This window comes from Artibeus jamaicensis, unplaced genomic scaffold (assembly GCF_021234435.1).
Source record: "Artibeus jamaicensis isolate MK-2021 breed Jamaican fruit bat unplaced genomic scaffold, CSHL_Jam_final scaffold_847, whole genome shotgun sequence".
Taxonomy (NCBI): Eukaryota; Metazoa; Chordata; class Mammalia; order Chiroptera; family Phyllostomidae; genus Artibeus; species Artibeus jamaicensis.
The window spans coordinates 31,529,849-31,651,028 of record NW_026522057.1 but is presented as its reverse complement, the minus strand read 5'-3'; the positions used below and the strand labels follow the sequence as shown (position 1 = coordinate 31,651,028).

The 121,180-nt window shown below is 64.3% G+C and overlaps 8 protein-coding genes and 2 long non-coding RNA genes across 24 annotated transcripts; 6 read left to right on the top strand and 4 right to left on the bottom strand.

The window, feature by feature from the left end:
- The first annotated feature begins 15,298 nt into the window (after positions 1-15,298).
- Positions 15,299-33,310, top strand: SAMD11 (sterile alpha motif domain containing 11). 4 transcript variants are annotated; one of them, XM_037146853.2, is made up of 14 exons: positions 15,299-16,217; positions 17,338-17,429; positions 20,658-20,839; positions 22,149-22,199; positions 25,374-25,465; positions 27,568-27,657; positions 27,794-27,931; positions 29,668-29,809; positions 30,850-30,965; positions 31,161-31,239; positions 31,321-31,832; positions 32,028-32,152; positions 32,421-32,531; positions 32,617-33,310. In XM_037146853.2, exons 1-14 carry the CDS (start codon positions 15,701-15,703, stop codon positions 32,860-32,862), a joined length of 2,493 nt encoding a protein of 830 aa, XP_037002748.2. In that variant the 5' UTR covers positions 15,299-15,700; the 3' UTR covers positions 32,863-33,310. The 4 variants fall into 4 exon arrangements, with proteins under 4 accessions (XP_037002748.2, XP_037002750.2, XP_037002746.2 ...); XM_037146855.2 differs by having other exon boundaries at positions 15,300-16,217; positions 25,341-25,465; positions 31,321-31,484; XM_037146851.2 differs by having other exon boundaries at positions 15,300-16,217; positions 25,341-25,465.
- NOC2L (NOC2 like nucleolar associated transcriptional repressor) lies at positions 33,258-44,723 on the bottom strand. 2 transcript variants are annotated; one of them, XM_037146856.2, is made up of 19 exons: positions 44,636-44,723; positions 44,347-44,499; positions 42,927-43,101; positions 42,707-42,829; positions 41,807-41,927; positions 41,631-41,721; positions 40,302-40,380; positions 40,068-40,178; positions 39,753-39,866; positions 38,945-39,133; positions 38,645-38,784; positions 37,799-37,910; positions 36,129-36,242; positions 35,694-35,795; positions 34,793-34,936; positions 34,595-34,708; positions 34,082-34,214; positions 33,719-33,814; positions 33,258-33,496 (listed from the first exon to the last, which is right to left on the bottom strand). In XM_037146856.2, the coding sequence occupies exons 1-19, from the start codon at positions 44,659-44,661 to the stop codon at positions 33,387-33,389; spliced, it is 2,247 nt and encodes a 748-aa protein (XP_037002751.2). In that variant the 5' UTR covers positions 44,662-44,723; the 3' UTR covers positions 33,258-33,386. The 2 variants fall into 2 exon arrangements, with proteins under 2 accessions (XP_037002751.2, XP_053516600.1); XM_053660625.1 differs by having other exon boundaries at positions 41,807-41,924.
- A 1,287-nt stretch (positions 44,724-46,010) lies between these two features.
- KLHL17 (kelch like family member 17) lies at positions 46,011-51,593 on the top strand. Of its 5 annotated transcripts, none has more exons than XM_053660622.1 (12): positions 46,011-46,291; positions 47,092-47,351; positions 47,435-47,556; positions 47,666-47,887; positions 48,298-48,414; positions 48,621-48,830; positions 48,976-49,223; positions 49,307-49,474; positions 49,798-49,886; positions 50,002-50,075; positions 50,291-50,500; positions 50,745-51,593. In XM_053660622.1, exons 1-12 carry the CDS (start codon positions 46,185-46,187, stop codon positions 51,576-51,578), a joined length of 2,661 nt encoding a protein of 886 aa, XP_053516597.1. In that variant the 5' UTR covers positions 46,011-46,184; the 3' UTR covers positions 51,579-51,593. The 5 variants fall into 5 exon arrangements, with proteins under 5 accessions (XP_053516597.1, XP_037002866.1, XP_037002863.2 ...); XM_037146971.2 differs by having other exon boundaries at positions 48,621-48,834; positions 49,079-49,223; positions 50,291-50,472; positions 50,745-51,063; XM_037146968.2 differs by having other exon boundaries at positions 46,098-46,291; positions 48,621-48,834; positions 49,079-49,223.
- Positions 51,594-52,202: 609 nt separating this feature from the next.
- Positions 52,203-59,034, top strand: PLEKHN1 (pleckstrin homology domain containing N1). The gene is made up of 16 exons (XM_037146972.2): positions 52,203-52,474; positions 52,569-52,671; positions 54,808-54,954; positions 55,043-55,123; positions 55,236-55,308; positions 55,585-55,712; positions 55,782-55,913; positions 56,023-56,103; positions 56,603-56,678; positions 56,782-56,930; positions 57,046-57,195; positions 57,340-57,480; positions 57,660-57,800; positions 57,984-58,196; positions 58,281-58,329; positions 58,416-59,034. The coding sequence occupies exons 1-16, from the start codon at positions 52,392-52,394 to the stop codon at positions 58,529-58,531; spliced, it is 1,863 nt and encodes a 620-aa protein (XP_037002867.2). The 5' UTR covers positions 52,203-52,391; the 3' UTR covers positions 58,532-59,034.
- Positions 59,006-65,107, bottom strand: PERM1 (PPARGC1 and ESRR induced regulator, muscle 1). Its single transcript, XM_053660626.1, has 3 exons — positions 61,259-65,107; positions 60,513-60,638; positions 59,006-60,333 (listed from the first exon to the last, which is right to left on the bottom strand). Exons 1-3 carry the CDS (start codon positions 63,237-63,239, stop codon positions 60,230-60,232), a joined length of 2,211 nt encoding a protein of 736 aa, XP_053516601.1. The 5' UTR covers positions 63,240-65,107; the 3' UTR covers positions 59,006-60,229.
- Positions 63,798-66,143, top strand: LOC119050519 (uncharacterized). Its single transcript, XR_005082763.2, has 3 exons — positions 63,798-63,878; positions 65,234-65,530; positions 65,934-66,143. It is a non-coding gene; the product is annotated as an uncharacterized LOC119050519 (long non-coding RNA).
- Positions 66,144-75,685: 9,542 nt separating this feature from the next.
- HES4 (hes family bHLH transcription factor 4) lies at positions 75,686-79,542 on the bottom strand. Its single transcript, XM_037146860.2, has 4 exons — positions 79,254-79,542; positions 79,075-79,170; positions 78,878-78,965; positions 75,686-78,792 (listed from the first exon to the last, which is right to left on the bottom strand). Exons 1-4 carry the CDS (start codon positions 79,533-79,535, stop codon positions 78,431-78,433), a joined length of 828 nt encoding a protein of 275 aa, XP_037002755.2. The 5' UTR covers positions 79,536-79,542; the 3' UTR covers positions 75,686-78,430.
- A 6,346-nt stretch (positions 79,543-85,888) lies between these two features.
- Positions 85,889-87,386, top strand: ISG15 (ISG15 ubiquitin like modifier). The gene is made up of 2 exons (XM_037146850.2): positions 85,889-86,217; positions 86,837-87,386. Exons 1-2 carry the CDS (start codon positions 86,215-86,217, stop codon positions 87,329-87,331), a joined length of 498 nt encoding a protein of 165 aa, XP_037002745.2. The 5' UTR covers positions 85,889-86,214; the 3' UTR covers positions 87,332-87,386.
- A 2,044-nt stretch (positions 87,387-89,430) lies between these two features.
- On the top strand, positions 89,431-120,777 carry AGRN (agrin). 7 transcript variants are annotated; one of them, XM_037146861.2, is made up of 37 exons: positions 89,431-89,817; positions 91,915-92,176; positions 103,846-103,893; positions 107,248-107,463; positions 107,542-107,766; positions 107,845-108,069; positions 108,209-108,415; positions 109,323-109,541; positions 109,616-109,810; positions 109,893-110,093; positions 110,170-110,318; positions 110,396-110,501; positions 111,064-111,180; positions 111,261-111,425; positions 111,609-111,752; positions 111,833-111,957; positions 112,040-112,145; positions 112,235-112,561; positions 112,641-112,778; positions 113,209-113,336; positions 113,472-113,586; positions 113,667-113,786; positions 113,885-114,193; positions 114,399-114,591; positions 114,701-114,916; positions 115,281-115,510; positions 115,606-115,740; positions 115,914-116,010; positions 116,098-116,262; positions 116,365-116,476; positions 116,903-117,019; positions 117,097-117,289; positions 117,362-117,449; positions 118,192-118,224; positions 118,419-118,643; positions 119,017-119,120; positions 119,464-120,777. In XM_037146861.2, exons 1-37 carry the CDS (start codon positions 89,611-89,613, stop codon positions 119,619-119,621), a joined length of 6,120 nt encoding a protein of 2,039 aa, XP_037002756.2. In that variant the 5' UTR covers positions 89,431-89,610; the 3' UTR covers positions 119,622-120,777. The 7 variants fall into 7 exon arrangements, with proteins under 7 accessions (XP_037002756.2, XP_053516402.1, XP_037002757.2 ...); XM_053660427.1 differs by having other exon boundaries at positions 112,217-112,561; XM_037146862.2 differs by lacking the exon at positions 118,192-118,224 and having other exon boundaries at positions 89,432-89,817.
- Positions 101,000-102,789, bottom strand: LOC128626660 (uncharacterized). The gene is made up of 2 exons (XR_008390675.1): positions 102,548-102,789; positions 101,000-102,114 (listed from the first exon to the last, which is right to left on the bottom strand). It is a non-coding gene; the product is annotated as an uncharacterized LOC128626660 (long non-coding RNA).
- Positions 120,778-121,180: the final 403 nt, after the last annotated feature.

Below are 121,180 nucleotides of genomic sequence, written 5' to 3'. Positions count from 1 at the left end.
CGAGCGCTTCTTCTCCCACAACACAAAGGACCTTGGCCTGGTGTCCGACAAATTCGCTGCTGTGCCTGGAGCAATGGAAGCCCAGCCCCCCACACACACACCAGCCCCACAGTCTGCTGCCCTGGGGCCTGGCATGTGGCCCTTCCCATCCCCGAGTACAGGGCCCCTCCATGTGCCTCAGGCACCCCCCTGTGTGCCTCCCCGGCCCTCACCCAGGCCCTGGACCCTGCACCAGCCCCACATCCCCTGCCTTCTGTGCTTCACCGGTCTTCTTAAAAGCCCCGAGACTACCCCACTTCCAAAACCCGTGCCCCAGTTCCACTCGCTGAGAAGCAACATCTGGGCCAGTCCTCCTCCACGGGCCTCGGCCCCCCACCCCATCAGGCCCCCCCGCCCTCGGCCTGGTGCCGAAGTTCCCACCCAAGGCTGGCCTTACCCCCCTGGGAAGCTCCTCTTGCATCTTCATCTTCTGACTGCAAGGCAGGCCCTTGGCGCATCACCCCCTGGGTCTCTGGGGGAGGAGGCATCGGCTTCCCAGGCCCCACACTCTCCTCCCCACTTCCGTCCTCTGTCGGGCACCCCTGGTCACACCTCCAGGAGGAGTGTGCAGGTGCATCTCAACTCACTCTGGGCCTCCTGCCACACCCCAGACTTCGTCACCGCCCCCCAAGTCTCAGCAGCGACCCCAAGGGCCGGGCCCCAGGGTGGCGTCCTCAGAACTGACAGCTGCCCGTCAAACACCCCCATTTGAAGGTGGCCGTACCTGACCGCCCAGCCCAAATCCTGGGGAGCGTGGCTCCAGGTGCCGCCATGTGAGGAAGCCAGGCCCACGAAGCAGCCCCAGGGAGCCCCACTTTGTGGCACCTCGATTTCCCTGTGACATCCAAGGCAAGTCCCTAGACCTTCCCGTCATTCTCCAGTCACCGGAGTCTTCTGTCCCTTGATCATTTTTTGAAGCCTCCTTTCAGTCTTGTGTGAGCGTCTCGCTGGCCCCTGGCAGTGGGAAGAAGCGTGGGTGTCCACGGCAGGCACACCTCCTGGGTCCCGGAGGAGAGGCTGGGGCTGGTTCCCCTGGTACCAGCTGCTGGGACCCACGTTCTCTAGGCTGAGCCAGTGTTTGGAGCTGGTCCTTCCTACACGACCCCCCGCCCCCAGCACCGGGGAAGCACGGCCTCCAGAGCCTCTGGGCACTGAGCCAGGCCCACTCTCTTCCCCAGGTGGGAGCCCAGCACTGGGGTGGCAGACCCCCCAGGCCCCTGCCCCCTGCCCAGCTCGGCCTGCCTTCGGCTTCCCAGGCCCCTCCTTCTACCTGAAGGGCCCTCCGTCTGGCCAAGTTTTAGCTCACTGCCAGTATTCAAGACGGGCACCCAGACAAAACCAGCCACAGAAACCCTTTCCCTGCTACAACACCCCCATCTTAATCCTCTACACGCGACTGACTAGTATTTTTCTCACTCACTGAGTCTTTTCGTTTTTGTTGCCTGCCCTGCGCCCACATACAGTACAGGCTCCAGGCAGCAGGCACCTCCCAGCCCTCGGCAGGGCTGAGCAGGGCAGGAGCCCAGGGGCTGCCAGAGCAGCCGGCTGTGGGAGCAGAGCAGAATCGAGAAACGGGGGTTGGGGGGTTAGGGGCTGGGGGGCTGGGAGACAGCAGGGTGGGGGCGGCCGTGCTGAGGGCCACGGAGGGGTCCTGGCAGTCAGTCTCCCGGCAGGCGAGGGCAGAAGCTGGAATCAGGGTGCAGACCCCAGGGGACGGCGCGTTCCCACAGACAAGGCGGGGTGGCAGGGCGAGCTGAGGGGCGTAGGGGGCTTGGGACAAGGTCAGGTGCAGCGGTCTTGTCTCGAGTGTCCGGGGCTGGGGAGGCGCAGCCAGGAAGGAAGTGGAGTGGAAAACCTCGCGGCGTGACTCAGTGGGCGGGCGTCACCCAGCGGGCACAGGTCGAGGTCCTGATTCCGGCTGGTCCTGGCACAAGCCTGGGGTGCGAGTTCGTGCCTGGACTAAATCTTGGACGGGGCACCATTGATGTTTCTCTCTCTCTCTTTCTCCCTCCCTTCCCCTCTCCAGAAATAAATACAACCTTGAAAAAGAAAGAAACAGTCCGAAGAGAGAGCCGGGAGGGGGAGAAAAGGGGAGAGGCGCAGAAGACAGGGTGGTGCCGGAGGGGGAGGGTCCTGCTGTGTTCCCGCCCCTCGACTGTGGCCCGGGTCCTCGGCTCCGGGCCTCAGTTTCCTCATCTGTAACCTGGGGCGGTGCCCGGAGCGCAGCGTCCGGATCTGCACCAGCAGCACGGAGCCTCGCAGGCTGCTACTGCTCATCAAAGTAGTAATTGTTGCTGGTGTGTCGTTACGGTTTTCCCTGGGCCGTTGGGAGGAAGGCCAGGCGGGCAGACCCGCCGCAGCGGGGCCGGTGGGTGTGGGCAGCAAGGCAGGAGGGAGGCGCGGTTTCCCCGGTGGCTCGGACAAGGCACGGACCGCGAGTCATCCCGGGGACGCGGCCGCGGGTCCTGCAGCCGCGGCTCGCGAAGGTTCCCCCCGCACACGAGTCTCTGTCGGGCCCCGGGGACGCCCCGAGCTCTGCGGCGGACGCGGGCCTGGTTCCGCCGCGCCCGGCTCCCGCTGCAGGCCGCTCCCCTGGGACCTGCGCGTCCCGGGCGACTGCGGGTGACGCACGTGGAGCAGGGATGGGCAGGGAAGGGTTAAGCGGCCGCCGCGGCCCCGTGGGGGCTGGGCGGGGAGCTGCCGCCGCCGGCGAGTCGCGGCGATTGGCCGGCGCGCAGGACCCCGGGGCAGCTGCGGGCGGGCGGCAGCCTAGACTTCCCGGACGCGCCTGGCGCCTGGGCTGTGCCGCCGGCGGCCTCCGGGGACGCGCCGCCCGGCTGCCTGGGGACAACGCCGCTCCTGCGCCAGCCCCCCGCCCCCACCCAGGCTCCCGCCCCCGGCTGTGGGCGGCGAGGACTGTCTCTCCCGGTGCTTGTCAACCGCGGTGACAGCGCCGCTGTCAGCGCCTCGGACGCGCGCGCCGGCGGCGGCACCACCAGCCTGCCATCCCCCCTACCCTGCTCGAGAGAAGGCGACAGGGTCCGGGGCTGCTGCAGGGCTGACTCCGTCTGTCCGGACGTCCTGCCACCCCTGGGACTGGGGGAGCGACCCTCTCCTGCCGATCACTGTGGTTTGCTGGGGGAGCGCTGGTCCCGGGTGCTCTGGGTACCGCTCCCAGACCCCAGGCACGTCAACACTGGGGTGGACCCGCCCCCTGGGGTCTTAGGGCCCTCGACTGCCCCACTGCAGCCAGGGGCCCTGGGGGTGGGCAGGCCAGCGCCCCCCTCCACAGCCGCTGACAGCTGCGTGGACTAGATCCTCCTGGGGCACCTGGAAGAGGCTCCAGAAATTCCCCAAGTGTGGGCTCCACAGTCCACCGCAGGAGGTCACGGAGTCTCGGTTCGGATTTTGAAAAGTCTAGGTGTGCTCCCACTGGTGAGGTGGGAACTGTTGGGAAAAAAAACCACAAAAACCTCAATTCACAGAGAAATCCACTGCAAATGAAGGGGTTAAGACTCCTGGGGAAAAAATAGACTATGGCTGTTTTGAACACCTGCCTCCCCCCACACACACTGTCCCCATGCAGGAACCCCCTAGACTTAGCCCAGAGGGGGGTTGGGGCAGGCATGTGCCTTTCCCTGACTGGGCCCTGCCGCCTCGTCCCTCAGGGGATTTGGCCCGTGTCCTCTGCCACCCCCACCCTCACCCTCCCTGGCCTTGCCGCCCCGCCTACCTGTGGCTCCCCCTGCCCCGCCCCCGCCCCTGGAGCCCCCGGCCCTTTGTGAAGAGGCGGGACCCTCCTTCCAGCCTTCCTCTCCGGGGAGGGAGGCGTGAGCCTGTCGCCTGCCTGCTCCCTCATCCATCACCCTGAACTGTGTTTCACGATAAAATTACTCATCCTTGGCCAGTGATAAATGAGATCCGCCGAGAGTGGGCCCCACGGGGTGGGGGTGGGGTCGCCCCATTCAGCATTTCTCGACCGGGGTGCGGAAGCAAGGTGAGCTGTGTGTCTGTGGTAAGGCACAGCCTGGCTGGGGCCAACAGACGTGTGCATGGGGTTCTGCGTGTGAGTGCGGGTGGGGGCGGCTGGGACTGGGAGTTTGGGCCTGGAAGCCCGGTGACAGGAGCCAGAAAAGGGGTGAGCCACGGAGTGGGGTGCTGGGGTTGACAGGAGGAGGGGTTGGGTGTCTGGGCGCCCAGGAGGGAGGCGTGCAGGCAGGAGGGCTGACCAACACAGCGGAGGCCCAGCCCGCTAGCCTGCAGACCCCTGACCAGGAGGGTTCGGAGGTCAGGCCCCTCTCTGCTCCTCCGGACCCTCCTGGACCCTCGGCTCCTCTGCCATCAGCCCAGGCACCCCTAAGGTGTCCTTGGCTGGACACTAAGGGGTGAGTGAGTCATCAAAGTAGTGAGCAAAGGAGGAAGCTGGGAGCTCCTCTGATTGAGGCAGACGGGGGGGGGGGGGCCAGGCCTCAGGCCCACTAGGCCACCTGTCACCTGTAAAAGGAAGCAGAGAGAGCACCTGCCTCCCAGGTCGCTAGAAGGCTCTGCTGGTGAAATGCTGAGTCACTGGGGCACTAGTTCCAAGGCCTCCTGAGGGCAGGCTGGCTGATGGAGCAGAGGAGACCCTCGGAGTCTTTGTTCAGGGGGCACTATTGGATGCCTGTGTGACCCCTAGTTCTGGAAATTCGGGGTTGGGCGCGGAGGTCGTGCGGTGCTCAAGGGGCAATGGCCTGTTCAGACTGGAGAGGCCCAGCAAGCTTCACGGAGGGAGCAGCGCCGTACTGGACTGCGGCTGACGTCAGAGTCTCTCCGGGGAGCGCTGGGCGCCGGGGAGGCTCTGAAGGAGGAGCGTCTCCTTCTCCGACCCCCACGGCGGGGACCGGGCTGTGGGACCTGCCCGCCTGTCCTGCAGCACCGTGCCTGGCACAGAGGCAGACTCAGTGCTGGCTGAACAGATCAGGGAGAAATAAAAAGCGTGTGCTCACCCTGCTGGCAGCTGAGGAGTCGGGAGTCGGGAGCAGTGGAGATGGTGGGAGCCCGGGGGCCACCTCACCAGGCTCAGCGCCCTGTGTGACTAACGGGGAGCGAGAGTGGGACTGGGAGGGGGCGGAGGTCACGGGGCCTGCTGCCCTATTTGGGCTTCCCAGAGTCACTGCACTGAGGACGGTGCCTGCGGGCTGGGAAGCCACGGCCCAGGAAGTGCACCGGCCTCCACGCTCCTCCGAGGGCAGCTGGGAGCAGCATCTCCCTGACATGGGCCTCCCGCACTTGCTGCTGGCTGTGCTGATGGTGGGTGGCATTTTGAACTGTGTCCTGTCCACAGCTTCTCTCCAGGGAAGAGTTTTGCCTGCCATTCAAAGAATTCATGGCCCAAGGGAGCCTTGTGTCCATCTCACTGCCCCACAGAAGAGAGGGAGCCCAGCCAAGGCCAAGACACAGGGACGACACCCTCGCTTCCCTCCGCCCTGCTCTGGACGCCCCGTGCCTGCCGCAGCCGCGGAACCGAGAGCAAGGCCTGTCCACCGCAGGCGCTGTTTCCTGGGCAACTCCTTCGGCCAGAGGGCCGGCCCTGGAGAGCCCCCCGCAAGCTCTCCCTGCCAGGACAGCCTGTCCTGACGGCCCCTGGGCAGGGACAGGCCGAGATCTGAACGCACCTGCTTTGGACAATGTCCGCTCCAAGCCAAAGCCCGCACTGCCAGCCCTGCCCCGTCTCCTATGTGCAAGCGTGTCAGCACGTGTTGCCCTGTGTGACACACATGTGCACCACGAAGCTGCTCCTACAGTCAACAGAGGGCACTTCGAGCTGTTTCTCTGAGGCTCCGGTCCTCCCCAGAGGCAGCGCCCCGTCACTGGCACCCAGGTGGTTGGGCTGCCCGCCGAGGACAGAGCCCTGGTCCAGGCCCACTGGGCCCTCCCCAGGGTGGGCTCAGCCTCCCCTCCTGGTACCCTTCCCCGTCCTCCTGGTCCCCACGGTAAATCCACCACATGCCCCGGGCAGCAGGGCTTGACCTGAGGTCCCAGAAGTGGCGGTGGCCCGTGGAGGCCAGGCTGCTTCCAAGGAACTTCCTGGTGTCCAGAGCGAAGTGTGAGGACATTCACGCGGAGATGCGCCACCGGACCAAACTCACCATCCCTGTCAGTCACCCAGCCAGAAACCAGCCGGCTCGCTGGGAGCCGGGAAACTCAGTCCGTGATGAAAAGGAAAGCCGATCAGTTGATCGGTCACTCAATCAATCAGTGCCCACTCAGAGAGGACTTGGAACGAAACTGTTCGTCACAACTGCACCTGGTGTGCAGAGTAAGGCTGCAACGTGGGGACGTCCTGGAGCCACACGGAAGCTGCCGTGACGGTGTTAGTCCTGGGGAGAGGGCGGGACACTGGGTGTGGAGAGCCCCCCGAGAGGTCTGGCTGCAGACCGCCCCTAGGGCGCTGCCCGGCAGAGTCCATGGAGCTCAGGTCCAGCAACAGTGGCCGGCAGGAACCACACCTCCCACACCTCCGGTCCAGACGGAAGGGCAGCGGCCTGGAGCCCCCACCCCACCTTCCTGGCCTCGCCTCAGCCTCCGGCTTCGGGGAGACCTGAGAGGGCAGGGCCGACCTGAGGACGCTCGTTCCTGCTGTGGCCTCAGTCCCCGCTTGGGCGGCAGCATTCGGGGTCCGGGACCTTCGGCCTGCGTTCAGCCCCCACCTCTGCAAACCTCGGCCCCCCTGGGGGGCAGACACACACCCCAGCGCCTCCACCCAGACTGGCGCACCCTCTGCCGGCACCACTCAGGCGGCCTGCCTGCCAGACCAGGAGCCCCGTGCCAGGCACGGGAAGGCAGGGCGTGCTGGGCGTGAACGCTGGTCAGTGGGCAGGTGCGCGCAGGTGCAGGTGCTCCCCTGCACCCCAGCCAGGGAGGCGCAGACCCAGACAGGGATGGGTCCTTCCCCCGGTCAGGGGCTGGGACCAGGCGGTCTGGCGACAGTGATGGCTGCCCTTGCTGACCAAGGGCCACCGGTCAGGCCTGGGAGGCTCGCCAGCCTCCCTGGTTCGGCTTCACTGTCAGGGAGGAAGGTCTGAGAGCACAAGAGCTAAAGCCACAAAGCACCGGCCCCCCGGCGCCCCCAGGACCCGCCGCAGCCTCTCCCCCAGGCCAGGGGCCCAGGGCTGGGACAGGGACACAGGGCCCCACCGGAGTGGAGTCCCTGCAGCTGACAGCCAGCCCAGGCAGGAGGCCCCGACAGCGTGACCGATGGCGGGCTGGGCGATAAGAAACTAATAATTTATGTTCCCAGCTCCTCAGCTTGGCGCCGAGGGGAGGCTGGGCCACAGCCGCCTCCTCACTCCGGCAGCCGCAATCCTTTATTGCACAAATTATTAACGACCAGAGAATGAACGACTCAGTAATCAGATCAGGGCTGCCAGCACTTTTCATTTGACTTATTTGTATAAATTCTGAAGTCGGGGTCTTGCCTGAGTTCGGAAAGCCAGCGTTGCGCTGGCTGGGTGCCCAGGAACCCCCACCCACAGAGCCCGTCCGGCTCACCTCGGCCAGGACTCTGGGGCCACAGAGGCAGCGGGGGCGGCCAGGACAGGGTGAGGGAGGCGGGGCTGAGCCCGGAGGTCAGGTGCGGCTGCGGCATGGGTCCCTGGGGCAGGTCGGGATTCTGTCCTTCCACCTGCCCCAGGGTCACCTCCCCCCGGTTCTTGGAGCCAGGGGCTGGGCTAAGGCTCAGGGGTGGAGGGAACTGCACCCCTGCCCTGTGATCTGAGGGAGGCCTGTGCAGGCCAGCGTCTGTCCAGGGCCTGGGCCCAGGCCCCACCCCTGCCCGTCCATGCCCCCGCCCTCCCCTCACGTGTTCGCCCTTTCCCTGACCTGCTGGTGGTCTCTCCACTGTCTCTGTGGGTCCAGGGACTCAGGCTGGGCCGTTCCTGGTGGCAGCACGGAGGAACAAGCCGCCTGTGGTCCTCTCGAGTCCACTTTTAATCTCATTGACCTCTCGTTATACTACAGCGCATAAATTCAGATTTGGAGAGCTTATGTTCCGTCATAAATTGGGCTGGCAGACTTCCGATCAACAAGATAAAGCTGTCTCCTGTGAGGCGGGTGTTTTATCGGTCTTGGCCTCGGCGCTGCAGGCAGCACGGGGGCGGGAGCCCAGGCCTCCACTTGCAGGCTGCCCAGAGGGGCCCAAGGGGACGGTCTGGGCCCCCCCTGCTGTCACAGGCAGGCCAGTGCTGGAGGGAGCAGCTGCCAGGGCCCCTGGCTAAGCCCTCGAGGGACAAGACAGAGGCCTATGAGTGCCCAGGTATGTGTGCACGCTTGCCCCTCCCTCGGAGGTGGACCTGTGGGATCCGGGCCACGGCTGGAGTGGACTGTGGAGTTAGGGGTTTGGGGAGCAGCTGGACCTGCCTGGGACCTCAGGGGGCCAAAGGGCTGGGAGAGGGGACACTCCTGAGGTGAGGAGCCTGGTCCAGCTCTGTTTATAGTTTGGACACATTGTCACCTGAGTTCCACAAAAGGGCAGGTCTCGGCAGCCTGAGCCACCCGGAGCCTGGGCTCCTGCAGCCCGCCCAGACGGGGGTGATGTCTGCCAGCCTTGCCTGCTCCTCCCTCGAGGTCATGCCTTCCTTTCAGAAGCTCCATCTCTGTCAACACCACTATCCCATTGCTGACATTGTGGCCCAGCGTCTTTCAGGGAGATCCCTCCTCAAATCAGCACCCTGAGCGTCTCTGAGCAGCCTGGCATCCCAGGGCCTTGGCAGCACCTTGGGAAACCTGTGGGACCAGGGTATGTGCCCTAACAGGAGAGGAGGGCAATCCTGGGAGGCTTCCAGGAGGAGGCGATGCCACTGTATACGGTTTAAAAAAATTTTAATGAAGGAGAGGCCCACAAGACAGAAGGTGCTACACTAGTTGTAATGGGGCCCTGGGTGGGTACAGAATAGTGATGCCAGGGGCAGGGGTGCTCCGGGCAAAGGCGAGGCCTAGAAGGTGGCCCTGGAGGAGGCCCTGGAGAGCAGGGTGGCCAGAGGTGCTGGGAGACTCGGGCAGGCTCCGGGGGCATCATGGAGGTCCAGGGCGAGAGGGCCCGGAGGGCGCACAGAGCCGGAGGCTGCTCCCTGGCTCGTGGGCAGCAGTGCAGGGTGTCGGTTCTCTGGGTGACGGAGTGTGACTGGGTGATGAGGACTGGTGGTGGGAAAGCGGCTCTGGGGGCTGTGAGGCGGACACACAGGGCAGACTGTGGACCCCGGAGTGTCGGCTGGGGCTAGAGATGCAGAGCCAGACTCTGTGAAGAAACCGGCAGAAGTGCCTACGACAGAGAAGGGCGGACGCTCCCCTCCACTCACTTATCCGCCCGCCCGCCTGAGCCGTGACAGGTCGGGGAGGCAGAGGAGCACCCTGCAAGAGGGAGTGAGGAGAGCAGGAAGGGGAGGGTGATCGGGGGCAGGGTCTCAGGGCACGTGAAGCTCACCTCACACACACTGCGGCACCAACTGGACGCACCGAGAAAAAACCCACTGTGCTGAGGCCAGAAAAAGGCCAGAACAGGAAGCAGACCATCAGCATCAAGCAGAAGCTCATAGGTTCACTGAGGGCTGTGCTCCCGGCTGGAGGATGGCGTGATCCACCCAAGCGTGGCTTTCCTTGTCCTGGCACGGAGGCCCCTGGGCTCAGGAGCCCCCACGTACCCACGGGGCCTCGCATGCAGTTACCGAACCTCCGACTTGGGGCAAACTCCGGAAGGATGGTTGGCCGGTTCTCCCGGGCGTCTGCAGCCCCTGACATCTGCTTGCACGTGAGTATGAAAGTCCTCTGTGGGCAGGGCACGAGGACCCCACATTTGGGGATCCCACGCCCCTCTCTACAGAGTAAATACACTGCCAGCCCAGCCCAGCTCACCAGCTGCCCCTCCTCCCACTTCTCAGGGGCTCCAGGCAGCCTGCCCAGTTCCAGGTCTGCAGGCGGGACTGTGTCAGAGAAAGTGCCCTGGACTGTGCCCTGGAGAAAGTGCAGGGTGGTGGCCTTGGTTGTAGCCCTGAAGCTGCTGCCCTCTCTCCGCCCACAGCAGTTCCAGGCCTGGCCTGGGCACGTGGGCCCCCCTCAGGGTCTCAGCCGACACCCGGCCGCAGCTGCTTTCAGGGCCACACCCGCGGCTCCTCGCAAACTCTAGAGGGCCATGCCCCAGGCTTCCTGCTGTCCTGGCACAATGTGCAAGGTGACACGGCAAAGCCGTGCAGAAGAGAACATGGCCTGCGGGTGGCTCACCGGTCAGTCATAAGGGCGCCCGCACAGACATGGCGCCCGCAACGACTCCAGCACGGCCCACAAGGAAGTTGCCGACTCAACCGGTCTTCAGAAGGAGGCCCATTAGCACGGGGAGTCCAGGACTCAGCCTCCGATGGGGTCAGGCCGGGTCCTCAACCTCACAAGGCCGCCCTGGGCCAGGGCTGTGCTGGGAACCTGGGGAACACTCATGTCCACCCCAGTTTGTAAGTCCCGAAATCCCGTGACACGACAAGTAGGTGGTGACAACGAGACTGTTGGCCCTCTGGGTGACCCTGATGGTGGGACGGTGTGCAAGACAGACGCAGACCCTCCACCTCTACTCTGGTACAGGCGGGTGCCGCCTGAGACCCTGCATCAGACAGCCACCTGCGCGGCAGAACCTGCGAGTCCCATGGGACTGACAACGTCATTCGGTAAACGAAAGCTGAAAGGGGTCCAGGGCAGCCGGGCTCTGGGGGAGCTCCTGCACACACCCCTGGCCCCGCTCCAGGACCAGGCGGCCTGGGAGCAGCTGGGGGCGGCATGTGTGAGGGGTGCGTGTTCCGACTGTGCCGTGCGCCCCTGTGGACGTCGCCACTCTGTGTCACATGCAGTGTGCACCCCGGCCACCCTGGGGCAAGGGCCCAAGCAGACGGGGCAGACTGCAGGTGGGGGCTGGGCCGGGGCCTGGGCTGACGCTCGCCACCCAGGAAGTTGTGTCTGGGGACCGCTGGCTGTTTTTCTTCATTTTGAGGCTCTGCATGCCCGTCCCCTGTGCCTGGGTTTGACCGTGTGCGGCTCCAGAGAACAAAATGCCCCTGACCTGTCCTTGGAGCACAGGAGGCCCTTCATGGGAGGGCAGAATGACCGGCATGGGGTGGCTTCCAGCCTCACAGTCGGCCCGGCTGTGACAAGCGAACACTCAAAGAGTGGAGTGGACGCGTGGCCAGCACAGTCCAGGCCAACGCTCCAGGGCACAGACCCGCAATGAGGAGCACAGTGCCCGAGGCCTCCCACGGGGTCTGGGTCTCCCGAGAGCTGACGGGCACGCTGGGCCCGCGGGAGCAGGAGGAAAGCTCAGACGTGTGTGCGCAGTGGCCTCGGCTGGGCTCAGCCTGAGCACAAGTGAGTGCCTGGCATCCCTCCACCCTCAGGTCCGGGTCTGCTCTTCCCTCACCCTTGGCCTGCGGTGCACTCCTGGGGCCCGGGATGTGCTCGGTCCCAGTTCTGCCACTCTGCTCACGTCTCCCTGGCTTGGCATCAGAGAGGGGCGGCCCTGGCACTGTGATGCCTTGTGCCACAAGGGGTGAGGACAGCAGGGGCCTCATCGCCTGCATGCGCCCCGCAGGGCTGCAACCAGGTTCAGGGGCCCTCCTTCGGGCTCCACACCCCAGGCCAGATCCAGGCTGCAGGTGGGCAGTGTTTGCAGGGAAGGGAACCGTGGAACCGGCTTCACAGCCGCCCCAGGGAGCATCTCCTGCTCCCAGGCTCCGGGAGGACTCGACTGGACTCCTTCCTTTGGCTGTGCCCCCCAGCCCAACCCCCCTGCCCCAGGGGAGGTCCCTGGCTTCTGCACTGGAGCCTGTTCACAGAGCAGCAGGCAGGGTGTCCAGGGAGTTGGGGCACACACTGTGCGGGGGAGATGCCAGTGTCTGCTCACACCTGGCTGGTGCTGTGCACACCTGTGCTCGAGTCTGGGCCTGAGCCCACTGCTGTGTGTGCTTCCAGAAGCCAGGGTCTGTTGGCGGCTGGGATGCTGTGTGGGAACAAGCATGTGTGTGCAACGAGTGTGCTGCCTCACAGCTCTGCGTCAGCTTCCCTCACACCTGTGCGGTCAGTGTGACCTGTGACTGCGGGCCTTTCTGAGTCGGGGTGGTCTAAGGTCTGCAGCCCACCCCCTGGGTCCCCCTGGACGAGCATAGGCAGGGGACAGGCCCCACTGCCCTGGGGTCTCAGGGACACCCTGCTTTCCTCCACCTCCCCTCTGGGCCTCTCTTGCTAGGGTCACCCTACATCTGGCGCTCAATAAATGATTGATTGGTCAGGAAATACATGGAAGCGGACTCTAGGGGTGCAGGTTGGAGAGGGGCGCTGGCAGGAACTCCAGCGTAGGGACAGGGTGCTGGCAGAGGCACCAACTGCGGACAGGGGATGGGTCAGCAGCGCCAGAGCGGGCGGTCAAGCCTGGCTGAGCCTGGGTTGGGGGCAGCAGGGTCGGCAGGCCGCCCCCGCGCTCCTCAGGGACGTCTCGGGTCACCGTTGTCTGCGCCGGGGCCGCGCCGCCCCCGGGTTATTTATGACGCCCTCCCCCTCCTGGCGGCGGGGGCGCTCCGGCCTCAGCCCGGCGGCGGCGGGGCCCCATGCGGGGGACCGCGAGCAGCGACGGCGCTGGCAGGCCAGGGGCGGAGCCTCCGCCGGCTGGGGGTGAAACAGTGGCTGCGCACCCCACCTGCTCTCTCTCACCCCCCCGCCCCCCCCCGTTTCCGGCCTGCCCCGCAGGGCGTGATTCCAGCGCCAAAACTGTCTCTCGAGCTTACAGCTCCAGTGCGAGAAGTGCAGAGCTACCTGCGGGGGCCCAGGCGCCGGGCCAGGACCCTGGCGGACTGGCGGGAGGAAGTGAGCAGGTCCTGGAGGGAGGGCATGACCACCATGGCTGAGTGGGAATGCCCGGTCCCGGTGGGAAGGTGGCTCAGACCCGGGAAGCTGAGGGGTCTGTTTCCCAAGAAGAGGAGGAAACATGTGGGGGTGAACTGCCCTGATCAGCTGAGGCCCTGGAAAGGGGTCTCCCGGGAGTCAGGGACTGGCCCTTGGAGGAGAGGGGCCCAGCAGGGAGTTTTGCACTCAGCCACGATCTTGAGCGAGGGACCCTGGTCCTCCAAGAGGTGGCACCCGATGCCGCATGGACGGTAGACGGGCTGAACTCGGTTGGCCCCACACCTTGCTAGCTGAACCTCTCCCCTGAAAGCCAGAGTTGAGGACCCCATGGGCCCCCTTAGCGACTGTGGGCCTGTGCTGAGGACAGTGTGAAAAGTGGGAAGGGAGGCCCCTCCACAGGATCAGGTGGGAGGAGAGACCTGACCGGACTGTGACGTGGTACCTCCTCAGGTCCAGAGGTGCCTGCCTCACCAGCCCTCCCTCCCCAAAGCACAGAGGAGGGAGGCTCGGGACAGGTGCAGGTGCACAGAGAAGAGCAGGGCGGAGGAGGCTGTGTCTCAGCAGTCAGACAGCCAGCGCTTTGACCTCCCACTGGGCCTCCAGCACACCCGACAGCCCCCACATTAACAGGGTGGCTCCTCTGGGGCCTTGGCTGTTGGGCAGGGACAGTCTCCTGCATCCATTAGACATGGAGGCCTCACACCTGAGAGCAAGACTCAAGCCCCAAAGGTGGCTGTGGGGAGACCCCCCATGATCACACTTTGGGTGAGGCTCGTGGAAGGGTTTGGGTTGCAGGTGGGGCAGAGGGGCCGCTCACAAGTGTCCCCAAATTCCCATCAGCAGACAGATGGGAACGTGAGGAAGCAGCAGCAGGGGCAGAGGTTGGGGTGCAATGACAGGTTAGTTCCTGGTTAGCGCCCAGACCTGGATCCGCAGGCTGGTCCTGGTGCCTCAGCTGAGGGTTAGGGGCCAGGCGTGTCAGCAAGGGAGCAGAATGGTCGCCAAGAGTCAGCCACCTGCCCAGCTGGGGCTGGCGCCTGGTAGGAGATGGATGGCGTTGGTGTGTCCCCTCACTCCCAGCGTGACCAGCTGGCCCTGCAGTGGGTGGTCAGGGAGAGGCCCATGCAGACGCAGCCCAGAGAGGCAGGGGTTGGGGCCTGGCTGCTGGGCTGGGATCTGAGGTTACTTGCTAGTTTGTCCAAAATGACACACCAGAGGAAGACAAGCCTAACAGAAAGACCAGCTACTGGCAGGTTTCTCTGCGTCTCTTTCTGCTTCTCCCAACCAAGGCCGGCCTACGGATGTGCAGGGAGGTGTGGCCGGATGGCGGGGGCACCTCATCCCTGCCCTCCCAAGGCACTGGGGTGGAGGTGGGCGTAGCAGGCCCTTCCTCCCCAGATGGGCTCTTGGTAGGCAACAGAGACGTGCTCCACGCACAGTCCCACACTCACCACCCCTTTCCGTCCCCACACCCCATCCCTCACCCAGACTGGGTCCCGCTCACTCTCCGGCCTGCACCAGGGCTCAGGTGCTTTAGCCCTGAAGTCAGATAGCCTTGGTGTGACAGCAGGAGCTCGACTTGACTTCTCCAGTCTCACCTTCCTCGTCTATAAAATGAGGAAAATAAGGAAATGACTTTGAGATGACCAAGTGAACCGAGGCATGTCAAGTTCATAGTAAGGCGGCATTAACCAACAGAATTGTTACTGTTATTCACAGAACACAAACCCTCCTCGGTACAATTGCCAACTCTACACACCACAAAGCCAGGGCCTCACACCTTGTAGGGGCAGAGGGCCCCGCCCAGGCCCTCCCCGCCACCGACAGGCACTGAGAAAACACTCCCACCCAGAGCTGCAGGCTCACATCCACACATCCATCGGGAAAGCAGGCGAGCTCAATCCCACATTCCCGTCCTCTGCCAGGACCCCCCTCAGGACCGGGCACCACTGCCCCACGTGGAGTCCCAGACTCCGGACAGCGGTGCCCCAACAGTAACTACTAACCGTGGCGCTTGCGTGCGCGCAGAGTCTCGCTAGCCCTCCCACCCCCACCCTGCCCCCACCCATGGTCGCCCTTCCTCCCGTCCCCGACCGCGGAGGAGTAGGGCACGGGGTGCAGCCCTGTCCCGCAGCCCCGCCGCCTGTGTGAGCCTGGTCGGCCGTCACACACCCCCTGTTGGAGCCCGCGCCCGCCCGCCCGCGGCGCCGGGGCCTTTTAAATGGGCCAAGTTGTGGTGGCGGCGGCGGCGGCGGCGGCGGGTCTCCCAAGTCCTCGCCCGGCGGGCGCGCGCCACAGTACGCGGGTGCGCGGCAGGAGCAGCGGGGCGGGGTGGGGGCCTGGGACCCCCGGGCTGGGCGGGGCGCGGGTCCGCAGACAGCAAGACTTATTGCCCCGCTCCACCCGGCAGACTGACCAGGGAGCGGGGGCGGGGTCGCCCTAGGGGGCGCGGGCGCAGGTGGCCCGGCGCCCCGAGGAGCCCTAGGGCCCTGGAGCTGCGGCGCTCGGCGAGTCGATCCGGGATCGGTAGCAGCTCTGGTAGCACCATGTCTCGGGCAGCGGAGGCCCTGCTAGCCGGCCGGGTAGCGGTTCCAGGGGGCCCGGCGGGAGGCGCAGCGTCAAGGCGCAGTAGCAGCTAGGGCGGGCTCGCCGCCAGGCGCCTCCTGGGTCCCCCGCCCTCGAGACCCAACTCCAGCCCGGGAACAAGTTGAGCTGGCGACGGGAAGCCGGGTTGCAGGACCACTGGCCCGCCATGCCGGCGGTCAAGAAGGAGCTCCCGGGCCGTGAAGACCTGGCCCTGGCTCTGGCCACTTTCCATCCGACTCTGGCGGCGCTGCCACTGCCGCCGCTGCCCGGCTACCTGGCGCCACTGCCTGCCGTGGCCGCGCTGCCTCCGGCAGCCTCGTTACCGGCCGCGACCGCTGGCTACGAGGCTCTCTTGGCTCCGCCGCTCCGCGCCTCGCGCGCCTACCTGAGCCTGCATGAGGCCGCCCCACACCTCCACCTGCCCCGGGACCCTCTGGCCCTCGAGCGCTTCTCGGCCACGGCGGCCGCGGCACCGGATTTCCAGCCGCTGCTGGACAACGGCGAGCCATGCATCGAGGTGGAGTGCGGCGCCAATCGCGCGCTGCTGTACGTGCGCAAACTCTGCCAGGGCAGCAAGGGTCCGTCCATCCGCCACCGCGGCGAGTGGCTTACACCCAACGAGTTCCAGTTTGTCAGCGGCCGCGAAACGGCCAAGGACTGGAAGCGCAGCATTCGCCACAAAGGTGCGCCCGCGGTGGGAGCACGGGCTGCTTCGGTCCCTCCCCTCCGCTCCCCGAGGACCCGTGGGCCCGGACCCCACTCCTTCCACCATCTGGGAAACTCCATCACCGCCCAGAGAGGGCGCTGTGACTCCGGGGCTGCAGCAGGAACACACACCCCCCGCCCCCCACCGCAGTACGGTCTCCTAGGTGGACCCAGGCAGAGCGCCCTCAGCCTCCACGATCCGCTCAGCCCCCGCCGCGGTCCCCCGGGCTGCCTGCGGCGTACTAGCTAGCCGCTCCTTCTGCTCCGAAGGTCTTTTCGGGATTCCTGGGCCTCGCTGCGCAGGGGAAGTTTACGGGAACTCGGAAGAGGAGGGGGAGGCAGGCTGGGCAGGACATTCCCCTCACTCCAGCACCCGGACGCGGAGCCCAGGGCTCTGGAGGGAGGGGAGAGGCACACGTGCGCCCGGGGCACTGGTGCGCGCTGCTGGAGAGCAGGGCGAGGCGTAGGGGTGGCGCAGGCAGGTGGGGGCCGCGGGGCCGCGCGTTAGGGCGGGGACGCGCAGAGCAGCAGCGGCGGCCGAGCTGGGAGCAGCCTGTTGGGCTCCCTCAGGAGTCTGACTCCAAGGGCGCAACGGGCGGGCGTCTACTCGGGCAAACAGAGAAACGCGGTGAGAGGGGGTGGGAGACGTTAGAAAGTTAGGGACCCGGTAGCGTTAGACTTTGGAGTTCATGGCTTTTTAATGGCTGCCCTCTTCTCACTCTGGGGTCAGGCGCAGCCCTAGGCCCTGGCTGCGCTGCTGACTTGCCCGGGGGCTCGATCTGCTTCAGCCCTTAGCTTGGGGGTTCCCGCGGACGGGTTTGGAGAGGGTGGAACTGGAGAAAATGGGGGCGGGGGGGAAGGGGCGGAGGAGGCTGCCCTTGGTCTGGGGAGGGCGCTCGCCCGGGTCATCAGTTTCTGAGCTCAGCAAATCTTTACGGGGTCCGCGATGGTGGGCTGGGCGGCGGGTTCCCAAGTTGGACTGAGGTGGGCATTCACACTCGTGAGGGGGGGGTCCGGCCCCGCTGCCTACTGCGGCCCGGAAGTGTGCTCCAGTGCCGCCCGTCCACTCACGGGTCCTGCCTCGGGCTCTCCTCGCAGGGAAAAGTCTGAAGACGCTTATGTCCAAGGGGATTCTGCAGGTGCACCCTCCGATCTGCGACTGTCCGGGCTGTCGAATATCCTCCCCGGTGGTGAGATGTGGGAGAAGGTTGGGGCTTCCGGGTCTTTTCTCTCCCATGTGGAGCGTATGCGTATTTTGTAGGGTCCAGAACCCTAACGTCAACTGTGCCAGGGTGAAGGAGGGAGCCCCAGGGGCAAATAGGGGCGATTTTGCTGCGGGGGGGAATCCTGGGGCAGCTGGAGCCCCTGCCCCTTCGGATCTGGCCTCTCCTGAAGCTTTTCCTTGGGAGCCTTGGAGGTGCTTCTCCCGAGGTTCCGGAACAACCCAGGGTGTGAAGGTTCCTCCCTGGAGTGTGTTTTCCACTGGCCTGGGGACTCTGCCCGTCACCAGCTTGGGGGGGGGGGCACCATGTCATTTGGCCCAGCTTGGAAGAGAGGGGCCAGCCCTAGGGCAGTGCTCATTCTGGGTGCGGCAGTGCTGGTTGGCCCCATGCGTGTTCTGGGTGCTTATAAGCTTGGATGTGAGTGATGTGCCTCTTTGGGGTTCCCCTGGCTGCACCCTGCTGGGCAAGACCCTGGATGATCAGGACCAGGACCGTCTGGGGCAGCTTCTGTGCTGGGCAGATCCTTGGTACTCAGAGGACAGGTCGGTTGGAGGCTGCTGTGGCCCAAGCCCCGTGTGGACACCTATGGAGCCCCCCCCACCGCCCCACCACCCCACCGCTGTGGCCCAGGAGAGCAGGAGCAACAGCACTGTGCCCGCCACAGCGCACGGCCTCCTGGTAGTGGTGCACCATCGATCTGAACGGGAAATCGCATCTGGAGAGGAACCAGTTTGGAGCCCCTGGGGGAGCCACTTGGAGCCAGGCTGTGAGCTGGTGGGCAGTGCGCTCTGAGGGCTCCACTGCCAGCCCCCTCTCGTAGGAAGGGGTGGGCCTCGGGGGTGCCTGGGAGGACCCAGGGCCCCTGGTCCTCACCTTTGGCTCGTTCTCTTTGGAGCAGGGGTAGGGCAGGGGAGGGGATGTCCTGGATTCCTCTTGGGCCCTGGCAGCAGGTGACCTAGGCAAGCCGGGAGGCCACAGACACACCTGTGAAGGTAGACGTGAGGTCAGATGCAGCTGTTGGGCAGGGGAGGGGGGCTCAGCTCTGTGCCCACTGCGCGCAGTGTCTGACGTGAACGCCTCGCCACGGGCCTGCCCGTACTCGGAAGCTCCGGACCGAGTGAGTGCGCAGGCAGGGCCTGCCTGCGGCCAGAGAGTGAGCTTGAGACCCACCTCTGCACCCTCTCAAGCAGCTGGTGCCAAGGACGAGTCCTCCCGGTGCCCTCCACGCTGGCCCAGAGTTTGCTTTTGGGTTCAAGGATGGGGTCACAGTCCAGGGCCGCCTGCCTGCCCGGGGCTCCCTGCTCCCTGCCTTACATGAGCGATGGCCCAGACCTGGGCCTGCCTCCCCTGAGCCTGGTCCTTCCCAGGCCTGGCCCTGTACCCTGTCCTTGGGAAGGAGCTCCATAGAATCCCTTCTCTTTCCAGCCCCCCTTTTTCCACACAGAGCCTGCCTTCCCCCACCCCCAAGGCCAGGCCCTCGGGTGTGGGCACGCTGCACAGACACAGGCCGTCCAGGCGCACAGGGTGGGTGTGCACGTGGCACAAGGGTCACGCAGCCACGCAAGCGGCTACACTCACTGCCTGGGGCGCCAGTCTGCGGGCGGACGCTCAGCCCCCAGTTCTCAAACCCGTGCTGCTGAGCAGGGCTGAGGTCTCCAGTGTGCATGGGAGGCATGGGTGTCCCCTGTCCTTGGTCTGGGTCATGGCTGCCCACCCTGGTTCCCCTTCTGAGCGCCCCCCACTGGAGCAACCCAGCCAGCATCACTGGCCTGGCCTCATCCCAAGCAGCCGTCTTAGCCGCCGCCACTTCCCTCTCCTTCCTGTCCCACAGATGAGACACGGAGGGCCATGTGTCCCTTTTCTAGAGTAGGTTTAATTTGAGCAGAACAGCCGGAGAGGCTGTTCTGGTGTTTGGGCTACAGCAGGCTAGAGAAGGGCAGAGCTGAGTGGGACTTCCCAGCAGAGTGCACTCCAGACAGGTGGGGGCTGTTCCAAATGAGGTAGTCACCCCCGCCACCCTTGTCCAGGCTCTGCTGTCGGGGTGCAGCCCTGGGCCGAGGCCAGCAGGCCTTGGTCTTGCAGGCTGCACCCCCGCAGGCCCAGCTGTGGTCTCGCTGACCGCCGCAGGGAGGAGCCTGGAGAGTGTCCCGGGGAGACTCCCAAGGCCAGGGATGGAGGAGACCGAGTGGCTCAGCGTCTGGAGGTGACGGCGGCCTGGGTCTGACAAGAACCCTCGCACTGTAGGGCAGGACTCTGGGGGCTGCAGAGCTGGCCTTTAGGTCTAGGGTGGGGCAAGGCCCCTCCTTGACACTGTGCTCTGAAAGCTCCGGCGTGTGGTGGGGTCTTGTCATCCTGGCGACAGAATAGAGGGTCAGTGGAGGCCTTGGGACTGAAAAGATGAAAATCGGATCATCCAAGGCCTCTGTCCCCTCCCCGAGCCAGGAACCTACTATTAAGAAAGGAAAAGCTCCCAGCCCACCAGAGAGCGGTCACTGGCTTCTCCGCTTCCCCCGGGTGCGGGACCTGAACTCCAGGGCAGTGCCATGGTATGTAGGAAACAGGCTGCGAGTGTGGCGAGCTCTGAGCAGGACCGGGTCGGTGTGGAGTGCCACGTGTGCCCGTTCCCCTGGCCCCAGTGCCCACAGCTCGGCGCTTGTGAGTCTGGCCTTCGTACCACGGGCACAGAGGTGGGGAGGTGGGCCCACGGGGAAGCTGGGTCTCTCAGGGCTCCCGGGCTCCAGGCTCTGGGCTGCTCAGGGCTCCTGGCCAGGTAATTGGTGAGCCCCAGGCCCCAGGCTGCAGACCCCCTGGGATCTGGGTCTCAGCTGGGGGTTCACAGAGTTCGAGTCGGGCTGCCAGGGGGACAGGTGAGCCCTCTAGGCTTGGAGGAGCTGGGGAAGCAGGGTCCGTCTCCAGGTGGCCTCCCCGCACTCAGGCTGATGGCTCTGGACGGCTGGGCAGGAGTGTGGAGCCTGGACAAGGCCTTGTCTCCTGCCCTTGGCCTCTGGTCAGTTGTGGCTTCTGCCAACCCCGGAGGCAGGAGACCCCCTCCACGCCTGGCGAGGGCGGTGGGGAGCATGGGCTGGTGACTGTGTCTTCTCGGTCTCAGCGAGGCTGCTGTCGCTGGGTCCGGCCTGGGGTGCAAGCCACACGGGGGGCTGAGGCCCTAACTTCCTCTCTTCTCACTTTGCCCAGAACCGGGGGCGGCTGGCAGACAAGCGGACAGTCGCCCTGCCCCCTGCTCAAGTGCTGAAGAAAGAACTGACCCCTAGCTTCTCAGCCAGTGATGGCGACAGCGACGGGAGTGGGTCGGCCTGTGGGCAGCGGCCAGGCTTGAAGCAGGAGGACGACCCACACGTCCGTATCATGAAGAGAAGGTGCTTCCGCTGAGGCCATGGGCGCGGTGGGCGCACGGGCGCAGGTGCGGGCGGGACTTCGGGGCGGGTCTCCAGGCAGCGGAAGGCCAGCGCAGGCCTGGAGGGGAGTCCTTTGCCCGAGTTTGGCTTGTTGTGCTTCATCCGAAACAAAGCCTGGAGCCCAGGGACACACACCAGCCCCTCCGCTGCACAGCGAGAGCCCCCTCCCCCCGCCTGAGAGCCAGGACTGGATCGGCATGACTGGGGGCAGGGACCCCCGTGGTGGTTCCTGCCATGACCGTCCTGGGGAGGGACAGAGCTGCTGGGTGTGAGGCAGGAAGGAGGGGGGCTCGGCCCATGGCTGGGAGGACAGGTACCAGGGAGACTCGGGCGCCGGTGGGGGTGAAGGCGAGGCCCAGGGAGCTGGGCTAGTGCCCAGCAGCAGCCCCCAGACACTCGTGACTTGGAAGGTAGCAGATCTGCTGGGGGCTCCCTGTTGCGTTGCAGGCTGGGGCCCTCCTTCCTGACCTCCCACCTCTCCCCCCACCCCCGTGTCAGAGAACTTCCTCTGGCTACTCATCTTGGTGTCTGTGCGTCCATCTCTCTGCCCATCCAGCACATGTGACGCGCTCCCAAAATTCCTAGGCCTTTACCATTTTCCAGGCTCTCCTACCCCGATAGCCCCCGGCTCCCACCACCCGGCCCAGAGCCACTCCTGCCGACAAGAAGCAGCCCAAGGCCCTCAGGTCTTCGCAGGGACCCTACCGTGGCAGGCGCGTGGGCACCAGGCAGAGCCCTTTGCTCGCCTGACCCTGCCACCTCGCCTGCCTCGGCCATGTAGTGGTCACCTTTGGAACGCCAGTTGGCAACAGCTGGGACCCCAGGGCCCCCGTGCCTGGGCTGACACCCCAGCCATGGGTCCTCGTCACCGGCCTCATGTCTTGGCCTGGTCCCAGCCCAGCCGGGGCAGCTCTAACCACCAGGAATTTGGGTTTGGTCACCTGAGTGGCCTGCAGAGGAAGCAGCAGCCCCCACCACTGCACAGCGTGAGGGCCCCTCTGGGCCCCGGTTGGAGACACGGTGGCCTCAGCTCTGTGCTGCCTTTGTGTGGTGAGGTCAGGAGCTGGCTGCCGCCCGAGGGCCTAGCCTGGTGGCCGCTGGAGGCGGTCGAACTCATACCAGATGGCGCTGGAGACAGGTCTGAGCCAGCTCTGTTCCTCTGAGGCTGGTGCTCCAGGGCGGGGGGGGGGGCACGCCGCACAGACGCCCCGGCCCCACTGTCCAGGTGCCCGGTGCCAAGGCCAAGCTGACTCTGCCCCTCCCTTTGCAGAGTCCACACCCACTGGGACGTGAACATCTCCTTCCGAGAGACGTCCTGCAGGTGGGTCAGCGCCTAGACCGGGCTTCCCCCATATGATGCGTCTGCTTCTAAATCCCCTGGCCTCCTACCCTTCCTCCCCTCCTTTGTCTATGGTCCGTCTGTCTGTCAGTCTGTTGACACAAGCCTGGGCCTTGGCATCAGCACGGGAGGGGGGATGCTGGGCAGACCGACTCGGGAGCCTGGGTGTGCTCCCCTCCCACGTGGCACTGGCCGTGTGAGCCCATCTGCCCGAAGAAGAGGGCACGACCTCCCCCTCCCACAGGCCCCCCCCAGGCGGTGAAGGTGGCGATGTGCGAGTGTGGTCTTGAAGGATGCATAGGAGTTTGCCAGGGACGGGTGTCTGTAAAGACACTGAGAAATGAGAGACAGACAGGTGGGAGGGGCGGCCTGCCAGTCTGGCGTGAGTGGACGCTGAACAGCCTTGGACGCAGGGGCTCTTGGGCCTGGAACCCCGGGCAGTTGGGAGCCACCCAAAGCTCTTGAGCAGCAGAGTGACCAGGTGCGTGTTTTGGGAAGGTCCCTCTGGAAGCCCCGCCCAGTAGGTGGGGGTTTGCTGAGCCCACGGTAATTTAAGACTGTGGAAGCAGGGTGGAGGGAGAGAAAGGGGAGGTGAGGCACACTGGGGCGACACAGGTTTCCCGTTCCAGAGGGGCAGGGGTGGTCAGTCTGTGGGCAGAGCCCAGGCTGCAGCTTCTGGGGAGGCGGCGGGAAGGGCCAGCAGGCGGCGAGCATCCCGCTGGTTCTCGGCTGCCCCCACTCCCAGCCCGGCTCTGTGCGAGGCATGTTAGTGCTTCTCTCTGTGAGATGGTTCGGCCCTAGAGCCAGGTTACGGCGAGAACAGCCTCAAACTCACTTCCACCTCGTGTCGAAGGGGTCCGCTCGGCTGATCGCAGTTACGAACCCCCGTGGACACTGGTGTCGCTTTGTGAGGCTTCCTCTTGGGAAGCTCCAAGACAGAGTCATCTGTGAGGCCTGTAGGGGACCCAGGGGCTCTCCCTGCCGGGCCGGACTCTGCCTGCAGCCCCTCAGGAAGCAGGAGAGGGTTGGGGGTGTCCGGGCACAGGCCCTAGAAGCTGCTGGGGTGATTTCCTGGGTCAAGGCAGAGGGTTCATGGGGGGCGTGGCTAAGAGGACCTTCTCCTCTGCCCCACCCCCGGCCCCCCTGCAGCTGGGCTACCTCACACTGTCCACCTGCTTTGTCCCTGTCCCTCTGTCCTTCTGTCTCCAGGCTCCTGTCTGCCCTCAGGCTCTGTCCGTCTGTCTGATAACACCACGATCGCTTTGTCACTCTCCATCTGTCTGTTCATCTGACTGTCATCTGTCTTTATCCGTCTGTCCCTCTGCCCATCTGACTCCACAGTGGTCCAGTCCATGCATGGGGCAGTAGGCAGACGTGGCCCCTGGCCTGCGGGAGACCCTGAGCTGGCCAGGAGATGGGAGGGGGGCTGGAAGTGTGATGGTCGCTGAGGGCCCAGGGTCCCTCCGGAAGGGTTGGGGTCCGAGGAGTCCTTCTTCCTTCGGCCCCCAGCACACCCTCCCCCACAGCCATCCTCTCCTGAGTGTTTTCATGGCTTCGAGAGAGGACCTCGGGCCCAGGCTCCAGGCACAGGGTTCACCAGTTACCAGCCAAGCATGTGTGTGGTTCCTTTGTGGTTTTTACGTGGCATCGTTTGTTCACTGAGTGACCACAGCAGGTTTTCCAGGACAGGGACAGGCTGTCTTGGGGCCTGTGGGACAAATCCCAAGGCAGAGAGCCGGACGTCCTGGTTCCCACTAGGCCTCCCCTCAGCCCCGGCCGGAGCGTGGGAGAGCCGGTGGCTGCAGTGGGGGCAGGATCAACCAGGGCCCTGGCTCACCTGCTCAGTCACCTGCAGGAGCCCTGGGGACCCAGACAGGGGTCCCCTCAAGGGCACACTCTAGACAGCCTTGGCCCTGCCTCTAGGCCCCAGCCCCCGGCCTTGCTGTTGGGGCAGCAGCTTGCCCTCCGCCTCCCCCCGCAGAGTTGACGAGGCTGAGAGATCAGGTGGACTGGCAGCAAACTAGTCCCCTGAAGACCCCCCCCACTCCACCCACCCCCGGGCTGCACGGGGCACTCACTCTCCCGGGGGGGCTGCCCCAGCCCTGGTGTCTTTGCTGCTGAGACTGATCTGCTTAGGGGCCAGCCCTGGATTAGCCTGCTCCAGCCGCCCGGGCCCAGGGGGTGGGGGCTATTTAATGGGGCTTAGGGTTGGTTCCCAGGTCACACCGTGGAAGTCCCGCTGCAGTGGCCCAGCCCCGAGGCTGCTGTCACAGGTGGGCCAGGGAGTGAGGGAGCTGGGGGGGCTGGTCCCCTGCTGTGTCTCCTCTGCCCTGTCCTAACTTCCTGCTGCTTCAGGCGTCCTCTGCCAGGGGGCCAGGGCCCTTCTCCGCCAGTGAACGAGTGGGTGTCGTCCTGGGGGCCTTCACTTCCTCTTCTCTCCGGGTTCTGTGACGCAGGGTGGAGCTGATGCAGCAGGAACAGAAACGAGGGGACAGAAGAGTTAACTACGTTTCTACTCCAATCCCCCTGATTCGCGCCCAGTCCGGCCCGTGGCGTGTCTGCGAGTCCACAGGGCTGCAGCCCCCGGGAGTGTGTGTGTGCCCCCGTGTGTGGTGAGCGTGCGTCTCCTTGGCTCCTGGACTTGGCTCTGACCCTTGGTTTCCTCATTTGAAGACAGTGGGGTCCGTGGCTGGTGGAAAGTTTCAGGTAGAACGGCACGGGCGGCGATCTCGCCGTAGCGGCCGGCCGGCGCAGCTGTGAGCACTGCCCACCTGCGTCAGTGTGTCTGCTCGGGACTCCCGGGGCGGCGCACCACCCGGTGGGAGCCCGGCTGCCCCCGAGAGGGCACGGAGAGGCAGCGCCGACCCTCCTCTGTGCAGACCCTCCAGGAGCAGCCCTGGGGGCTAAGAGCAAGTCCTCTGCCTGGCAGACACTCAGCAGGTGCCCGCTGCCCTGGGTGGGAACCGCCCCGGGGACATTCCCCGGTGGTGTCCCCCGCCACACTCAGATGCTGTCCCCTAGAGTCACACTTGCCCACGCTTAGGCTCTGCCAGGCACTGCTCGTGCCCAAGGCTGGGCACCCGGCCTCACGGGCTCTCGCCTTCCCTCTCTCGATCGCTGCAGCCAAGACAGTGACCTCCCCACTCTCATATCCAGCCTGCACCGCAGCAGCCACCTCGTGATGCCCGAGCACCAGAGCCGCTGCGAGTTCCAGGGAGGCGGCGTGGAGATAGGCCTGGGCAGCGCAGGTGAGGAGCCTGGGGGCCAGGACCGGGTGGGGGCCGGGGCTGCAGCAGCTGGGCGGGAGCACTGCCCGGTCTGCCCTCCCAGTGTCTGCTCAGCGGCTCTGGACGCCGCCCCCAGCATCCTTGGCAGGCGGCCAGGGAGGCCAGCAGAGGAGGCGGGAGGTGGCGGGGCCGGCTGTCCCCCGGGGCTCCAAGTGATGGTAATTGTGTTAATCCCGGCCAGCCGGGCAGACGGGGGCGGAGGCGGCGGCTCCACAGTGGCTGCTGCTGGGGTGGGCTTTCAGTGGCCCAGGCTGCTGTCACCCCTGCTCACAGGGGCAGCCGCAGGACGGTCATGGGTACGCAGGCCTCGCAGACGCCCAGAAACGCCTGAGTGCGACAGAGCACCCACCCACCTGGCAGAGCACAGGGGGCCCCTCTGAGGGGCAGCTTGAGGACCTGGGCCCTCCTCGAGGATGTGGCGGCAGGGAGTGGGGACAGTCCAGCTTCAGCGGAGGCCTTGCTGTCCCAGGAGCCCTGGGCGGGAGATGGGCGGCACCCTGTGCCCCCTAGGCCTGCCTGAGCCTAGGAAGGCCCTGTGGGTGGGGGTGGGGGTGGGGGCTGCTTCTGGAGCCCAGTTGGAGGCAGCTGAGCAGGCAGCTGATAAAATCTAATTGCCCCATCGATCGGCGCAGCCCCGGGAGCCCCGCAATGATTGAGATATTCGGAGCCAGTGGGCCCTCCCCTGCTGTCTGCACCCTGCCCCCAGCCACAGGCTGTGCCTGGCCCTCTGCACGCACGGTGGCCCTGTCAGGATGTCCTCGTGCTCAGTCCGTGCTGAGATCACACTTGAAGTGTCACCTGCACCCTGGGGCCAGGTTTCATCAGGGTCGCGACCTCTCCTCAGGGCCGTAGTTCCCCTTGGCCTCCCCGTTGCTCCTGTGGCCCTGGTGTGGGGCCATCGGCCTGTGCTCACCTGGGCCTCCCCAGGGGCCACGTGCCAGTCCGGCCCCACAGCCCTGGCCCCTGAGCAGGAGCAGGAAGGTCAGGAGGACTGAGGACCCAGGTGGGTCCGGGCAGCGCCTTGTGACTGTGTCTACTCCTGGCTGCCCGGCACGTCCCTGTGTGGGGTGACCCTCACCTAGGACGAGTCACCACAGGGCCCCTGTCAGGGCCTGGCTGCAGCCACTGCTCTGGGTTTCCCTAGCGGCCAGCCCCTCTCACCCCCAACAGAAAGGGGAAGGGGGTTCCCAGGGTGGAAAATGGGATGCGGGTTTCCAGGGAGCCCCGGGTTGTTTGCTAACCCTTAAGGGCATATGCAGAGTGGGGGTGGACCGGCCCAGACCTACCCAGGCCTGGCACGAGGGGTCCTCGGGCCCCCCTGCACCGGCCCCCCTGCACCCGGCCCCGAGGCCACCGGGCTGTCAGCGTCCACTGGGACTTCCTCGGGGCCTCACGCTGGTTGTGCCCCCATCCTACCAGCCCCTAAGGTAGGGGTGGGGCAGGCCCGGGCCGAGCCTCAGGCCAGTGGCAGCAAGGTGGCCAAGATCAATAAGTTATTAGCACCATTCTGTCAGCTGTAAAGTGGAGATTGATCGCGCGGCACTTCCCGGGCTGATAAAAATGACAGATTAAGGGAACAAGGAAAAGGAATTAGGCTCCAGAGCTAATGGCAGTGCCCCCTCACTGAGGTGTCATGGTGGCCTTGGGTCACAGAGGGGGCAGCTCCTGCACCCCAACACTGGCGGGCCCAGGAGAGCAGGGCCAAGCTGTTCAGCAGAGCCCAGACCTTGGCACTGGCCTGTCACCGGGGGCCCGGGACTGGGATGGAGTGGCCGGCTCAGGGATGTGGATGAGTGTGGTTGGGACCTGAGACAGAACTTCAAGGAATGGTGGGGCAGGGCTGGCCATGCGTGTGGGGGGCAGGGGTGCTAAGCACAGCGGGTAAGGCTGCCCAGGGCACGCTCAGCAGCTCAGAGCCCACCGGGCAGGTGGGCAGGTGTGTGACATCGGGGGGCAGCGAGAGGTGTGGCCTGGTGGGAGGGCCTGGGGTACTGCGTACAGCAGGTGCCCCATACCTCGGGGGGCCTCAAGGTGGCCTTTGAGGTGACTCTGTTGTCCCCCAGGTGACCTGTTGGGCAAGAGGCTGGGCCGCTCCCCCCATATCAGCACCGATTGCCCCTTGGAGAAGAAGGCTCGAAGCAAGTCCCCCCAAGGTGGGAGCCTACGGGAAGGGGGGACCAGGTCAGGGGACAGGGAGGGCAGGCCAGCCCACCAGCCAGTTCTGAGTGCAGAGGCTGGGCCTGAGGAAGGCATCTGCGGAAGACCCCTCCCCATGTGCCTCCCCCAAAGCAGAGACTCTGTTACTGCCGGAGCTGGGGCCCAGCATGGCCCCGGAGGGTCACTACCGCAGGCTGGTGTCTGCACTGAGTGAGGCCGGCACCTTCGAGGACCCGCAGCATCTCTACCACCTGGGCCTCCCCAGCCATGGTATGTTCCCCCAACCAAGGGCCCACTTGCGTGTGCTGGGCTCCCCCCGAGAAGAAACCCTGGGGCCCGTGGCTGCCGACAGCAAGGCTGGGCTTGGGCGCAGGTCCGTCGGCCCCTCGGCCCCCACAGGCAAGCTCCCGGTGGGTGGGCAGGGACTCAACTCTCTTCCTCCCGCCCTAAGCAGCCCCCACCAAAGGGCCCCCTGTGCCTCCACCCCCACCTTTTCCCACACAGCAGGGCCACCCCCCTGTCACCAGGTGCAGGTACTGTCACTTCACAGGTGAGGACACAGTCTCAGCGTGAGCGGAGTGGGGCTGATGCCCTGCACCTGGGACTGGGCCCTGCAGCCCTCCCACGCCAGCTCCAGGGTGTGACAGGGTCAAGCACCTCCAGGGACCCTGCGGGAGGCCCCAGGGGATGGGGTCAGTCAGCCCTAGAGCACCCGGAAGGCAGGATGAGCAGCAGTTGGGATTGGCCACCAGGACCCCCTTGGCAGTGAGAAGCGCAGCTGGAGGCCCCATCCCTGCCCCACCCTGCCCCTCCCTGCTCCCCACCGGGTGTACCGCTCAGCCGTCTGCACATCCCACCTGTCCCGGAGGCTTGGAAGTCCCACCCACCACCTCAAGGCCACACTTCGGTGCCCCGCCCAGCTGCACCCCGACCTTGCAGGCCCCAGCCCCGTCTGAGGGAGCTTGGTTTTTCTGGTTAGAGGTGGGTGAGGGGGCGCTGGGAAAGGGGGCAGGATTTCCTTCCCTCCTCACACAAGGCACCGTCCCCCAGGGCAGTCAGGCACCGAGAGCCTGAATTATTCACCAAATGTTAATAATTTAAAAATCTTCCTTTTTAATTGCTTTCCTTGCCCTGCCTGGGGCCGGCTCTGCCGGCCTGCGCGGGGGAGGGGGCGCCGGCCGCCGGGGAGCAGCGCCGGGAGCTGGGCTGTCAATCACGGCCCCGCGCCGCCACCCCCGCTGCGGAGCCGACTGTAAATAACCTAGGCCGCTGGCGCGCGCGGGGGCGCGGGGGCCCCGCTGGGATCGATGCAGGCGGCCGCGCCGGCTGGGCTCTGCGGGCTGGCACCCGGCCCGGGCAGGACCCACCTCCGCTTTTCGGGTAATTAATTTATAAACAGGCGGCGGCGGGGGCTTGCACAAATGGGGGACCGCGGGGGGACTCGGAGGCCCGGCCCTGAGCAGGCTGGAGGGAGTCGGATGGGCAGCAGAGCGCATCAGAGCACGGATGGAGTGCGCACCTCCTGCCACCTCGGAGCCTGTCGCCTGGGCAGCCTCCAACCTGGACTCTGGTCTCACTGCCCAGCCCCCTCCCCTCGGGGCTCCCGTAGCCTTAGTCTCCACGCCTTCGGAGCTCTCGACACCAACCTTCACGCACCAGCAGCTGCCCCTGCCTGCTGGGTTTCCCCTCCTTCCCACCGCATGTCGCTCTCACATCGGGATGTCCCTTTCAGATGCTCCTCTGGCCCCCCCTCCTGAGACAGATGGGTGCCTCCCGCCCCCACCCCAGCGTCCTCTAGCTCATTCCCCTCCAGTGATGTGTTCTGTGTCCTTCTGTGTCTATCCCAGCAGACAACCAGCAGCATCAGTGTGAGGGTGGCCTCTTGCTGGTCCTGGGCTTCTTGGTGCCCTTGGCCAGTGCCCTGTGCTTTCCAGGGTGGGGAGAGTCAGAGCCCCGGAGGGAGCCTGGCCTCGGGTCACTGCTGTTGTCTTCTCCCCCCACTCCAGATCTCCTGAGGGTCCGGCAGGAGGTGGCTGCAGCAGCTGCGAGGAGCCCCGGGGGCCTGGAAGCCCACCTGCCCTCATCCACACCAGGTCAACGTCGGAAGCAGGGCCCTGCTCCAGCTGGTGCCCCGTCTTTCTCAGAGAGGTACTGGGGCCTGCCTCTCAGAGAGGCGCCCGCATTCACCACGCTTGCCTCTGGGGTGTGGAGACTCACTGCCTGGTCTCTGCAGGTCAGGCCCACACTCGTCAGCCACTCTGATTTCACACTCCCCACTCCCACCCCAGCCGCACCCTGTGGGCACCAACTGTGCCGGGGCCTGGGCTGGCAGTGCAGAAGAGACTCGAGTCTCCCCCTGGACTGGGGAGAGGCCCAGGAAAATAATCCTGGGGTAGAATGCCTGGAGGCGACTTCCTCTCTGGCTGGAGTGTTAAGGGCGAGATTCCCTTTTCACTGAGCAGCTGTGGGGCCCGCTGAATCCAGGTGCCCCGAGACAACTGAGGGCTTTGCCTCCCGGACAGGTAGGTGAGGGTGGTTGATGCAGAGTAGGGGAGTCCACGGGGAGGGTGGTGTAGAAGGCGCAGAAGGCAAAAGAGGGGAGCGGCCAGAGCTCTGGAGACCGGGAGTCAGAGGCCCCTGCCCCCAGCAGACTCGGGAGAATTTCTGGCGTCATACACCGGCCTGTGGCGGCTGGGAGACCCCAAGAAGGGGCGGGGGCTGGTAGAGCGGCCGAGACTGAGGAGTGAGCGAGTTAGGGGCGGGAAAAGCTGTAACGGCTCTCCGCCTCTGCTGCCGACCGCCACAGCACGCCCCCCCCCTCCGAATAACGCTGCGACCCCCGCCCCAGAGCGCTGTCTGCAGCCGCTTCCCGGATCGCAGCTAATTGCGCCCCGCCCCCGGCCGCGCAGGGTCCGGGGGTAGACGGGGAGGCGGGGGTCCCGGCGCGCCCCGCAGTAATTACCGCTGCAGTCGCCGCCGCCCGCCGGGTCAGCGCCTCCGCGCCGCCGCCGAGATTAATTGGCGCCGCCAGCGGGGACCGGGGGTGGGGAGAGGCGGGCGGGGGCGGCGCTCGACCCGAAGCTGAACGAGCGGCGCTTCGACCGCCCGCGGGGCCGGCAATTAGCTGTGGCGGCCTGAGTGGGGGTTAGGGGTGGGGCGGGCGGCACTCACCACCCTGCTGTCCACAGGGAACTGTCACAGCCGGCCCCCTTGCTGTCGCCCCAGAATGCCCCGCACATCGCCCTGGGCCCCCACCTCAGGCCTCCCTTTCTGGGGGTGCCCTCGGCTCTGTGCCAGACTCCAGGTGAGGAGAGCCCTTTGTGTCCTTGGGAAACTCATGCGTGCGGGGGCCACCCGGGGTCTGCCTGTGTCTGGCTGGTGCCCACGAGTGTTCCCGTAGGACCCGCCCCTGCCAAGGACAGACGGCCCGGGGAGGGGGAGCTTGGGTGGTGTCGGACCGCTGGGCCACTTGGCTTCGTGGTCTCACCCTCCCCACCAGGTTTCGGCTTCCTGCCCTCTGCCCAGGCGGAGATGCTCGCCCGGCAGCAGGAGCTCTTACGGAAGCAGAACCTGGCCCGGTAGGTGACGCGGTGATGGGAGGGGGAGGTGGCGGCACCACCGAGCTGGCTGACCCTCTGTCCCCTGAATGCCCGGTCCAGATTGGAGCTGTCGGCGGAGCTGCTGCGTCACAAGGAACTGGAGGGCGCACCCCGGCCACAGCTGCTGGCGCCGGAGGCCACGCTGCGCCCGCCCAATGGCGCCGAGGAGCCGCAGCGGCGCGGGGCCATGCTGGTGCTGAGGCACAGCTCTGTGCCGGCTCCGGGTCTGCCGCCGCAGGGACCCCCGGGCCCGGGCCCTCCCACCCCGCCCCGGGAGCCCGCCCGCCGAGCCCCTCGAAAGGGGGGCTCCAGCCCTGCCTCAGCCCCACCCAGTGAGCCCAAAGAGATTGCTGGGACTGGGCTCTGGGTTCAAGATGGGTCTGAAGATGAGCCCCCCAAGGACTCAGATGGAGAGGATCCTGAGATGGTGGCTGTTGGAGGCCAGGGCCCCGCCTCTGGTCCAGGCCTGACTGCAGGGGCCAGCTCAGAGGGGAAGGGGCTTCTCTCAGGGTCCATGCTGCCCCCTCCGCTGCCCCTGGGCTTGCCCTACGTCAGCCCCTACTTCCACACAGGTGGGCACCCCCCAGGCTTCAGATCCCTCCGTGGGGGAGGACACCAGGGCCCAACTCCCCCTTGGGCTCTCCAAGGGAAGGAAACCCTGTTAGTGCTGAGCCAACAGCTCTAAAGAGGGCAAAGGTCAGCAGACGGGCGGGAGCCTGGGAAGAGGCCCCCAAGTCCCAGGGATGGTAACACCTGCTCTCAACCAGGAACCACGGGGGGCCTCTTCACGGACGGGGAGGAAGCTGTGGCCCCCGAGGACGTCAGCAAGTGGACAGTGGATGACGTCTGCAGCTTCGTGGGGGGCCTGTCTGGCTGTGGTGAATATGCACCGGTAAGGGGGACACCTGCTCAGCAAGGCCCCCAGCTCCCACCCCCCTCCTGAGGGTGGGGGGCACTGCTGCGTGGCCCCACCCCCACACCAGTGCAAGGCCTTCCACAGAGCGCATGTGCCCAGAAAACTGCACGGGCAGCCCCTCTCGTCTCTGGTCTCTCTGGGCAGCCAGCCCACACCAGCACGACTGGGCCAGGGGACCAACCCCACAGGGTCCTGGGTGGCACAGTTCTGCACAAGGTCCTGACGGGTGCCCACCCCACACCAGGTCTTCCGAGAGCAGGGCATTGATGGGGAGACCCTGCCCCTGCTGACTGAGGAGCACCTCCTCACCACCATGGGGCTGAAGCTGGGGCCCGCTCTCAAAATCCGGGCACAGGTGAGTGCCACAGGGGAGGAGGCGTGTCTCCACAAGGGACAGGCTTCCTGGCTGCAGACGCCCACCCAGGCCCATCTCTCCGCAGGTGGCCAAGCGCCTGGGCAGAGTCTTCTACATGGCCAGCTTCCCTGTGGCTCTGCCGCTGCAGCCACCAACCCTTCGGGCCCCAGAGCGGGAGCCCGCCTCAGGGGAGCAGCCCCCGTCCCCAGCAGTGGCCCCCTCACCCTATGGGGCAGGGCATCCCGCTGCCAGCCGAGCCTCCCCAGAGCCAGAGAGTGGGGCGGTGGCTCTGCTCCCCGGGCCTGTGGATCCCTCCCAGCCCCTGTGCTGAGTTGGGGGTGGGCTGCTCAGGCCCCTGCCCACCAGTGCCAGCTGCTGCCAAGCAAAGGCTCCTCCCCCACAACTTATTTTCCTTTGGTTTTGGAAGCAAAAACACAAGTTTTGAAAGGAAAATACGTGACTTAAGAGGAAAGGAATGTTTCCAAAGAGACTGGGGGTGACGGCTGAGCCCAGTGCAGAATCCGAGTCTGGGCGCCACAGAGAAACCAAAGACGCGCGGCTGCGCAGGCCCCGGCCCGGCTCCCTCTGGACCTGGGGCTGCCGGGAGGGTTGCCGGGACCCTGACCTTAGGCAAGAGGGGCCTGCCGCCCTGGGGGCTGCAGTGGGCAGGCTCCACAGTGCAGGTGTCAGTCCCCAAGGACGCCACTCCAGGGATCAGCACAGCACTTAATACTTTCTGGTATTTTATGTTGTAAAAATAAAGCTCCATCCAGAATCTACTGTTCTCCCCGCTGTATGGGCACTGACCCAGAGCCTCTGGGCAGCTGCAGCCCCTGCAGCCCTGGGCAGTGGCCCTCAGTCCTCCTCCGAGAGCTGTAGGTCCTGCAGCTCATCCTCCGGCCCCTGGGCCAGCAGCCGCCACAGCTCCTGGGGGGCCGGCCCCGCCTCTTTCCCTGGGCCTCCGTCTGCAGGGAGACACAGAGGCTACATAAATTCTGCTTCATCAGGAGGAAGCTGGCCTTGGGGGTTGCTCATCACTAATTAATCAACACTAATTAATTTATCGGTGGTGCTGCTGCTGCTGGCTTCCAGAGCCAGCAGGATGGAGCAGCTGGTCTGGCATTCCCCAGGGAGGAGAGGAGCCTTGGGCCCCAGAGACACAGCACCCTCCCCCCAGGACCCCTCACCCTCTGAGCTGCTGGTCTCTTCTGGGCCACCGCTGCTGCTGCTGCTGTCCTCTTCATCCTCTACCTCCTGCTGAGTTCCAGGGGACTCAGATGCACCTGGGGACCAAGGGGAAGAGCCTGTGGGAGTGGGCCACCAACACTTGTGGGGCGACAGCTGGGCTCATGGCCCCGCCCCCACCCTCGAGTAGAGAGGACTCAGATCAGCCTTGGGGGCGGGGCGTCCAACGTCAAAGCCAGCAAAGTGGCAAACAGGAGCTGAGGTGGGAGTGGGCACCCCTCCTTTGGCTCCTGGAGGTGCAACAGACACCTTCCAGGCCGCCTGCACACCCCCGGGAGCTCGTGCCGAGGTGCGCAGGCCCCCACCTCTCTCTGAGAAGCCTGCAGCTTCATCGTCATCACTGTCCAAGTCAAAGAGGTCCTTGAATTCAACCCTGTCCTCATTCTTCTTGTCCCCCAGCTTCCGCCGCTTTATCTCAGGAAAGTTCAAGTCTTCTAGCTGGAAGGCCCCAGAACAGGAGTAGCAGGTGAGGTTGTGGAGGGAGCCCCAGGCGCGCAGCCGAGGCCACAGCCACGGCCACGGCCACGGGAGCACCACCGGGAAGCACCCTCAGGCCCAGAGACAGGCTCCACCCAAACTCAGTTGGTCCCTCCCCTCCCCCACCCGAAACCCCAGCCATAGGCTGGCCTTCGAGTGCCATCAAAGTCACAGCCACATCCTTCAGGGCAGCCACAGCCCCACCACCAACTACCTCCCCTTGCACATACCCCCTCCCCAGCCCATCTCGACGCTGCAGCCAAGGGGCTGGGTCCTCCTCTCAGATCAACACACTGGGTGTGCCCAGGCCCCGACACCCCCCGCCCCCCGCCAGCCCGCACCCGCTCTTTGCCGCTGATCTCCAACTGGATCTCTCGGTCCCTCAGCTTCCGCCACTGGCTGTAGTACTTAGTGAGCGGAGTCCCCTCCTCTCGGGTCTGCTTCTCCCAGGCATCCTGTGGGGAGAGGGTCAGGGTCACATCCCACCCAGGCGAACCCCAGACCCCAGCCGCACACTGACCAGTGCCCTCTCCACTGACCACCGCTTGCCGGTTGGCCACACTGAAGGAGGCCCTCTGGCGGAGGCTGCAGATGTACTCGGAGTTCTCCTGCACCTTCTCCAGCAGCTGGCGCACCTGCCGGCAGTAGTTGGCCACCTTGCACTCTCGGAGGAAGGACTTCAGCTGCAGGAGGAAGAGGGGCTCAGCCAGCCCCTCACAGGGCCACTGTGCATGAAGCACCAACCCACACCCCAAATGTGCTGATTGGGGCGGGGGAGGGGGACCCACGGAGCCTCAGGGCACGTGCCTGTGGGTTTTTGACTCAGAAGAATCGAGCAGTTGTGGGAACCACGGGACTGCAAAGCCTAAAATGCCACCTGGCTCGTCACCAAAATAACTTGCTGGTCCCCGGGACTTTGAGCCCAGCAACAGGTCTGCGCACACGCACCTGTGTCTGGATGGGCCTGAGCCACAGGCTGCTGGGTGTGAGCAGCCCTCTCTGCACAGGGCCGCGAGGAGACAGGCAGTGCCCCTCCCATGAGGCCCAGGCCTCCCTGAGATGGGGAACACCAAGGCGAAAGCCAATGGACCCCATCAGAGGGGCACAGATGCCCCCCACGCTCGCCTGAAGGAAAACTGAAGCGGCTGAGGCGGCCTGACCTGTGCACGACCCCCAGGACCACCTGGGGAGCACTCACTCAGGACACCGGCTGACCCAGGGCTAGGGTCCTCAGGGAGCCCTCACACGTGGGTCCCCTGGCACAGCCCTGGGGGAGGGCAGCACAGGGCCAGGCACCACCACTGGCTCTCAGGCTGAGACAGGCTGCCTTCCCGTGGCCCCCGGGCGAGTGGGGGCTGAGGCCATGAGGACAGCGCAGTCTGCCTCACCACCGGCCGTGGAGGGCTGTGGGCAGGGCAGGGAGGGGCAGCACACACACACCTGCAGGACGGCGGGCAGGGCCAGCTCAGGGAAGGCGATGCTGTGGGCCTGGCTGTGCAGGTGCTCCAGGGTGAGGTCGTAGAGCTGCTCCACCAGGCCGTCCTGTGCACGGGCGGAGGGCAAGGCGCGAGGACAGGCGCTCAGACCGCTTCCATCACAGGGCGACACGTCAGCTCCCTCCCAGGGCGGGCCCAGAGGTCGGGACCCCACTGCCTCCCTGGAAGCTGTACTCGGGTCACTGGGCCTGGGGCCCTGAGTGTCACCTCCCCGACCCTGGGAGCCCACAAGGGTGCGTGCTGAAACACCGCAGGGTGGCAAGCTCCTCCGGTTCACAAGCGTCTCGCCTCCAGTCACCCTGAATGCCGACCTCAGTGCCCTCTGACATGCTGCCCACCCGGGGCATTCTCTAGGTCCCTGCCTGGAAGCCAGCCTCACCCGGTAAGCCTTCTCCTGCAGGTTGACCTTGGACAGCTTCAGGATCACAGCAAAGTTGATGGGCTTGGAGCTCATGCGCCCCGGCTTCCTGTTGAAGTCGACCTGCTGGAAAACCTGCACCCGCCGGTGGCTGCGTCGGCCCAGGCAGCAGCCCCACACCCCCTGCACTGCCCCCCTCCTGCCCGTCCTTGACGCCCCAGCATGACAGGGGGGTTGGGGGCAATGCAGTGCCAGACCTGCAGCCTCACACACAGCCTGCCCCAAGAGTCTGCCTGTCCAGAGCCCTGGTGCCCCAAGGGAGCCCCTCCTTCCGAGTGGGGCCCTGGCCAACGGGCAGGGCCAGGAGCACTGGCACCCACACTGCCACTGACCCTCCTGAACACTGAGCCACAGAGACACCAGGACGTGCCTGGAGACAAAGAGTCCCTCCTGTATAGGTCCACTGTCACGCACCACCCTCACCCACGCTCACAGCCCCAAGGCCTGGGGCTGCCGGCCCAGGGCTGCACCCCCTGGAGTGACACCCTGAGAGGCACAGGTCTCAGTGGTGGCTCTGCCGTCAGTATTAGCCATGGCCTCTGGGAGGAGGCCTCCCCCCAGTCTGGAGGCGACAGGCAGCCCATGGAGCACAGTGGGTGCCTGGACTCTCAGCCACCCACTTCTCCCCATGACCCTCCAAGGGGGAGATTCATGGTGAATCCCCGAGGGGGATGGGAGTCCGAGGCTGGGGAGGCACCCCTGGGGGAGGCACCGCTGACGGGAGACTCAGAGCTGAGACCAGGTCAGCATGACAGTGATGTCAACAGAGTCCCTGGGACGGCTCAGCCCAAGGGGGGCCCGACCTTCCACACAGGGCTCCTCTCAACCCCCTTTCCCAGGGAAGGAGGGGCCGAAGCCCCCTGGAGGCAGAGAGCTCGACTTCCATCTCTGTGGCCTGTTTGCTCTGGAGAGGGGAGGTCTGCACCCGAGTGACAGGGATGTGCGGGGGCGGCTGTGGAGAGTGGAGGCTCAGTGCAAACGAGACAGAGGAGAGCAGAGGCCGAGGGCAGAGGGGGCAGCAGGCAGAGGTGCCGAGCTGGCCACGGGGGACTTTAGCAGAGCTTGGTGGGGGTCACTCTGCAAACACAAGCCTGTGCCGCCCTGTCTCAGGGTGCTGAGCAAGAAGGCCCCTGGGGCCCCCTCCCTGCCCCCTGTGCTTTGGGGCCACCACAAGGCCCCCCTTCCTCGTGCCTTCCACAGGGCACAGCTCTGAGCTGCCTGGTGGATGGCACAAAGGCACCTCTGCTGGAGGGTGAGTTCCCGAGTCTCCTGGGTTGGGCCTGTCAGTGGGTTTCTGAACTTTGGACCATAGCCCTTCTCCCCACACCCGAGCTACCTGAACGTGAGGACACACAGACGCACACGAGCGTGTACATGGGGACATGCCGAGGGCGGATGCAGCCTCGGACTCAGACCTGGAACTCTGGCCCGGACCTCCCACTCGCCCCTCACCCTGGGCAGATGCCCCAAACCAGCGCCCTCAGGCCCACCTCACAGGGCAGCTTCCTGGTCCTCATGCTGCTCCCACCAACCAACGCGAGCCACCAGCCTGGGCAGCCTGGGCGGCCCCAGCAAGGCCCGCCAGTACCCCACACGTGCAGGCGAGGCTCCCCACCACGCCCGCCGCTCACCTCGAGAACGAAGGGCAGCACGGGGACGAAGGTGCCGGTGCCCTCAGAGAGCAGCGTCAGGGCGCGCACACAGTGAAAGCGCAGCGGGTAGAAGCGTGCAGTGGGGACCAGCCTGGGAGCAGGGGGACGGAGTGAGAGGACCCCGCAGACCGGCCTCACTCTCCCGCTGTCGTCCTCCCTTCTCCATGGGGTCCCGGCCTCAGCAGGGGCCCTCCCTGTCCCCTCTCCTGGGGCCAGAGGCCATGCCTGCCCCCAGGCTCCTGAGAGCAGGGCAAGATGAGGCCCTCAGGACCCGCCTCCTTGCTCAGCCTCGGAGCTCAGGGGACACCCAGCAGCTTTAACCTGGGTTCATTTGTGGGGGGGGGGTCCCTGCTCTCAGGGCTCCCCCGTCAGGGGACAGGGCCGCCCCCTCCTGGCCAACGACTGCCAGGCTGGGTGCGGCTCCCCCACTCCCTGCTGAGACAGCCACAGCCAGGCTCAACACCAGACCGGACCCGACCTGCTCCATCCCGGAGACCACGTGAGGAAAGCCTCGTGCCCTTCACTCCACACCCGCCCCTCCGCCCACCGTCCCAGGGGTTGCACCTGGAACAGAGGTGCCCAGTGGCCCACATCAGCAACCAGAGCCCAGCTGCCCCAGCCAGGGTGCCCTCCCACGTGGGCACGAGACCGTCGCAGCGTCACCATGTCACCAAGGCCCGACCCCAGACTCCCCCGGAGGCCCTGCCACCCGGAAAAGGAGCCCCTCCTAGTCCTTCAACACAGCCTGCTGCAACCTCGTCCCTGAACGACCCGTGTCGCCCTGGCCCTGCCAGCTCTCAGGGCCGCCTGCCTGCTCTGACTCACTTGATGCAGCCGAGGACGACCTGGGCGAGGGGGTAGACCAGGGGCTGGAGAGCGTCACTGGGGCCGACGGTGCTGAGGACACGGCACCACAGCTGCAGGCAGTGCACGAACTGCCAGTTGTACACGGACTGGTGCGTTTCCTGCGCAGAGGGGCCCGGTCAGCCCAGGCTCCCCGAGGGCCCCTCCCAGGCCCCCAGAAAGGACTCTGACCCCACCAAGATGCTGGGCTGTCTCTTCCAGGAGGCCCCAGGCCCTTGGTTCAGGCTCCCAGGCTGCTCGGTGCCCTGCCCGGCCACACACCTTCTTGCGCGTGGTCATGGCGTTGCGCAGGTGGATGGCGAGCTGGCGGATGTAGAGGAAGGCATGCTGGTAGGCAACGCTGGGGTCCAGGGCCAGCAGCTCGGTCAGCGTCCGCTGCATGAAGCTGATGAGGGGCAGGGTGCCGGGTGAGGTGAACTTGCAGTTCCTCACGTAGGTGATGTACATTTGCTGCCGGGAGACAGTCACAGCCGCTTCAGCCCCAGAGCCCCGAGGCCCCACTGCCAGACACCAGGCCTGTCCCCGGGAGCCACTCAGGCCTCTCAGAACCACAGCCTGACTGCATCCGCTGCACGCCAACCCCGGGCCCCCGCTGTGGCTCGGCCTCCACGTGGTGCACCCACCGACCTCTCAGGCAGAGCCTGTGGTCGGAGGGAGGCGAGCTCCAGCACAAACACCTTCCGGAACCAGCAGGGGACCACGGAGGGACTGGGAAGGCCCGGGGGGCCCAGAAGGTCCCACCCAGGTGAGGCCACGCAGTTTGGAGCCAGGCACCAGGGTCCCTGCCCCTTTCCACAGTCCATGTCCTTATCCACTGTGGGGACAGCTGTGTGCTGCAGTCCACGTGGAGCCCACTGGGCCCAAGGGCTCCTGTCACTGTCACCGTGCCCTTCTCAGGGAGGGACCCATGATAAGGGCCTGGGTCTGCCTGCAGTCACAGTCCTGGCAGGGGCTCGGGGCGCATGCTGGCCACAAAGGCGGTCTGCCAGCCCTCAGGCTGAGACGTCCACCCCACCCCCGGAGGACACGCACTGGGACAGCACAAGTGGCAGCCGCCAGCCCACACTACCTTCAGGACAGGGCTCAGGAAGGTGTCTTTCTTGTGCCGGCAGACTCTGACGAGGACCAGGAAGGCCAGCACTCGAAGGGTCTCCTCACCTGTGCTCCACAGGGCTACCATCCGCTGCAGAGAGGAAGAGCTCAAGGCCTGCCGTGGCCTCCCCAAGTCCAGCCAGAGGCTCCCGTGGGCACTGCTGGGAAGCAGCCCCAGCTTGGAGCCTATTCTCACAGGACTGGGCCACGCTGCTGGAGAAAGAGCCCAGCAGGGTGGCGCATCTGAGAGTTGGCCCGTGCACCCAGCCACCCCTCAGGGCGCCCCGCCCACCTTGAGCAGCATGCGGCACTGCTTGGGGAAGGTCAGGAAGTAGGGCACGGAGCTGCCCACGTGCTGGAGAAGGGCTGCCGCCACTGTCGCCTCTGCCACGCAGGCCACCAGCTGGGGAAACCAGAGAGGTCAGCGTGGCCAAACCCCCTCACACCCAGAAACAGAGACGGACTGGACCACTGCACGCGGCCAGGCCCCGGTGACCCAGCAGGCCCTCTCCCACCAGAACCGCACCTGTATGACTGAGCTCAGGTAAGCCTTGACGTCCAGCCGGAGCTTCCCCCACAGCGGGCTACTGGACGGCTGCAGCAACCTGCAGGGCCCACACCCGAGGTTCAGACACCCCCAGCTCGTGCACGCGTGTGCCCCAAGCCATGCTCCGTCCACGCACCCAGAGCACGTGGCCCTGTGAGGAGACCCTCTCAGGAGTGGCCTAGACCGACACCCAAGGCGGAGCAGGTGCCCAGCAGGCCAGAGAGCACGCACAGCTGCGGCAACCCTGGGTCCCCATGTCTCCCCCCGACGTCACTAACTGCCCCTGAAGCCCGTTTTCCCATGGCCCACGTGAGCCTTAAAACAAACAAACAAACAAACAAACAAAGCCTCCACACGCACAGCACAGTTTTATGAAAAAACTCAGACCCTGATGTCTTTTGGAAAATGGAAACACCTAGTATTTGATAGCGACTACCACTTCCAGAAGTTTCACACAGGCGTTACCCCTCAGCAACCACACAGCTCTCAGCACACAGTAGGTGCTCATGTAAAACCTGCTTAAGTGCCCAGGGGGACAAAGGGCAGGGCCACCTGGGGCACCGCTGCCTGCACACAGCCAACCGCACCCCCATCAGTCCAGCCGGACAGGTACCTCCAGGCCGGGGCAGACTCCCCTCCCCGCCGGGTGAGGACAGCAGGGCCCTCGCCTGCACACTTCTTTTTCCTCTGAAAGGCACCTGGGGTGAGTCTGACCCTCCAAGGCCCTTGGTGCCTCCAGGCCGCACAGCTGTGGGGCCCTCCAGGCCCGGTGCAACCCCCGTTCTCCTCCCTCCTACAGCGGGAGGAGAACGGGGAGGAGTTCTCCTCCCTCCTACCGCTCAGCGACCCACCCCTTCGCCTCTTCTGTGGAATGAATGGAAGGTTCTCAAACCCAGGTGGGGGTTCTCAAACTCCACTCTAGTGCCACCAGGGCCCTGCCCAGAGACACACCCAGAAGCTGCAGAGAAAAGCTCAAGAACAGAGGAGACTCATCCACACAAAGAGGAAGAGAGACAGGCAGAACCCTGACCTGGGAAGACAGGGGGCCAAAGTCAAGCGCACAGTCTGCAACCCCTGAAAAACTCAAGGTAAAGAACGTCCCTCCCCAGAAAGACAAGCAAAAAGGGTGAGGCCGCTCCGACTGGCTCTGACAGCCCAGCCTCCCCCAAGAGCCCACAGAGAGCGTGGCTTGTCCCCAGCACACCTCTGGGCCAGGGAGGTCTGGAGGGCAGTGCCAGGTCACACGGCCTGCGCCTTCCCCACTGCAGTGCCACCAGTCCCCAAACACCCCCAGTTCCGCCCCCTCACCTGCTGCTGTCCTTGGGGGCTTTTCCAAAGAGAAGCTTCTGGAGACAGCCAAAGAGATCTCTGACACAGAAGGTGACCAGTGCGTTGAACACTGCAACGAGGGGCCACAGATGCCGCTCTCAGGGCAGGAGGCTAGATCGGGAGACTGTGCCCCAGGTGCCCTGGCCCCAGCTCACCAGCACTGTCTGTGACCTGGAATTTGCTGGCCTCAGCCCCGTCCTGGTCGCCCTGTGTGGTGGCCACAGCTGCCCGGAACGCCTGCACGACCTCGTGGAACAGCTTTGGAGTGAGGCGCTGCTGCAGGGGCGACAGAACCCAGAGCACTGTGGGCACCGCCAGCTGTGCTAGACAGGAGGAGAGGCAGCCAGGGCTCCCAGAGCCCACCCTAGGAGAGGAGGGCACCCCTTGCCAGGTGCCGGGAATAGAGTCGAGTACGGCCCTGGCTGGTGTGGCTCACTGGACTGTGTGCCAGCCTGCGAACCAAACAACCGTGGTTCGATTCCCTGTCTGGGCACATGCCTGGCTTGCAGGTTAGTTCCTAGCAGGGGACGCACGCAAGGCAACCACACATTAATATTTCTCTCCCTCTTGCCTTTCCTTCCCCTCTAAAGGGAAATACAATTAAAAAGCAAATTTAAAAGAGTCAAGTCCTCCTGGGTGGGCATGGAGCCCCACTCAGGGGCCACGGGGGAGGAGCTGAGGGTCCAGGGTGCTCTCTGCCCTGCCCTTCCCACCCCCACAGAAACCATGGGGAGACTCTCTGGAGAAGGCACCTGGCTTGACCACCTAGTAAAGGCGCAGAAGGCATACCCTGCCCACAACAGACTTCAAGGAGCAAAAAGCCGGAGAGAGAGGCTGAGAGCAAAGGAGCAAGAGAGCCCTGACGGCTCCGAGGGACAGAGCGAACGCAGCAGCCCGGGGACCTCCTGGCACAAGGGAGAGCCACGCGAGACTCTTCGTGCCCAACAGGACTCCAGCGCCACTGCGCAGAGGGTCCTCCCATCGGCATGGCCCCAGGCCAGCAAAAGGGGTGAAGGGGGAGAGTGCCCTGCTGCTCATCCTGTGCTGCTTCTCACTTTTGCAGCCTGCTTCCATCTCTCCACCATGGCCAGGGTCACTGGGAGAGAATCCCTCTTCTTCCCCTTCGGTCCTCTGGAAGCCCCATCCTCGTCCTCCTCACCTTCCTCCTCACTCGCTTCCTGCACCAGACACAGAAGGCCAGACCTGAGCAGGAGCGAGAGGCCCGGAGTGTGCCCCAAGCCCCCTGCCCCCGCTCAGCCCTGCCCAGGCCCGCACCTCCAGCGTGTCGGGCAGGGAGTGGAGCTGCTGCTCTTCCTCCACAGAGCTGTCCGAGTCGCTGAAGTCCAGCAGGCTCCGGTCATTCTCCTGCAGGAACCGGTAGAACTCGGGGTCTTTGTCCTTCAGCCGAGAGAGCTGGTCCTTGTGCTCAGACACCTGGCCCTTACGCTGCCTGGGGGGGGGGCAGTCTCAGGCTGGACAGACAGGCAGGGCCACACGGTGGGGGGAGGGGCAGGGCTTGCTGGGCTCCTCTGGGGAGACGAGGGCTTTGCCTCCACAGCTGTACTGCCAGCGAGCTCAGGGCAGGCTTCCGGCAGATCCCTCTCCCCACCAACCCCTGCTCTCTGCACCAGTCTCCCTACACGCCCCAGCACACGTGTCCTGAGCCCAGCGTGGCAACGCTGACCTGGGTCCGCAAACCCTCTCCACCTCAGTGGTGGGGAACGCCACCTCCCCAGACCTCAGGTGGGAGGTCAGCGTGTCAGCCTCTCACCCCCAGGGTGCGATGCCCTGGGCTCTCACCAGCAGTGTCCTCGAAACGCCGCCCGCCTCCTCTCAAACCAGCACCATCTCTCCGTTGTGATGGTCCCTTCCTACCCCCATGGTTGTTGCCCCTAACCCACTCCTAACACAGCTACCCAAACAACCCTCACATTACTCCGTCACCACTCTCGCTTTGCTGCTCAAAACCCTTCAGCGACTTCCCATTTTACAAGGACACCCTTTCCTCTAAATCCTCCCCAGAAAGCATTTTTTGAGAGAGAGAGAAGGCAGGGAAGAGCCATCAATGCTAAAGAGACAGGTCGATCGGCTGGCTGTCTCCCGCACACACCCGCAGGGGGGACTGAACCCACAGCCTGGACAGTGCCCTGACCAGGCCTTTCAGTTGGTTACCTAACCACACTCACCCAACCGGGCCGCACGGGCCACATTATGAACCATCACCTCTCTAGGTCCCCCCGCCCTGGCTGCTATTACCCCTCCTGCCAGACCACACTCACCTCTGCGTCAGGCCTGGTCCCTTCTCAGGGCCGAAGCTGTTCCCGCTCCCTCAACCGCCAGAACACTTCCCTGTGGTCTGCACGGCTTACTGCCTCAGGTCTTTGCTCCACGTTCACCTCCTTGAAGGACCAACCTTCCCCACTTCTCTTAACACAGCAACGGACACCCTGGCTACGCAGTTTTCCCTCCTGTGCACAGCACCTGCACCTCCTGACTTACCCGAGGCTCCGTGCGCTCCCCAGAACACAAAGGAACCTTTGCACCATCCCCGCGCACGGTCCCCTCCTAAAACCAGGCTCGGCCCAGAGCAGCCGCTCAGGAAGCATCAGATGAAAGGACCAACCAGCACGAGGCTCCGGGCCGGGCGACGAAGGGGGTTTTGCTTCCACACACACATAGGACACGCGCCTCTCACCTGGCCGAGGGGCTTCCGCCCGGCCCACCCGGGATCCGGGAGGCTCCGCGCGCCACCCGCACCTCGGCTTCTGCGGCTTCTTCGGGCTCCGACTCAGACTCCGAATCAAAGCCCGAGGCCAGGAACTCATCCACCGTCAGCTCCGCCAGGCGCCTGCAGGTCACGACACCGGAGTCATGACTCCCCACCAACCTGGGGTGCCCCAGCCCCGCTGCCCAGGCGCACGAGACACCCCTGCGGAAACAGGAACCGCGAGGAGTCCGAACCGGTCCCCAGCCCCTCAACGTACCGCTTGCGGCCCCTGCCCGCTGCCATGACCGCTAGGCCGCTTAGCCTCCGCGTGAGCCCCACTTCCGGTCCCACGATGCCCTGCGCCTCGCGCTCCGCCTACTGTCGGCCCCGCCCCCGGCCCCGCCCCGCCCCGCTGGCTCTCTGGTTTTCCTGCCTTGGTCCCGTGGTCTGCGCTCGGGAGGGCGTGTTCACAACTAATGTGCCGCGGACGCTCTCGGGCTCTTGGTTGGTGGGTGTGATGCGAAAGCCTGGCGCAAGACCTGCTTCGGTCACCGCTCCCGAACGCATCCGTTCGAGCGCCGGCTGGACGTGCTGTTCACATTCTGTGTCCTTCTCCATCGGAGGCAGTGATAACATTACCGGCCTTGGGGGAAGATGGGACCTGGGACCCATTGGGGGCCGGGACACCCTCCCCCAGCCTTGCCACAGCCTCCCTAGGAGTCCGTAAACGGGTACCCGTGAGAGTGTCCATGCGTCGACAACGGACAAAATGCATCAACTGTGCACTCCTATACAGGCGGCTCTTACAAATAAACGACAAAAAGCCAACACTCTGGTAGGAAAAAACGAGCCAAACAGAAACGGTGATGCTATAGATGGGCAGGTTCGTCAAAAGATAAGTGACACCCTGCTGGCCAAGCCGGCCCCGCCAAATCAAAGGAGGATCCGAGCCCTGAGAGCATTTCCATTTCACCAGACGGTCCCACGGTCTCTGTGGGGAGGAAGCGGGTAGGGGGGAGGCGCTGTTATTGAAGCCACTTGGCTGGATTCCCCTGAAAGTACTATGCCCAATACTTCATTCATTCCAGCTACTCTCCCTCCGGTGGGAATTCGCCCAGGAACGCCTTTGCCCAAGTCCATCCGTGCACAGATGGCCACTGTTCCTTTGCTGTCTGTGGGAAGAACCCGCAGGTACAAAGGCCCAGAGGCTAGAAGGTTGCCTTAGGGAGCAAGGAGCAGAAGCCAGTCTGTGCCCTCCTTCCCGCCCACTCCTGCCTAAGGGTGAGGGTAAGCGGGGCGGGCGCGGTTGGCTACACAACACTACAGTGGATCCTACAGCCTCTTGGGCGCGAGCGATGCTCTGGTTAAGCCCCTGAGGCCGTACGCCCTGCTCCACCTACTCCCGCCCCCCGCAACCAGCGCCCAGCTCTAAGGCCTGATATTCGTGAGAGGGGATGAGGAGGGGAGCTTCTTGAATGAGTTAGACGGGGCGGTAGACCCTCGAAGCTTCTTGGACAGGAGCGGCAGGTGGGGCCCCGGGGGGTGGGGGTGGGGGCTTCCTGGAGGAGGAGGCAGGCGTGGCGCCGGGAAGTTGAGAGGATTCGCGTTTTACTTTGGGTGCCCGAAACCGATGGGGGGCGCGCGGGAGGCGGGGCGGGCGGCGCCGAGAAACAGCGGCTGCGGGTAAGCGGCGGGAGCCAGAGACGCTGAACCGGCTGCTGCCGCCGCCACCGCCGCCGCCGCCGCCGCCGAGCAGCCCTTCAGCGGTCCGTGCACCTGTGAGTCTGGGCGTCCTCCGAGAATCGGCGGGCGCGGTGGCCGAGCCCATGCAGCCGCGCAGCGAGCGCCCGGCAGGCAGGACACAAAGCCCTGAGCACGGCAGCCCGGGGCCCGGGCCAGAGGCGTCTCCACCGCCTCCGCCGCAGCCGCCGGCGTGAGTGGGCCGGGGGGGCTGGGACCGGGGCCGGGCCAGGGGCTAAGCGAGTCCGGGAAGGAGGGAGGGAGGGGCGCGCGCCGACCCTTGCAGGCTGCCGGGAGGGGGCGGCCTTGGCGCCCCGCGGGCTCGGGTTGCCTGGGATGGGTCCAACCTGCTCCCTCGGTTTATCCGCACACTCATCGGACGCGGGGCAGTGTGTCCAGAGGCGGCTGCGCCCGGAAGCTCTGTCCCTTCCCGCAGCCGTTTAATCCAGCCTGGTTGCGCTGCTCATAGATTCTGGCGGCCTGTCTGCAGAATGGCGAGGGTGGCGGGGGGGGGCGGGGGGGGCAGGAGGGACCGGCGGAGCTGCTCCGGATGGTCAAAAGAGGTCACGCCTGCTGGGGTTGGGGCGCTCAGGGTCTGATCCAGAGCCGCCTGCTTCCACTGACCAGTTTCACTTCGTGCACTTCCTGTGTGCCAGCCGGGTCTGTGGACACCGGACTCCGAGGGGGGCCCGGGAAAGGTGGCCAGCAATGGGCAGAGAAAGGCGGGTTCTGACCGAGGCACCTGGGCAGCAAGAAGTACAGTGCTTGCAAGGGGCCGGCAGGGAGGGCAGAGGAAGCTGTGCAGTTTCGACACTCCAACCTCCTGAGAGAAGCGCAGGGGAGGCTCCTTGGAAGTGAGGGAGCAGAGTGGGGTGAGCCGAGGCCGCAGGTGAGGTCCCAGATGGACACCTGGTATGGGCCCTGAGGGGACAAGTGGCCCCCTGGGTGCCCCGGCCCTGATTTGGCACCCTGACCTGGCACTGCCTATCGCAGCCCTGAGGCCGAGCGTGCGAGGACCCGGCCCGCCCGGCCCACGGCCCCCATGGAGGGTGCCATGCAGCTGCTGAGCCGAGAGGGTCACACTGTGTCCCACAATTCCAAGCGGCACTACCATGACGCCTTCGTGGCCATGAGCCGCATGCGGCAGAGGGGCCTCCTGTGTGACATCGTCCTGCACGTGGCCGCCAAGGAGATCCGGGCACACAAGGTGGTGCTGGCCTCCTGCAGCCCCTACTTCCATGCCATGTTCACAAGCAAGTACCATCCTACCCAGTGGGCACTTGGGGGCTCTACGGGGCTCTGCAGACGGGGCTGGCCTGACCCACTGTCCCCACAGATGAGATGAGCGAGAGCCGCCAGACCCATGTGACACTGCATGACATTGACCCTCAGGCCTTGGACCAGCTGGTGCAGTTTGCCTACACGGCCGAGATCGTGGTGGGAGAAGGCAACGTGCAGGTGAGGCTGCCTCACCTCTCCCTTCGCATCCCATCCCCCACCTGTTCTCTGGCCTCAGCTCTCCTCTCGCTGTTTCTCTCTGTCTGCTCTCCCGGCCCCTCACCCACAGACACTGCTTCCAGCCGCCAGCCTTCTGCAGCTGAATGGCGTCCGAGACGCCTGCTGCAAGTTCCTCCTGAGTCAGCTCGACCCCTCCAACTGTCTGGGCATCCGGGGCTTCGCCGACACACACTCGTGCAGTGACCTGCTCAAGGCGGCGCACAGGTACGTGCTGCAGCACTTCGTGGACGTGGCCAAGACCGAGGAGTTCATGCTGTTGCCGCTGAAGCAGGTAACGTGCCAGCTGGGGCGCAGCCGGGCCCGTGACCCAGTCCCTGGACCCCTGGCCCCATCACTTGGGCCCTTAAGACCTGGGCAGCTGCTCCCTAGCCCTATTCCCAGTTTCTGGTCTAGTTCCAGCCCACCACCCACTCCTCGCCACTTCTTTGTCCCCATTTTCTGACCCCACCCAAGTCTTCTCCTTTGGTTTCTGACCACGTCCCTGCCCGCAACCCCAGTCCCTGGTCCATGTCCCCAGGAATGCCAGGGCCCCCAGGAACCAGATCGGTGGTTCCTGACCCTGCTTGGCCCCTCCTCATAGGAACACTGGGCCCCCCGTTGGCACCTTCCCAGGCACCATCAGGGCTCCGTGGGCCCCCAAGACCCTCCCCAGATCTCAGGTCTGAGGGTCCCCACCCCCAGGTGCTGGAACTGGTCTCTAGCGACAGCCTGAACGTGCCTTCAGAGGAGGACGTCTACCGCGCCGTCCTGAGCTGGGTCAAGCATGATGTGGATGCTCGGAGGCAGCACGTTCCGCGGGTGAGGCCAGCCCCTCAGGGCCCGCAGTGTCTGTGAGGGGCCACCGTGCCTCCATGTCCAGGGACACCCCAGGGGCAGTGCAGTCACATGTCTCGAGAAGTGCCCAGCGTACAGGTGGGCAGGTGTCTGAGGGGGCTCTCACTGGGGGGACGAAGTGTGCTCACGGGTTCTACCTGCTTCCTGACCGTGGCACCCCTGCACCCCAGCTGATGAAGTGTGTGCGTCTGCCACTGCTGAGCCGGGACTTCCTGCTGGGCCACGTGGACGCAGAGAGCCTGGTGAGACACCACCCGGACTGTAAGGACCTGCTCATCGAGGCCCTCAAGTTCCACCTGCTGCCAGAGCAGAGAGGTGTCCTAGGCACCAGCCGCACTCGGCCCCGCCGCTGTGAAGGAGCCGGCCCCGTGCTCTTCGCTGTGGGTATGCCCATCTGTCCTACCCCCCCTCTGCCTCCACATCTCTGTTCTGCATCTTTGGTTCATGAGCCTGGCACCAGCCACCCCCACCCTGTTGGTCACATCCTGCACCCATCCTATGCCCCCTCTCTCTTCACCTGTGAAGGAACCTGTGTGGTGTGACCAACTCAAAAATTGCCCCCCTTGGAGCCCACAGCCCACTGCCTCCCTGGGCCCCTCCTGCTGCCCCAGCACCTCCCCCTCCCTAGGTGGTGGGAGCCTGTTCGCCATCCACGGGGACTGTGAAGCTTACGACACGCGCACTGACCGCTGGCATGTGGTGGCCTCCATGTCCACGCGCCGAGCCCGAGTGGGTGTGGCGGCAGTTGGGAACCGACTGTACGCAGTGGGCGGGTAAGCGTGGCGGCTCCTCCCGGGTCAGGGGCTGAGTGTGAGCCCACTGGGCCAGCCCCGACGGCAGCGGGCCCCTCTTCTAGTTACGATGGGACTTCAGACCTGGCCACCGTGGAGTCCTACGACCCTGTGACCAACACCTGGCAGGCTGAGGTGTCCATGGGCACGAGGCGCAGCTGCCTGGGCGTGGCGGTGCTGCACGGGCTCCTGTACGCGGCCGGCGGCTACGACGGGGCCTCCTGCCTCAACAGGTAGCGGCGCAGGTCAGGTTGGGCGGCTCCGCAGTGGGGGGTGGCATCAGGACTGCAGAGGTCACTCTGAGGAGAGCAGAGGGGGACCCTGCCTGACTCCAGTCCCCGAAGCCTCGTCACCTGTGCCAGCCCGCCTGCCCCGTTCCTCTTGGGCTCCTCGCCACCGGCCCAGGGGCCCGTGCACACACACCAGGCCAGCGTCCTGCTCCAGGGGGACACATGTCCGTCCCTGTGACTCCCCCACATGGAATTTTCATCCTCACCGGGGGGAGCAGGCCTGGTCTGCTGTTGCTCCAGGTCAGCGGCGACCCTGTTGTCCACAGTGCCGAGCGCTACGACCCCCTGACCGGAACGTGGACGTCCGTTGCTGCCATGAGCACCCGCAGGCGCTATGTCCGTGTGGCCGTGCTCGGTGGGTGACAGGTTGGTGGGTGACAGGGCTGGCTGGCTGTGGTGCCCACCTCTGCCTGCCCCCGCCCTGAGGACCCGCCCAGCAGGCACACCATGGGCATGTTGACTCCCCGCAGACGGTAACCTGTACGCAGTAGGCGGTTACGACAGCTCATCCCACCTGGCCACTGTGGAGAAGTACGAACCCCAGGTGTGAAACGCCCCCGTCCCAGGTGTTCCACTCCCCAAGGGCTGCCTGAGGTCATCTCTTTGGCTCCCCACATCCTGCAGGGCGTCAGCCCTTTAGATCCGTCTCCCCCACCCCCCAACGTCCCACAGACACTGCCCTGGAGTGGGGGATCTGTGCTGGGGAGGTGGAGGGAGGCTGGTGGTGGGTCTGCCCCCAGCGCGTTCCCTCAACCACAGGTGAACACGTGGACGCCAGTGGCCTCCATGCTGAGCCGGCGTAGCTCAGCTGGTGTGGCCGTGCTGGAGGGGGCTCTCTACGTGGCCGGTGGCAACGATGGCACCAGCTGCCTCAACTCTGTGGAGAGATACAGCCCCAAGGCTGGAGCCTGGGAGAGTGTGGCACCCATGAACATCCGAAGGTGCGCTGTGTCACGGCCCACAGGCAGGGTGTGTGTCGCCCTGTCACCACCACAGCTGGTTGGTCCCCTCAGAGACTGAGCCTGAGCAACGAGTATCACGCTAGTATATCCACCCTCCCTCCCAGGACTCGTGGCTCCACCCCCAGGGGCTCCTCCCAGGACTCGTGGCTCCACCCCCAGGAGCTCCTCCCAGGGCCTGTGGCTCCACCCCAGGGAGTCAGGTGGGCCTCGTGGCTCCACCCTGCCTTCTCACCTACCTGCCCTACCCGCAGGAGCACCCACGACCTAGTGGCCATGGATGGATGGCTGTATGCCGTGGGGGGCAACGATGGCAGCTCCAGCCTCAACTCCATCGAGAAGTACAACCCGAGGACCAACAAGTGGGTGGCTGCGTCCTGCATGTTCACTCGGCGCAGCAGCGTGGGCGTGGCGGTGCTCGAGCTGCTCAACTTCCCGCCACCGTCGTCACCCACGCTGTCTGTGTCGTCCACCAGCCTCTGACCCCAGGGGGCTGTGGCCTGCCACATGCCTTAAGCCCCACAGGGGGCCCCAGCGCCTCCCTCCCCCAACCACGTGTTGGGGCTGGGGTCCTTCACCTGCACCAGGGACAGCCTGCACCGTCTGTCTGCGTTTCTGTGTCCGGTCCTCAGTGTTTGTTTATGTGTGTGCAGTCTCTACTCGTCTTTTTATTTATTCAGTATTTATTAATCGGTGAGCAGTGCTGCAGCTGCCAGTTCCTATGTTTACTCTGGAAGGTGTCCTGTGTCCTGGGACCAAGCTGCCGACCTGGGTGCCCTCCCACCCTGCTGGGGGCACCAGGGAGTATGGGGGTGGACATTCGTTGCTATGGGTCAAGGCCAACCCAGACTCTGCAGACCTGGAGGGACCAAGAGGTAGATGGTAGATGCAGAGCAGCGGTCCGAGGGGAGAGGGGGCGGCCTTCTGAGCAGAGTAGACCCCCAGCCTTTGTTTTGCACACTGCCCTTGCCTCGCCGGGCAAGGCACCTCCCAGGGTGGGCACAAGGGGCTTCCTGCCTGTGGACGGGGGTCTTTCCTGGCGCACACAGGTCGCTCCCAGCAATACGAGCAATAAACTCGGACAATAAACTCGTTTCTCGGGCTCCGGGCCTGAGTCTGCGCATCTCTGCCTTTTGGGGTCCTGTCTGGGGGTGAGGACACAGCTGGGCAGAGGTGCTGTGCTGGCATCTGGGGCCTTGGAGGTGGCACCACCACGTCCAGCTGTGGCAGGACTGTGATGTCCTGGACGAGGGCCTGAGTGGGGCCCCTGTCAGTCCTGTGCTTAGAGGGCCCTGTGGCCCGTCTGGCCCTGGGGTCCCCGTGATGGTCTCCTTTCTGGACTCTGGTTGAGCCAGTGGGGCCCTGACCTTGGCCCCTTGGCAGGGAGTGAGGGATGGGCCAAGGAAGGAGAAAAGGTGGGGGAGGGTCCAGGTTCCCCCTGCCCACTTCCCCCTTGTATGCTCCTGCTTCAGGAGTCACTGGTGACTCAAGTTGGCGTGGTGGTGGAAACAGGATGTGTGCTCACGTGGGGTGCTTTCAGAGGGGTCCCCAGGCCTTCTGAGCTCCAGCCCAGACGCCCCAGCCTAAGTTCTGGCAGGTCACGTGCTCAGGGGCCAGGCCTGAGAGACCCGTCCCATTCATACTAGAGGCTGAGCCAGGGGGTCCTCACCCCACACCCCCAGGCTGGCCTGCTGGTAGGGAAGACCCAGCTCAGAGGACTGAGAGGCTCCGCGCAGGTAGAGCCGGTCTCTCCCAGAGAGGCTCCGCCCTCGCCCAGCCCTTGGGAACCGGGCTGGACGCCCGGCCCGCCTCCAGGGGGTGGGGGCAGGAGGCTCAGGACTCGGGACCCAGACCCGTAGTCCAGCTCGCTGGGGCCAGCCACTCGGCCGCCACCGCAGCCCATGGGGAACAGCCACTGCGTCCCTCAGGCTCCCAGAAGGCTCCGGGCCTCCTTCTCCAGAAAGCCCTCGCTGAAGGGTAGTAGGTGAGAGGCGGGCGTGGCCTCGGCGCTGGGTCCCGGGGTCACCCTCAGCCTGCCTGGAGGAACAGGCTGTGAGCCCCCCTCCCCTTGTCCCCAGAGAGGATGGCACAAGGAAGCTGGCTGGCCTGTTTGGCACCGAGGCCCGTGCTGAGGGGGACACCACCACCGCCGACAAGTTCTTCTACTACATCCCTGGGACGGTGAGCGGCGGGCGTGGCCCAGCCCCGGGGCGGCCTCCCAGGGGTGCAGTGGTGCGGCCTGAGTTGGGCTGCGAGTGCCCCACGTCTGCTCAGCTCGGGGTCTCGTGGCTCAGCCGGGGAAGGGGGGACACGGGGTGTCAAACCCAGAACCAGGTGAGGAAGTAGGAGCAGCCCCGCCCCAGGAGCTCCTCCAGCCGAAAGTCTGAGCGGAGAGCGAAACCCGGACAAGCTCTGAGTCAGTGGGTGAGCGAGCAGCCGCGGCGCTGTGGGCGGGGCCTCGGAGCCGCCTCGGAGGGGGCGCTGCCACCGGGCGGGCGAGCCCCGGTGTCCGCCTGCCTGGCCCAGGACTGGATAGTGAGCGTGTCCAGCCGCGTTTGGGTTGGACCAGACCCACATATCTCTGATCTGTTGCTGTGTGGGCTTGGATGTCGTGTTCCTAATGTGGATGTGAATCCCACTTACTCGGGGGAGGGGCTTGGGTGATCAGTGAGTGGGCCTCTCGCCCAGTCTGGGCCTCAGTTTCTTCCAAGGAGTCTTCCAGCACCCACCACCGCCTCCTCCCAGAGCGGCGCCCTGTGTCCCCCACCCCAGGGCCACACAGCAAGCCCTGCCGACCTGAAAACCACCCCTCCCCCACCCAGCTCCTCTAGGGCTGAGAGGCCGCTGAGGGGGTTTGGGCCAGGGCTCCACCCTGCACTCCTGGTCCCGTTGGCCTGGGCTTCCAGGGCTCCCTGAGGGCAAGCACCGGCTTTAGAAGCCAGGTCCCTCGGAGGCACAGGGTGCTTCCGGGTCCTTCCATGTGGCCACATCTCAGACCTCAGCTCCTGCTGTCTGGGCCCCAGACACATCACAGGACCCTGGTGGAGTCCCTTGAGGTGTGGTGGTCCTCTTTTGCCAGGACTGGTGGCTGGAGAGGGGACCAGGTGTATTGCACCTCTGGAGATGGGGCTGGGGAGAAGCCAGCTCCCCCTGGGTCCTGCCTGGGTGGCTCTGAGCTGACTCCTCCCCAGGCCACAGGGCCATCTTCACAGCCCTTCCTGCTCCTTGGCCTATTTTTCACGATCCCATCCCAGTGTCGTTCCCCAAACTGGGTGTGGGAGCAGGAGGCCCCACCCAGAGGCAGGGAGGCCGGGAAGCTGCAAGTCTGTCGGTACACATTCCTGGGCTTGTCCGTGGGGCACAGCCACCAGCGGGGCAGCCTCTGCAGGTCCTGGAGGGGGCACGGCCCCTCCACAGTGCAACCTCCCATCCCAGGTCAGCACTCAGCCCTGTCTGACCCCAGTCTGGCGATTAACCCCGTTTGCGGAGGCCTCTCTGTGCCTCAGAACTGGCTGTGTGTTTGTGGGTACCAGCAGACAGGCCCTGAGCCCCCAGCACATCCCAGGAGGCCCCAGCGATACAGCGGTGCGCAAAACAGACAGAAGCCCTGTTCTCAGGGTGTCTCTGTGCCTGTGACAGAGCCCTGACCTCACCAACCAGCAAAAGACAGGATCAGTAAGGCGTGATTGGCACAGGGGCCCAGAGGTGAGGGCTTAGAGGGCACCAGACGGTCTTGCCTGGGATGGGGGCACATGAGCCCGCCCTGAAGGAGGGGAGAAGACAGCCCAGGCAGAGGGAGCAGCCAACCCCAAGGCCCTGAGCCAGGCATGCACCTGGTGTGTGGCAAGAGCAGGAGGGCCGGGGGCAGGGAGCAGGTCACAGAGGACCCCTAGGCTGTGGCCTGGCCTCCGCTCAGTGACATCAGGGGTCAGGGGTGCTTACTCTCTCTCCAGCCCCGCACTCACAGACGTCACATTGGCAGGTTGAAATGGGCCGTGGAGGGGCTGGCAAAGACTACAGATGGTTTCAGATTCTTTTTAGAACCAGGTGTCAGACATCTCCCAGCCAACACCGGAGACTTCGGCTGGGGGGGGGGGGGGGGTTGGGCATCATCTCTCTCAGACACCAAACTCTGTGACCAGCGAGTCCTGGGGGCGCTAAGTAACCAAAGTAAGGACACAGTCTGAGTCCAGCCATCACTGTCTCCACCACGAGACCACACACGTGCTCCACGACTGGCAGTGAGGCCGCATGCGTGCATGCGCGCTCCTGCACGAGCCGGGGCTCAAGCCCCCCCCTGAGCGCCGCTCCCCACAGGACCTCCCGGGCCTGGAAAGCCAGCGAGAACACCTGGACCAGCCACTGCTGAGCGTTTTCAAGAAGGGGCGACGCAAGGTGCCCGTGAGGAACCTGGGCAAGGTTGTGCACTACGCCAAGGTCCAGCTGAGGTTCCAGCACAGCCAGGTGGGGGCCGGGCCAGGTGGGCACTTGGGGCCCAGCCTGCAGCCTGCCCCCCCGCCCCGGCACTCAGACTGTGGCACTGCTCCCCCAGGACATCAGCGACTGCTACCTGGAGCTCTTTCCTTCCCACCTCTACTTCCAGGCCCACGGTTCTGAGGGACTCACTTTCCAGGTGAGGGGTGTGGGCAGATGGAGGAGGCTGGCAGGATGGGGAGAAGGCCCCTTGGGAGGCCGTGGCTACCCCGGGGGTGTCCCCCAGCTCCCCTCCCACTGTGCTCCGGCAGGGGCTGTTACCGCTGGTGGAGCTGAGCATCTGCCCGCTGGAGGGATCCAGAGAGCATGCCTTCCAGATCACAGGTGCGAGGGGACATGGTCGGTCCCGGCCCCGGGAGGCCCAGAGGGCCAGGGCTGCTCAGTGACCTTGGCCTGTGGCCAGGCGCCTTGACCATATTCAGGTTCCCGACATTTCCTCCAGTGGACACACAGCCACGTGCCGCACTGGGGCGGGAGGCAGCAGGTCTTGGACGGCGCCCTAGGCCCCTCCCAGCTGCAGCCCCGGGGTCCTGGGGGGGGGGGACCTGGGGAGGGCCCTCTCCTGTGGGCTGCTAGCCTGCCCCACTGCTCCTCCCACAGGCCCGCTGCCCGCCCCCCTTCTGGTGGTCTGCCCCAGCCCGGCCGAGCTGGGTCTCTGGCTCTACCACCTGGAAAAGCAGATGGCTCTCCTGGGAGGACCGCAGCGCTGCCACTCGGCACCCCCACAGGTCAGTGCCGGGAACCCCGCGCCCCTCCCTAAGCCCCGCCGCCTACCTGCCCTGACCCCACTTTCCCAGGGCGCTCCCGAGGACGAGCTCCCGTGGAGTCTGCAGCACAGGCTGACCCAGCTGCGGACGGCGTGGGGGCGCCCAGCAGTGGGCAGTGCCATCTGTGCCTCGAGGGTCAAGCTGCAGCACCTGCCATCACAGGTCGGTGGGGAACGTGGGGTGAGAGGGTGGGGGGTGGCGGCGGCCAGTGGGGACCAGGCTCGTGTTGTATGTCTGCGGAGACCCCACGCTGCCCTTTGACCACTGCTAGGAGCAATGGGACCGCCTCCTGGTCCTGTACCCCACGTCCCTGGCCATTTTCTCTGAGGAGGCTGACGGGCTTGGCTTTAAGGTGGGTCCTCCCCACAGCGACCAACCCCAGGGTGGTGCCCTGTGCGTGGGGGTGGGAGGGGGCAGTGGCTCAGGAGAAACCTGTATTTCGGGGCCAGTCGGGACAGAGCGTCCTGGCCCCACCCACCCAGCTGGCTGCCCTGGTCAGTCTGGTCTCGGCTCTGATGTGGGCAAGAGGGGCCCTGCCAGGCACCCAAGTTGCCCAGAGGAGCTGGTGGCTTCCAGTTGCTGCTGGGGGGACACATGTGTCTTAGCAGTGAGGGAGGGGACCTGTCCCAGTAAGCCTGGGCTGTGTGTCTGTCTGCCATTGGTTGATGAAGGCCCCACCCAGAGGCGGGGGAGGGGCGTAAAGATGCCCCCGGGGCAGATGGGGCGCACCTGGCCCCCTCAAGGCTGTCAGCCTGGGCCCTGCCGCACCCCGCCTGATGTCCCCAGCCCTGAAGGGCCATCGCAGTGATGGGCCCAGACAGCGGCCCCACCCTCCCCTGCTGTCCCTGCAGGGGGAGCTGCCACTCAGCGCCATCCACATCAACCTGGAGGAGAAGGGGAAGCAGATTCGCTCCTTCCTGATCGAAGGTGGGCTGCGGCCGGGCCTGGGAGGGTGGGCGTGAGCCCAGTGGGTGCCAGCTCCTCCGTGGGGCCCGGGGGCGCCTCACAGGGTCTGTGTGCTGTGTGCCAGGCCGCCTCATCAACACCATCCGCGTGCTGTGCGCCAGCTACGAGGACTACAGCCACTGGCTGCTCTGCCTGCAGACCATCTCCCACGGGGAGGGGGTGCCTCTCCTGCCCGGCCCCGAGAGCCTCCCGGGGCTGCGGGCACCCACCCAGGTGAGGGGTCGGCAGGCCCTGGACATGATGGAAATGGGGGCAGGGGGTGGGGCTTGGCGTGGGTCAGTGAGGCAGGGCCTGCCCTGCGGCTTACCACCCGCGCCCCCAACACCAGGTCCTGGGCGGTGGCCGAGGCTCACTCTCTTCAGATGGACAGACCAGCTGGGACTCGGGGTGCCCAGCACCCCCTTCCACCCGTACCAGCCGCTCCCTCCCCGAATGCTCAGCACCGTCCACCGCTGGCTGCCCCACCCAGCCTGCACCTGTGAGTACGGGGGGCGGGGGGGGCATGAGGTGAGTTTGTGCTGGGGAGTCTGGGTCCCCGTGGTACCTCATTCCTCACGGGAAGCTAGCTCCTCAGGGGCTGCGTGGGAGACGGAGACTCTTCTGAAAGACTCTGTCCCCACAGGACCAGGGCAGCCCTGGCCGTGGCAGCGGCAGTGTGCAGAAGGCAGAGCTGAGACGGGCTGGCAGCAGTCGGTTTCCCAGAAGCAAGGCCAGGGGCGAGGGGCCCGGCTCAGCCTCCCCGCTGCACCTGGACCTGACCAAGGTGGGCCCAGCCGTCGACCCCAGCTCCGGGTCTGGCTCTCCCTCTGCCTTCCACCTCCCTGTCCTGTCTGTCTGGCCCAGGAGGTCCTGGAGCCACCCAAAAACCTCTCGAGGAGGAGGAGAAGGAGGAAGGAGGACCTGGGCGTGTCCAGCTTCAGGAGACCCATTTCTGCCTCGCAGGTGACCAGGCTGAGCCTGGAGGACGACCCGGAGGCCCCGGACCACTCACTGGAGACACCACACTCCCCCCTGTACGCCGACCCCTACACACCGCCTGCCACCTCTCAACACAAAATCAGAGACGTCCGGGGCCTGGATGAGGTCAGTTCTCTGCTGGTGATGGAACGGGCCGTGCCGCTTGGGGTCAGGTGCTGCTCCCCCAGGGCCTGGGGTTGCCACCACCTAAGGGTCAGAGGAAGCCTGAGGTCTGTGGGGCAAGCCCCTCCACGAGGGGAGCAGGGGCCTGTGGGCAAGGGTCTCAAGTCACCAACACCGTGCCGGCAGTTCCTCACCGCGATGAAGAGCTCCCGTGGACCCGAGCCCGCGAGTCTGTTCCCTTCCGTCCCCGTGTCCGTGCCGGTCTCCGACCCCAGCTCTGCAGCCTCCGGCCCTCACTTGCTCTCCAGGAAGGGAGCCCTGCAGGGCCGAGCCTCTCAGCGGCACCGGGGCTCCGCCAAGGGCCGCGAGCCCCGGCCCCCCGACTCCCCGAAGCAGCTTGTGAGTAGCAGCCCCCACCCTGGGCAGCGAGACCACGGACAGGGCGTGTGGGCTGGGCTCTCATGCTTGTGTTTGGGCCTCCAGGTCGCCCCTCCCAAGGAAGTTTCACTCAAGCCCCTGCTGCGCCCACCAGGTGAGTGAGAGACCCTGCCTCTGTCGGGGGGGGGGGGCTCTGGGTGTCACTTCCTGAAGGCACACGCTCCTCTGCCTCTCCCCCAGATGGCGAACCCCCCAGGAACTATGACAACATCTGGGACAAGGCTCTGTCCCCCCACCACCAGCAACGGCCCCGTGGAGCCACCGAGGCTGAGGGGGGGCTCCCCCAGTGGATCTGATGGGCCCGGGCAGCTGTTTCTCAGGACTGCCTGCCAGTGCCAGCCCTGGGGGGTCTCCAGCAAGGCCTGGTTGCTGTGGGGCCACTGGCCGACCACCCCCCACCCAACACTGGGCAGGGTCTAACCCCAGGGGTGCGGAGAGGGTGTCGGATCCCTGAGTTTTCTAGGCTCTGGAGGGGCCGAGAGGACGACCTTACCCTGAGGGTGCCCAAAACCGGTGCAGCCGGACCGCAGACCAGAGCGGGACACCCAGAGGGGCCAAATCCTGGCCTAGGCCCAGGGAGAGAGTGAGGGAGGGGCTTGATGGGGGCTTCACCAGGGAATGGGAGAACGGAGCAGGGGTGAAGGTCAGAGGGCTAAGAAAGTGGGGTTAGTGAGGGTCGGAGTACGTGAGGTCATGAGGTCAGAGGTGGCAGAGGGTTGGCCGGGCACATGTGAGTGGGGCAGTGACGCGCAGGAGAAAGGACAAGAGACTGAACAAGAAAGAAGAGAAGGAAACTTTATTTGTCTGTGTCCACACGTTCTTCCCTCGGCAGCCAGGGGCCCCTGCTGCGTGGAACCTGTGCCCGCTGCCCCTGGCCATGTGCCCCTCTAGCACCTCCCCCGCGCCCTGCCCACCTTCCTGCCCCGTCTCTGGCTCCTCTCAGCCCTGGCCCAGTCCCAAGTGGCCCGTCCCTCCACCTGATACCACCGAACTCTGCTGTGCACCTTGTCCAGGGCTCCCCTGAGCAGGGGCCCCAGGCTCTGCCCTGCAGACCCCCACCCTGCAGGGGCCGCTGGGGTCACCTCCGACAGCCCCTGGAGGTGCCTGCTTGCTGTCTCAGGCAGGACCCTGGGAGGCCTTGGCCACAGGCCCTTGGGCTTGGGGCTCAAAGAGGCCTCAGAGGCCCTGCCAGCCCAGCACTCTTGAGAACAGGGCAGAGAGTCCCTGGGATGCCCCCCACCCCAGCGTCCCCAGACCACCCTGCCCCTCACCCCGCCCCCTGCCCAGATATCCAGGCGGGGCTCCGCTGCTGCCAGCGCTCTGGCATCCTCTAACTCCAACACTCCTCCTGCTGCTCATCCTCTAACAGACGACCAGACAAAACAGACCCAGTTACATTTGACTTCAGATAAACCACAAACAGTTTCCTGGTATAAGTGCAGTGGTACTTTGGTACTCGTTTTCAATTTGCTCCAGGCGGGGATCGGACAAGCGCCGAAACCAGCAAATGCTGAGAGATGAAGCGTCTCCCCTTGGGGGGCGCCGGTGTCTCGGCCCCCACAAGTTCTAGCAATGCGACGAGTCCCAAGCAGGTGCCAAGTGCCGAAACATGCTTTTCTCACCGAAATGCAATGCGTGCAGGGTCCGCCGTATGCCGAGGTACGACTGCACGTCTCTGGCACTGACTGCAATTCCACTTTTGCTGGACATCCCGTTTTTTTTTTGGCAAATCTGTCCAGCTCCCTGCTCGGCCCCAGCCACCCAACCTGCCAAACCCACCCCCCCCTCCCCAGGGTATGGAGCACAGCCTGGGCTTCGGCCACTGGCTTGAGCCGTGGGTGGAGTCCAAGGAAGCCGGGACTCAGGACCCTGGCTCCTTCCTAGATGCTGCCGCAGAACACAAGGGTCAAAGGGCGAGGCCAGAGGGCAGCACCTCATCCTGAGTGCCTGTGGCCACTTCCTTGTCCTGCATCTTCCTGGGCCAAGTGTGGGTCCTAGGAGCTGGGGCTGGGGCTGGGGCTGGGGCTATGGCGCCCACGCCCCACCTGCCGACGGAAGTAGCGGATGGCGGAGATGGTGCCGATGTTGGCCAGCAAGACTGCGAGGGAAGAGGAGGCTGCCTGAGTCACCACCTGCACCTGCAGGGCCCGGCCCTCCAAGGGCGGGAGGGTGGGGCGGGCAGTGGGTCAGAGAAGAAACCTGTGCCTCCCCTCATCCCTGTGGGCACCCCAGCTGACTTCTCAGCACCAGCCCCTCTGGCCCCCAGGGCCCCCAAACCTGTTTTCCAGGCGTCGGGGGTGTGCAGGTCTGATGTCCTCACAGCCCAGGTAGCAAAGGCCACGAACACCAGGCACATGTCATTCTGGCTGAAGGTCAGTGAGGTGAGGGGTCCCCAGGGCTTTTCTAGGAAAGAAGAGTCTGTTCTGAGCTCCAGCCACCACCCCACTGAGACACATCTGCCCTGCACGCGTCTGTCTGGGGACAGTCTACCCTGCACACGTCTGTGCGGAACATGCCTTCCCTGCGCATGTCTGGGGACATGTCTGCCCTGGGACACACTTTCTGAATCACATCTTCCCCGCGATACCTCTGTCCCAAGACACAGGGCAGCATGTGGCACAGCTGAGTCAGGTCGATGTGGGTGAGTGGCCTCTGGGACACCGTTTCCTGGTTTCTACAGGAGCCTCCAGAAGGAGTGTGAGATGAAACCCATCGAGCGCCCGCTGCCCGGGGCCCCCCTGCCAGCAGCTGGGGGCAGGGCTCGAGTATCGTCTGGCCCTGCACTCAGGGTGACAGTCAGTGCACGGCCAAGCCCCTGAATGACCCGGCCTGGGCTGCCCCACCTGGACTGTGCCCTGGGGTGGCCAGGAACTGGTTCCTCCTTCCCAGATCATCCTCGGGGCCCGCCCCCAGCTCCCGACCGGGGTCCCGGCCTGCCCCTCCCCAGTGGCCGTCCTGGCTGACATCCCTGGACAGTGTGTTCCCGGGATGTGGACAGGCCATGGGGCCCCCACGACACGCACCTGCTGGCCTGAGCACCATGTCGAGCTGCTCTGCTGTGGCCAGGCTGGGCTCCAGCGGGGCGCCAGGCTCTGCTCCCTGGGGAGTGGATGTGGGGGCCTCTGCGGCCCGCAGTTGGAGAGGGTCAGCCGGCCCCAGCACGCCCCCTAACCTGTCCTCCCCAAGGAAGTGTTCGTAGACCTCAGGGATGGAGATGGGCATGGGGGCTCCAGGCAGAGCGGCTGGCCCAGGCTTGGCTTGCAGGGCTGGGGCTGGGGACTGGCGCCGCCGGTGCCTAGATCTCTGGGCTCGGCTGTCGCAGAAGAAGAACTCACACACTTCCGGCCACTGGGCTTGGGCTGGGGCCTTGCTGGCCTCTGCGGCCTCCTCGGCATCTTCGTCCTCCTCCTCGATAGTGTCACAGAAGAAGAACTCATAGGCTTCGGGGACAGTCACCGCGAAGCAGCTTCTGTACCCAAGGCCCTCAGAGGCGGAGGGGGCAGGGGGGGGCACGTGCTTCAGGATCCGAGACTGGGGGGCCCGGGGCCCCACAGCTACTGCGTCCCAAGCTCCAGGCCCCCCACGGCTCCCCGAAGCCGTCCTGGGGGCTGAGGACCAGGCTGGCCCTGGTGAGAGGGGTCTCGAGGCCTCTCCTGACCCCGGCTCCTCGGGGCTGGGCACAGTCACTGAGAACCGCACTTTCTTCTTCTTGGCGGCTTGGACGGGCCCTGGGGAGGGCTCCTCCAAGGCATGTCCAGGGGTGTCTGCTGAGGGCTCCCCTGTGGGCTTCTCTTGGTGCCCCCCTGAAGACACAACAGGGCTCGGATATAGCTCGGCTGGTGGGGCAGCCCCTGCCTCCTCCAGGTCAGGCGGGGTCTGGGGGACAGAGGCAGGTGCAGGTACACACACGTCAGGCTGAGCCTTTCGGACGGGTCTGGATGCGTCCACCTCCAGTGTGACCTCTGGGCTCAGCGCGGGCCGCTGCACGTCCAGTGGAGGCTTGTGGGCGGCTGCAGACCCAGTCGTGTCAGGATGAAGCTCGGAGGCAGTTTCAGACACAGCCGTGTCGGACTGAGCGGTCGAGAAATCCGGGCAAGGGCCCTGGGCAGGTGTGGACACAGCGTGTGGGCCAGGTCTGGGGGTCGTCCTGAGCAGGTCTGCACCTTGCTCAGCAGTGAGGAGGGGTGCAGACGGATCCGGCCCAGGCCTGGCCACCAGCTCAGGGGCTGCCGTAGACTCTGGCCCCAGCTTGTCCTGCTGGGCTCCTGTCGTCTGCTCCGCCGTCCCAGCCGAGGGTCCCTTCCCCATGGTCCCAGCTGGGCCAAGGTCGTCCTTGGGCCTGGCCTGAGTGGGCAACGGGGAGCCCGGCGGGGTGGATGCAGGGCCTGCGGCCCCTGAGCGCCCACCCCCCTTGGCACCTGCGGCACGCCTCTTCTTTCGGCTGGGGCTTCGGGGCGGGGCTCCGGGGCTTCCAGGGGGCCTCTGGGATGCAGTGCTGTGGGCTGCAGTGCTGTGCCCTGACCCTGGGGGCTCAGGGCTCGGAGGAGGCTCCCCAGGGGGCTTAGGGGGAGAGTCCCGGGGGGCCGGCCCCTGCAGAAGCCTCTGCATCTCGTCTCCGGAAGATACTGGACCTTGGAGGGGTGTGCTCTGGCCAGGAGGGGCAGCACCGGAGCTGAGGGACGGCTGGGCTTCTGACCGTGCTGACGTGCCGGGCATCTGCTGACCAGCCTCCGGGGCCAGGACGGGCTCTTGCCAAGACCTGCTGACCAGCTGCTGTGGGGCTGCCTGGCCCTCCTCCTTGAAACCACGCCAGCCACTGCCCCCAAGGAGGGGCTGGGGCCCAGGGGGACTGCTGCCACTGCTGTCCCCTTGGTCAATGTCACTGGACAGAAGCTCATCCCCTGAGGCCAGGCCGGCCTGCAGGAGGCCACACTCCTCGGCAACGGCCGAGAACTCAGCCCAGTCCTGGTCGCTCAGCTGGACGCTGTACTGGAAGTTCTCCATTTTGGGTCAGTAGGGGCACGTGTGAGGCTGAGCTCGGGGTCTTCACGCACTGCCACGCCCTGCCCCGGCTCGGCGCTAGGCCAGCATCGCCGTCCTGCACGGGGGCCCAGCAGGAAGCAGGGGCAAGCTGGCTGCTGCCTCCGGGTCCGACTATCCGCAGCCCCACGGTCTGTTTTCAAGCTGACCCCAAGTGGCAATTTCAGGGCACGTTGTCACACTCCGTCCACCAAACGCAGCTCTAGATCGGCGAGGTGCGTTGAGAAATAGGACCCTCGTGTTCTGATTTTCTGCCCGAGAAGTGGCTTTCCTTCGTATCTTCGAGCATTTTTGGTTCAGCTGGGTCAGCCCTCTCCTGCAACCTGCCCTCAAACAGGCTGACTTCACACAGCAAAGCCCACCTCACGAGGGTCAGCCCTGCCCTATCCCAGCATGCTCCAGGTGGCAGCTGGCCATGGGGGAGGGGCCACAGTGACCAGCAGGTGACCAGCCTTTGACGATGACCTTCCAGGAGCCTTGGCTGGGACTGGCTGCTGGGCTCCCTCCAGCTCCCCAAGGTCAGGGTGCACTCGGTCATCAGGAAGACCTGAGCAAGAGATCACAGACCAGAAGTGGGGCTTCTGCCTCCCAGCAGCTCCCTAGGTAAGGTTTCCCAGAGGGTCAGGCGGGGCCCCTGACCCGGACCTGCCCAGCCAGCAGAGGCCCCTCTGCCTGCCCCGTCTCGGCGACCTGCGGTGACCCTAGCTGGAGAGCCTCTAACTCTCAGGCCCCCGTGGGGGCTGCCCTGGCCTTGGTCAGCCCAGTTCTGGGATGCAGACGCCTGGGCGCCAGGGTGCCGGGGCTTCCTGACCAGTGAACTTCGCCCTCTCCTCTAGGTCTAGGGAAGGTCCCTGTGGGGTCTGGCCACCTTTGGGACCCTTCAGGACTGGAATGAGAGGCAGCTGGCGTCATACCTGGGACCCCGTGGCCAGCCGGGCAGCAGAGCGGGGCGTCCGAGCTGCCTTTCCCAGAGCGGCTTGGTGCTAGGCTCGCCGTGTAGGCCCCACCCCCACAGCCAAAAATACCGTCCGGGGGTCACATGTCTTCTGCCAGCTCTCAGGGTCCAGGCCACAAATAGATGGCATTTGAGGGGCCTCCAGCTACGTGAGGGACACCTTCCTGGTCAGGTGGGACGCCAGCCAGAGAATGCTGACCAGCGCTCAGCACCTGCCGCCTCCTTCTGCCTGGCTGAAGTCCGCTGCTTCCTCTTAAAGGGGCCCCACGTCTGTGAGGTCTCAGAACGCCCTCCCGTTGCCTCACTGCCAGCAGCCCTCCAAGACTAGCTCAGGCCCCCTGGGTCTCGGGGCTTGACCCTGCCGCCTGTGGGGAATGGAGGCAGTTAGAATGACAAGCTAGGAACTGATGGATTCCAGAATGTTCCTCGAGGTCCTTTGCAGGTGGGCTGCTGCAGACCCGAGGGCAGGGCTTGCACCTCCCCCTCCAGGCCCAGGGGCACACCGGCCCTTCCCCGGCAGCTCTGTCCACCCTGCTGGGGCTTGCGGGGCCCGTGGGGCATTAAAGGCTTCTCTGTCGGGGCACCCCCACGGGCATGGCCCCTGGGCCTCTGGAGAGGGTTGGGAGGGGCCGAGGAGGATAGTGAGCTGCTCCCCCCTGGCACCTCCCCACCTGGCTCCTGGGGATGGGACCCGAGGGGGCTGCCAACCCCCAGGTGTGCCAGTCACCAAAGAGAAGGCAGGGGTGATGTGCCTCCAACAGGGGCTGGAGGGTGGCAGCCCCTCCAGGACCCCCTGAGCCCTTTCCCGAAACCGTCCATCCTGGGGGGCTGCCAGAAGGACCCTCAGTTCCAGCTGAGCTGCGTGAAGCACAGAGAGGGTGAGTGACCTGTGCCAGCCCCACAGCCACCAAGGGGCAGAGTCCGGCCCCAAAGTCCCTGCTCTTGGTGGTGTCCCAGGCCACCCTGACCTGACTTCAGGGCTGCACTGCCTTTCCCTGCGCAGGTCACTGTGACACACATGCCTCCAGACTCCTGGTGGGGGACACGAGGGAGGAGCAGCGGGCCAGACACACAGGGAGGTAGAGAGGCTCCCTACTGCACCACGTCGTGAGGAGGAGGTAGAGAGCCTGGGACGAAAGTCGAGAGAGTCTGAGGGTCAAGCCTCAGGGGCAAGGACAGCAGGGCCCCGGCTGTGAGGGAGACAAGGAATCCCAAGGAAGAGCCCGGCAGGGTGGCCGAGCCTCGGTGAGCCACTCCGTGTGCCACACGTGCAGGAAGCACCCAAGGAGACAAGCAGCAGGTGAGCGGCCGTGTGGCTCCCACCAGACGCCACACAGGAAGGTGGGAGCGGGCCTGGCCTGGGGCGACAGTCACCCCCGAGGCTTTCTTTGTCCTCGCTCCCGTGTCTCCTGCGAGGGCTCCCCTCCTCGCCACACCACCCACGCCTCTCTGGTCCAGAAGTGGGGGCTCGCACACCAGGCAGTTCTGCGACCCCCGCTTCAGTTGATGCTCATGTTGCCACCTGGATGCAGACTCAGATCCCAGGTTGAGGGCTCGGACCCACGAGACTGCTGCCCCTCTGATGCCAGGTCCCAGGATATCTGTCCAACTGGACACAAATCACTGGTTCCCTGGTGGCTGCCCTTTAGACTCATTTGCTGGAGCAGCTTGCAGAACTGAGGGAAACACTTTACTTTTACCAGTTGGTGACAAACGGACGTGACAAAGGTGACAGAGGAGCCCCTGGATAGGAGAGAAGTGATCAGCAAGGCAGGCAGACTTGGCCGAGCATCTGCATCCTCTGGGCCCCCTCCCCGTCCACCCCGTTCACTCTCCCGGAAGCTCTGTCACTCTCTGCAGGGTGCCTTTGTGTGAACAGAAGTTTGAATCGATAAAATTGAAATTGCATCATAGTTCAAGGCGTCAACAGTTTCCTTTCTGGTTATCACGAGTTCCCTTCCCGGGCACCCCATGGCAGCCCCAGGTGGGCCTTTCTCAATGCACACAGGGAGGGCAGGGGAGAGGCTGGCTCCGAGGCTGCGGGCGTGGGGTGGACGACAGCGGGGGACCTGCAAAGACCCGGACGGCCTTGGGAAGACCACCTGTCACAGGAGTTATTTCCACCCCCATCACGATCATCAGGGCGGCCTGGGGCCCGACAAGGAAACCAGGCAGGGCTCCGCCGCAGGCCCACGGGACCCTAGCCCAGCCCCTCGGTGGGCGGAGGCGCTGAGTCTGCGGAGACCGGCGCCTGGGCCGGGGTGCGAAAAGGGGAGCGCACGCTCGGGCGGGAGGGCGCACGCCCCACGCAGGGGGCACCCAGGCAGTCGTGCAAAGAGGGGGTGGACGGCGGCGCCGCCTGCTGTACCCCTAGTGGCCACCAGAGGGCACCAGGACTCCACCGGAAGCCGACAGCCAGGTCCCTCTGGACACTTCTCTGGTTGCCAGGACCCCTTTCCCGAAGACTTGTGGCTCCTTGAACCCTGGGCCTTGAGACAGCGAGCTCTCAGAACACAGCCAGCTTCCAACGAGCAGCTGTTGCACGCCAGGCAGTCTTAAGTCTCAACAGGTATACACGCAGGAAGCCATCACCACGGTCCAGAGAGTGAACTTGCCCGTCGCCCCTGAAGGCTCCCCGCCCCGGGGAAACGCCCCCTCCCTGCTCCCAGCGGAGCACCACCGGCTTCGTGCTGAGCGGCAGTCAGGCGGCGCTGCTCGGGATTTTGTACAAATGGATGAGGACAACAGGAGGGTGTGTCTGGTGTCCGCTGCTCTGCATCCACAGCACTGTGCGTATCGGTAGTTCCTGTTTCTTCTTTTCAATGTGGAGTGTTCTGTTGTTGGACGCACAGTTGGTTTACCCACACTGTGGGTACAAAGCCGCGGTGCGCGTTTGCGATCCGGTCTCGGTGTGGACGTGTGTTTTCACTTCTCTTGGGGCGGGATGGCTGGGCCTCAGGCAGCCACACGTTTAACTTTCTAAGAACCTGCCAGATGGTTCCTCTGGCTGATGTGATTCACGTAAGTGGCGGCTTGCAAAGGTCGCTGGTTCAATTCCCAGTCGGCGCACGCCAGGGTTGTGGGCCAGGTCCCGGGTTGGGGGATTGGGATCCTGTGAGAGGCAAACGACTGATGGATCTCTCACACAGGGATGTTTCTCTCCGCGTCTCCCTCCCTTCCCTTCTCTCTAAAAGTGAGTAAACAGAATCTTTTAAAAAATAAAGAAACTGCCAGACTGTTTCCCAGTATGTCTAGGTCTCCCTCCCACCATTGGTGTGTGAGTCACATCCTGGCCCACACCAGCTGTGACCGTGCTTTTACCTTCCTAACCATGAGCAGTGGTGCCTCACTGTGGTCTCCACCTGACCTTCCTTGAGGACCAGTGATGCTGGGCACCTTTTCATGTGTCTTCTGCCATCCATGACCTTCTGTGAAGTGACCCATTTTTTGGCCCATTTTCTTAATCGGGTTATTTCATTCCTTATTGTTGAGTCTTGAGAGGGTATTTTTTTTTTTTATTGATTATGCCATTACATTTGCTCTATTCCCCCCTCCCTTCCCCTCCACCCTGCATACCCCTCCCCCACCATTTCCCCCTTTAGTTCATGAACATGTGTCTCCAATTCTAGATTCTGTATTTCCCCTACTATTCTTACCCTCCCCCCTATGTATTTTCTATCTACTGTCTATGCTACTTATTTTCTGTACCTTCTCCCCCCTTCCCCTCCTCCCACTCCCCTGCTGCTAACCCTCCCTGAGATCTTCATTTCTATGGTTCTGCTCCTGATCTAGCTGTCCTCTTAGTTTGCTTTTGTTTTAGGTGTGGTTCTTAATAACTGTGAGTTTGCTGTCCTTTCACTGTTCATCTTTTTTATCTTCTTTTTCTTAGGTAAGTCCCTTTAACATTTCATATAATAAGGGCTTGGTGATGATGAACTTCTTGAATTTGGTCTTATCTGAGAAGCACTTTATCTGTCCTTTCATTCTAAATGAAAGCTTTGCTGGATAGAGCAATCTTGGATGTAGGTCTTTGGATTTCATGACTTGGAATACTTCTTTCCAGCCCCTTCTTGCCTGTAAGGTCTCTTGAGAAATCAGCTGACAGTCTGATGGGAACTCCTTTGTAGGTGACTGTCCCCTTAGCTCTCGCTGCTTCTAGGATTCTCTCCTTCATTTTAATCTTGGCTAATGTAATTATGATGTGCCTTGGTGTGTTCCTTCTTGAGTCCAACTTCTTTGGGACTCTCTGAGCTTCCTGGATTTCTCGGAAGTCTATTTCCTTTGCCATCTTGGGGAAATTCTCCTTTATTATTTGTTCAAATAATTTTTCAACTTGTGGGTGTGCCTTTCCCCCTTCTGGTACCCCTATAATTCGGATGTTGGAACGTTTAAAGATGTCCTGGAGGTTCCTAAGCTTCTCCTCATTTTTCTGAATTCTTATTTCTTCATTCCTTTCTGTTTGATCATTTTTTTCTTCCTTCTGGTTCTCTCCCTTGATTTGAGTCCCAATTTTCTTTCCATTACTATTGGTATCTTTTGTATCCCCATTCATTTCAATTAATTTAGCTTCCATATGTTTCTCTAATTTGTGACTAAAGTCAACCAGTTCTGTAAGGATCCTTATAACCAGTGTTTTGAACTGTGCATCTGAAAGACTGGCTATTTCTTCATCACTTAGGTCTATCGGTTCTGGGGCTCTGAGTTGTCCTAGAGCCATTTTTGGTCTATTCGTGCTGTTAAGTGAGCGGAGCGAAGCCTTAGTTGTTTACCAGGACGGGGCGACCCAGGTCGCTGGTTTGTGATGCTGTGTGTGGGGGCGGGGTCAGAGAGGGAGCAATGGTGTTCCTCTCCGCTAGCCCAGCGCATCCAGTCACTCACACGCCTCGGGCTTGTAATTGTGCGAGCCTGCTGCACCGCGCGGTTTTCCCTTCTCACTGGTTTCTCCCCACGTAAATGCGCGCGACCGACCGACCCACCGCGCCTCTTCCCTGTGTGCTCCGGCAGCCAGCTCACTGGCGATCAGCGCCCTCGGTTGCCTGCGCGCACCGCGCACCGCGCACCGCCCCGGGAATTTTTTCTTGCTAACCTGCTCCGCTGCTGGCCTCGCTCCTCGTACGGGTCCAGCCGAGTATCTAGTTGTCCTTTGGACTCCGTATTGTCGATTTTCCGTGTGGCTTGGTTGTGACTGCTGTTAAAAATAGTTGTTCTTAGATTTGGTTGTGCACAGAGGCGAGGTGGATCTTCCATCTACGTCTCCATCTTGGCGGAAGTCCGAGAGGGTATGTTTTGCATACAGCTCCTTCATCAGACATGTGATTTGCAAACATTTTCTGCAAGTTTATGGCTCATCTTTTCATTTTCTTTTTTTTTAAGATTTTATTTATTTATCTTTAGAGGGGAAGGGAAGGAGAGAGGAAGAGAAACATCAATGTATGGTTGCCTTTCGTGCATCCCCTGCTGGGAACTGGCCTGTAGGGAACCAGCCTGCAACCCACGCATGTGCCCTGACTGGGAATCGAACCACGAATGTCCGGTTCGCAGGCCCATGCTCAATCCACTGAGCTACACCAGTCAGGGCTTCATCTTTTCATTTTCTTAACAGTGTCTCTAGAGGAGCAGAAGTTAATTTTCTCTTTATTGCTTTTTTTTTTTGCAGGGAGAAGGATATCAGCTTTATTGATAAAATCCATCCATTTCAATTAAGTGGGTTTTAATATAATCTCAGACTTGTACAACCAGTATCATAATCAAGTTTAGAGCATCACCCTACGAGGGACCCCATTCCTATTCCCCTCAACGTCCCCCAGAAAACCACCAACCCACCCTCTATCAATCGGCATATTCTGAACATTCTGGGTAAATGGGTTCACACAACACGGGTCCTTTAGTTTAAATAATTAAATAAGATACATGGGACAAGGGTTCAATCTCCAAAATACATAAAGAACTCATACAACTCGCCATGGCTGGTGTGGCTCAGTGGATTGAGCACCGACCTGCTCAATCAACCTCACCGACTTCAAAGGGTCTCCAGTTCAATTCCCAGTCAGGGCAAATGCCTGGGTTTCGGGCCAGATCCCTAGGGCAGTGGGGGAAGGGGGGGAGAGGGGAAAAGGGGGGAAGCACACATGGATGTTGCCCTCCCTCTCGTCCCCTCTCTAAAAATAAATAAATAGGACCTTAAAAATAAAAAATTCATACAACTCAACACCAGGAATACAAACGATCCAATTTTTTTTATAAAAATATTTTATTTATTTATCTTTAGAGGGGAAGAAGAGAGGGAGAGAAACATCAATGTATGGTTGCCTTTCGTGCATCCCCTGCTGGGAACTGGCCTGCAGGGAACCGGTCTGCAACCCAGGAATGTGCCCTGACTGGGAATCGAACCGCGATTATCTGGTTCACAGGCCCGTGCTCAATCCACTGAGCTACACCAGCCAGGGCTTCAAACGATCCAATTTTAAATGGGCAAAGGACCTGAATAGGCACCTCTCCGAGGAGGACACACAGATGGTCCAGAGACATGTGAAAGGATGCTCAGCGTCCTTAGCCATCAGAGATGCAGATTAAACCACAGTGATCAAGTGCACTGTTGGTGGGACTGCAGACTGGGACAACCACTGTGGGAAACAGTATGGAATTTTCTCAGGAAACTAAAAATGGACCTGCCTTTTGACCCAGCAATTCCACTGCTGGGATTATATCCTAACAACCCTGAAACACCAATCCAAAAGAACCTGTGCACCCCAATGTTCATAGCAGCACAATTCACAGTAGGCAAGTGCTGGAAGCAACCTAGGTGCCCATCAGTAAGTGAATGGATCAAAAAACTATGCTACATGTACACAATGGAATTCTAGGCAGCAGAAAGAAAGAGGGAGCTTGTACCCTTTGCGACAGCATGGATGAAAAGCATTATGCTAAGCGAGATAAGCCAGGCAGTAAAAGTCAAACACCACATGATCTCACCTTTAACAGGAACCTAATCAACAAAACAAACAAACAAGCAAAATATAACAAAGACACTGAAATAGAGAACAGGCTGAGTGACCAGAGCGGAGAGGGGAGGGAATTTCAGGGGGAAAGGGGAAGGGTTTGCAGGAACTAGTATGAAGGACACATGGACAATAATGGGGGGGCTACATGGAAATGGGAGGGAGGTGGGGAGAGGTGGGGGACGGACTGGGGTGGGGGCAGAAAACTGTACTTGAACAACAATTAAAATTTAAAAACTTAAAAATAAATAAAATCACAATGAGATATCACCTCACACAGGCCAAAATGGCCACCAGTAATAAATCAACAAACAACAAGTGCTGGTGAGGATGTGCAGAAAGGGGAGCCCTAGTGCGCTGTTGGTGGGAACGCAGACTGGTGCAGCCACTGTGGGAAACAGTGTGGAGTTCCCTCAAAAAGCTAAAAAGTGCTTTGGCTGGTGTAGCTCGGTGGATTGACTGTGGACTGCAAACCAAAGGGTCACTGGTTCGATTCCCAGTCAGGGCACACGCCTGGGTTGCAGGCCAGGTCTTCAGTGGGGGCCATGTGAGAGGCAGCTACACATTGATATTTCTCTCCCTCTCATTCGCCCTCCCTTCCCCCTCTCTAAAAATAAATAAATAAAATCTTATAAAAAAATTAAAAGTGAAACTGCCTTTTGACCCAGTGATTCATTCCACTGCTGGGAATTTACACTAAGAATCATGAAACACCAGTTCGAGGGAACCCGTGTCCCCCTGTGTTCACAGCAGTGCCGATTACAATAGCCCAGATTTGGAAACAGCCTAAGCACCTGCCAGGGAATGAGTGGATCGAAAAACTGTGGTACCTTTACCCGGTGGAGTGCTACACGGCAGAAGGACAGGAGGAGCTCCTACCTCCTGCAGTAGCGCGATTGGAACTGGAGACTACTATGCTAAGTGAAAGAGGCCAGTCGGTGAAAGACAAATATTATATAATCTGACTTATATGAGGAATCCAATGAACAAACTAAACTAAGGAGCAAAATAGAACCAGAGGCGTAAAATCCTGGAGCAGACTGACAGCTGTAAGAGGGGAGGGCGGGGTGGGGACTGGTTGAGGGAAGGTGAAGGGATCAGCCGAAGAGCAGCCATGAGACGTGGACATGGTGCGGGACCGACCCTGGGAGTGGGGGTGCTCCGGATGGGGAGGGGTGCGGGGTGGGAACGAGACATCTGGGATAGCGCAAACAACAAAACATCAAAAATGAAATGAAAAACAAAAATAAAAGTAAATAAATAAAATCTACCAAAAAATTGGAAAAATTCCAGTCGTTACTTCTTCAAATGTTATTTTTCCCCTCCTTCTGGGACCCCGATTCCACGTAAATCAGGCCCCTCGAGGCTGTCCCGCAGCTCACAGATGCTCTCCCTGTCTTCTTGTTTGTTTGCTTTTTAATGTTTTATTATGAATAGCTTTCATGTCTGCGGTCCACGGGTCCCTCCCTCTGCAACGTCTGACCTGCCGTCCGTCCAGTGCAGTCCTCCCGTCAGACACTGCTCGCCTCAGCGGGCTTCTACACCTCCCATGTCCCTGGCAAGATTCACCCTCTCCTCCCGCTCCGCGAGCACAGTCGGTGCCACTGCAGGAACTGTCGCAGTGTCCCCGCGCACTGCTTCTCTTCTGTGACGTTTCCCCTCCTCACGGGTGACGTCTCTGCTCCTTTGTGAGCCTGTCACTTTTACGGGGGCTGGGTATCTTTGTGCTCTTACGAATACTCTTGAGCTTTGCTCTGGGTGCAGCTGAATTACCTGGAAGCCGTTCGATGCTTTTAGGCCTTGTTTATAAACTTGTTAGGCAAAGAGAAACTCTTCACTGAAAATTCTAAGCCTGGGGTGTGACTCCCCACCAGGACCTGCCCAGTGAGCGATTTGTGATCGGATCACCCTGCAAGGTCACTTCCCATGAAACCCCTTTTCATCCTCTGAGCCCTGGTTGTATGGGTCCCCCTGACTGACACCTCCCTCCCCTCAAGTTGGGCTCCACCTGGCACCTGACCTGGAAAGGGGTAGTCATCTGGGGCAACGAGGCTCACCCCGTTGGTCCCTTCTCAGGGACAACTGTGTCTCACGTGTGCTGTTTCCGACAGTTTTGTCCAGTGTTTCAGCTGATGAAGGCAGGAAAGAAAACCCGGCCCCAGCCACTCCGTCTTGGCCAGAAGGGATGGTCACAACACAGATCACACATCTTACCTGATGCTCCCCACCACGCGGCGCCGAGGCAGGTGCTCTGACTGACCCCACGCTGCACTAGAGACCTGAGACTCGCCCAGGGCCACACGGCTGGGGGACAGCACACAAGGAACGCAACTGCAGGCGGCACAGGGCGCCTTCCTGACGGCTCCACACTGCGGGGAGGCTGCGAGGTGGGGGCGCAGGAGGCAGGTCTACAGGCTTCCCAGACCGAGCAGACTGAGGGAGGCCGGGGTCGGTGGACAGGCACGCAAGTCTGAGGGTCTCGGTGGGGCCTCTCTCTGTCCAGCTCCATGTGTGTCTGCAACATGGATTGTGCGTCCCCCTCACTTACCTGCCCAGGTGAGCCTAGCTTCAGGCGGGATGGTTCCTGGGAACCCACACTTTCCCGAACACCATGTCATGGACCTAAGAGGACCGTGCACTTGGGACTCATGAGGACAGCAGCCAGGACACCTACAGCCTGGTCACACAGTCAGGGCCACGGCCTGCGACCACAGCTGCCGTGCTCTGAGCACTTCTCAGGGACTGGACGTTGGAGGCATCGCTCCCTTCACTCCATGCCCCAAGCTCCAGGCCAGGTGGCCTGACTTTCCCGAGGGCTCCCGGCCCACACTGAGGGCGGTAGGTCTCCCCAGCCGGGAGGAAGCTGCCTGCCGAATTTGGGCAGGAGGTCCAATTTGACACTGAGGAGAAGGCTGGCTGGGGGTGTCATCTGAGGGAACCTGCAGACCTTCAAGCCCAGGGCCCCCAGCCAGGTGTGCCTGTGGGCTGGGAGGGTCCCCGTGTGTGGCCCAGTGCCTGGGAGGGGCCACATATGCAAAGGAGCATCCGCCCACGCCACCAACAGGAGGCAGGACTGCTTCCCTACGACTTCTGAAAGGGTCTGCGTAGCCCCTGCCCCCAGTCTGCTGGTGCCATTAAGCCCTGGGCCTCAGATTGACACCTGGACCACCTGAGGTCGTGCTGCCAGCAGGTCCGGTTTTGTCTGGTCCCCACCCTGCCTCCCCAGGGGGCTCTCTCCCTTCCACAGGGCACTTCCTGCGGGCGCTCAGCTCCTGGGATGTTACCCTCACCTCTCGGTCCAGCAAAGCAGTTCCTCGGTCCGCAGAGCAGAACTTCCTCCTCCCCCACAGCTGAACCCACAGAAGGACCTGCACACGCACAGCCCGGCAACGGTCTGGCACGTCCCTTGGGGCCCATCTTGGCCTGGACCAGGTAAGGGAATGACGGGGCCAAGGCCAGAGTGACAGTTTCCAGATCTGAGTTGACAGGCAGAGCCCGAGTTCAGGGCCCTGAGGACAATGAAAGGGTCCGGAGTCGGGGGTGCTCAGGCCCGCCAGCCCCCGGCCCTCTGGGTGGGGGTGTTTGGCCCAGACTGTGGTTAGTGTAGAAGTTGGGGGTGGGTGTGGGGACCAGGAGAGGACAATGGCACCTCCCCGCAGCAGGGCTGCTGGGCCCATCTCCTCACGGTGCTGGGACAGGGCAAGGGGTGCTGGGGGGAGCCCGTCCCCTCCCACCAGGGTAAGGATGGCAGGGCCAGAGAGGAGAGGCTCCTGCTGGCTCAGGTGTGGGCCCCTCCGTGAAGGGGCCAAGCACAGGGCTTCAGGCTTCCAACACTGACTTCCACTCTGCAGAGCCAGCACCCACCCCCACATGGATATCAGGCCCCTCACTCAGTGGGGGTCCTGGAGGTGGGCCCAAAGCTGCCAGGAGACAGGTTGGTGTTGGGGTCAGGGGAGGCCCAGGAGGTGACAGCTTTGAGGTCGCAGCAGCCAGGTGCTTTTTGCCAACCCCGGAGACCAGGCTGTAGGACTCACTGTGGCCCGGGAGTGTCAGTGCCTGCACTGTGGGCGGCAGAGCCTGCTGAGGCCACGGACCCCGGGTACCCCAGCGTGAGCACCCCCTCTCCCGTCCTCTCGTGAGGCCCGGGGCCTATGCACCCCCCACCCCTGCTCTGATTCAGGCTGCCCTGTCAGTTACCACCAAAGCAACCCAGCGCTGTCGAGGTGCCACTGGGGCAGGCATGGGCTGTGCCCAGTCAGCACCCACCCTCAGGGCTCAGGAACTGCTTCCAGGTCAAAGTCAAGCCAAGCCCTGGGCTCGCCCCTCGGCTGCAGGGCTGCTTCGGAGTTTATTCCCACCATCCAACCGCCTTCAGAACCTGTTTCTGCGGCAGGCGGTGATGATCCCTGCATGGCTGTGGATGTATTTGTTTACTGCTACTGTTTTTTATACTCATGTTAAATTTTACACAAACTTTATTGTTTTTTGCATAACAAATTAACCTACATTTTAGCAGCTTACAACCACCAGCATTCGTTGTTCCATGCAGTGCCTGGGGGGCGGGAATTGGGAGCTGCTCCCCGGGTTCCGGCTCAGGGCCTCCACATCGGGCCACAGTGGAGGCTCGCCTGAAGGCTGGATGGGGCTGGGACCTGCGGCCACGCACGCTGTTGTGGCCGTGACAGCGGTTCTCAGGGCCACGCTGCTGGCTTCTCCATAGCCAAGCACAGCTGGTCTCCCCCGAGTGAACAGTGTTAGACAGACAGACAGACAAGAGAGCAGGAAGCACCTGAAACCTCATCTCGGAGACAGGAGCTGCCAGGTCACTATGTTCACTGGCTGAATAACAGGAGGGGGATGGGTGGGGCCTTCTGGGAGGCTGTCAAGCCGGGCCCTGCTTCCTTGTCCCAGGGTGCATCCCGGAAGGGGTGCGGCCCCAGAGATGGAGTGGCCTGGCACAGCTTGGGGGTCAGGAGGTGCCAGTGGAGGGGAGGGGGCTGTGGCCCCTGAAGAGAATCAGGCCGATGCAGGAACCTTGGTGGGGAGCGGACCCAGCCTCGTCCCACCTCGAATTTCCTGGGCTCTTTCTCCAGACTTCGCACCTACGATTTCCTGTCATCGTCCTGGCCCCGGCCCCGGCCCCACAGGCAGACAGACTGACCCAGATGCACAGGGCTCTGACACCCAGAGGCAGGCACACCAGCTGATGCTACACATGAACTCGGCAAACTTTTACTGACCTTTGGTCCTCGAAGGAACTGCGCTGGAAAAGGGGCCAGAGATGAGCAAGCCCGTGTCATCGAGGGGAAGTGACCAAGAGCCCCACCCAAGTCCTGGTCCCTCTTCACCCCTCCACAGGCCTGGCCTGGAGAAGGGGTTTCATCACTACTTAGCAGGAAGTGTTTGCGAGACAAAAGCCAAGATAAAAATAGCTGGGGTGGGAATGACCCACCCAGAGCCCATGGGAGACAGAGAAGGGGGCGGGAAGTGGGGGAGGAAAGAGGGCCCCCTGGGTAGAGCGCTCCATGGTTTGGGCCCTCGCGCTCCACTGGCCGGCCTGGGGAGGGGTGTGCTTCCTTCCACAGCTGGGGGCGAGGGCGCTGTTTCCGAGACCCAGCTGCCATCAGCTGCTGAGAAGGGGCAGCCTAGGGTGGGGTGGGGGGCAAGGAGACAGCCCCTCTTGTGCTGCATTATGCCCAGGGCCCCCACTGTGGCCCCCACTTCAGCATCCATGACCCCCTAACCTAACCAAGGGTGGTGCCCTCCCCAAACCTCCTGGTTCTGGCCTTCCTGAAAATGAATCGCCTAGGTCAGTGTGGCAGAATCCCAAGTGCCGGGCCCAGCTCTGAGCAGCCCCTGACTCCCCCGACCCACCCAAGGCTCCACCCCCCATGCCCCACGCCTCCCCTCCCTTCCACACCGAGGCCCCTTGGCTTCCTTCCCCCAACCAAGTTTTTAGCTCCCCCAGCACAGGCCACCTGCAACCCCCTGCTCAGCAGGGCCTCCCTGGCCTAACCAACAGCTCCTCCCTTCCAGGGCTGGGCCCCCGAGCCTGTGTGTGTGTTCAACAGTGCAGCCCCTGACCCAGGCCCTGGACACTCAGGGCAGCCGGAAGGCAGGGGAACACGGGCTTGGGGGGACTTGGAGGTCCCTGCCAGGTGAATATGGCCCTGTCGAGGAGGGCCCAGGTGATCCCTGCCCATGGCACAGACCTGGAACCTTGACAGAGGGACAGACCAGTCTCAGGCAGTGACTCGCTCTCCAATGCCACAACGGGCCCTGGCCAGATGGACAGCAGGACGGCAGGTAACCTGTCTGAACTGTGCTTGGGGAGATGAGTCCCCGCTTGGCCTCAGGCAGGCTCAAAATGACACACTCCAGTGTGGGCCCTGACCTGGGGGGGCCGGACGGCAACTCCAGGGCTGACGCCCAACACTGCTCAGCTGGTGTCACAGCTGGTAGTGTGGGGCTGCCACACAGCGGGTGCTCAGGACAGACGCACGGACACGATGAAACCCCAGCCCCTGCCCACTGTTGGGGGGTATGTGTGTAAGGCCCCTCCCTTCCCAGGCACATCGCAGGACTGGACTCAGGCGGGAAAGCCCTGTGCATCCACACCCCGTCCCCTGACCCCCTGGGTACTTTCTCCTTTCCTGCTGGCACTCTTCTCCTGGGGAGACACTGGCCTGGGGCAGGCTTGTCCACGGACAGCAGGACAGCCAGTTTGGGGCAGAACCCTGAGAACATAACTCAGCAGCTGGGGACCCATCCAGGGTCCAGGGAGCAGGAGCAGGAAAGGTGCAGCCGGCCCAGTGGCCCCAACGCGGGGACGCGTCTGGAAAACGCGGTTACTGTCGCCTCCTACATGGGCCTCCCGAGGAACCTCACACCCCGACTTCAAGGCAGGTCTCTGGCTCCGGAGCAGGTGAGGGCAAGTGCAACGCCTGGGCGGACCCACGCGAGGGCCACCTGCCAGGAGGTGGACGCTGAGCGCATGACTGAGCCCGGGAAGGGGCGGGGCCTGGGGACGGGGGCGGAGCCCCGCGGAGCCCGAACTTAGGAGGACCGCAGCCTCTGGCGCTACCAGACTAGACCTTTCACAGAAAAGACAAAAACAAACACAAAACTCTCGTCGCGGTCTCTGGAAATAAATATTCCCTCGTACAGTCCCAGCGACGGCCGTGGCCCTAGAACGGGAAGCTTCACCGCAGCCACGGCCTCCAGGGCTCGCCGGGGCCACGCAGCCCCGCCAAGGAGGCGGCGGGGGAGGCCCCGGTCAACCGCGGCAGCAGTGGCAGCGCGAAGGCTGCCCAGGGCCGAAGCAGCGGGAAGGGGCCTTCAGACGCCGGCCGTGGCTGCCTGCCCGGGTAGACCCCAGGCGTGGGCGGCTCCGCGGCTGGGGGCCCCAGCCGGCCCAGGCAGGCCGCTAGGTGGCCGAGCAGGCGAGACCGCACGTCAGCCGGGACGTCCTCGCAGCCGGCCAAGAAGCGATTCACCTCGGCCAGACACTCGTTGAAGCCGGCGCGGTACTTGCCCAGGACGGCGGGGTCGGCGCTGAGCGCGGCTGCGGAGGCGGCAGGAGGGAGCAGGTGGTCGGCGCCCGCGGCGCTGGTCCGCGCGCCTCTCCCCGCCCCTCCGTCGGGTCTCACCTGTCATTTGCACGCGCCGCAAGCCCTGCAGGTGCCTCACGGTCATCTCCAGGATGTCCGCCTTCTCCAGCTTCGAGTGGCGGGAGCTCTGCGGGCAGGGCGGGTGTGAGCGGCTTGCAGTCCGGCAGAGCCCCCGACTCGGGACTCCGCGCCCCGGCCCCTCCATCTCCCCTGCCCCCGCCGGCGCCCCGACTTACATCCTTCCTCAGGGCGTCCAGGATGAGGGTCTTGAGCTGAGCGAGGCTTTCGTTGATGCGCGCTCGGCGCCGCTTCTCCATGACGGGCTTGGAAGACTGCGCGGGTCGGGTAGCAGCTGAGTCCCGCGTCCTTCCATCCCCAGCCCACACCCCTTAACCCTGACCCGACCAAGTCCCACCTTGCGGTGCTCGGCCGCGCTCCGGGGCTTATTTGGGGTTCGGCTGGCGCTGGCTGGCGCTCCTGCCAGCGGCGAGCCTCTCGGCTTCCCCGGGGTGTCTGCAGGCATGGTGCGCCCCTGCGTCTCCCGGCGCCCGGCGGAGCGTGCGCCGAGGGCCGGTGGCCGAGAGCGGGCCGGCGGGCGCGCGGCGCCCCGAGTCCCGCGCCAGGTCGGCGCGCGCGCAGCCCGCCTCCCCGCTCTTTCAGGAAGAGCCCCGCCGGCTGTGTGAACGCGGCTCCGCATTCTTTCCCACACTCGCGCCAGCCAATCAGCGGCCGCGCCCTCCCTCCGCCCCCGCCCCCGCGCAGCGCCGCCCGCCCCCGGCCGCGGCCCCCGGCAGCTGCCAGTCACGCGGCGGCGCACGGCCCGCCAACGCCGCGGGCTGCGGCTGGGGCCCGCGCCCCCTGCCTGCGCCCGCCTCTGGCACCGCCGGGGCCGCGGGCGGGAAAATCGCAACGCCGCCTCCGCCGCTGGGTGGCCCCTGGGTTAGCCGCGGACGCGGGGGCTGGGCGGAGTCGCGCGGCTCACCTTCACCCGAGCGGGAAATCTGAAAGGAAAATTCACGGGGGGAACCGAGCCCCGCCTCCCACACCCCCCAGAGTGGGCGAGCCTCGGCCAACACGCCTCCTTCCTCCCCCGCGGTTCCCTGTCCCCGCCAGGGCCTGGGGCCTCCGCACGGCCACCGAAGCTGACCTGCCGCTCCCGGGACCGCCGCGGCCAGCAGCACCTCCCAAAGGTCTGCGACACCGTGGATGCGGACGCCAGCCCCTGGGCAGGAGAGAGCTCTCGGCCGGCCAAGGTCACGAAGCAGGCGGGGTGGCCTCACAGCACATTTAAGTAATGGCACAGGCCCAATGAGGGTGACACCGCTGGGCAGGTAGAGGGTTGTCACCAGTGAAGCAGGATGACGCCATGGGACAGAATGTAAACATGTCACTGGTTAGGCACACCATGTCACCAGATAATCAGAATCCATGTCTCAGGGTGAAGGTAGGTGATGACACAGCCAGACAGGGTGACATCATGGGGCGGGTGATGTCACGCTCCTCTAGATGACTCGACATCAGGTCAGCACCAGCAAAGTAAGGCTTAAAAAAAAAAAACAAGGGACAGCTGGTAAAACTTTATTTCAAGCGGCACAGCGGGGAACACAGGGTTGCGCTTATTTTCGGTGTCTGATGTGGCCTTCATGTTGAATTCTGTAGAGCCCTCGGGGTCCTCAGCCCACCGCCTCCGTTTTTGGAGGCCACAGACCCTTGGGGCGGGGGAAGCCTCTCCTGGGGCTTCTAATCCAGCACGGAGGCACCGCTGGCACACAAAATAATTGCTCCAGGTCTGAGATGGACATGAATGAGTGGGTTACTGGGGAAGCAGAAGCCCTTCTTTTCACTGGGTGGTTCGGGACTGCTTGTGATCCTCAGGGAAGAAGGTGGGGGAGGGTCACTGTGGGATCAAAGGGGCCGCAGGGGCCTAGGGGCCAAGGGGCTTCTGGTCCCCTTTGGAGGGTTCAGTAGAGCCCTGGGGGGCCTTTCTGACCAAGGGAAAGAGTTGTCTGGCAGCTCTGAAGGGGCACCTTGGCTGCTGGGAGTTTGCCTAGTGGTGGCGTCTACCTGCCCAGCACCCGTTTCCTGGGGTCCCCGTGTCATATCCCAGCGCTAAACTGGCCATGCCGAGCCCCCCCTGGGGCGCTGGGTCGGGAGTGAGGAGGCTCAGACCCTCCCCAGCAGCACGCACGTCTACATGGGGATGCGCCTTTAAGACTGACCTCAAGGCTAGCTGCCACTCCCCCCGGGGAAGCCGCTGCCTCACCCTTTCTCTGTCTCTAGAGCAACAAGCGCAGTTAGACGGGGCACTGGAAAACGGCAGGGGGCTGACAGGACCCTCTCAAGGGACCCTGCTGCAGAAAGTCCTGAGAGCACTGATTGGCTTCTGGGGCCTGCTGAGACCAGCCCTGCTGTCCAGGAGGTCCCCAGGGTCGTGAGCCTCCACTCCGTGCCCCAGCGGTTACCTGGCCTTCTCCTGGTAGACGTTCTGGCTGGAGGCTCGACCAGAGAGCTTCCTGGCCAGCGGGCAGGCACTGGGCCACCTGCAGCCTCGAGGACCAGATAAGCAGGGTGTTCAGATGGAAAGGACAGGCCCAGGGAGCCATGCTCCTGACCATTCTTTCCCTGGTTGTTGTCAGATGGGCCAACTTACCGCCCTGCCTGCCCCATCCCTGCCTCCTCACCTGTACTTCACTTAGCCCAGTGTTATTGGGAAGGTGAATGGAATGCTACTTTGGAAGCACCAGCAGGTAGAACTAGGTACACTTCTGCTACAGTTGTTACTGCCCCCAGAAGCAGGCAGGAGAGGACTGAGCAGAGGGGTCAGCAGGAGGCCCTGGCCAGGCTGGCCCTCCCCCGAAGCCAGGAGCCCAGAGCAGCTCAGCTTCTTTAGTGTCTTCCCACAGGGCTGCACCTCGGCCTCCCGTATGGTTGTGTCTGCCTGGGCCCCGTCCCTCTGACTGTCCCCTCCCTGCCTTTCACACATGGACTTGGTCTCTGGTGGGGCCCTCGGAGCTCCCTTGCTCGGAGCAGGAGGGTCCGGGCTGCAGTGGAGAAATGGTCCTGAGACCCTGGTCTGGCAGTTGGCGTTTTCCAAAGATAAACATGGCAATACCTCCCATCCCTCGGGCTCCGTGGGGTATCCTGGGTGGACTGTGATGACATGGACTGGGAAGGACAGGGGTAGTGAGATGTGGCTTCTCAGGCTGGACACTAAAAATGCTACGCACGCCCCCTGGCCCTCTCAGGACTCCCACTCTCCGAACCCAGACGCTGCACGGAAGCCCACAGTGGCCTGCAGGAGAGGCCCCTGCAGAGGTCCGGGTCGCAGCTGGGCCCCAGTGGAGGTCTCAGCTGTGAGACACCTCTAAACGCCCCCAACAAGCCGCTCACTTCACATGACCCCCACTGCCCCTGCCCACTCAGTTCCAACTCTCAGTTCACCGAACAGGACCCACCTTGCTGGGGCCTTCGGGTCTGTGTGTTGGTCGAGGCAGTCACTGGGCAGCCGGGACGGACTAGGCTCTGGACCCTGAGAGAGTAGCCTCTCCTCCCACGGCCCCATCCTCCTGCCTTTACTCCCTTCTTCCTCCAGCATCTACAGAGGCTTCATGGCTTTGAGACCTGCCTTTCTGTCTGATGGGGTGCTTTTGGGGAGCCATTGAAGCCAGCTGTCCCTGGGGGCTGAGTCCCAGGGCAGAGTGGCTGAACCCCCTCACCTCTTCTCCCCTGGAAAGGGGGTGGGACCTGCCCATGCTCCCCACTGGCTTGCTCTGTTCGGGGTTCTACTTTGAGTCTGTCAGGCACCTGTGCTGGGTCTGGGGTGGGGTCAGGGAAGTCATTTAGTGGCAAGGGGTATCAGGATGCTGACGGCACCAGTACATCCAGCCCTGGGTGTCCTTGCTGCAGACCCAAGGCCCCCGGCTCATGTGGGTCTGAACTCAGAGAAGATGGGCTTGGAGGTGCCCTGGTCCTGACATCTGCCCGGATGACCGCACAGGACTGCAGGGTGTGCCCGGCCCGCATCCCACTGGCAGCTCTAGCACAGGAGCCACATGGGTCAGTGTCCAGCTGTGTCCAACTGGCTGTGGACCCTGCTGGGTTCCCTCTCTGTGCCTCCCTCGATCACCGTCACCAGGTTCTGTGGGTTTGAACTGATTGAGTGCCCCCACACTCTGCTCCTGCCACACCCCCACTCCAGCTCACTGCCCTGCCCCCTCTTGTCTCAGGTCTTCCTTCCCCCTCCCTCCCTCCCTCCCTCCCTCCCTCCCTCCCTCTCATGCAATCCTGATGCAGCTAAAGGGATCCTGCTCATCTCTAGACCCCGTCCCCCGCCCTCCCCGAGGACCAAGCCCCCCACCCAGGGTCTGCTTTGGTGGGAGCCAGGCTGTTGGAGGGCCCGCTGGTCCTGCTGACAGTGTGAAACCAGCAGCCTCCTTTGCACCCTCTGCCCTGCACAGGGTCCTGCTGCCCATAGACAGGGGTTCCAGGGTGCTGTGGCCAGGAGGGGGACATGCCCGCCAAGTGCAGGGTAAGGCTCTGGCAAGGGAAGGGAGGGGGTCCAGGACGGGAAGGCTGTGGCTGAGGTCGGGAGGCGGCAGCTGCTGGGCCTTCCTGCCTCCAGGTGGAGGGAGAGGAGGGTCCTGCTCTGTGACTAGTGTGGCTCAAAAGTTCCCCAAAGTGCCCTTTCTTGAGAAATGAGACCCGCCCAGGTCTCTGAGGACACCTGTCCTCGTGGGCCACGGGCTGCCTTCCCAGCCAGCCACAAAGCAGCTGGAGCCCCCGTAGGGCAGCCCAGCCCTGTCCTCAGGGGGACAGTCCAGGGGGACCAAAGGCCTTCGGCCAGCAGGATGTGGTCCAGGGAGATGGGCATGGGAGTCCTGACAGCCAGACAGAAAGGCAGGCGACAGATTCAGATGCACGGGCTCACCACATCTTGTTGAGTTGGGAGAGGTTTGGGGGCCGGGAGGCAGAATGGTCAAGAGCTATGGCAGAAACATTTTGTTTTTGCCACTTTGATTTTTAGCCAACTTATGTCTGTTACATGCTGTTTGTAACACAATAGTAAGAATTTGGGGCATAAATATCCAACAGTATGGGGCTGGGTAACTAAATCAGGTCCCACAGAGCGTGACACAGGGGTTCCAGGAGGCACGCAGGCAGCCACTCACACAGCCACACCCTCGTATTTCAGATGATCGTGAAGGGTGCGTTCAGGTGGGGAGGCAGTCATGAGACACCGTCACACGTGCAGCAGGTTTCTTGTGGTGATGTTTTTTATTGGGGTGACATTCACAGAATGTAAACTTAAACCCATAGTTTAAGCATGTAACTCAGTGCTATGTATTTACAAGGCTGTGTGACCATCACCTCTGTCTAGTTCCAAACATGTCACCCCCGTGAAGGAGGCCTATGTTCTAAGGCAGTCGCTCCCCAGCCCCCCACAGCCCCCCAACGCCAGCCCCTGGCAACCGCTGATCTATCTTCGGGTCTCTGTGCACCTGCCTGGTGCGGACGTGTTACCGACCAGCCCTGAGGCACTCCCCGCCTCTCCCGGGTTCTTGTCTTGCTCTCAAGAGATTAATTGGATCCGCAGACAACACACACGTGAGGTGGAAATGAAACAGCAAAGCTTCCTTATGAAACACGTGGGCACGAAACCACAGGCAGGCACCCGGCTCGTCTGAAGGCCCCGTGTAGGGAGGGCATCAAGTCGTTAGTGAGTTTCTTTTACCCACTTGAGCCGAGGCCACAAGTGCGTCCTCTGCTTAACCTGAGTGGCGACTGCGGGGACTCAAGGCTATGTATTTTAGTCAGTTTCTAGGCTCCTCCTTCTCCTCTCTGAAACCTTGGGAATAATGCACAGCTCCAAAGGCTTCCCTCTCAGCTAGTAAAGGCTCTTTGTCCTCGTGAAAAAGGCTCCGGTTCCCAGTGCAGAGTCTCAAGGACTCCCCTCCTGCTCTGTCCCTGCTGTGGTGTTTGGACACCCGGCCACCTTATCCGACTGGGCTCCGGACTGCTGACTCAGCCGGCGAGACGTGTCCCCCTTCTCCTCCCTGCCCTCCCTGTCCTGTACTTGACAGGTATTTCCGATAGACAGAATCACTGCAGTGCGGCGCCTGTCAGGTCTGGCTTCTGCCACTTGGCACCGCCTTTTCACGGCTCCCTCACACTGTAGTGTGTCAGTGCTTCATCCCTGTCTGTGGCTGCGGGACAGTCCCCTGTGACAGTGGCCCACATGGTGTTTACACACCCGCTGCTGATGGGTTTGGCTGTTGCCACGGTTTCCACCGTTCTCCTGTTGTAAATAGGGCTGCTGTGCATACTTGTGTACAAGTATTTGTCTGAACGCCCGTTTTCAGTTCCTGGGCATATACCTAGGAGCGGGATCGCTGGCTCACGTGAAACTGTTTGCCCTTCAGAGGGACGCCCAGACTGTCCCGCGGGGGCTGCCCCATCTCACGTCCCCACCGGTGAGGCCCCAGCCTCTGCTCCCTCGTCAGTGCCTGCTCTGTTATTGTGGTCGTTATCGTGGTCGTTGTTGTGGTCCACGTCTAGTTGGCGTGACCTCTCACCGTGGTTTTGATCTGCGTCCCCGAATGATGCTGAGCATCTTCTCATGAGCTCGCCTCCCACTTGCGTATGTTCTGTGGAGAAATGCCTGTCCAGGCCCTTGGACCAGTGTGTGACTGAGTTACATTTTTGTTGTTAGGTTGTAAGACTTCCTTAGACATTATGGACACCAGACCCCTATCTGACACATGGTTTACAAATATCTTCTCCCATTTTTGTGGGTAGTCATTTCATGTTCTCGGTAATGTCTGTGAGTTCCTTGCTGTGGGAAATAAAAGATACATCTCTTTCATAAAGAGAAGACAATTTGAACAAATATTGCACTAGACCCACGGTGATCACGTCTGGGTAGTTTGGATTGTCACTATTTTATGTTATATCTGAATTAACGGTTTCGAAGTTCCCTGACTTTGTAAGTTGGTAAATGGAAAGTGAAACTTTTCCGTTGTTACTTCAGTGCACCGTGTCCGGACCCAAACGCACGCTCCGCTCCCCGGAGCGGGTGCGGACCGTTTCCCGCCCTGGCAAGGTCGGTAGAAATTCCCTCCGCCTTGCGCATTGTTTTGTTTCCCCTGCTGGCTCTGACGCCACCCTTTGGGAAACGGAAACTGAAACCGAGGCTGCGTTACACGGCTGGGGCTCGGCTGGCCCCAGACACGCCCCCTGACGCGCGCGCGGCACAGGCTTTGAAAAGGGCTGAGCGCGGGCGATCCGCTGCAGCTGCGGCTGGAGCAGGGACGCGCCTGGAGCCCGGACGAAGCGAGCTTGTCACTGCCTCGGAGGACCTGGCTGCAGAGCCCACATACATGGTGAGGCGGCTTGATGGATGGGGCAGGTGGGGCGGCACCAGTCCATTTTCCTCCCCCTCCCCTGTGGGTCAGGAAGCAGAGCTGCTCAGGACGCCCAGCTTCTGAAGTGCGAACGGAGGGGCAAGACTCCTTCCGAGGTCAGGGTGTGGGTCTTGAAAGGTGATTCTGAAGTCCCTTGAGGGGACATCTTTTTTTAAAAAAATACATATTTATATACTTTTAGAGACAGGAGAAAGAGAGGGAGAGAAGCACGGATCGGTGGCCTGTCATGTACCCCCAACTGGGGACCTGGCCCCAGGCATGTGCCCTGACTGGGAATTGAACCCGCGGCCCTTTAGTTCACAGGCTAGTGCTCAGTCCATTGAGCTACACCAGCCAGAGTCCTTAGGGGGGACGTTTTAGCTGGTGAAAAGGAGTCAAGTGATGATCATGGGCAGCTGGCCGTTCCTTGAGAAATGCCCCCTTGTGTGTCTCCCATACTTGGGGTCCCTGCCCTGGTGATGGAGAGAACCCAGAGGAGAGAGCTGTGCCCCTGACACTAGGCGCCCGCCCTGTGCCAATGCGTGTAGCAGGCCCCGGGGTAGTGCCCAGGTCTCTGAGCTCCATGTGATGCCCGCAGGACGGGAACCTGAGGGTGAAGCTGCTGTCGGGCGAGGAGTTCCAGGTGCCGCTGAGTGAGTCCATGCTGCTTGAGGACCTGAAGCGGCTCATTTCCCAGAAGATCGATGTGCCTGGCTTCCTGCAGCGCCTGGTCATCCAGCAGAGCGGTGCAGCGCCTCGGGATGACGTGCCCCTGGTCAGGCAGGGCCTGGGCCCCGGCAGCACGGTGCTGCTGGTGGTGCAGAGCTTCAGCACGCCCCTGAGCATCCTGGTGAGGAACGAGAAAGGTCGCTCCAGCAGCTACGAAGTTCAGCTGACACAGAAGGTGGCTGAGCTGAAGCAGCAGGTGAGCTCGAAGGAGCGCGTGCAGGCCAGCCAGTTCTGGCTGAGTTTCCAGGGGAGGCCCATGGAGGACAACGCGCAGCTGAAGGAATACAAGCTGACACCTGAGTGCACTGTGCAGATGAATCTGTACCTTCGGGGCGGCAGGGTGGGGCCAGGAGGGCAGCAGTGAGGCTCACTGGTGAGTCCCCGACCAAGGGCGCAAATAAAAGCTGATGCAAAGCTAACTGGCTGCCTTCATGTCTGCCCTCACCCCTCCCTCAGCACCCTCACCTCTGTCAGCCCTTCATTCAGGACCCCTGGTGAGGAACTTGTGGGGGGGGGGTGGAAAAGAGAACAGGGCGAGGGGACCCAGAGCTCCTGGGTGGTCACAAGGCTGGTGTTGCCAAGGTAAGGGACAGCCTAGTGGGATCAAAATAGTGACACCCCCACCCACCACCGAGAAATTGAGATGTTCCCATATCTTTGGGAAATGAACTTCTGGAGAAAGAAAAACGAGAACTCCCTGGAGCCCACCTCTGGCTCCAGGCAGCCCCCAAACAACTGGGCCACACCTGACATCTTGGTCAGCAGGTAGGACAGCTGGGGGGGCAGGGCAGGTCCCAAAGTCCACAGGGGAGGTCCCGGCTGGGCCAGGGCCCATGGAAGACGTAAGGGGGTGAGTCCTAGGGCCTGTCTGTGTGGGTTGGGAGGTGGGGCCTCTCTGCTCCCCAGGACCCACCAGCTGCCTTGCCCAGCCTGCATAGGTCCGGGGAGGTTTGGGGGCAGGGCCTGGACATGTGTCACCACCCAGCGAGCTGCTGAGTGGAAAATGTTCATAACAAATGCACCTGCCTTCAGAGTTTCACTGAATGGAGAGGCCATGGCCAGCAGAGGCGGGGCACCTGGATGGGGGTTCCTCCAGCCCATGAAGTTTGCAGAGAGCACTGTTTGGTACAAACTACACGTGCTTCCACGGCAGACGCTTCCTCCCTGCCCAATTTCCCAAATGGGCCCAAGGGAGCGGGCTGATCAGCCTTGGATGCAAATGAGATAGGAATGAGAGAACGGACACCTCTCTGGGCGAAAGTCCAAGATGCTGGGGACACTCGGACCTCAGCTTTCAGACTCTTCAGGGGGATTTATTTTGCTGGAGACCCAGAAGCCCCCTTTCTGCTCTGTGGGAGTCTGTATTCGGGCTGGGGGTCCCAGGTCTGCCTTGCCCATGATGGATATGTGGACATGCATAGACCTACAGGGGTGCCTCTAGGAGGCTGGCCTGGTCCCACCGTTTCCTGGGCCCCACCCTCACCCCTTGGTCCTACCGCAACTAGGCAAGTGTAAGTACACGCCCTCGAGGCCGCCTCCTTTCCTGAACCTCCCACCAGCGTCTGGAGAAGTAGAGTCCTCCAGAGGGGTCTCTGCTGAGCAGCCCCTTCATCACTTCTGGCCCCGAGCTCTGCGGCTGGCTTGGGGTGAGGGGTGAACCTCAGACCCAGCCCTGGAGCAACTGGAGGGGTCGCCGCCCCTCCCCCCATCTACAGCTAGGCCAAGCTCTAATTTGGATGCTCTGGATCGCACTTTACCCCAGTACTTAGCCTGGAGAGGCACCTTTCTGGGAGCCGGGAGGGGGCGTGCCCAGTCGCCCCACGACTGACCCAAGATTACGGTCGCTGGCCTGCAGGGGGAGCCCTGGGCCCTGCTATGAGGCCAGAGCCGGGAACGGAGGTGGGCGGGCTTGCACTGCTCTGACCAATGGCCGCAGCGCCGGTCCCGCATTGGCCCGAGCCAGAGGGGGGCGCGGCCCGCTGGAGCGGCCTCTACTCCGTGACCCGCTGGGGGTCCCGGCCCCCTGAGCTTCCGCCTCCGTTGTAGCTGGGGGCTGGGGTCCGGAATCAGGTTCCGCCCGTAGGGGGAGGGGCGCTGTTCTGCGGCGCTCGACGGACCGGGGGGGGTGGGTCTCGGAGTCTGGCAGGACGTTCCCGCGGCCGAGCGAAGCCTGGAGCCCCTTGGAAGTCCTGTCACGTCGCCTCCAGATTATGCATTAACCCGATTTCAGCCGCATTTCCTGGGGGCGGGAGACGGCCGTGCCGGCGGGGGAGGGGCGTCTGTGGGGGGCCGCAGCAGCAAAGAGAACACCCCGGGCCGCCCTCCGCCCTAGCTAGTCCCACTACCCACCTCCGCCCGGCCCAACCCAGTCCCCTCCCTCCCCCCAGCCCGGCATCCGCCCGGCGCCGCAGTCCCAGCGCTTTGTTCCCGGGGCAGGCGCTGGGCGTCGGGCGCCGGGCGGGCCGGAGGCGGTGCAGGCGGTTGGGGGGGCGGTGCTGCCGGGGTGCCGCCCTCGCCCCGCCTCCGTGCCGCCCGCGCTCCCACCCTCCGCCTGGGAGCTGCGTCCCGTCCTGTCCAGTCCGATCCGCGGCGCGGCCCGGCCCGTGCGCTTGCTCCAGCCGCCTTCCGCCGTCCGTCCCCGCCATGGCCAGCCTGTGGCTGTCCCGCCCGGCCCCGCTGCGGCCGCTGCTACTGCTCCTGGTGGTGACCGCGCGCGCCCTGCACGGCGCCGACGGGACGTGCCCGGAGCGCGCGCTGGAGCGGCGGGAGGAGGAGGCGAACGTGGTGCTCACGGGCACAGTGGAGGAGATCCTCAACGTGGACCCTGTGCAGCACACGTACTCGTGCAAGGTGGGACCCCGCCGGGACCCCCGGGGCCCTGAGACCTCCTACGAACCCTTCTGGAGCCCTGCGGGGGCCTCTTTCCCCGCGATCACGGCCCCTAGTCCCGAGGCCCGCCCCTCACAGTGCTGGCAGCCCCGCAGAGACAGACCCTCGTCCCAGGCCGTGGGAACGAGCCCCAGACACTCAGCAGTTCCTGCTCCCGCTCCCTTGGTGACCGCCGAGGCCCCGGGTGGGGCGCCGGGTCCCGGAAAACTCGCGAGCGCCGCAGGGAAAGTTCCTGCGGTACCGTTGCAGTCTCACCTGGAGGTGCCCAGGCCCAGGGGACCGAATCCCATCGGCCTCTCCATCCCAAACCCACTCCCTTGTTGGAAACAACTAGTCGCCCCCCCAGGGAGAGTGTGTGGTTACCGCACCGGCTCCCCAGCAGCCAAAGAAAAGGAATAAGGGAAGAAGGGAGGTGACGGTCTCTGTCTGGGTGGGAGGTGGGGGTTCCGCCTGTGGTCAGTGCTCTCGTCCCTCCCCAGAGGGCTTTATCAGGGTGAGAGGGGGTGATCAGAAGAGAGAGGTTCACAGCTAATCTCCAGACCTCGGGGATCCCGGTCGGGGGTACTGCAGTGCCTGGGGGTGGGGGCTGGAGCAGAAAAGTGGGCGGGGCGTTGTTGAGCCCCAAGTGCTCGCGGTGGGGGTGGGAGGCAGGGGCAGGTGCCCCATCCGCCCTCCCCCAGGGCGAGGGTGGCGGGGTAGCTGGGTGTCCTCCAAAGTGCTACTCGGCAGCCTCCTGGGATAGGTATGACGGGCTTTAAACCACAATGCAGTCCTGGGATGGGCTCAGGGGACCCAGGCCCGGTCCCTGCCCCGGCTTCTATCCCCTAAAACTACCTCCCCGACCTGGAATCGGATCAATCCTCTTCCTTGGAGGTGGCGAGAGTGGCAGCTTCTTTCAGAGGGGCCTGTGAGGGCTACAGCTGGGATCCCCCGCTGGGCCCCCTCCCCTCCACCTCAGGGCACTTTGCCAAGTCCCTGCAGGATTTTCCCGACTTCCTCCCTGCTGCTCCTGGGTGTGGCTGGGGTGGGGGGAGGCGATGAAAGCTGCCCGGCCCTCCCCCCTGCTGGTTACCCTCCTTCTGAGCCTAGTGAGTGTCTGGAGGTTGGAGGGAGGGGGCTGGACACCGCTCCACCCAGGCCACTGGAGGGTGAGGGGGTCTCTGCAGATGCTTCAGTCCCTAGGTTCCCAGCAGCGGGAGGGAGGCAGGTGGACTGGCCACCATTGTCTTTCATCCCCTACTTTGGAAGCCCCAACTCCCCAGAGCTCCTGCAGGGAGGGTGCTAGGCTCCCCTGGCCACATGTCCTGTGGAAGGGACCTGTTTCCTTGAGGACAGCCCGCTGTTCAGCCTGCACTTCCTGAGACCCTCCAACACCCCCCCCACACAGGCTACAGACATCCCAGGGCCCAGTGTGTTAGAGCAGGCGCCCTCAGGGCCCCCGGAGCAGGAGCGGAGGGTGCGGCCGCGGGTGCTGCCCAGACTTGATTCTGTGGTTCCTGGGCGGCCTGGGCTGTAGGAGCCCGACCCGAGGAGGGGGCTTTTACCTCCTGGGGGTGGGGAGTGTCTTCGCCCACCCACGGGGCTGCAAGGAAACCCTGCCGGCTTGGAGCCCTGAGCCCATCACCCTGAAATGGCACCATCCACGTCAGCCACTGCCGGCCCTACCCAGGGTGGGCAGGTGGGAAGAGCGGGGCAAGGGAAGCCAGGCCAGGTGGGTCCCCTCCCACATCCAGCCTGTGCTGACTTGGCCGGTGTTGGAATCCGGCGGCTGGTATCAGACCTGAGGGTGGGGAGCTGCTTCCTAGGGGAGAGGGGTGTTCACAGATCTCGTGCCTGCGTGACACTCCTGGTCAGCCGCATCCGTCCTGCGTGTGCGTCCCTGCATCCTCCTCCTGGAGGCCGACGAGGTCTCCTTACCCTCTGCCCAGGTCTGCTCCGATATCGGGCCTGAGCAACAGAGGTGGGAAGGGAGCCAAAGGCCCCGGCGCCCAGGCTGGCGTCTGTCTCAGGCCTCTGTAGCTCCTCTTCGCTGATACCACCCCCCCCAATCTACTCCAGGTTCGGGTCTGGCGGTATTTGAAGGGCAAAGATGTGGTGACTCAGGAGAGCCTACTGGATGGTGGCAACAAGGTGGTGATTGGTGGCTTTGGAGACCCCCTCATCTGTGACAACCAGGTGTCCACTGGGGACACAAGGATCTTCTTTGTGAACCCTGCACCCCCGTACCTGTGGCCAGCCCACAAGAATGAGCTGATGCTCAACTCCAGCCTCATGCGCATCACCCTGCGGAACCTGGAGGAGGTGGAGCACTGTGTAGAAGGTGCGTCGGGCACGGGAACGCTGGGATGGGGGGCTGAGGCTGGGCGCACTGCATCTCACCGGCAGGGGGTCTGACTTCCTCGGTGCCCTGGCTTCCCTTCTGTCTCTGCTGTGTCAAGGTCAGCTCCAGTCTCTGATGTCAGCAGTGCCCCCCAAGCCCCCAGGACACTGCCATCTTTTGTCCTAGAGCTGAGCAAGTCCCTAGCCCTGCACAGGGGCAGGTCTTCTCCCCCCCGCCAGCTCTGCACCTCCTGGAGGGTCTGTTTCCAGGGGAGAGGCTGGGACCAGGTGAATGAACACCAGCTGTTCCAGTTCCTGCAGAGGCCCAAACATCTGTCTAGACAGGGCCCAGATGTTGGAGCAACCGCCTGTGGGTGGGGTGTATGGATGTGGGGCTGTCCCTTTGTGCGAACGAGGCCTGTCACTTCTGGGAAGGGGCAGTTCTGTGGGGTGGGGGGTTTGAAAGAGGTGAAGGACTTCCGTCTGATGCCTCCACGTGCCCCTCCCCCCCACCGCCCCTGGGAGGTGAGCTGGAATCAATAGGAGCAGGGTCCCTACCCCCACCCTCCCCAGCACCTCAGGACAATCCCAGTGAAGGGTTGACATCCTTGGCTGGCAAACGTGTCAGGGACAGCGTAGGAACTGCTGGTTGTCCCCACATCCTGTCTGTCTCCTCGGGACTGCCTGGGAAGGGATGTATGGGGGTGGCGCAGGGGGGCTGGAGGGGTCTCTGACTTCCTGTCTTAGGAAGGTGACCCTGTCCCTAGGTTTGCTCTCCCGGACAGCAGGGAAGTCCCACCTTCCGTCTAACTTGGTGCTGTGGTGCTGGCCTGGCTTTTGGGGGGTTCTGTCTGGCCTTGGGGGGAACTGTAGGGGGCGGAGGCAGGCCCGAGTGTCTTGCCCAGCCTGTCGATGGTTGGCTGCCCCCGGGGCTGCCTCAGGGTCCCCCGCTGCAGCGTCACAGAAGCCAGCCAGCAGGGCTGTGTGTCCCTGGTCCCTTGCCAGCATTGGCTTGGCGGAGGGATCTCAGCCTGGCCGTCCCACCGGGCCAGAATATGAGGCCCTGGCTCCACTCTGGAAGCTTCTAGTCTAGGGAGGAGATAGGAGGGAGACCTGCAGGTGGGCTGCTGGGTGATTGTGACACCCAGTTTGGGGGTTCGTGGGGGCTAAGGAAAGGCTGGAGCCGAGGGGTCAGGACGGACAGTCCCCTGTTTGTGATGGAGGATGGAGAGGGCGTACCACTGAGTGCACGGCCAGGTGGGCCCTGCCTGAGGGTCCATGACTCAGGAACTGCAGTTCAGAACTGAGGTTCTGTCGGGTCAGAGCTTCTGTGGCACAGGGCCCACCTCCGGCAGAACAAGACTGGCCAGCCGGGCCGAGTCTGACTCTGGCCACGCCAGGCTAGAAGGGACAGCCAGACAGGAGGACCCACAGGGAGGGCCCCCCAGCCGGGACTGAGGCAGACTCGACCTACTGTGTGTGTGCTGCCGGCCTTGGCGGCCAACCCTCAGGGGCCAGTCTAGGACTCAAGCTCCAGCTGCGGGTGGGTGCCGGGACCCGTAGGCCCGCGTGCCGCAATGGGGCGAGTACCCCGCAGGGGCAGAGGCCGCCGAATTCTCCTGAGGTCAGCCCACCAGGGAGGAGGGTCTCGGGGAAAGGAGTTCACGGAGAGGGAGGGAGAGGACATGGCCTGGAGCCTTGTGGGTGGAGGGGCCCAGAATGAGGAGCTCCTTTGAGCTGGGCCGAGTGGATCTCTGCTCTGGAAGCAGGTCAGGGCGCAGAGGGGGGGTGGGCTGGGTGCTCAGACAGGGTGGAGATACATCACTGGGGTCTGGGGTGAGAGTGGGTGCTCCAAGCCTGAGAGACACGGTCCCTGGCAGCCAGGCCCTGGCTCCTGGGGGAACAGCTGTGGGCCCACGTCCCTCAGGCTGGCAGGGCAGGAGGACAGGCCGCCTCTGGTTCTGAGGAGGTGAGGGCCTCGGACCCCAGCCCGGGCCCTCCAGGACCCCGGCCTCACCCTGGTGAGGACGCGCCCTGAGATCAGCTGACCCTTCTTCCCCATCTGACTCTGACCCCACTTTGTTCCCAGGGGCCCCAAAGGCCCCACTGTGAAGTCCGGCAGCCACTAATCTGTGGCAGTCGCCCCAAGACCCGATACCAGGTCTGGCCTTGTCCCTGGCCCGCCTCACCCCCTACAAGGCCCAGAGCAGCCAAGGGGGGACCATGTCTCCTGAGACCCACCTCCTGGGGTGTACCCTCTCCTCATCCCGGCCCGGGTCTGAAGGGGCCGCTGCTGCCGTCGGCGCACCCGGTCCCCGGCCCCGCTAGGACCTGCCTCCCCCGGTTTCTCTCCAGGCCCTGCAGGGTCTTCCTGGCTCTGCTGGCTAAGCCCCTTCCCCAGCCTCCAGCCCCTAGACACGCCCCTCCCCTATCCCTGACCTGGGGAGCCACATTCCTGGCATAGCTGAAGACAGGTATGTGTCCCTCCCTCTGCGCCACCTTTCCGTGAGGGAGGCCTGCTACCCTTCTGGAAGGGGACATTGCCCCTTTGTCAGGGATGTGGCCTAACTGCCCACACTCTGAGCCCGCCCAGGCTGCCGGCCAGCAAGCAGCTCGTCCAGCCCTCAGCCACCTTGTCCTGGTTGTCTGGACACAGCCCCCTCACTGCCCCCACACTCCCTGCTCCACCGGATGGAGGTGAGTCCTGGGCCCCCCCTGCATCACCCAGGAGGACATAGGCCTAGGTGGGCCAGCCAGCCTGGGGCCCTCCCCCCCAGTAGGAGCCGGAGCAGAGAAAGGAAGTGTTGTTTGCCCCCGCCAGGCCTGGCACGGGGACAGGGTCCTGGCACGGGGACAGGGTCCTGGCACGGGGACAGGGTCGGAGTGAGTCTGGCGCTGGCCCTGCCCAACCCTGAAGCCTGGGTCCTGTCTGGCCAGGCCATGCTGGCTCCCCTGGCCGGGCCTGTGGTCCAGGGCCTCCGGGAGGGCCTTGCTAGGGCTCCGGCTGCAGGGATGTGGGCCCTGCGGGGGGTTGAGCCGGCTCTCCGCCCTGCGGAGGCGGGGAGATGCCCAGGGGAGTTTTCTGTGCCGCCTCCCTCGGGGCCGGGCATTTAGCCTCTGTACCCTCATGGTTCCGTGGCCTGTCCCACCCCCTCCACATTCCTCCCTGCTGACGTGGGAAGTGGCTTCTTCCTGTTCACGTTTCCCTCTCCTGCCCCGTCTGTACTGCAGGTTCTCACCCCGCCCCCCCCCGACCCCACCCAGCCCCCTGCCTGGCCCCTCCCCCAGGCCGGGCCTAGAGGAGGCAGGTTCGGGCCCGCGGCTGCCCGCCTCGCAGGCCTCGCTCCTGCCCGTGGGCCGCTGGGGGCGGGGTCTGCCCAGGTGCGGCGAGCTTTCCCACCTGAGGTGCCCGGTGGGAAGTCGGTGCGCAGGACTCCACTTGCGTTCGTGCACTGGCCGCCGCGTGTGTTCAGGGGGCAGGAGGGGTCGCGATCTCCCGGCTTCCCTTCGGGCTCAGCTGGTGGAAACAGCTTGGCTTTTTCCATACCCCACCCCACCCCTCGCTCTCCACCCAGAGGGGAGCCCGGCCTCCATTCTCTCCACGGACTGGAAATGGGAAAAACATTGGGTTTGAAACCGCCCGCCCCTTCCCCTCCATCTGTAGCTCAGGGTGCCGGACAGAGCATTCAGGTGGGGCCTACCTGTGCCCTCTCGGCCTCTGTGGATGCCGGGACCACACTGCACAGGTGACGAAGCCGCAGGTCACCTGGCCAAGGCTAGCTGTCCCAGGTCTGGGGCTACAGACCCCGCCCCCTGACGGTCCTCCCGGGCAGGGGCAGGAAGCAGGGACTGCGGCAGGGAGGGTTCTGGGGGCGGCTGGCACAGACCCGAGTGTGGCTCTAGACAGTTATCCCACCACCTCTCTCAGTCGGCCATCAGCCATCGCGGTGTCTGCTTGGTTTCCTTTCCGCAGGGTCAGGCCCCCTGTCCCTGCAGGGCGTGGCAAACAGCCACAGAAACAATCTATCTCTACGCTCCCCAGCCTTTGCCTCCACCTGTGGGGCCCAGGCCAGCCGCCACCTTGCCCCGGAGGCCTGGGTGGAGGGGGATGGACTCCCTTCGCCCCCAGGCCCACTGGCCTTGGTACCCCCACCGCACTGGGATGGAGGAACCCCGGCTCCCCACACCCACACAGGCCACTGGGGCCAAGGCTGCAGGCGTAGTGGTGCCTGGCCCCCCAGAGTCCCAGGAGGTGTCTGCCTCTCACACAGAGGCATGACTCGGCACCCCAGTGACAGTCACCCAATGACAGGATACAGCTCAGCTGTGAAGGGGGCTCTGCCTCACTGGGACCCAGAAGGGGCCATGCTGGAGCCAGGCTGTGGCTGGGATCTTGGCCTGTGGTGGGGGTGGGGCAGGGAGCGCCCCTCCGGGGGCCTCTCCCCCCTCCAGCAGATCCTGAGAACTTCCTCTGAGGAAGGCCCCCTGCCAGGGGTGGCTGACAGCTGGACCTGGGAAAGGGAAGAGGCCCCTCCTAGCCAGGCCCCTGCCGGCCCCCCGTGGAGAGAGGCTGGGAGAGGGAGCTCCGTCCGGTCCAGCTGTGTGGCCCCCACTCGCGCGTCTGTGTGTGCGCGCCTGTGTGTGTGTCTGTGTGTGCACACACCCTCAGCGCCGATGCTGCCATCTGTGCATAGGAGAGTTCTGGTTGGAGCCCCTACAGGTGGCCTGTGGCTCTGCCGCACTCTCCCCTGGCGCCATCGAGGGCCAGGGCCCTGCGGGTGCCTGACAGCAGGCTGGTAAGGGGTGGCCTGTGCGTGTGCACCAGGGCCTTGGGGACAGGCCTCCAGCCCCTGTCCTCTGTGGGTCCCAACCCAGCCTCTGCTGGCTGCAGGTGGTCCCGTCTCCTGCCTGCTGCCCCTGTGTCTAGTAGTGCCCTGGGCCTGGCAGAGCCCTGGGGGCCACTTGGGTTCACAGTCCCCCCGTGTGCCTGCCGGACCGAGTCGGGCCCAAGGCTCTGGGGGGGGTCTGTCACTGCAGTGAGTGGGCACCAGCCATTCCAGCTGCTCCCCCAGCAGCCCCCCTTTGTCGCCCCACCCTGGGCCCTGGTGCGGCTGTGTTAGCATCCATCACTCTGCCCACGGGTGGGAGGCCCCAGTGCACACCTGGGTCCGAATGCGGCCTTCCCTGACCCCCATGGGGTGGGCCCACTCCTCTTCCTGGAGGGGTAGGGGTGAGGCTCAGCGTGTCGCTCATTAATTCACTTATCGACTCCTTGCTCATCCACACTCCCATCCACCACCCTCAGCAGATTCTCCAAAGGCCACTGGGAGGGGCTGCCACCGCCGCCACCTGCCAGCTGCACTGGCCCCTGCTGCTTTGTGGATGTGCCTCCCAAGGAGGCCAGGCCTGCAGGGGCGAAGGCACAGACAGGGGGCAGGGCCTTCTGGGCAGAAAGACAGCGGGGATGAGGCGAGCGGCAGGTGGTCCTGTAGCTTGGACGAGGGGTGCAGGGTGGGAGAGAGCTGCTGTGTGCTCAGCGAAGGGGTGAGGGCTGGGGACCCACGGCCACCCCCGTCACCCCTGGATGGGAGCGGAGCTGGTTCCCCCTCTGCCTGACAGGTGGCACCTGGTCCCACTAGAACTCTCCCATCTGCACCCTGGCGGCCACCAGAATCTCCCTGTCCCGCATCTGTCTGTCTTTCCATCTTTCCAGCTCCCTCCTCTCTGGGTCTGTCTCTCTGCCTCCTTACTCCCTGTGTCCATCCGCCACATCTCTTCACCCTAACACCCAGCCGGCTGCTGCCTCCAGGAGGTGGTGCCCAGCTCAGCCCAGCTGGGCCCTCGGGAACACGGGGCCTTCCGACTCACCACTGACTCACTGACCACACCTGGGCACCTCCCAGGCTGCCCTGGCTTTCTCTTTCCTGGAGACATGCAGGACCCGGGGGCTGTCCTACAGACGAGGGACAGAGGCGGGGTCAGCCCCATCTCATCCCTGCCTTTTCTCCAGGCACCCACTCCCCCCTCCTCTGTTCCACAGGCGCCCCCTCGTGGCTGTGACCCAGGTCCTGGCTGGGTCCAGGCTCCCTCCCCTGGGCTCCCCGGAGGACTTGCCCACAAGCTCCTCTCTTTCACCGGGGGCCCTCCCCACACTGGCTCTGCCTGGCCTCCGGCAGCCTCCTGCTGTCATCTAGGCCCCTGTAATCGCCTGTCTGGGGACCCTTCCTCCAGACCTGTGCCAGCCCCTGTCCCCACCATCAGGTCTCTGCAGACAGGATACATCTAGCACGCCCCCTGCCAAGGGCAACCTCCCTTGTGCAGAAAGCTTATCTGACTCCGGACACACCTCCCGCACTTAGCCCTTCAGGGGCGGGGCTCAGGGCTGGGTGGGGAGGGAGAAAGGGAGGGAGGGGCCTTGGGCAAAGACAGGCAGGAGGAGCTCCAATGAGTAAGGACTGTGTGTGTGGGGGGGGGTGTTCGGGCCACTAGTTCAGCAGCTGCTTTCAGAGCTCTCAGCCTTAGGAGCCAGGAGCTCCGAGTAACCTTCCCGAGACTCATCCTGGCGCCCTACTGTGTGGGCTTACTGCAGCAAGAGCGTGCAGTCAAGGGGGGGCGTCTCCTGGCCTCACCTGAGGCTGTGATCTGGGGTCTGGGCCTGACGCCATCTCCTTCCCGGAGGCTGGCCTGGGTCCAGCAGCGGCGTCCTGCTGTGAGATGCCAATTGTCTGCTGAGTCTGGGGGAGGGGGCTGCCGAGCCTGAGACCAGACTCCAGGAGGGGGTGGGGGCTGCCCTGCTTGTCCTGTTCCCCTCCCACACCTGTGACAGGTGCTCGCTCTCTTGAGAGGTGCCTGCCCTGAAGCGGTGTGCGGGCTGTCGGAGGGGCCGCTCTGCCCGCCCCCGCCCCCACCCCATCCTTTAGGAAGGGGCCGGGCCGCAGCTCCTCCGGACGGAGCCGGGGGTTATCTGCATGAGAAAGGAGCCAGCAGGTGGCCAGCGGGCCGGCCTCCCGCCCCCACATTCCTGCCCGTGGCTGGAGAACTGGAGGTGCCCGAACAGAGCCTGCGAGAGCACAGGGCGCAGAAGTTGTGCGGAGGAGGAGTGAGCTGTGACGCATGAAGGCGAATGTCTGTGTCAGTGACGCCGCTGTGCACGCGTGCCGGTGACACCAGTGCCCAGGCGACACCTGGAACCTCGAGAGTGTGCCCTTGTGGGGCCCAGGGAGCGGGGGCGCCGACTCCCAGCTCAGGGGTCCTCCGTTCCTTCCTGGGGCATGAGCCTGCCTGGGCTGCTCAGGGCTGAACGATTTTGAGTCTGAAAGATCCCAAAATAGCTCTAGTAGCCTGTGTTCCCCTCCCCCAGCTGGGTCTGGGGCCTCAATGGCCCTTTGTCTCTGAAGGCTGCCAGCCCCTGTGGGGGGCTCGGACTGGGGCTGGGAGGGAGCAGGCTGCCTGCCGGTCCCCCTTCCCTCAGGCCCGCCCTGTAGGCCCTGAGCTCCACCCCTGGGTTGGCCGCCTGGCCAGTCCATGGGGGGCAGGTCCCAGGGGCTCTGCTGGGAGGGGGGCTCCCCTGCTAGCCCCATCCTAGGCTCCCACTGGTCCCCAGGCTCACCCCTCCCGCACCCTGGCCCCTCCCCCCCTCCATGGAGCCCCGTGATGTCCCCAGCTGCCATGGTGGCTGCAGACAGGGTTCCTGTGTGTGTGTGCACCAGACTCTGGGCACCACCTGTGGTTTGACCTTGGTACTGTCTGAGGGGTCCCCTCTGTGCCGAGGGTGCGGACCCAGCCCTGGGATGGGGGCGCTGCAGCCAGAAGTAGATGGGAGAGTGTGTGACCACCTGGGCCCTGGGCCAAACTGGGTGAAGAGTCAGACCCTGCCCCGGGTGCTCCCAGTCCAGGGCAGTGCCCAGGTCCCAGGCTGTGAGCAGGGCTGGGAGGTCCCGAGGAGAGCGAGGTGGCCCAGAGTCAGGCCTCCAGGAGGCCTGATGGGTTGTGGCTCTGGGCCCCTCTGGGGTGTGGGAACCACTTTGTTTACTGGCTTTTCCCGCAAGGCTTTACCAGAACCCAAGGTTCCAGGGCTCTGAGAGATCTGAGGCCCCCTGCTGCGTGACCCCGGGTGGGGTGTGGTGCTGGCCTGCCTGCTGACGAACGGAAAGCAGTCAGGAGAGAGGGGCCTGGCAGGCTGGGTGCTGGCTCTCGGCGGGGGTGGGGGCGCTGCCCGGCCCAGGGGGCCTGGGGGTGTGTGTGTGGAGGGGCCGCCTGACCAGGAGGTAGTGACCAGGGCCGACTCCAGGGCCCATTCATGAGGCAGCTGGACACCTGGGAGGGTGAAACAACTTGGGGGGGTCCAGCCAGAAGTACAGAAATGGCCGTGGGTACCCTGTGGTGCGGTGGTCAGAGGGCAGAGAATCAGGATGACGCCAGGAAGGGTCTGTTCCCGGGGCAGAGGGCAGAGGGCACTCCAGGGAGATGGGTGTGGTCAGTGCTCCCTCTTAAGGTGGACTGAGATGGGCTTGGAGAGTGACCTGGGTGGCACTGGTGGCCATGGCAACAACAGTGTGGCTGGAAGGAGACCTGCAGACAACAGGCAGCTGCCCCACCGGGGCCTGCGTGCAGTGAGTGTGGCTTCGAGTGTGAGGGGGTGGCTGTGACTGAGTGTGTGTGGGGGGGCAGCCAGGATGCGGTTCAGTCTTTGACTGGGGTGGTCAGTAGCCGTTGGAGAGAACCCACCCAGAGGGATACTGGGACGGGGTGGGGTGTGGCCCGACCCCAAGAACAAGAGGGGTCCTTCTACTTTGTTGATGTAAGAAACTTCCAGACCTGGAGGGAATTTTGATGAGTTTATTTGAGCCCAACTGACAGTTGCTGGGAGGCAGAATCTCAGGATCGAGAACAAGCTGCAGAGAAAGGCATCTTTGCAGCTCCTGTTGCGCATCAGAATCGAACTGGAGGAGGAGACGGGGAGGAGGTGCCGGGCACCAGGCTGCAGGGCTGGGAGGAGGCAGAGCGGGAAACCTCTGGGACAGAACGGAGGGAGAGCCACTGTGGCCTTGCACCGGGTGTGCCTTCTGGGGGCTGGAAAGGACATTACTCTGATATTTCAAAGGTCTGTTGTCACCTTAGATGCAAAGAGGCCACAGACTGGCTCCCTTCCGGTTCAGCGCTGCCCTTTGTCAAGTAAACATCGACCTTTGTCCAGGAAGCTGCAGGTCTTCCCGTGAGCTTGGCAGGTTTAGGGGTTTAGTATGTGGGCCCATTTTTCCTCTGCCCAAAGCTTCCTCTTCGTCCCCAGAAAGGGCCGGCAGACTCTAGGAGGAGCAGGTGGTGGTCTTCGGGGGCATGGGGCCGTGACCAGGTCCAGGATGCAAGGGGCCAGTCTCAGTGGGGTGGCCGCTGGTGGTTAGGGGCAGACCTGAAACTGCCCGAAGTGGAGGGATGGGCGTGCGAGGGAGTGAACTTGGCCGTGGAAAGGGTCGCCTTTGGGGTCCTGGCCTCGGTGGGTGAGCTGGGATTGGTGTGGACGTCCCGCCTCTCAAGCAGGCAGGGAGCTGAAGACCTGACATCCGGACAGGGGCTGGGAAAGGCCATCCTCAGGGGGCGGACGTGGAGACCCGACTACCGCCCCATCGTGACGTCATGGCCCCGAAGTTCCCCAAGCCGCCTCTGAGGGGCGCCCCAAACTCACGGGGACACTACGGACAGGCACTCATTTGCGTGTTCCTTCAGCCCGGGGAAGCGGGCGGTGGGGCGCGCGCGGGTGTTTTGAAGGGTTGCTGTCCGTTCCTCGGGAAAGGCGGGCGCACCGAGAGCCACTTTCGCCCTCCGGGTTGGACTCCGCGCGCTTCCCTCCTTGTCTGTACCTGCGGGCCTCCCTTCCCCCACCGCGTTGCAGGGCGGGCCGCACACAGTGACGCGCAGACAGCAGCCTGGAACCGGGTCCCACTCGGAGGTGGGGACGCAGACCTCAGACCTTGCGCCCAGCCCAGCCGGGTGGGAGCTGGAGGGGACCCGCCCCTGACCCCGCCCCACTGTCGCCCCCTCACCCACCCCGCGCCCCAGCACCTGCCTCCTCTCCACCCGGCCGCCCCTGCTCCCACCTCTGCCCTGGCCCCACCCCGGCCCCCTTTTCGGCCCCAGCACCCCGCCACCTCCTCTGCCTCCTGCCCGCGCCCCAGCCCCTGTTCCCCAGCCCCGCTGCTGCCGTGCCTGCCCCCGCGGTCCCCTTAGTGCCGCCGCCTTCCGTGGTCCCACCCTCATCCTCCCGATCTCTGCACTGCAAACCGCGACTCCCCGCCGGCACCGGGGTCCCTGGAGGCGGCTTCCTTTGTCTCAACTCTCCGCCCTCTCTCAGCCGCGATCTTGGCCCCTCACTCACCGCCTCACCAGCAACGTGGGCGCGGGGAGCCTGGCGTCTGGAGGTGGGAGCCCGGCTCGGCCCTGAGCAGCGGGGCTCTTTATTCTCGGCCTTGCTGACGCGCGGGCTCCTCCCGCTCGCTGCCATCACCGCCCCGCCTCTGCCGGGCCTGGAGCTGTCAAGGGTCCCATCTCCGTCCTGCCCTCGCTCACCTCCCCACCAGGGGCGCCTCAGGACAGAAGAGCCGCCTTCTGGCCCCCTCCGACCGGACCAGCCTCTCCAGGGTGGTCAGCCAGCCTGGGACTGGGGCTTCGGGGCTTTGGGGGGCTCCAAGGACTCCAGGAAGACAGCTGTCAAGCTGCTGGCGACTTCGGCCTGCCTGGACAGCTTGTGGACAGCAGGGGTGGCCGCTGGCTCCCGGTTCCTCCTGTGCGTTGCTCTGAGCCCAGATGTAGGATTTCTACTCACCAAGAATTCTGCACACCTCCCATCATGAGCCTGGAGGGTGTGGAGGGGGCCTGGCACCCCCCGACTGGGACTGGAGCTGAACTTTGAGAACACAGCTGCTGCCAGCTGTCACAGGGTTTCCGGAATGGGGGAAGTAGCCTTGAGACGGCCCGAAGGCACCCCGTGAAGACCTCCGCACCCCAAGAGTGGAGGCCATGCCCCCACTGCCACTGGAGCGGGACCCCCGGCGGCAGCGCGGGGTCTCCCTGCTGGTGCGCTGCGTCATGGTCCCGTGCAACGTGTGCCTGCTTCTGCTGGCCACCGCCACGCTCGGCTTCGCCGTGCTGCTCTTCCTCAACAACTGTACGTGGCTGCGGGCGTGGCCACCCTGGGCCCGGCCCCAGTGACCCCGCCTCTGCCTCTGAGCTCCCCAGCCTCAGCTGTCAAGGACTGGGGGACAGGCGGGGTCGCAGAGAGGCCACTGCCTGGGGTGCAGCTCAGATGGGCCATCTGCACTTGCTGAGGACAGGACGGTGCTTTCTTTGGGTTCCTGGGCTCTCAGGGCTGGCCATCACCCTGAGCTGCAGAAACAACCTTCTTTGGGCAGCCAGCTTTGGCCAGGCCTGGGCTGGGCTCATCTAGGGAGCAGGTGGCTGGCTGCCCACAGGCCTGCAGCTGGGCCCCGCCCGTGTGACCAGTCGGGCTGACCATACAGCAGAGGTCCAGAGACAAGCAAGGGCCTCTGCCTTTGTCCACCCCCAGGGCTCAGGGTGGGGCCAGGGAAGGGATGTGGTCAGGCAGGTGTGACCCCTTCAGTCTGGGTGAAGGGACAGCTGTGGAAGGACCTAACTTGGAGTTCTGTTTCTTCCCAGACAAACCCGGGACCCACTTCACACCAGTGCCCCCAACACCTCCGGACGGTGAGTAGACACATCAGTTGGTGACAGGTCGAGCTTAGGGATCTGTTTCTGGAGGGGCAGTGGCACTTTGGGGTGTCAGAGGCTATTCTTTGGGTGTGTCTGGCGCAGGACCGAGGCTGGGTCGGGGGTCTGGAGTCCTTGGGCCTAGCGGCGTCTCAGTGCCGGCCATTACACACAGCGCGGCTCTGACGCCTGAGGAGTGAGTCCGGAACCTGCGGCTTGTGAGACGGGCCGACAAATGCAGAGGGTTGGGGGCTGGGCTGGGGCCTCAGCAGGACCAAGCCAGCTACCTGTCCCCGGGACTGAGCAGGCTGGGAGCCTGCCGGTGTGATGCGGGGGAGAGAAAGCTGTTAGGAGGCAGGGGGCACCTGGGGTCCATTTGCAGGAAAAAGGGCTCCCAGGTACCCAGGTTCACGGAAGTCACGTACAGGGGCCAGCCGCCTGTACGTGGGAGGAGAAAGGGCTGGGCTGGGCTGGGGCAGGGGCCCAGGACTGTGCCCTAGAGATTGGGCCAGAGGCCGAGGGCCACCAGGGTACAAAGACGGGGCTGGGTGGGTGGACACCCTCCCCTTGAATCTTTAATTCCTCTCCTGAAGCTGGAAGGGCTAGAGCGTCTCCTGCCCTTGCACACACCGGCCCCGCACCTGCACTGCGATCCATTGAGCACTCGGGGACAGCCACACACCATGACCATGGTCATCCCTTCCAGGCACACACACCGCACGCTTGTGACCACAGGCAGGGCTCGGGGTGCCTGAGACCTGGCGGTGGGGAGCACAGGGCCCCTGCTGCAGCAGGTGCTGATAGAAGGCCACTGGCACCTCCAGCGTCGCACAGTGAGGAGCTGGAGTGAGCAGAGAGGCCCCTGCAGGAGGTGGGCGGGGCAGGCTCACAAGGCCTAGAGGGGACCCGCCCAGCACAGACCCAGGTGTGTGGTTGCTGCCCGCACCACGCGGGCTGTGCCTGCAGGCAGGAACGCGCCTATGTGACGTCACACCTGTGTCCTCTGTGCTTGTATGTTTTTTACGTCCGATCGCGAAACCAGCCCTGAGACTCTGAGATCCTCTCGTCCCTGGGGGTGCGGGTGTGTGAATGGGCCGTCATGGAGCTGGCACCGTGGGGGTGCACAGGAGCAGCCCTGGCCTGGCTGAGAGTGGCCTGGGGAGGGGAGCTATTTCATCCTGGACAGGGGACGAGTCCGTTATGCCCTGAACCTCAGCTTTGCCCAAATCGAATCACCAAATGCCATGCGGCTGCCCCAGAAGCCAGGAGAGGAGACTGCCCCCCGGGAACTGTCATTCTGGAGGGTAGGTGGAGAGACCAGGACCTGGGTGTCAGTCCTGGGGCCTCAGCTTGATGGCACCCTGGCCCCTCCTCTGCCCTCGGCTAGGCCCAAGGCACCTGTGGGCGGCCTCTGGTCTCTGGCCCTTCCGTCTGTCCTCTGTGCACCCACCCCAGGCCCCAACTCTGCACATCTGCTTCCTCCCCAGTGTTGGGGGCAAAGCAGACCCCTGGGCTATGGAGGAAGGCACAGATCTTGGCAGGTGAGGAGCATGCTGGTCACCCAGAAGTAGGTGTCCTTGGCAGGGGTCTGGTTGCACCCAGGTGGCCAGAGGGAGACAGAGGCCTGAGCCCAAGAGTACAGACACAGCAGCTGGCTGGGAGCCTCAGGTACAGTGAGGTGACCAGGTCCTTGGTCATGGAGTCTGGACCCTGGGAGAGACCCTGGTCTGCAGGTCCAGTTGAGGCCAAAGAGAAGAGCCAGCTGGACATCAGCAAATGCCAGGGGTTTTGGCTGGGGGTGTGAGGGGCCTTGGGTGAGAGACACAGGTTGGGTGCACCAAGGAGGCCGGAAAGTGTGCAGAGGGGCTACGGGTGGGCCCTGTCGGAGCAGGGAGGCCCTGTTATCGACTGTAGTCGTCCTGGTTGCTGGCTGTCCCCACAGTGCGGTGCCCCGGGCACCCTGCAAAACTTTGCTGCCTGGAGGCAGGTCCCACGGCCCAGGTGTCCTCGGGTGCCCCTTTCCCTGGAGGAGATACTGGGGCGTGGCAGGTGGATGCAGAGCTGGGGAGAACCAGGCTCCAGGGTCTGATGAGGGACTTGAGGGGGTGGGGCAGACAAGGGTGAGGTGGCAGGGAGGAAGCATAGGTGCACAGGTGGGGTGTAGGGACTTCTGGCTGGGTGTCCATGCTGGCCCCTGGCTCTGGCTCTGGCTCAGGCAGCCTGTGCGGGATGGGGGTGGGGACGCCCAAGCAGACAGCAGGAGCCTGGGGTGGCCTGTTGCCATGGCAACAGCGAGCTCCAGCGCTCCGTGGAATGGAGGGTGCTTCCTCCCACCCAACTTGCTGAGTCTGGTGGGAGGTGATGGGGGCGCCTCCCGGGTCCCCATAACTTATTAATGCTAATCGGACCCAGTTGCACACACATTAGTTCCTGACAGCTGCGGCCTGCAGTGCCCACCCCCACCCCCGCCCATGGGTGTGCAACCCTCTGCTGGGGTCCGAGGAGCCAGCCTGCCTGCCCCCTGCACACTGGGCACTCGCAGCTCCAACTGCAAAGTCAACAGCGCCCTGTGCTGGCCTCTCTGAGTGTGAGGAGCAAGGATGGGGCTGAGCTGGCGGGCTCGAGAGGACAGGCGGGGAGGACACGCACACGGGTGCCCGGGGAGAGGAGCTCGCAAGGCTGGGAGGCCTGGGGAGCAGGAGACCAAGAGGGCCAGCCACACAGAGGGAGGACCTGGGCAGGGCCCGTGTGGGGACAGGTCGGAGGGGTGGGAGAATAAAATGTGGGAAGCTGGGGGCCAGGGCAGCGGGGTTCCTGGCCTGAGGCAGAGGGTGGGCCATGTGACCCGACCTCCCCACACCTTCCCCCCAGCCGTGTGACCTCAGGTGTCCTGGAAGGGCAGGGGGAGCTGGTCCGTGGGGAGGTGGATGAGTCAGGTATGCGGGTGGGCACTGCAGGGTGGGGGCTGAGTGGTCAGTTACCTGGTCTCCTGTCAGGGGATGGGGGAGGCCCCCCAAGCGGTGTGAGGGGGCCAGTACCTGCAGCGGAGCTGGCCGAGGGCTGGCTGTCCACCAAGGCAGGCGGGAGGCGTCCCCTGCCCAGCAGGCACAGAGGTACAGGCAGAGAGGGTTCCCCAGAAGGGAAGACCCAGGAAAGGCCGGGGCCGGTAGAAGCCCTGCATTGGGCAGGGTTTGATAGGGGAGGGCCTGGCCCTGTGACAGTGCCCACAAGCGTGTGTATGTGGGCATGATGGGCACACACATGTGTGAATGTATCTGTGGGATTTAATGAGATGGCCTCGAGGTGAGGGGCTGGCAGGGGCGGGCTCTGACCTTTCCCCGCCCACGCTAGCCTGCCGGGGGATGCTGTGTGGCTTTGGCGCCGTGTGTGAGCCCAGTGTGGAGGATCCCGGCCGAGCCTCCTGCGTGTGCAAGAAGCGGCCCTGTCCCGGGGTGGTGGCGCCGGTGTGCGGCTCTGACGCCTCCACCTATAGCAACGAGTGTGAGCTGCAGCGGGCGCAGTGCAGCCAGCAGCGGCGCATCCGCCTGCTCTCCCACGGGCCCTGCGGTGAGTGCACCCGGCGCAGCGGAGGGGCACCGGTGCAGGGGGGCCGGCCAGCGTGACCCTACCCCGCCCTGCCCACAGGGCCCCGCGACCCCTGCTCCAACGTGACCTGCAGCTTCGGCAGCACCTGCGCGCCCTCCGCCGATGGACAGAGAGCCACGTGCCTGTGCCCTGCCTCCTGCCGGGGGACTCCTGGGGGCCCCGTGTGCGGCAGTGACGGTGCTGACTATCCCAGCGAGTGCCAGCTCCTGCGCCAGGCCTGCGCCCGCCAGGAAAACATCTTCAAGAAGTTCGACGGCCCTTGTGGTGAGCTACGCCAGCACGTCGCGTGACCTTGGTGCGTGCACCTGCGCACAAGCCCTGACCGCCGCCCTCCCGCCCCAGACCCCTGCCAGGGTGCCCTCAGCGACCCGAGCCGCATCTGCCGCGTGAACCCTCGAACCCGGCGTCCCGAGATGCTGCTCCGGCCAGAGAGCTGCCCGCCCCGGCAGGCGCCTGTGTGTGGGGACGACGGAGTCACCTATGACAGCGAGTGCGTCATGGGCCGCACAGGGGCCGCGCGCGGCATCCTCCTCCAAAAAGTGCGCTCCGGACAGTGCCTGCCTCGAGGTGAGCGGCTCCCCTGGAAGGGCCGCCCTGCCTGTGCTCACTGTCCCCTGTGGGCCCTTGGATGCCCTGCATGTCCCGCAGTGGAGGCTGGTGTGGCTCTCACGCCTCTGATCTCCTGGCCTTCTCCTCCCATCCCCAGACCAGTGTCCAGACACCTGCAGGTTCAATGCCATGTGTTTGGTCCGCCGAGGCCGGCCCCGCTGCTCCTGTGACCGCATCGTCTGCGATGGGGCCTACAGACCCGTGTGCGCCCACGACGGGCACACCTATGACAATGACTGCCGGCGCCAGCAGGCGGAGTGCCGGCAGCAGCGCACTGTCCCCCCCAAGCACCAGGGCCCTTGTGGTGAGCACTGTGGGGGGCCCGCGCCTGGAGCAGGCCGGTCCTGCGTGGGTCCCTGCTGCTACCATCACACACCATCTCCATCCTGAGTCACACTCCCCTGGGGTCTTGGGTGTCGGCGGGTCCCTGGCGGGCCTGGCAGGGCTCTTGCCTGTCGGTCTCTGGGGCAGAGGGCTCCATCAGCAGGGCGCCTGGAGCACCTGGGGTCAGGGAGGCAGCGGTGGGGTCCGTGTGGCACCTGCAGCCTCCTGCGTCCCTCAGCTCTGGGGCGACAGAGGTGGGGGCTGCTGTGTTCTGCCCACCCCAGCTGTGTCCCGGGTGTCTCTGCGGCCTCTCGGCGCCTGTCTCCTCTCCCCTGTCCTTCCTTCCCTCTCGGCTGCGCCTCTTGTGTCTTCCAGCCTGACCTACGGGCAGGATGAGGCGCCGCACCTGCCGCCCGGAGCCCGCAGCCTGAGGTCTGCCCCCAGTGCGGCGGGGGGGTGGCTCGCTGCTGCCTGGCCTTGTGGTCCTCAGAGCAAGTGGACAGACACCTCCTCCCCTTGCGTGGCCCTGGGTCTGACCCTAGGTTGCATACTCTTCCTGTCCCCGGAGAGAGCCCTCCCTACCTGCACACACACCCCAGGGTGGCCGGGGGTCCGGTCAGCGGCCTGGGCAGGCCCGGCCCTCACACGGCCCACCGTGGGCCTTCAGGGTGCTCCTGAGCACAACCCATACTGCCATCGTGCGGGGACGGGGGCCGTCGGCTCCGTGTCCGTCTGTGTCTGTCACGTGTCTGTCCCTTTCTCTGCTGTGTCCTGTACCTCCGACCCTTCTCCTGGTCCACCCCAGGAGAGGGTCTGCTGCGTGGAGCTGGGGGTCTGCCCGAGCCCGGGGTGGGGGGGCGGCCTGCTGAGAGCCGTGTCGTCCACAGACCCGCCCCGGTCCCCGTGCCTTGGGGTGCAGTGCCTGTTTGGGGCGGTGTGTGTCGTCAAGAACGGGGGAGCCGAGTGCGTGTGCCAGCAGGCCTGTCCAGGCGTCTACGCTCCCGTGTGCGGCACCGACGGCGTCACGTATGGCAGCGCCTGCGAGCTGGAGGCCACGGCCTGCACCCTCGGGAGGGAGATCCGGGTGGCTCGCAGAGGACCCTGTGGTCAGTGGTGGGCATGTGGGTCTTGCTGGGGGGAGGGCGTCCTGGGCACCGAGGTGACGGCGCCTCCTTCCCAGACCGCTGCGGGCAGTGCCGCTTTGGAGCCCTGTGTGAGGCGGAGACTGGGCGCTGCGTGTGCCCCTCCGGGTGCGTGGCCCTAGCCGAGCCCGTGTGTGGCTCAGACGGGCACACGTACGCCAGCGAGTGTGAGCTGCATGTCCACGCCTGCACACACCAGATTAGCCTGCATGTGGCCTCGCCTGGACCGTGCCGTGAGTGGGGTGGGCTGGGAGGCTGTGGTCCCTGCACTGCCCAGCTGGGGCCTGCTGACTGGGCCCGGCTCCGCCTCTGCAGAGACCTGTGGAGACACGGTGTGTGCCTTCGGGGCAGTGTGCTTGGCGGGGCAGTGTGTGTGTCCCCGGTGTGAGCGTCCCCCACCCAGCCCCGTGTGTGGCAGCGACGGCGTCACCTACCGCAGCGCCTGTGAACTCCGTGAGGCCGCCTGCCAGCAGCAGACACAGATCGAGGAGGCCCGGGTGGGGCCCTGTGAGCAGGGTAGGCTCGGAGACGGGAGTGGGTGTGGGGGCCCACTCTGACCGGCAGCCCTCGGGACACCATCCCCTTTCCACAGCCGAGTGTGGCTCCGGAGGCTCCGGCTCCGGGGAGGACGGCGAGTGTGAGCAGGAGCTGTGCCGGCAGCGCGGTGGCGTCTGGGACGAGGACTCGGAGGATGGGCCGTGCGTCTGCGGCTTCCGCTGCCAGGGTGTCCCAAGGAGCCCGGTGAGGACCCCACCCGCTCCGTCTTGGGCAGCGGTGAGGCAGGGACCTTGGCCACCCCACTGACACCATTCCTCCAGGTCTGTGGCTCCGATGGTGTCACCTATGGCACGGAGTGCGAGCTGAAGAAGGCCCGCTGTGAGTCCCAGCGAGAGCTGCACGTGGTGGCTCCAGGAGCCTGCCAAGGTGGGTGGACACGTGTGTTCTCATGTGTGTTCTCTGTGTGTGCATGTCCAGAGCTGTGTACACAGGTGTGAGGCAGGTGGGAGTACGCCTTGTTCACGGGTGTTGTGTCTGGCAGAGATGTGCGAACACACTCATTGTAAGCGTGTCACGTTGGTGCACACTTATACCCATGCAGCTGCATGTGTGGAGTGGTGTGTCACCGTGAGCCAACAAGTGTGCACTGAGCACCTACTGTGTGCCAGGCTGGGCTTCAGTGCAGGGAGGCAACAGGGAGTCAACAGGGCCCCTCCGGGCAGTTTCTCTTTCACAGTAAATGTTACGGGTGCACGAGTTACATTTCTGCACAGGGGTGTGAGCGTGGGTGGTTGGAGGCACATGGGTGGACGTGTGTACCTATGTCTTCATTTGTGTGCGTGTGCTTGACCTGCAGTGTGTCCTGGTCCCCTGTGGACGGACATTCTCATGTGTGGCCTTAGGAGGGTGATGGCGAGGACCGGGGGAGGCTGAGGTGGAGTGGCCAGGCCTGGGAGGGTGTCGGGCACTGTCTGGTGTCTTTCTGCAGGCCCCACTATGGCCCCGAGGCCACCGGCAGTCCCCCTGCACTGCACCCAGACCCCCTTCGGCTGCTGCCAGGATAACGTCACTGCTGCCCGGGGTGTGGGCCTGGCTGGCTGCCCCGGTGAGTGCCTGAGCCCGGCCCCGACCACAGCCAGCTGAGCCTTGCTGCTGTGGTGACCCCGTCCTGCCCTGGCCTTGCAGGCATGTGCCAGTGCAACCCGCATGGCTCCTACAGTGGCACCTGTGACCCAGGCACGGGCCAGTGCTCCTGCCGCCCGGGTGTAGGTGGCCTCAAGTGTGACCGCTGTGAGCCTGGCTACTGGAACTTCCGTGGCATCGTCACTGATGGCCGGAGTGGCTGCACCCGTGAGTAACAGGACCCGGGGCTGGTGCTCCGCTGAGCTCTCCCGCCTGCCTGGACTGCTGCTGGGCCCCGTGTCCCCTACTTGGGCTCTGGCCTGGCCCACATCGGGTGGGGGCAGGGCTCCAGGGCCAGTGCGGAAACCGGACACAGGCCTCAGGTGCCCCCTCCTGTCCGTGTCCCCTCAGCTTGCAGCTGTGACCCCCGGGGTGCTGTGCGGGACGACTGTGAGCAGATGACCGGGCTGTGCTCCTGTAAGCCAGGGGTGGCTGGGCCCAAGTGCGGGCAGTGTCCAGGCGGCCGCGCCCTGGGCCCCTCTGGCTGTGAGACAGGTGAGGCCTGGCCCGTGCTGGGGGGCTGCCTGTCCTGGCAGTCGGCCTCCTAAGCCAGTGGGGTCTCCTCTCTGCCCCAGACTCCTCGGCCCCCAAGACTTGTGCTGAGATGCACTGTGAGTTCGGGGCGTCCTGTGTGGAGGAGGCTGGCTCCGCCTACTGCATGTGTCCAACACCCATCTGTCTGGGGGCGAATGCTACCAAGGTGAGGGGTGGGGCGTGTGGGGGGTGGTGGGGATAGGGAGGGGCTCCCCCGCAGCATCCTTGCCCTTGCCCTTGTCCCCCAGGTCTGTGGGTCGGATGGAGTCACCTATGGCAACGAGTGTCAGCTGAGGACCATTGCCTGCCGCCAGGGCCTGGACATCTCCATCCAGAGCCTCGGCCCCTGCCAGGGTGAGGCCCGACCCGCTGCCCTGGACATGACCAGGAAGGCCTGGCCTTGCCCTGACTCAGTCGCCCACCAGACTCTCCTCTCCTTGCAGAGGCCGTTGCTCCTGGCGCCCACCCAGCACCCACATCTGCGGCCACCTCAGGGCACCGTCTGAGTGAGGCGCTCCCGCCCAGCACCCGTGCTCCAGCCCCCAGCATCGCCCCGCATAGCCAGCCCATCCTTCGACCCTCGCCACAACCTCAGACCACCGCCAGCATCCCTCAGACCACCTGGAGGCCTACACTGACCATGCCCCCCACAGCACCCTCCGTGGCAGCTGGGCTTGCCACGTCCGCCTTCAGTGAATCGGGCAGCGCTGACGGGAGTGGTGACGAGGAGCTGAGTGGGGACCTGGAGGCCAGTGGGGCCGGCTCAGGGGGTGAGCATGGGCTCGGGATGTGGGGGACGGGGCCCAGGACGGCTTGGCCTGCTTCTGGGCTCAGACTGCGCCTCCCCAGGACTTGAGCCCCCTGGGGGCGGCAGCGCTGTGACCCCGGGGCCACCCATCGAGAAGGCTTCGTGCTATAACTCACCTTTGGGCTGCTGCTCAGATGGCAAGACACCCTCACTGGATGCAGAGGGCTCCAACTGTCCTGGTGAGTGGGTGGCCAGGGCTGGGGCGCAGTGTGAGGAGCGGCCTGGACCCTGCCAGGGATGCCGTCTCCCGCCAGGAAGCAGGCCTGCTCCGTAGGTGGGCACGCAGGGTGTCTGGTGTTCTGATCTCAGAACTCGAGCGTGTGGCCCTCGGATTCAGCACATGCACACGCACACGCGAGGTCTGGCCCCCAAACACACGTGGGTGCCGCGGCCCCTGCAGCTAACCTGTTTCTCCTGTCGCAAGCTGGCCCACGGAGTCTGCCTGGTAACCGACGCCAGCCCCGCCCCGGGCTCCCCACTAACCTCATGACCATCTGACTAACTGCCACCTGCCCTGCACCCGTGGGGCTTGCTGCCGGGCCTGCGTCCGTGGCCAGTCCAGAGGCCGGGTCAGGGCCAGGCAGAACCTCACTGCCCCCTTCCCCACAGCCACCAAGGTGTTCCAGGGTGTGTTGGAGCTTGAGGGGGTCGACGGGCAGGAGCTGTTCTACACCCCAGAGATGGCCGACCCCAAGTCGGAGCTGTTTGGGGAGACGGCCAGGAGCATCGAGAGCGCAGTGAGTCCAGGGCCCTCGGGGCTGGGTCGCGGCCCTGCCTCCCTCCCAGGGCCGACCCAGAACAGCACCGGGTGGGAGGGCCCGACTGCCCAGTCGGGGCAGCCCCCAGAACCCTCACCCACCCCTCACCCACAGCTGGATGACCTCTTCCGGAACTCGGACGTTAAGAAGGACTTCTGGAGTGTCCACCTGAGAGACTTGGGGCCTGGCAACGCTGTCCGGGCCATTGTGGACGTGCACTTTGACCCCAGTGAGCCCCCAGCCTGCTCCCCCCAGGAGGTGGGGGGGGCTGCACAGGGCTCTGCCATGCTCACTGTGCCCCCTCCCCAGCCACGAGCTTCAGGGCCCCTGATGTGGCCCGGGCCCTGCTCCGGCAGATCCAGGCATCGAGGCGCCGGTCCCTTGGGGTGCGCCGGCCCCTGCAGGAGCACGCACGCTTCATGGACTTCGGTGAGTGCCCTCCTGGCCCGTGCAGCGGCTCCCCCACCACCTCCAGCACCCCGCTCACTGGCCCTGCCTGGGCCCCCTGACGGTCCTCCCTCCCTCAGACTGGTTTCCTGCACTCTTCACCGGGGCCACCCCTGCTGCAGCCACGGCCAGGGCCACCACCTCCGCGTTTCCCGCGGTGACCCCTCGGGCCCTCTACCCCAGTCACACGAGCCGGCCCATCAGCAGGACCACGGCGTCCCCCACCACACGACGGCCGCCCACCACAGCCCCCCATCGCACGCAGCGGCCCCCGAGGCCCTGCGACTCCCAGCCCTGCCTCCATGGGGGAACCTGCCAGGACCGGGACTTGGGCGGAACCTTCACCTGCAGCTGCCCAGCCGGCAGGGGGGGCACCATCTGTGAGGAGGGTAAGGGTCATCCTTGCCGGAGAGGGGCAGGGAGGCAAGGGGGGGGCAGGTCTGAGTCACCATCAGCAACAGAATGTAGGAAGTAGGCCTAGGGGCGCCAGGTTGGGGTAGTGGGCAGGAAGCCAGGGCCTGGGGGTTCGTGCTAGAGGACAGGGCCACTGGGGCCCTGGTCCTCTGTCCCCTCCAGCCGGTGCCTGTCTCACAGCACTGCGCCCCTCGGTGCCATCCTTTGGGGGCCACTCCTTCCTGGCCTTCCCGACCCTCCGAGCCTACCACACGCTGCGCCTGGAGTTGGAGTTCCGCGCGCTGGAGCCGCAGGGGCTGCTGCTCTACAACGGAGGGGCCCGCGGCAAGGACTTCCTGGCGCTGGCCCTGGTGGGGGGCCGAGTGCAGCTCAGGTGGGCGGGGCCGAGGCCGGGGTGGGCGGGGCTGGAGCAGCTGCAGGGTGGGGCAGTGGTCTTGGCTCCTTGTAGCTGATTGGAGGATCTCCTCCTTCCTCTGCCCCAGATTTGACACAGGTTCCGGACCCTTGGTGCTGACCAGCACAGTGCCTGTGGAGCCTGGCCGGTGGCACCGCCTGGAGCTGTCCCGGCACTGGCGCCAGGGGAATCTCTCAGTGGACGGCGAGCCCCCTGTCCTGGGCCAGAGCCCCAGTGGCACCGATGGCCTCAACCTGGACACAGAGCTCTTTGTGGGTGGTGTCCCAGAGGACCAGGCCTCTGTGTGAGCATCAGGGAGGGTTGCGGTGGCCCTGGCCCCATTCCCAGTGTCTGGCCTTCATCCTGACCTCTGACTTGTTGCCTACATCCCGGTAGCCCAAGCTCTCTGAATAGCAAAAGAGGTGGAGAAACATGTGTGAACCATGGCTGTGACCCTGACCTCAACCCTAGCTCTTGATCCAGGTCCTGATTCTGCCCCATCTGTGGGTGGCATTCCTGAGGACAGTGTGACCACCAGGGAGGGACTGGGCTGATGTTCAGTCCTGACCTGTGACCCTCAGCCCACACCCTATCCTGGGGACTGGCTGTCTGAGCGCCAACAGGGGGAGATGGGAGCAGCCCTGACCCCGGCCCTCCTCCCGGCGCAGGGTGCTCGAGCGGACATCTGTGGGTGTCGGCCTCAAGGGCTGCATCCGCCTGCTGGACGTCAACAACCAGCGCGTGGAGCTCAGCAACTGGCCAGGGGCTGCTACCAGAAGCTCCCGTGTGGGCGAGTGTGGGGCCCACCCCTGCCTGCCCAGCCCCTGCCTCGGGGGTGCCCCGTGCCGGGCCCTGGAGGCCGGCGTGTTTCACTGTCAGTGCCCTCCGGGCCGCTTCGGTGAGGACAGGTCCTGGGCTGGGTGCTGGGGGGACACCTGTGTTACTGGGGGCAGGGACTCCAGCCTCCTGGGACCCCACCCCGTCTCTCTCCAGGCCCGACCTGTGCGGAAGAGAAGAACCCCTGTGAGCCGAACCCCTGCCAAGGGGCCGCCCCCTGCCGTGTGCTGCCGGTGGGAGAGGCCGAGTGCCAGTGCCCCCTGGGCCGGGGGGGCACTCTCTGCCAAACAGGTGGGGGCGCCAGGCCTCAGGGCAGGGAGGAGGGCTGGGTCAAGCGTTTGGGTTTGGGTTCTGCTGGGGGTTAGGGTTGGGCTTCAGGTCAGGGAATCACAGCATGGTGGGCATGCAAGGGACCCCATGCCAGGGCCCAGCACCCTGTGCGACCCCTGTCCTGTCTCCCACAGTCTCGGCACGGAACGATCCCCGGCCCTTCCTCGCTGACTTCAGTGGCTTCTCCTACCTGGAGCTGAAAGGCCTGCACACTCTTGACCGGGACCTGGGGTGAGTGGGGCGGAAGAGGTGCAGGAGAGGAGGCAGGCCCGGGCATCGCACTGCCCCCCCCCCCCGCCTGACTCCACGTGACCCCAGGGAGAAGATGGCACTGGAGGTGGTGTTCCTGGCCAGGGGCGCCAGCGGTCTGCTCCTGTACAACGGGCAGAAGACGGACGGCACAGGGGACTTCGTGTCGCTGGCGCTGCGAGACGGCCACCTGGAGTTCCGTTACGACCTGGGCAAGGGGGCAGCAGTCATCAGGTGCGCAGGTGTGGGTGGGGACCAGGCTGGGGACCCAGGGCAGGGTCACTGGGGCGCCTGGCGGGGCAGGTGGTGGGGCTCACGGTGCCCCCTCCTCACCAGGAGCAAGGAGCTGGTGCCCCTGGGCACCTGGACCAGGGTGTCCCTGGAGCGAAACGGCCGCAAGGGTGCCATGCGTGTGAGCGACAGGCCCCGTGTGCAGGGCGAGTCCCCGGTGAGTGTCCCCTGGCCGTGGGCCTCCCCCTCCCCCTCCCCCTCCTCCTCCTCTTGCTCCTCGTCCTGGACGGCGTGGCGGCTCCGCCGCGTGGCTCTCACTGAACTGTTTTCTCCCCCATCTGTCCTGTGCCTCCCTCTGCTCTCTGCTCTCTGGCCTCGCTCTGCAACCCCCACCCCGCTCCTCGGATGTCAGAAATCCCGGAAGGTACCAGTCTCCCTGCTCCTCCTGCCTGTCATCTTCTGCCGCCCCCGTCCCTAGAGTAGCCCCCATCCCGGCCACTAAGCCCCACGTCGGCCACGCCCGTGTGATTAACTCTGCCTCGTAGATAGGCCGGAGGGTGAGGGGGGCCCTGGTGGGCGTAGTGTCCTACACCTGCCTGGTGGGTGGCCCCACAGTGGCTCACCCAGCACCCCGCCCCCCCAGGTGTCCCACACCGTCCTCAACCTGAAGGAACCGCTCTACCTGGGCGGGGCTCCTGACTTCAGCAAGCTGGCCCGGGCTGCCGCAGTGTCCTCTGGCTTCGATGGCGTCATCCAGCTGGTGCGTACGTGGTGGAGGGGGCATTCTGGGGGGCCTGCCGTGGCGGGCTGTGGTTCTCATTCCTCTGTCCCCCCCAGGTCTCTCTGAAAGGCCACCAGCTGCTGACCCAGGAGCATGTGGTACGGGCAGTGGACGTCTCCTCCTTTGCCGACCACCCATGTACCCAGGCCTCGGGACATCCCTGCCTCAACGGGGCCTCCTGTCTGCCCCGGGAGGCCTCCTACGAGTGCCTGTGCCCTGGGGGCTTCTCAGGGCCCCACTGCGAGATGGGTGAGCACTGCCGGCCAGGCCGAGGCTGCACGGGGGGCCTCGAGGCCCTCCCTCACCCTGACTCTCTCTCAGGGCTGATGGAGAAGTCGGCGGGGGACCTCGACGCACTCGCCTTTGATGGACGGACCTACGTTGAGTACCTCAACGCTGTGACAGAGAGGTAATGTGCCCCTGTGCCTTCGGCCGGCCGTCTTGTCCTGTCCGCACGTGTACGGGCGAGAGCCTGGCTGAGCCCCGTCCGCCCTCCGCTCCGTGGCCAGGAAGGGCGGCCCCGCAGTGCCTGCCCACCACCCACCTGCACCCTCCCTCCTCTCACCGTCTCTGTCTCTTTGTTTCCAAGCGAACTGACCAATGAGATCCCAGCGTAAGTAGCCTGGGCCCCCTTCCACCTTCTCTCTCGCTCACTCCTCCGTTCTCTGCTCCTCGCCAGCCCGGCAGAGGCGGAACTCCCCCCCCCAGATGCAGGACGGGGCTGGGGCTGTGTGGGCTGCAGGAGGCTGAGGGTGGTCCCCCATCCACGCCCTCAGGCACTGCGCTCACTGCGTGAGCGTCTGTGTCCACGTGCACGCATGTTTGGTTGTACGTGTGTGCCGGGGTATCCAGGGCCTGGAAGCAAGGAGCCCTCGGTCTCCATTCCTACCACCCGTGTCTCACCTCGAAAGCTGGGGCTAGGCCATGCCTGCCAGCTCTGTGTCTGCACATGTGTGTTGCACGTGTGTCATTGCCAGGGCTCTGGTGGGTGGAGCGGGTGGCCCGGGGTCCTCCATGTCTTCCGAGGACGCTTGCTGCTCCTGCCTCCCACGTGTGGGAGGGGGCGTGGGGAGGGCTGCTGCAGGGCCCCACCCTGCACTGCCGCCTGCCTGTCCCCTGCTCACCTGCCTCCCTCTCTTCCTGCTTCTAAGCCCCGAAGCGCCGGGTTCCGGGGCCCTTCAGAGGTAAGCACGTGCTGCCCTGGCCTTGCTGTCTGCCTGTGGTCACCCGCCCCCTGTCTCTGCTGAGCTGTCCTTCCGTCCATGCACCTCTCATGTCCGCCAGTCTGGCCCTAGCTGCCACTGTCCATCGCCCCACTGTTGGTGTCTGCCCGTCCCCTGCCACCTCCGCGAGGCCCTGACGGCCCTCTGCCCCACAGCGGGAAGGCGCTGCAGAGCGACCACTTTGAGCTGAGCCTGCGCACGGAGGCCACGCAGGGGCTGGTGCTGTGGAGCGGCAAGGCCACGGAGCGGGCCGACTACATCGCGCTGGCCATCGTGGACGGGCGCCTGCAGCTGGCCTACGACCTGGGCTCCCAGCCCGTGGTGCTGCGCTCCACCGTGCCGGTCAACACCAACCGCTGGCTGCGGGTCCGAGCGCACAGGTCAGCCTGGACCTGCCCTGCCAGGCTGTGCTGGGTCCCTGGTGGCTGGTGGGAGGCGGGGCCTGCGGTCTGACCCAAGGTCACAGCTAGAGGTGGGGAGGGACAAGAGGACACAGGTTACAGTCAGGGAACCTCTGATCTGAAAAGGGGGCCCTTGCTGTTTGGGGACGTGTGGCTCTGGTCTGAGCCTACCAGCCCTTTCAGCAAAATTGAACCCACGTGACAGCCCCTGCCCTGGCCACCAAGCACTCTCCTAAGGGTCAGTGCCACCTTGTCCTGGCCCTGGGTGACACTGGCTGGGGCTCGGGGTCTGGAGGCAGCAGGGTGGGCTCTCTGGAGTCGCCTGAGGGCCTCACCCTGTCCACCCCTCCAGGGAGCAAAGGGAAGGCTCGCTTCAGGTGGGCAACGAGGCCCCTGTGACCGGCTCCTCCCCTCTGGGCTCCACGCAGCTGGACACAGATGGAGCCCTGTGGCTGGGTGAGTGAGGGGAGGGGGCGGGGGAGGGTCTCAGAAGCTCTGGGGGACAGACCCCATCTGCTGGGGCCAGCACTGAGTGGCACCTGAGTCAACCCCACTCAGCAGCAGACGGCCAGCCAGTGTTATGGCCCTGTCCCCTGCTCTCAGCCCCTGCAGTTACCTGTGCGGGCGGGGTGGGTGCAGGAGACGGCAGCCCACCTGCTAGTCACCTGTTCGCCTTGGGTGCTGACAGGCCCCAGGTGACTCACCTGGTCTGTCGTTCACGTGCTGGTGGGTCCCTCCACCCACCAGGTCTGGCCTGCCCATCGAGGTCACAGGGCGGCCTTCCCATGTTTGTCCGCAGGGGGCTTGCCGAGACTCCCCGTGGGCCCCGCCCTGCCCAAGGCCTACAGCGCCGGATTCGTGGGCTGCCTGCGGGACGTGGTGGTCGGGCGGCGAGCCCTGCACCTGCTGGAGGACGCCATCACCAGGCCGGAGCTGCGGCCCTGTCCTGCCGCGTGAGCCGCCACAGCCTCCGCCACCTGCTGCAGTCCTTTTATATTTTTGTACACTTGTTGCTTTTTTGATATGATTTTCTTGCCTACATTTGGCTGGAAGGACTCCGGGCCTGGCATCCCTCCTGTCCAGGCAGGCGAGCTGCAGAGACACACGGTCAGGGCCAGTGGGGCAGCTCGGAGTGCCTGGCTCTGCCTCAGGGGGCGCCCGCCACCTCCACCCAGCCCCGCCTGCCGTGCTCCCTGCCCGTGGGCAGACGGACACACCGCCCTCTGCTGGCGGGGCTGCACCTGGCAAAGCACCAGAGGGGAAGCTGCTGCAGGGGTTGGAGAGGACCCTCCCAGGCCTACATTGAGCTGGTCCTTCTCCTGCTGTGAGTGGGCCAGGCTCCCCAGGACTAGCCTCCCGCCTGGCCAGCCCCTCCTGGGCCTCCTGTGCCAATACTGTGACTTAGAAATGACGTTCCCATTGGGGCCACATGGCGCCACATCCCCCCTCCCCAACAGTGTCTACCAGTCCCAGGGTGCTGAAGAGCAGAGGCCAGACCCAGGCCTGTTCCAGGGCCCTAACCCTCAGCTGGCCCTGCCCACCCACCCAGCCAGCTTGGACATGGCTGTGTCCCCTCCCCGACACCTCAGGCCACAGGAGGGACAAGGAGGCAGTGGGCAACTGTGGTGTGGACGATGCGCGTCACCTGCTTGCCTGGGCAGCCAGTGTCCCCCCCTACAGGACAGATGTCCAGGCGACCACCAGCCACAGTTCCTAATGCTGTTGCTGTTTGGCATCTGGGGTGACGGGCCGTCACCTGGGGCCAAGCGGAGCTGAGGACGCTGCGTGGCAAACCCTCCCTCTGGCTCTGGGGTGAGGGGCAACTGTCCTCATCTGAGGACAACCAGAAGTCAGTAGGTGTCTGACCGAGGCCAGGAGGCAGGTGCAGGGACGGCAGTGAGGCCAGAAACGCCTTAAACTGCAACACCGCGTCCTGACCCGCCCCGCCCCCTCTGAGCACAGCCTGCACCCCCGCACTGGTGGGCTGCTGGTCCCTGCTCCCATACCTGGGCCTGGGCTGTTTGGCCCAAGGGCTGAAGGGGCCCGAACATCCCATTACTAACTCCAGTCCGTGTCTGTGTCAATCACCGTGAAATAAAGTCTGAACATGTCACGAGGTGCTTGCATCTGCCCCACTGGTGGCTTTTCAGTGTCCTGATGGGGCGCAGGCCTCAGGCTCCTTCCGCGGCTCTGGGTGGAGCCTGCTTCTGAGGAGCAGACCCGGCAGTGAACTGACCAGTGGGTAGGGCAGGGCCTGTGGAGGCTGCACCCTAGGAACTTCCTTGGGGGTAGCCTTGCCCCCGCTCTGCACTGCCTGGGGGTGGCAGGGGACCCTTCCCACTGGCTCAGGCCGGTCCACTTCCGTCCTGCTTGGGAGACCCTCAGCAGAAGGCCTGAGCGGTGGCCTCGGAAGCACAGCTGTGAGCCTCGAACCAGGAGCAGGAAAGGAGAGCTGTGCGGCCTCCCTGGAACCCCTGACCCCTGTAAGAGCCGTGTTTCTCCCCGGGCTCCCCAGG

Coding starts and splice junctions, on each gene's coding strand:
- SAMD11 (XM_037146851.2), top strand. CDS start 15,701: ATGCCGGCGGTCAAGAAGGAGCTCCCGGGCCGTGAAGACCTGGCCCTG. Junction 29,810..30,849: donor GCCCCGTCTTTCTCAGAGAG/GTACTGGGGCCT, acceptor TGCTGTCCACAG/GGAACTGTCACAGCCGGCCC. Junction 32,532..32,616: donor CTCTCAAAATCCGGGCACAG/GTGAGTGCCACA, acceptor ATCTCTCCGCAG/GTGGCCAAGCGCCTGGGCAG.
- NOC2L (XM_037146856.2), bottom strand. CDS start 44,661: ATGGCAGCGGGCAGGGGCCGCAAGCG. Junction 42,830..42,926: donor CCCTGCCCGACACGCTGGAG/GTGCGGGCCTGG, acceptor TGTCTGGTGCAG/GAAGCGAGTGAGGAGGAAGG. Junction 33,497..33,718: donor AGAGACCAGCAGCTCAGAGG/GTGAGGGGTCCT, acceptor GTCTCCCTGCAG/ACGGAGGCCCAGGGAAAGAG.
- KLHL17 (XM_053660622.1), top strand. CDS start 46,185: ATGCAGCCGCGCAGCGAGCGCCCGGCAGGCAGGACACAAAGCCCTGAG. Junction 47,888..48,297: donor TGCTGTTGCCGCTGAAGCAG/GTAACGTGCCAG, acceptor CCCCACCCCCAG/GTGCTGGAACTGGTCTCTAG. Junction 48,415..48,620: donor GGAGGCAGCACGTTCCGCGG/GTGAGGCCAGCC, acceptor CCTGCACCCCAG/CTGATGAAGTGTGTGCGTCT.
- PLEKHN1 (XM_037146972.2), top strand. CDS start 52,392: ATGGGGAACAGCCACTGCGTCCCTCAGGCTCCCAGAAGGCTCCGGGCC. Junction 52,672..54,807: donor TCTACTACATCCCTGGGACG/GTGAGCGGCGGG, acceptor CGCTCCCCACAG/GACCTCCCGGGCCTGGAAAG. Junction 58,197..58,280: donor CCGACTCCCCGAAGCAGCTT/GTGAGTAGCAGC, acceptor TTGGGCCTCCAG/GTCGCCCCTCCCAAGGAAGT.
- PERM1 (XM_053660626.1), bottom strand. CDS start 63,239: ATGGAGAACTTCCAGTACAGCGTCCAGCTGAGCGACCAGGACTGGGCT. Junction 60,639..61,258: donor CATGGTGCTCAGGCCAGCAG/GTGCGTGTCGTG, acceptor CTTCTTTCCTAG/AAAAGCCCTGGGGACCCCTC. Junction 60,334..60,512: donor CCCCGACGCCTGGAAAACAG/GTTTGGGGGCCC, acceptor CTTCCCTCGCAG/TCTTGCTGGCCAACATCGGC.
- HES4 (XM_037146860.2), bottom strand. CDS start 79,535: ATGCGGAGCCGCGTTCACACAGCCGGCGGGGCTCTTCCTGAAAGAGCG. Junction 78,966..79,074: donor TGGACGCCCTGAGGAAGGAT/GTAAGTCGGGGC, acceptor CCCTGCCCGCAG/AGCTCCCGCCACTCGAAGCT. Junction 78,793..78,877: donor GCGGCGCGTGCAAATGACAG/GTGAGACCCGAC, acceptor CCGCCTCCGCAG/CCGCGCTCAGCGCCGACCCC.
- AGRN (XM_053660427.1), top strand. CDS start 89,611: ATGGCCAGCCTGTGGCTGTCCCGCCCGGCCCCGCTGCGGCCGCTGCTA. Junction 114,592..114,700: donor GGGGGCCGAGTGCAGCTCAG/GTGGGCGGGGCC, acceptor CCTCTGCCCCAG/ATTTGACACAGGTTCCGGAC. Junction 116,477..116,902: donor GTGTGCAGGGCGAGTCCCCG/GTGAGTGTCCCC, acceptor CCGCCCCCCCAG/GTGTCCCACACCGTCCTCAA.